Consider the following 144,179-nt stretch of genomic DNA (forward strand, 5'->3'; position numbering starts at 1 on the left):
TTACGTTCTACATGCAGTATGTTTCCTTCCTGCCTCTTTATTGCTACTAAGTTAAAGAATTTAAAATTACAATGATAGGTCATTAGGAATGTCAGCAAGTGATTGAGGGCGTCATCTGATAATTCTGTTACCAGAATGTTATCTCAGTCCAGCTCAAACATGGACAGGGAATGAATGGAGAGATTTATGAGTGAGCAGTACCTTGAAAACTCTTAAGTCCACAATGGAATCAAAACCTGGAAGTCTGATTGGTTTTACTTGGGCTTAGTGATAAATTCCTAATCTACTCTGATTACATTGCACTCTTTAGGGCATAGGTCCCATGGCCCATTAGGAACAGACCACACAGCAAAAGGTGAGTAGCTGGCAAACATTACCACCTGAGCTCTGCCTCATGTCAGATCAACAGCAGCACGAGATTCTCATAGGAGCAGGGCCTCTTTCATGAACTGTGCATGCAAGGGATGTAGTCTGTGCACCTCTTATTGGAATCTGGTAACGCCTGATGATCTGAAATGGAACAGTTTCACCCCAAAACCAACCCCCCGACCCCGTCTGTGGAAAAATCGTCTTCCACAAAACTGGTCTCTGGTGCCAGAAATGTTGGGGACCACGTTGTAGAGCAATTCTTTATATTCTATTGTGGCATCTTGATGTGTTTTTTTAAGCATTCCCAAGATTTCATTGTTTTGTTTTCTCTAATGAGAAAGAAAATAATTATTGGGGATAAGTCAGATTCCTAGTGACTGAGGCATTTGTTCCACAGCTTGTTTTGTTTTAATCCCGACCCTTTACCCTCATCATTGGAAATTGGCAAAAGTTTATCCCCGAAGTGGTAAGTTCTGGCTTGTCAAGATAATTAAGGCTATTGCTGAGATACACCACATTTGAAGTGATAGAAACGGTCTTTAATGGCATTATCAGTGTCATGGAGAAATTTTCCCATCCATGATTTTTCAGGTCCTAGGATGTTTCCCTCTGGCAACCAACATTTTTTTTTCAGAGAGGAAAAAAATGTATCTGTAGTCACTGCCCATCTTCTGGCAGAATGTGTTGAAAGGTGTACACTCAAGAACTGCAAGATGATCAGAATTATTATTTTCACTGTTTCCTTGAACATCACACTTCAGTCAGGAGGTACTATGGTAGACTGCTAGTTAACCTCTGAAAAACAATTAGTGTGTGGGGGCTACTCTCCTAACCTTGTAATAATCTGGGCCTCTGTCAGAATTGAGAACACCACATCTTTTCCCATCTATGTAGTGCCTCCAAAGCAATTTTAATTTTAGAAAATATCTTCTCCTATGGTTTGGATTTTCTGCATCACAATAACCAGAAGTCATTAAGCAGTTCGTATCTATACAACAGTGGCTAAAAAGCAAAATCTCTGCCAGTATGCATTTGATGGGCATCATTGATTATGTGTGATTTCCAGCAGTTCGTTTCAGTATAATACTTACCAGCCATTAACACTGGGTGGCTAGTTTTCCAAGCGTATCCTAAAAAGGATGACCCAGATAGGTTTTTGCTGTGCAAAGTGTTATATTGATGCCTCTTGTCCTCTTCCAGTGGCTAAATTTATCTGTTTTATACTGAAAAGTACTAATACTGGTTGGTTGAGGTAATTTTTTTTTCCACAGAGCACACTCTGCTGTATGTGCAAACTACATACTTGAGCAACGTCTCATGAAAGGCAATGCGCTGGAGCAAATGCATTTTCAGTTACATAATTCCCACTTCCAGACACTCATTGAGATTCTTATTTTCTACTTTTTGAGCTATTTCTATACAATGGCCACCTTGGCCAGTCCACATTTCCCAACACATAGAGATTCTCATTCTTGCTTCGCATTGAGTGGGCTCCGTTTATGACATATACCAGAATGCACTCAGACAATAGGTAGGTTCTCAACACAGCCAGAGAATGCCCTCTTTTGTGAGAAGATCCACAAAAAACTACTGAATAAATGATTCTTTTACAAGCAGGGAACCTTTAGGCATCAAAAATTTAGAAAAATAGCTCTGCGTGTTATGCTTTTGTCTTCTTAGAAAAGGATCACTTGCAGTGCAGGTTACATCTAATTTTACAAACAATGGGTAGAAAGTATAACTGATTTATTTCCAAAATTTAATCTGCTCATGTAAAACACAGAAACGGAAAGGGCTGTGAGGGTTTTTAATTTTTTCCTTCTTACAGACTTCACATACATTACTTGTAAATATGTTTTTAAGATTTGTCTGATTCATACGATTTTCTGTCAGACACTCAGACATGGATGTCTTTGCTTTACAGTATTGTAGCCTGCTGAACAAAGTGGAAAAGGTTGGTCACATTCATTCAACAAAAAGGCATAGGGGCAGAGGACAGACAGCACAGAAAGCAGGGTTTTGCCCCTGCACTTGAAGATTTTAAGTATCAGAGCTCTAATACGGGCTTTTCTGTCAATTCATTCATTCGTTCAACAAAATTTTTTGAGTGTCTGCTACGTGCCTGACATTCTTCTAGCACGGTATTTTCAGAATTGAACATAATTGATCAAACTACCTCGCTCATGGAGCTCATAGTGTCTAGGGGAGGGCAGAGAAGAAAGGAAAAATGAAGGAATATATAACTCACTCTAGGTACAGGTAAGGATGTATGTGAAGGCTTCCTAGTAGAAGAGCCTCCTAAACGGAATCCTAAGTAAGAATTGACCAGGGAGGGAGAAGGAAATCATTTTAGCATGAGAAGCTTCTGGAGTCATGCAGATGAAACTGTGTGTGTGGTGTGCTTGTGGTGCTGGCAGCAATTTGGTGTTGCTGCAACTTTTGGGGTGAGGCAGGGAGTGAGGCCAGCTTTGGTACCACATTAAAGAGCTCGGTCTTTGTACAACCAAGACTGGAGAAGACAGTAGATTTAAGAAAGTGACAAGATCAGATTTTCAAGCACCTATTCTGTGCTCTTGTAGGGTACTGCTGGGTATGGGAGCTACAAAGATAAGAAGACACTACAGGTCCATGATCTGAGGTGCTCACTTCTGCACTGCCCATCCACCTCTTTTTTTCTTTTTGGTCTACTTTACTTTCTTATTCGACTCTAGACCTGCTCTCCCTTGATCCACACCCAGCACACCGTTCCTCTCCCTTCAGTGCAGGATGGGCATTTGGTGGCCAGTCCCTGTCCTTTCGCACAGAGATCCAGCATGCAGAATAACAAAACTATTTCATAACTCCTTGGCAAGGCTGACATATTAGCTTTAGTTTCTATCATTAATACCTGCTAGTCCCATGCTTCATGGCACCAGAAAACTGATGACCAAAAGTCCCAATTCCCTCACATTTTAAGTCATCAAACAAATCTACCTTTACAAGGAAACTTGAAACCAAATCTGTTCTTTAAAAACCAATGCACAACAGACACATAAACCAATGGAATGGAATAGAGAACACAGAAACAACACCACACATCTACAACCATCTGATCTTTGACAAACCTGACAAAACAAGCAATGGGGAAAGGACTCCCTATTCAATAAATGGTACTGGGAGAACTGGCTAGCCATATGCAGAAAACTGAAAGTGAACCCCTTCCTTACACCATATACAAAAATTAACTCAAGATGGATTAAAGACTTAAATGTAACAGCCAAAACTATAAAAACCCTAGAAGAAAATCTAGGCAATACCAGTCAGGACATAGGCACTGGCAAAGATTTCACGACAAAATCACCAAAAGCAATTGCAGCAAAAGCAAAAAATGACAAATGGTATCTAATTAAACTAAAAAGCTTATGCACAGCAAAAGAAACTAGCATCAGAGTGAACAGGCAACCTACAGAGTGGGAGAAAATTTTTGCAATCTATCCATCTGACAAAGGACTAATATCCAAAATCTACAAGGAACTTAAAAAATCTACAAGAAAAAAACAACCATATTAAAAAGTGGGCAAAGGATATGAACAGACACTTCTCAAAAGAAGACATTTATGTGGCCAACAAATATATGGGAAAAAACTCATCATCACCGATCATTAAAGAAATGCAAATCAAAACCTAAATGAGAGGCCGGGCGCGGTGGCTCACGCCTGTAATCCCAGCACTTCGGGAGGCTGAGGCGGGCGGATCACGAGGTCAGGAGATCGAGACCATCCAGGCTAACATGGTCAAGCCCTGTCTCCACTAAAAATACAAAAAAATTAGCCGGGCATGATGGCAGGCCCCTGTAGTCCCAGCTACTCAGGAGGCTGAGGCAGGAGAATGGCGTGAACCCGGAGGCAGAGCTTGCAGCCAGCCAAGACTGCGCCACTGCACTCCAGCCTGGGCAGCAGAGCGAGACTCCGTCCCAAAAAAAAAAAAAAAAAAAAAAAATAAATGAGATACCATCTTATGCCAGTCAGAATGGCAATTATTAAAAAGTCAAGAAATAAGAGATACTGGCGAGGTTGCACAGAAGTAGGAATGCCTTTACACTGTTGGTGGGAATGTAAATTAATTCAACTATTGTGGAAGACAGTGTGCAATTCCTCAAAGATCTAGAACCAGAAATACCATTTGACCCAGCAATCCCATTACTGGGTAAATACTCAAAAGAATATAAATCACTGCATTACAGAGATACATGCATGAGTATGTTCAGTGCAGCATGCTTCACAATAGCAAAGACCTGGAATCAACGCAACTGCCAATCAATGATAGACTAAAGAAAACGTGGTACATATACACCATGGAATACTATGAAACCATAAAAAAGGAACGCCACCATGGAATACTATGCAGCCATAAAAAGGAACAAGATCATATCCTTCGTAGGGACATGGATGGAGCTGGAAGCAATTATCCTCAGCAAACTAACAAAGGGGACACAAAACCAAACACCGCATGGTCTCACTTATAAGTGGGAGCTGAACAATGAGAACACATGGACACAGGGAGGGGAACACCACACTGGGGCCTGTTTGGGGGTGGGATGGGAGGAGGGAGAGCATTAGGAAAAATAGCTAATGTATGCTGGGCTTAGGTGATGCATTGATAGGTGCAGCAAACCACCATGGCACACGTTTACCTATATAACAAACCTGCACATCCTACACATGTACCCCAGGACTTAAAATAAAACAATGCACAACCTTTCCAAAAGAAAGCTTTCTCCAATAATTCATAAAGAAAGGTTTCTTTGGAAAATGTTGTGCATTGGTTTTTACATAATAGTAGTACCTTGTTCTACCAGTTATAGTACCAACCATCTTTATTTTTTTTCCTCCATCAAGTACCCCACAGGGCTTTTCATTGCAGTTTACAAGCACCTAGTCCTATCCCTATCTAATTTGAAGTGTGTGTGTGCGCGTGTGTGTGTGCGTGTGTCTTTGTGTTCTTTCTGTTGCTTGCCAGAAGCATGTACTACTACTAAGGCTTTATCAACGTTCTGTTCCCAAAACCATTTCTGCTTATTCCTCTCACATCCCTCTTTTCACTAGTCATTTAAAAACAGTAAAACCTATTTCTTTATCCTGACATTATGGTTCCATTTTCCACAAATCTCCTTGTCTTGGCCCAGAAGCATATTTTGTAGAGCTGCAATTAAAATTTAATTTTATGTATTTTTTAATTTCCCAAATTATCAGTCCTCAGTATACATTTGGTGTAATATAATCTTCATTGTGTTCTAGGTTATCATAATTTATGATCCCCCTCTTGCTGAACATGTAGGTTGTTTCCAGTTTTTCACATTAAAACATAATGCTGTCACACACCTTTAGGCATAGCAGCTCTCTTCTGTGAACTATGATATGTCTTTATGCTAAGTTCACAAGAGCAGGATTACTAATGTGAAACTATAAATATCTTTATGATCTTTTATTACAGGATTGGCATAATGCTTTCCAAAAGCATTATGCCAATTTTGTAATGCAAACAAAATGATTGATACATATTCTTGACCTTACAAAAGCAGTAAATTAAATCATGAACGCAGCATCTGCAGACAGCTCATCCTGCATTCATGCTGCAGGAAGTTCAGGTCACAGTTCTGAGTATGTTCTTTCATTTTTAATCAACTTCTGCTCTTAAATCTTAGAAGTACACAATATCAACTTCCAGCATAACCGAGAATTAACCATGAAGACCGATTAAAATGTTATTTATTATGAGATTATACTAGTGCCATTTTTAGCTTATGACACTTATCAATGTCATTTAACCTTATAAAAGAAAAATGTATCTAAAAGGCAACCACAACTAAAATATTTTATTGAAAATTCAGAAAAGTTACAATACTTTAAGACAGAGTTTTTCATATTCTGTTATAAAGAAAAATGTTTAAAAAATTGACTTGAGTGCAATGATATTTAGGTTTCATTCAAACTAACAAAATCATTTTGAAAAACAAAAATCCACCCACAGCTGAATTTATTTGGGGTGTAAACATGTATTTTCTTATGTGTTATCAAGAAAACTCTAATGAAATATTTTTAGAGTGTTTTCTTTTCAAAACAGCATCTTTCTGGACCCAATTTGAACAGCAAATTAGTATTCGTATCTAGTTCACATAGACCACTGATTTGTGTGCGTGTCTGCATATACTTGTGCACACATGCATGTAGGAACTAATTTTAATATGAAATTTTAAGAATCAGAGTGATTTGCTATTTCACTTATCATAGAGCAATAAATGGCATTTCTAGCCATTTCTTAAGCATGTTTCCTTATCTCATAGGTCAAAACCAATCAGTTTCAGAAAGTTTAGCCTAGTAAATGCCAATGGCATAAACAAGACTAACCATAATGCTGCCAAAGTATTAACTATTACAACCAGGAATTTGATGTTAGGAAGTATACTACTACACTTTTCAGATCCAAGTTTCTCAAATTTTCTTATTAAGGGAAGCCAGGTGAGCCAAAAAGATCAGACTCATTTTTTAGAAAATCATTATTGTATATTAGCAATGTTCTATATTTTTACCAAGTTATTCCTCAACAGATGGTATTCAGCCACTGATGTTATTTAAATAAATTTATTATTTACATTAGCTCTATTTCAAATCTTCTCCCTTTTAAATGAAGAAATTAGGTCAGGACCTAATTTGTGTATGCTGTCAGTAAACAGATCCACTACTCAGATGCTGTACTGAAATCTACGAGAAGACATAAGTCACTCATAGTAAGACTTGTGCCTTGCCACAGCTAGAAATGGCACTAATACTTTTAATATTTCAAGTAATATTTTATAGTATTTTGCAGTTAAAGAGATTTTATGTAAGTACTGTGAAACTACTAAGATTAGGCACTGTTAGGAAATTCAAAACACGCACATTGACATACAACACTTGTAAATATGTAAGTGCATTGTCTAGGCAAGATGCAGAAATCATTTTAATAAAGGAGAATTTAGTGAGAAAACGACTAAATATAATGTGGCATTTGCTAATACAGACTTGTTTTCATTTGGTAACACCATCTAAGCCGGTTTTCAACCAAGAATATGCTGTATCTCTTACTTTCTTAATTGTAAAGAAATCTGGCCACGTGGGGAAAAGAAGACCCTCTGAAAAAAACGTCTGAGAACCAGTGTTTTGACAAATTGACTCCGATACTGATGAAACTCTTGGGTGTAAGGGAACAGTGATAAATGACTTGGAACGGAGCTCAATTAGAGGTAAATAAAGCTTTCCTTTCTTCCCCCTCAGTAGCAAAAAAAAGGCTCTTTCAGGCCACTGATTAACTTTCAGGGAACAGTTCTTCACTGTGGTGGCTGACAAAATGCTGATGTCACTTTAGTCACAGTGTGATGATCCAAAAGCGATGAGATACAAAATTTGACAGGTGCAATCACTCTAATTTCTCCAGGCTCCCAAAATAAAAGAGCTGGTATAATCGAAATATCGTCTCCAAAATCTTTAGGAAATTTTACGACTCCTTAAAGCTAAATTTTCAGAGAAAAAATTACCCACTGGTTATTTTTGCAAATAAAATGTATCACCAAATACCCTTAATAAGAATACATTTAAGCTTTCCATCTAAATAGTGTTTCTTGTTGAGAATTAAAACTTTCCTCCTTTTTAGCCCCTCTTCTTTTCTGCAATCCAACTTTTTCTTGTATTTAAAGTATTCATCATTTATTGAATTTAGTACTGGATGTTGATTCCACATTCTTATTGCTGAAGGAAGCCTGGTCGATAATATGCTCAAGATGTGTTTGTGCTGAATTTAAAATTTATTGCTATGATCAACTATTCAAATTTCATTGCATCTGATGAATTCCATAAGGAAAATAAACAATGGGCCAAAGTGTAAAAATGAAATAATACACACAGACTAGAAATATTATCTGAAAACAGGTGACAAAAACCTAGGGCTGCTTCCTATTAAATAATTTTCAACTCATTTTATATCAAGCTATAAAGTTTTTTAAACATCCAATTCAAGATTATATAATACTAGTTTCAGTGAAGATTCGTTTTCCTATAACTTCTTCTGCATTCTCTTAGTGTGACTAAAGGCTCAGTGTACCAGATTTGATATAAAAGTATCTCAAACAACTACTGTTGATACCTAATGTGAATGGCTAAAAAAGTTTTGATTCTTATGACTTTGTACCAAAATAAAGCTTCTGATATATCTTTAGGATTGTATTTGATGATCAGTTAATGATATAAGCAAAAAATACTTGAACTAAGTTAACATTTACATATAAAAATAGAGAATATATACAACTATAGTGATCTTGATGATATCTTCAAGTACAGTATACTAACAAACTAGAGTATCACCAGCCTGGGTAAACAGTTTATGTTTTAAAGTATGAATTTTTTTTTAAGTCAGGAGACAATTCTATTATTAATAATTTTCATTTTCCCCATCGAGAGATTCTTTATCTTGGTTAATAATTGAAAAATATGGAATAATTAGAAGTTATTTGTCTGAAAGAAGTATGGAGTGTCTCAATATTTAGAAGGAGGTTTATTATCTTGATTTTTTCTAAGCATGAATCCTTTTATGGTCTATGATTCTTGTATATATTTTTTTTGTTTTAGTTTTTAAGAGTTGGGATCTCCCTCTGTTACTCAGGCTGGAATGCAGTGGCACAATCATAGCTTACCACACCCTCAAACTCCTGTGCTCAAGGGATCCTCCTGCTTTAGCCTCTTGAGTAGCCGGGACTACAGGTACATGCCACCATGTCAAGCTTTTTAAAATGTTTATGTTTTATAGAGTTGCCCAGGCTGGTCTCGAGCTCCTGGTCTCTCAAGTGATCCTCCCAACTTATCCTCCAGAATAGCTGGGATTAAGCACAGACCACCACACCCAGCTGATTCTTTTATTCTGCTCATAATAAATAAAAGGCTGTGATAAGAAAAGCCACAAGGCTGGAAAGAGTCCACAAATCCTCTGTTTTCTGAGGTGTCTATTTTCTGCCATTCAGGAAGATGGTGCCTACAAAACTCAGGAAAGGAAGGTAATAATAAAAAAAGCTCAAGCCACAAATAGTACAGCTGGACACACATCTTACTAGCCAGGAGTTTCACTAGCAAGTGGTCTCTATTCTGTTTTAAAAGAACACAGCTTCTTTCTCTTGCTGAGGTTTATATGGCCACAGTGTAGGTTTCTTCAAGTTCTCTGATTTTCTGCTCAGGTCACTTATACTATTAAAAATCATGAATTCATTTTCAAAGTATTAAAATATAATCAAATAGATTCAATACTGAAATTAAGCTGAACATAATTTATTCTTTTCCTTGGACATGATATGAGAAATGAAACATCCTGGCCTGGGAGTCAGAAGATTAGGTTCTCTTAATCCCAAGGTTGAGTGGTCTTGACCAAGTTACTCAACCTTTCTAGGCCTCCATTTCCTCTGACGAAAAATAAGGAAGTTGCACTGGATAACTTTAAAGTCTGTTTTCAAATTTCATTGAAACACTAAGTCATGATCTTGAACAGTGCCTCTTGATTATGAAGATCAACTACCACTAGAATGTAAAATTAATTCTAGTGTTTGCAATTTTCTGATGCTTATATTATGTTAAAATGGGAGTTTTCTATACTTCCAGGAGCTAATTATTAGTATTTGGCTACTAAAAACATAATTGAGTTTTTTTTTTTTTTATATTATACATAAAGTTTACTTTGGCATTCACGAGGATGATCTGGAGAGAGCTTTTTGTTACATATATTCTATTTTATTCTCTTATTGTTGAAATCCTATTCCCTTCTCAAGTGAGAGGCAAAAGAGATATCTTGGTTAAGGTATTTCTTACTGAGATAAAAGAATAATAGAAGTATTCTTATTCTTTAATTTTTTTACATTTTAATTTTTTCAATTTTCAGAACTTAATTTTTTGAAACTATTGCTAATACTTAAAAGCAAGGATTTGTCATAGGTTTACCACTACTGGTAAAGAGCTATGCTTACTTCCAAAATAATAATACTATGCCAAAGAAAACAGTTTGTTACCATTTTTAAGTATATGGCAATGTATTTTACTAGTTATCTTGATAATTTTCAGAAATGAGACAAAAATAGAAGACTCATGATTCTGCTTTTACTATTTCAAACCAGAGGTTAAGCATGTTGAATTCAAATTTAGAAAAGGACTTTGTGGAGTGCCAGCTACAACTTTGGGAGTAGGATAAATAATTTCTTCAACAGTTATATATGTACCTAATAAGAAGCCAACAACTCCAATGAATGCTATAGAAATATTTTTCAGGACCATCCATATATTATAATGTTCCTTAGAAAATGTAAGAATTTCAACCAAAGGTGGCAGGATTAGAGCCAATGTGCTGCTGCTCACAGCTCCAACGAAGGAAATCACAATGTCTAAACGAGGAATAAGAATTGCTCCGGCACCTAGAAAATGAAAATATATTTATTTTTCTTATTTAAATGTTTGTTACCTACCTGAATACTAAAAGTAGGCGACATTTCCTAGACTTTCACTTGTCAACAGTTTCTTATGTAAAGAACTTTTAATTTTTTGCTTTAAAATTCTGGGCAAAGAGGTTTTGATAGTTTATTTCCAAAGCATTTGCATTACTTTGTCTGCCTATACAGCTCAATAATGCACAAGACATGCAGTGGTGGGACATAAATAAATGAGAGAGAAGAGATAGCTATTCTTTAAAGTAGAATTCCGATTTATCAAAATAGAAGGACCAACGGAAACAGAAAAGCATTCAGCAAATACCACAATAGTCACTGGATAGGAAGAGTCACTGATGAATGCTGAAATTAGTGGGCAAAAACGATGAGATCTGGATAGTTACAGAGTTTCAAAATATCTTCAAGATACTTATTAATTACAAAGGGAAAACTAGTACCTTTACAGTAGAGAAATATGTCAAGAGACCATCTTAACCAAGTAAGCAAAATTAACATCACCAATAAGACACTGATACTATGATGTGATATGCTGAGAAGTGCACAGCATCACTTCCATGGGATTCTTGCTACAAATGCTTAACTTCAACCGAATCATGGGAAAGCATCAGAAAAATTCAAATTGAAAGAAATTCTACAAAATTACTGACATTTCAAAAGTGTCAAGGTCAAGAAAGACAAAGAAAGTCAAGGACAGTCATGATTGGAAGAGACAAATGAATATGACAGCTAAATTCAAGTGGGACCATGGCTTATGTCCTGGACCAGAAAAGGATCTTAGTGGGAAAACTGGCAAAATTACAACAAGGTCTATAAAGTAGTTAACAGCATTGTATCCATGCTAATTTCTTGGTCTTAATAATTGTACTGTGATTATGGAAGCTGTGAACATTAGACGAAGCTGACTAGAGGTTTATGGTAACTACTTCCTTTTACACCCTTTCTGTGTAAATTACCTCAAAATGAAAAGTTCTTTAAAAAAAAAAAAAAAAGTACTCCACTATTGGCAGCAGATTTCCAAACTGTTGACAAGTTTTCTGCAAGTTCTGGTCTGGTACTTTCTTGATCTTTTCAAAATGCATCAACAGAAGATTTGCAAAAACCAAGACCCATATTCCTTCCTTATTTGTCCAAATGATTTGTTGAGGGTTTGGAGTTGCCACCAGAAATAACAGCTGTGTTTACTCATATGCAGGCTGTGAAAACTACATCACCACTGCCACTGATGAAGATTATATCACGTTTCCTCTTTGGGGACTCCAATTATGGCATGTGTTGGAGAGATATATATATATTCCTGTTAGTAATTTAGCTTTCAGTTTGCAGTACACTGGTTTCTCTACTTCTTAATTTTTAATTTATGACGTTTTATTTTTTCCTTTTTCTATTTTTTCTGTGGCTCTCAACATTTTCCAGGAGGTTGTGGGATCAATTTCGAACTAAGTTCCCACCATGTTCCTCATATAACCAGAAGTTATTATTTATCATTCTGTATTCAAATTATTATGAAAGCTAAAGCCCTAAAAACTGTTTTGAAATTATAAATGTAGCTTTACATCTATAGGGCTGAAGTGGCATAACCCTTTATAAATGAAATAATTGACTCTAAAGAAGTAGAAATAGCTAGATCTAAAGAACTCGAAAGTAGAAATACTTTATAAAGTAGGTTATTCGTCTAATAGATGCTTGTTATAGCCTTTTAACTTCACTCTCTGGGGAACTATGCAGCATAACTCTCAAACATAGTTAGGGCCTCTCAAAATTCATTGAACAAAATTATTCGTGGAGACACGTTTGTTTCACCTACTTATAGTAAGCAGTGGTATAAAAGTGAGGCCAAACAAATATTACCACTATCTTGCCACCTGAAGAGGCTTTCAATTTAGAATCCATTTTTCTTTGTTTATCTATAATCCAAGCTGTCCCTAGTAAATCCAGTGAAATATTGTTGGAAAACTATGTGGGGGAATACTATAGCATTTTAGAATTTATAGACAAAATTTCCATCTAGCAAACACTTTTAAATCACGAAGTATAATTCCCATCTAAAATCTGTTTAAAGTCAGATTTTAAACATTACATAACTGAAAGATATTTGCTTGTAAAAATGGCTTGAAATATGCTATTGGTAATGTTATTAGTAGACAAAAAAACAAGTATATATACTTTTAGCTGAATCCAACATATATTAATAAAAACTCAAAGGGGAGTTTAAAGTAAGGATAGTTTTATTCATTACAAATACTATGTCATTAACAGCTATTATGAATAGATCTATTAAGTACTAATCAGACTTATTCAGTGTTTACCAAAACTATATACGGCAAGAAAAAGTATCCTTAGAGCATAAAGTTCCCTCTGATATTAAAATAAAAGCCTATTTAAGTCTATTTTTGCATCTGAAGGGTAAATGCACCTACATCAGAGCACAAAACGAAGCACTTGATATTACAGCACCAAAAACAAAAATGTGGAAAATAACTTAGCACATTAATTTTAATTAAACAAATAGTTAATGGTGCTCTCCACATACCTACTGACTCTAAGACAGGATATCAGGAAACAGAATGGTACGTTTTTAATCTGCAGAGGCAACTAACTTAAATGAAGGATTTTAGTGAGTTTTCTCTACAAACTACTAAAGATTTATGGGTTTTGATACTTATATAGTCATAGTCTACTATAGATTATAAAAACAAGGACTTTTTAAAAATTACAAACAGTAGAAGGATCAACAAGTTAGAGAATAACAGAAGTAAAGAGTACTTAGTATATTTTGTTGATTCAATTCATACACAGAATTGAAACACTGGTCTTAGTGTTTATTATAATACATTTAAAAATGGAATGGCTCATAGTATAGGTTTGCTCCTAAAATGTCCATGGTGACCTTTGGCTGGTTGCTACCCTCCCTTCTCCTTCACTTGTGAGGTGCCTATATACCAGGTAAGCACCTAAAGGGAACACGCAGGAAGAGTCTGAATCACTTCTAAAGTTTTTGAGTTTCACGAAGAAGATATTTTGAAATCATGATTCAAATGCTAAATGGATACTTGGACACAACCAACATAATCCAAGCTGGTAAGTCCACTTCTTTAAAGACCAATACAACAAACATGGATTCAGTACTCGGAAAGGATTATGGAACATTGAAAGACATTCAATTTTCAATGCAAATCAGGCTGAGCCTCCACTCTCATTGGTAGTGCTGCTGCACAGCCTACTCTACAAACATGACCAGGTCCCATCAACTGTCTACACACATTGGTCAGTAAAGCGCAAGTCCCCAAATCTTTTCACATGCCTTTGAAAACAGAATGAAAAGCAGTTTTGCCATGAATATCAGTTGGCTTTTACTTTAATTTGGAAGGATGTGTGCCAAATACACAAATGAAGTTTACTGTCCAGTGATGTGTCCCAATATAGCAAAAAGAAATATTACATAGTTTTTGTTCTCTTTCTCCAAGGCATATCCCTTGTATGGATGAGAAGCTTTAATGACTTTTAACTAAAAGAAAGCAGCAACCAAGAAAAGGCTGCAGTTCTCCGTGCTATGAACTAAGCCCCTGGCTTCTGGGAACAAAATCATGGAAGCAGATGTGGTGTGGTCTGTGCCTCAGCAGATTAATAACTTCAATACAACAATGCCAGCAAATGTGCAGAAATGGCTGAAGTTTAAAAAAAAAAAAAAAAATTCCTGGACCCCTTTTACCATTGCCCTCAAACTCCTTTACCTGAATTTCCATTACCAACTTTAAAAGACGATATACTTTCAGAATAGAATTGCCTTACATCTGTTGATAAAAACACTTTTACTGAAATTAGTCTTTTTATTTAGTCAATACCAAAATGTCAATAAAATAAATGTATAAAAATATTTCAAAATGTTTTAAAATATCTTTTTGCTACTGAATGTTTTTTCGTTAGTCATCAGAATATGGACTTACTGACTTCATTTGTTAATATGATTTCTCTTATTAGTGATATAATTCAAGTAATTACTTTGAAAAATACATTTTATCTACTTTTTCAGCTTTGCATTTCCCTTTTCAAACCAAATGTAACACACTAAATTCTCCAAATCTAGGCATGAATTCCATGGCAGGCTGCTCAAATCAATTTATTGAGCTGCCTCAAATTTCTAGCTCTATCATTCTAAATAGTGCAAGATGTTTATTAGTATCTTACACAAGGAATTTCCAAAGCTGCTTGTTCCCCAGAACACTAGTAATCTGGTCCCAGGTATCATTTTAGGTAATCCTAGTTTAGTTTGGTGATGCAATCATCTGTATATCTGTCATCATAGAAATGGTTACAATAATGATAATAACTTCCAGCTATTCATACTTTAATATTATTTCTAACACCACCAAAATGCCATAAGGAAGTTTTATCTTCATTTCACAGTTGAGGAAAGAGGGGCTCAACAATGACATGTAACTTGCCTGAAGACACCAGCAAGTAAGTGGTAGGCTTGACTTTGAATCCCCAGATCTGTCTGACTCCAAAACTTACATTCTTTCCACTATACCGAACTCAAGCTCCCGTTCCATGAGTCTCTATTATGAACGTTACCTTGAGAAGGCATTTTATGATAAAGAGTCTTAATGAAAGATTATATACACTTCTTCAAATAATAAGAAAATAAGCCACTAAAATTATGAAAGACCAATACAAGTAAAATTGAACACTTTCCTGTAGGTAGTTATGGATAAGAAAACTGTTAAAACATGCAAAAACAGGAATAAAAAACCTGAGGAAAGCTAGAACCAAAATAAAATGTGTATCAAAAAATGGAAGGAGTCCCATGTACATGTTAATCACCAGTAATGTAATTTTCAAAATAACTTCATTAGTTATTTTCAGTGTGATAGGATCTGGTTTGTGTTTTTCTTATGTAGCAGTAGAAAAACAGAATTTTAACCTGAAAAGTAACCCAGCTGGGTGAATAAAATTGTTTTAAAAATATTGAAAAATATGTCTTATGTAGCTTTCATTTTAAGAAATTCAACAATAAAAAATTATATAAATATATAATGATACTTACAAGTAATACTAACCAAGAAGGATCTTATCCCAAATTCACAGATTTGCTTCCATTTAGTATGAAATTTGGATGTGATCCCAGGGATAATGATCTCTGCTGGAACATAGAACTGAATTGAATATGTCACAAAAATGCCAAAGGAATACAGAATTTTCACTGATTGATATAACCTGTTGAAAAAAATTTTCAAAATTTAGTTATTTTTAATGTGAATTTAGCTTTCCTCCTTTATTTTTAATATTAAGATAAATAAGAAATCCAGAATACCAAATTAGGCCAGAACCTTACTAACTAAAAATGCTTGTTTAAAAAAAAGGCAAATCCTCTAACTAAATTTCTAGAGGATACAAGAACAATTCATTTTGACAAAATGGAAAGCTTGAATATGCATGCCAGGGTTTGGGGTATATTGGTAAAAAGATTTCATTTTGGGATAAGCCAATATTCTGAAGATTAGACTCAGCCCCCGAAGAGCTAATGCTTTCTCAACTTTCTTTTTAAAAATTGAGCCTACTATATGTCTTAAATCCTGAGTCATACCGTCATTAATCTTTACATAGAAGAAAAACTCGCATTAAACTAAAGTATAGTTCTTGGGTGAAAATCTTTGGAGGTATGTCATTAGTTGCAGAAATGTCGTCCATCTTAAGTCTAAAAGCAGGCATCTAAACCATTTCAACTTGCAAAGTTCACTAAATTATACACACAATCTATGTTTAAATTTACATTAAATAAGGGACATACAGTTGCTGCGTAAGGTTGTTGTTATTCTTTTGTGCAAATTAACTTATCTCTTTGATACACAGTGCTTTGAAACAGCACAGCCATTTTCAGTTTTATAAATATCTTTAGATTTCTACATTGTGGATAACCTGTCAAAACTTCACATGCATATCTTGATAAAGACTTCAGTAACTTTCTTAAGCACAGAAAAAGAAGACTTTTTAAATGTTGATAATGACATGAAGAGAAAACACAGAATTGCAGGATCTAGAGGAAGGAACATCGTAGAATCCACTCTTTTGGGTTGCAGACTAATAAAATTAATGTGCTGTATTTTAAAAAAACATTTTAACATTTTATAACATTTAAAAGAAAAGCCCAATCATCCTGCATTTTTTAAGTAAAAAGCAGAGAAAACACTGTTGGTTCAGTGTGCTGCAGCATCAGGGCAGTGATTAACACCTACGTCCTCTTTCAACAGAAACATCTTCCCACAGTTTTCTCATTTAAGAGTTCTACTTTCCCACCTAAAATTCCCAGGCACAGGGAAGTGCTTTCTTTCTTACAAAAGAATGCAATCGTTTTAAAAGGATTATATTCTACTTTTGGTACATAATGTCAAGGCATATAAACCTTGACATTAATGGAGCTTTAAGTATAAATGTACTTAATATATAAGTATATAAAGTTGACATTAATGGAGCTTTATTTCTGATGTCTTAAGATTTAAAGCAGCAAGGATTTTTAAATTTCACTTTTAAGTTCAAGGGTACATGTGCAGGTTATACAGGTAATTTTGTATCATGGGGGCTTGTTGTACAGATTATTTCACCACCCAGGTATTAAGCCTAGTACCCACTGGTTATTTTTTCTGATCCTCTCCCTCCTTACACCCTTCACCCTCAATAGGCCCCAGTGTGTGTTGCTCCCCTCCATGTGTCCATGTGCTCTCATCATTTAGCTCCCACTTATAAGAAAGAATATGTAGTATTTGGTTTTCTGTTCCCATGTTAGTTTGCTAAGGATAATGACGTCCAGTTCCATCTATGTTCCTACAAAGAACATCATCTCAACTCTTTTTTATGGCTGCATAGTATTCCATGATGTATATATACCACATCTTCTTTATCACTGACAGGCATTTAGGTTGATTCATTTTCTTTGCTATTGTGAATTGTGCTGCAATGAAAAAAGGCACATATGTCTTTATAACAGAACGATTTATATTTCTTTGGGTATAAACCCAGTAATGGGACTACTGGATCAAATAGTATTTCTGTTTTAAGATCTTTGAGCAATCGCCACACTGTCTTCCACCATGTCTTGAACTAACTTATACTCCCACCAACAGTTTGTAATAATTGTTCCTTTTTCTCCATAACCTCACTAGTATGTTATTTTTTTGACTTTTTAGTAATAGCCATTCTGACTAGTGTGAGATGGTATCACGCTGTGGTTTTGATTTGCATTTCTCTAATGATCAGTAATACTGAGGTTTTTTTTTTCATATGATTGTTGGCAGCACGTATGTCTTCTTCTGAGAAGTGTCTGTTCATGTCCTTTGCCCACTTTTTTTTTTTTTTTTTTTTTTGAGACGGGGTCTCACTCTGTTGCCCAGGCTGGAGTGCAGTGGCACAATCTTAGCTCACTGCAACCTCTGACTCTAGATGTGTATAAGAGACAGCCATTCTCCTGCCTCAGCCTCCCACGTAGCTGGGACTTAAGGTGCCCGCCACCACACCTGTCTAATTTTTGTATTTTTAGTAGTGACGGGGTTTCACCATATTGGTCAGGCTGGTCTCAAACTCTCAACCTTGTGATCTGCCCACCTTAGCCTCCCAAACCCTTTGCCCACTTTTTAATGAGATTTTTTTCCTATAAATTCCTTGAAGTTCCTTTAGATGTTTGATATTAGATCTTTGTTCAATGCATAGTTTGCAAAAATTTTCTTCCATTCTGTAGATTGTCTGTTCACTCTGTTGATAGTTTTCTTTGTGTTCTTTAGTTTAATTAGATCCCAGTTGTCAATTTTCACTTTTGTTGCAATTGCTTTTGGTATCTTCATTATAAAATCTTTGCTCATTCCTATGTCCAGAATGGTACTGGTTAGGTTGTCTTCCAGGGTTTTTCATAGTCCGGGATTTTACATTTAAGCATTTATTCCATCTTGAGTTAATTTTTTGTATATGGTGTTAAGGAAGGGGTCCAGTTTCAGTCTATCCCATATGGCTGGCCAGTTATCCTAGCACCATTTATTCAACAGCGAATCCTTTCCCCATTGCTTGTTTTTGTCAGGTTTTTCGAAGATTAGATTTGCAGGTGTGTGGCCTTACTTCTGGGCTCTCTATTCTGTTCCATTGGTCTATGTGTCTATGTGTCTGTTTTTGTACCAGTACAATGCTGTTTCAGCTACTGCAGCCCTGTCGTATACTTTAGAGTTGGGCAGTGTGATGCCTCCAGCTTTGTTCTTTTTGCTGGGGATTGCCTTGACCCTTCAGGCTCATTTTTGGTTCCACATGAATTTTAAAATAGTTTTTTCTAGTTCTATGAAGAATGTCAATGGCAGTTTAATAGGAATAGCATTAGATCTATAAATTGCTTTGGGCAGTGTGGCCATTTTGATATTGATTCTTTCTATCCATGAGCATGGAATGTTGTTCCATTTGTTTGTGTCGTCTCTGATTTCTCTGAGCAGTGTTTTGTAATTCTTGTTGTAGAGATCTTTCACCTCCCTGGTTAGCTGTATCCCTAGGTATTTTATTCTTTATGTGGCACTTGTGAATTGGGGCAACACAATGCCATTCACAATTGCCACATAAAGATTTGGCTCTCAGCTTGACTGTTATTGGCGTATAGAAATGTTGACTTTTTTGCACACTGATTTTGTAGCTTGAGACTTTGCTGAAGTTGCTTATCAGCTCCTTTGGGCTTACTAGGGGTTTTCTAGATATGGGATCACGTCATCTGAAAACAGGGATAGTCTGCAGATCTTGCAGTTCTTCCTATTTGGATGCCCTTTGTTTCTTTCTCTTGCCTGATTGCTCTGGCCAAGATTTCCAATACTATGTTGAATTGGAGTGGTGAGAGTAGTAAGGATTATAAACAGTCTCTAAACTATGGCCAAGCAAGAAGAGATTCAATAAGTATTCTGCTATAACATATTTATCATACAAGAATAAGAAGAAATTTAAAAGCTTAGTAAAAATAGATTTGAGAATACACAGCACCATTAGGAAGGAAGGAACTCCATAGAGCTAACAACATTTAAAACTTAATTTTAAAAATTAGCTAAGGATGTATTTCTCAGCTTGAGGCTTAAAGGCTAAACACAAATGGTCAAGTTACTGAAGATATACAACATAACTGAAAGACTTGTGTTTCCTATACTCTGATATGTAACTGTGGATAATTAAACAAATATTCTTGTTAGTTTATTAGTTTAACAAAAGGACATTCCTTTTCCTTAATTGTCTTTTCACTTACATGTTTTTAAAATGTGATTAATAATATATTTAGTATTTTTTAAAATAAAAATACATCATTTTGCATGTAAGTACTATTACTTTTTTACTGACAAAATAAAGTTACATCAGCTAAGAATCTGGTTATTATTAATATCATTAATTATATGCAAATATTACTATTTGGTGTTACAAAGAGTAAAAATGGGAAATAAAATGGTGTGGATCTTTTAGAAGTTGGTATATCTACTAATGAACCAAAGAATAGCTATATAGAAATAAGAGGGCATCTTTAAAAAGTACCACAGTTTAATACGAACTGTTTCACCCCTACTACTTTTCTGTTTCAAGAACCCACTTATTTCTATGTTTGGAATCTATATTTTCAATCACTCTAAACTATTTTTCTCTACTTAACTTTTGTATAGATATTATCACAACCTTTTCTTCATTTGGGTTTTAAGCAGCAACTATTTGGCTTCTTTTGTACTACGTTTTAGAAATGAAGAAAGTTGAAAGGAAAAATCTACCCAGTAAACCCTCTTTCTAAAGAAAACTAACCTTTCTTAAAGTCACAGGAATTTGTTTTGAGGGTATAAAAAACATCAAACAACTTTAAACAACACTTAGTGTACATTAAATGGTCTTTTCAAATTCCTCGCTGCCAAAGCTCCTGAGAGTTACAGACTGTTTCATTCTTCTCTGTATATCCCTTCAATGCACTTAGTATTAATAGGTGATTGATACTTATTAAATCTTAATTATCAAAATAGATATGGATAGGTAATTCTTAGAAACTACAACCATTCAACATGACAAATATTAATAGCACTTCAAAGAATAAAATTATTTATGCTTGGAAACAAAATCTATTATAATGATAGTAAAGAATTTAATACCTTAGTAAAGGACAGAAATGTATTTTTAATAATTATTTTTCAGCCAATATATTGAATCAGATTATAGGGAAAAAACAACTTAATGTTCCAGTGAAAATATCAGTTTTGAAAACATAGATTATCAAAATTAATAATGCTTTTACTCTTTTCCCCACAGTGGCTAATAAGTCAATCTTCAGGTATGAATAACTTTAAATTTTTTAAAAACCAACTTGGGAAATGAGTTGTTGACTGCTTCTCTGTCTCTCAAGGTTGAATACAGAAGCTACCCTTGAAAATAACTTGGTAAGTCACTTTCCCTCTTGGATCCTTCATGATGCTCAGGTTGAGAATCTTGAGGATTTAGCTCTGTCAAGAAGTCATCTTAATTGAGAACTATCTGCAATCCTTGCCAAGAGCCTCATCTCATTCTAGGCTAAAAAATAAGACAACTATGGTTATGTAGCATTCATCACTAGATTGAATGCCTTGAACTAGTAAAACCTTTAAAATATATTATTTCCTTCACAAGCTAAATGCAATACATGTACAGTATTGCTCATAACTAATTTTCAAAGACGAGTTCACAAAAATTAAGGGTAATAATAACTTGGAGCTTCTCTAATCCATACTTGCTTTATCCTATGGCCTCTTTCAAATTCAATCTTTTCTTGCAGAAATAATCATAATATACTCTGAGACTTTGTCAATTTGTACCAAAAGCCCTTTATAGCTTTTCATAGCTAGTAACCATTAGTTCTCTAGGATACTCTTATAACAGTCATTGGCTTTCATACTCCGCCAATAGAGTACATTGCACAATCTCTAACTTCCGAGGCCTCTCATGTGAAGCACAGGAAAGAAGTGAAAGAGAGACTCATAAATAGTATATTAAGAAAGAAATATTAGATATAATCCCTTAATTATTCTAGTCCAAACTTTTCACTTTATCGAATGCCATGACTGTAAAAAGACAAGCAACTCTTCTCTTGTATCTCTCAGTTGTGACTATCATTTTAATTGTCCCACAATGGCAGAGTCCACATAGAAACAGACTATAGGCTGCATAAGGCATATCTCCACAGTGCAAAGACGTCAACCAACGCAAGTTCTCTAAAGGGAAATATTTATCTTGACTGGCTTTCCTGTTTTTTCCAGATTTTTGTTGTTTCTTAGGATACTTGTACTAGGGTTTCCTCTAATGAAAAGAGGTATCTAGCTAGACGTCCTTGAATAGAAACTATGATCTAATGGTCCCTTTTAAAAAAAGAGTCTCAACTGGTTCCATTCTAATTGGAAAGTCACAGCAATTAGAAATAAGGTCAGATGTACAAAGGGGCTGTGGGAAAAGGGAAGGATTAATTTGAGCTACTGCAGGGACAGTGTCACCCTCCAAGGTTGAGTTGTGAATACGAAAAGCATCCTGTCTTATTCTTGCCCACTATTTCCGCACCACATTCTTATGTGCCTGGGAATACAAACCTTTCAATGTGAATGTGTGCACACTCCCACTTCAGAACCTTCCCCCCTAAAATATTCTTACATGCTTTTGTAAATAAGACCAGGAAAGAATTCTGACATTACTTCCATGTACATTTTATATTTGACATTAAAAATAGTTGTCAAATTTATTTCTAAAATGATTATTTTTAAGACTTAGTCAAAATATTATTATTGTTATTATTAATATTATTGAGACAAAATGTCTGTTTCCCAGGCTGGAGCGCAATGGTACCATCACAGCTCACTGGATAATCAACCTCCCGGGCTCAAGTGATCCTCCCACATCAGCCTCCCAAATAGCTGCGATTACAGGCTTGGGCCACCATGCATGGCTAATTTTTAAATTTTGTGTAGAGCTGGAGTTTCACTATGTTATGCACGCTAGTCTCAAACTTCTGGCCTCAAGTGATCCTCCCACCTTTTCCTCCCAAAGCACTGGGATTCCAGACATAAGCCACCATACCTGGCTCAAAATATTACTCTAAATAAGGGAAAAAAAAATCATTCTATTTTCCAAACATTGTATGGTATTTGAAAAGATGAACTTACTACCATATTTTTTAGCTTGATTCTCTTATACTAAGCTGTTAGGCTTCTAGTTCATTAAGCTTCTAGTTTCATATTATAAAAAAGAAACCAAAAAACACATTTAAAGGGAATAAAATTATATAGTTAACTATAAAGAGTTAATAAAATAAATGCTAAATAACCATATATCTTATTTGTAATTATGACTCTACCTTGAAATATATTTATAACATTTGAAACATGTTTCCATCTTGAAATACATTTATGTTAAAGTAAAATTGTAATAAAAAATACAGACACATCACATGTGTGCCCCCTGTGCAATCTGGAAACTATCCCAGGTACATTTGCTCTATCATAAATGGCTTCCTACAAACATTTGTCCTAGCAACATTTTTGACTCCAATGCCCAGGATTGACAAATTCTCACCAGGAGGCCAGTCAGAAGATATAATTCCTGCTGTTGTTGCTTTTTCACTAATATTTTAAGACATTTAAGATTACACAGACATTTTTTATCCAAGTAGCTAATGTAGTAATGTGACAATAATTCAGTCAGCAATTCTGAATTTATTCTTTGCATATGTGAAAACTAAGGAGTTACCTTCCATCTTGTAAACAAGGAAGTAAGTCTGCATGGTAATTACTGCCACTATCTTTGAAAATTTTTCAAAGACAAACCTCTGGAAAAAGGAAAAATCATATACATATAATGCTTCATTTAGCAGGATATGGTCCCAATACTAAAGAGAACATTAAGATGATGCACCATTTTGTTGTATTATTTATAATGTGTCCCAACTGTGTTCTGAAAGGAGTTGGACAATACACACTATGAAGCTGACCAAAATAGCAAGTATGATGTAATCTATTATTCTATCAGGAACCCTGATGGTTTGGGTTTTTTTGGCAATAAGGACAGGTATTAATTTTTTTATTAAAATGTGTCCATATGAAAATAATCCCTGTTCTACTCTTATACTTGACTTGGATTTGGAATAACCTCCAATTTTAAACATTTTTTTTTTAAATCCCAGAAGAACCCTAAATTCATATTTACTCTCCTCCGAAGAGTATGAAAAAATTCCAGATTGCACAAATAAATAAATCACAGTAATTTTTTTTTTTTTTTGAGACAGAATTTTGCTCTTGTCACCCAGGCTGGATTGCAATGTCGCGATCTCGGCTCACTGCAACCTCCGCCTCCCGGGTTCAAGCGATTCTCCTGCCTCAGCCTCCTGAGTAGCTGGGATTATAAGCACCTGCCACCATGCCCAGCTAATTTTTGTATTTTTAGTACAGACGGGGTTTCACCATGTTGGCCAGGCTGGTCTCAAACTCCTGACCTCAGATGATCCACCCACCTCTGCCTCCCAAAGTGATGGGATTCCAGGAAATCACAGTAAAAATTTTAAACGTTTAAACCATAAATCCAAGAACATGCCTTTATCATCAAACAGTGGTACATTATAAAATATATAAACCAATATTGACAAATTCATATACACCTACCATACGTCTTGGGGAAGATTTAAAGTTATGCTGCCTTTAATTTCATCACGGAAACACATATATCCTAAAGTAGCTAATGTTACATACACAGTTGTAACAATCCCCATGCCAATATTCAACGCTTGAGGGAAACGCTTTGATTCTTTCATTTGGTTTTCCAGTGGAAGGACCTAAGAAAAGAATACAATTCTTTTTTTTTTAAGGGAATAAAAGTATTTACAAATAACAGTGTCTCTTACACACAAATTGGTTATTTATAGGCTATATGCAAATTTTTTTCCTTTACAACACATATAATTGTTGAAGTACACTTCCATTGCTATATATTTATGCCACCTATTTTAAAATTCTTAAAAAGATTTAAACTCATCTCTTGGCAGGCAAACTTGCTAGTTGGTTTTAATAACCTTTTTATTTTGGGATAATTTTAGATTTACAGAAAAGTTACAAAGATAACACAGATATCTCCCATATACCCCGACCCAGTTTCTCTTACCATTAACTTTTTATATTACCATAGTACATTTGCAACAACTAAAAACCAACATTGGTACATCACTATTAACTAAACTGCAAATTTAATTTGGATTTCATTAGTTTTTCCATTAATATTCTTTTTCTGTCCCAGAGTTCCATCCAGGATACCCACAGTGCATTTTGTCACGATGCCTCCTGTCTGTCATAGTTTCTCAATCTTTGCTTGTTGTTCATTATCTTGCCAGTTTTAAGGAGCATTGGTTTGGTATTTTACATAATGCCCCTCTATTTAGGCTTGTCTGAGGTTTTTCTCATGACTGGTATTGACAGTTTTAGAGAAGGATAACACAGGTGAAGTGCCTGTCTCATCACACGTTATTAACATGATTTATCACTGGTGAAGTTAATTTTCATCACTTGGTTAAGGTAATGTCTGTCAGGTTTCTCTATTATACAGTTACTTTTCTTCCCTCTCATCATACTCTGTTCACTGAAAGCAAGTCCCTAAATCCAGCCCATTCTCTGGGGAGTAGGAGGGGGATTAGTTATATTGCCTGGAGGGAGGAGGATTTCTAGGAATCTCATGTATGTATGTATGTATGTATGTATGTATGTATGCATGCATATTAGCATGGCCTTATGTATATTTTTTAAAACATTGAATTATAATCCAATATTCTGTTATTTGTTTCGTTACTCATATTATTCCACCTTTGGCCATTGTAAATTCCATCAGGTTGGCTTCTGTTTCCCTTTGACATGCCTCCATTCTTTCGTTTCTTGAACATATTCTTACCTTCTGACACTACAAGATGCTTTAGCCTCATCTTGCATTTCCTTGCTTCAGCCCTAAAATCAGCCATTTCTCCAAAGAACTTTGATTCTCTTGTAGAATGGTATTTAGAAGTGAAGATCTGGTATTTAGAAATCAAGATCTGGGTGTGTGCTTATTGCTACTGGGGTGTCACTACTTGCAGTCCCTCTCAGGAGACAGAACTAGGAAGTATATGCATGTATACTAACCCATGTATACACACATATCTGTAACCGGTTTTACATCTACCCACCTGTATCTACTGTCAAATTCTGTAAAACTAATGATTTTTATTTTATTGAAAAAGAACCTTTAAAGAAAATAAGAAAAGGCTGACTGAAAAGTCAAGTTTTTAAGGCAAATCTTCAGAGACTGTAACCATAAAATTAGGCCATATAGTGAAATAGCTAAGTAATAATAATAGCAAGTATTTACTGGAGTGTTTATGATATGCCAGGTATGATTCTAAAAGCTTTGCATGCAGCATCTTATGCAATCCTCACAATAACTCTATGAGATGATAAATCTAGTATTTTTTCCACTTTTCAGTCAGGCAGTTCCAGATGGAAACATTAACTGTTAATAGCAGCAAGAGGGCAGAGAACAGTTTGGATGCTCTGGAGATAATCCAGACAGGAAATATGGGCAGTGGCCAGGAATGGTGTCAGTGCAGCTAGAAAGGGAGAAAGAGAAAGAAATGAACATGTTCTGAGGCCTTCTCTGTGTCACACAGCATTATAATTGTTTTATGTATAGTCTCCTTTATGGAATGAATTTGAGAAATATTAAAGGAGACTTAACACGCCTTAATTATTGATTGAAATAGGGAACCAAGAACAAAGTAAAAGGAATCACTCCAGTGTTTCAAGTTTAAGCAACTGAAGATAAAACTAAAAGAAAAAGGAAATGAGAAAGTAAAGCTGGTTTTGGATGAGAAAATATGTGTCAGACTTTGGAATTGTTGAATTTGAGATTCAGAGGAAATGTCAATAGTTAACCAGTGCTCATCAGTTAAAGACAGACATGAAAATCTGCAGTTATGTTTGCAACAGCAATAATTGTAGCTGTGAAAATTTGTAAGAATTTGGGAGAATTATCTGAAGGAGAATTCACAGAGAGCAGAAACCCAAGTAAAATGGTATAAAATTTTATTATAGATCTATTTTGTCTGGGGTTAATATAAATAGATGTTTACAAATGGTTTTGCTCCCATACCTACCATCAGACTATGAAACATAAACTATGGAGCAAAGCAGACAGCAAGACTCTTATTTTCCTCAAGTCTACAAATGTTAGGCTTTAACTGGGAACTACCTGCATGGAAATATTTAATATCTTAGAATCATCAGAATCGTTGGAGTGTCTCTTAGGATTAGCTTTATAACATTGTTTCTCAAAACAAACATTATGGCTGGACGCGGTGGCTCAAGCCTGTAATCCCAGCACTTTGGGAGGCTGAGACGGGCGGATCACGAGGTCAGGAGATCGAGACCATCCTGGCTAACATGGTGAAACTCCGTCTCTACCAAAAAAATACAAAAAAAAAAAAACTAGCCGGGCGAGGTGGCGGGCGCCTGTAGTCCCAGCTACTCGGGAGGCTGAGGCAGGAGAATGGCATAAACCCGGGAGGCGGAGCTTGCAGTGAGCTCAGATCTGGCCACTGCACTCCAGCCTGGGCGACAGAGCGAGACTCTGTCTCAAAAAAAAAAAAACAAAAGCAAAAAAACAAACATTATATTCATAAAACTACAGGGAGAATTTATATCTAACTCTTCTTATATAGCAGTGATTCTGGAACTATTCCGATTCCCTTCAAATAATGTCATCTATAAAATATGCTTCAGATGTGCCTGAGTATGTGGGATATAGGTTTTTTTTTAAACTGGCCTTGAGTCAATAATTTTTGAAGCCGGGTGACGTTTACATAGGAGTTCATTATACTACTTTCTAAATTTTGTATAGGTTTGAAATTTTCCACAATAAAATGTTAAAAATGATCTGGCTAATTTATTCATTTTATAGATAAAGAAAAAGAGAAGTAGAGAGCCTAAGTGGTATGTCTAACATTAAGCTCCTTGTTAGTGGAAGGACTAAACTATAATTCTAATCTATCACACCAAATTGGAAATCATGTTCTAGAAATAAAGAAAATTGAAATAAAAAAGAAAAATATGCAAATTTAAATATAGCTAGGCTATATAAATCATTGTGTTGAATTAAGATTTTAAAAAATAATAATAATAACTAAATTCTTACCACTCCTATGCCTTCAAAAGCAAATACAGCAGTACCAAAAAAGAGTAGGTATTTCTTCCAACCAGCTACTATTGGAAGGTTGTGGGGATCCGGCATGTTCTAAAGAAAGGAAGAAAAAAAGAAGACCAGTTAAATCTTTACTTATTCTAAATAATTTAAAATTGAAAGAAAAATCATGTAATTTTGAGCTTCACCACAGCAAATGTGTTATAAAAGTGAATAGTTTTTTCAATGAACACTTAAAGCACCCTATGTTAAATGTAGCCAAGCTGTTAGGATTTCACTGCCAAAAGCAACTGTTTCCCTTATGCCCATACATTCCATCTGAGCAAAATGCTCCTGACTACCTGCTTCCACCTGCAAGTCCCAGGCTGTGCACACTAGGTGTGGCTCCTGCCACAACAGGAAATACATAAGCACATTCAAGTTCTAAGCTGAGAGCCATACAGTCAAGTTATCAACCACTGCTGCTGGTGCCCAATAGAAATTCATTCTCCACTCTATTTTCATTGCTCTTTCAGTTCTCTAAGGTGCCTGGCTCCTGACACTGGCTTTCTACCTTATAGCTCTGCTGCTGCCTAGAACAGGTTTCCTTCTTGTTTCAGTGCTTACATTTGATCTGATGGTTGTCATTACCCTTATTGTTTGAATATATATGTCCTGACTCTGGCTTTGATTGCTTGGTCCTGACTCACAGGCTTATTCCAACTCTCATCATCTGGACAAAGTGCACATTAGCTCTAAATAGCCACTTCTTCCAGATACCCCAAGTCTGGTCCCTACTCTCCTCACCATCTTACATTCTCTGCTTTGCCTGATTGGAAGTAGAATTCAAGGCCAAGTAAAAAGGATGAACAAAGCAACTGAAGTGTGAAAGCTCAAGGATACTTTGGGGAACAGAGAGGTCTAGGACATCTGAAGCATAGATAGAATTGTGTGATATAATGGTGATACATGACTAAAACCATACACACTGGGTTTAGAATGAAAGGGTATTACAATGTTTGGCTCATTCAACACTAAACTATTATCTAAGGCAAGCAGGATGCTATTTCTCTTCTCCAAACAGCAGCTCATGCTGTTTCTTCTATTTTGGGAATCTCCTTTTCGGCTTAACTGACTCTTACACGTTTAGCTAAGGGGCCACGAACTCCGGAAAGCCTACAGGAACTTCCTGTCTGTTTCCTCCCACTCAGTGCTATAAGAGAAACTACAGGTTTTGAAATTCAAAGAGGAAGGAAATGAAACACAGATCCATAGTAAGAATTTTTAATAAATTGCTAAAGAAGATTTTACAACAATTACCTTGGAAATAATATATAAGATTAATTAGATCAGGAGTGACTAGAGCAGGGATTCTCAACCTTTTTTTGGTCTTTGGCACCCTTGCAGGATGAAAGCTACATAACTGCTCAACAGCAAAACACATACATACAAACAGAAATACTAAATCTTGCAAACTATTTTAAGGAATTTGAAGAATCCCTGAATCTCAACAATAGATTATTTTAAGGAAACTGGGTTAAGAATCCCCAGACTATGGACAATGAAATCAGTTGAGGTAATTGCATATATTTCAGATAAAGGGATTAAAGACTAGTGTAGTGGCAGTGGATTGAAGCAGTGGCAGTAAATAAAAGTTCAGAAGTGAAAGGAAATTACAGAACTGCATATATATATATACACACACACACACACACATATAATGCATCTCTTGTGATTGGCTTAAATCACAAGATTTAAAGAATAATACATTTAATGAGTATTTTAAAGAATAATACATTTAATGAGCACCTGCTTTCAACGTTTGGCACTGTACTAAGAACACAATCCTAAATCTCAAATAACTCTAATAGAGTAGGTATTACTATCTTCTGAAGCACTGTCACAAAGCCCAGAAGCGTATTTACTGAGATTCAAGATCTGACCACAAAGCCTGTTTAATCTCTATGTCATATACTTTTCTAACTCAACAGCATCCCCCTAGAAGAAACCAGCATCTACTGATTGTACACTGTGTGCCACATATGAAGTTGGGATCTTTACATATCATTACTTTTACCTCTATGGTAAACAAAAATTTTACTTATATAAGAAAGATAAGAACTTAGTTAAAGACATTTTATACTTACCCTGACAACATACTGGTAAATTATCACAAGACTGACAGTCATGGAAACGTTGGCAAGGAATGAAAGTACAAATAGATTCTTCAGTTCACGAATGAAGACCAAAAGAATTATAAACGGAAGAAAGCAAAGCATATATATCCTTAGGTCAACACTTCTTCTCTCACATGGATTTGATGAATTGGTACTATTCGAAATAAACACTTTACTCTCCAGGAATCCTTCATGAACCTATATAGGATCACCAGGAGAATAAAGAAGGGCAAAAACTTCCATCAATTTACAACCATAGAACACATGTACAAAGAAAATTACAATCTATACACTTCACAATAAATTGCTATATTTTAAAATATTTACATTTACATTTTTTCAAGATACTCAGGTTTCCTAGAAACATATGTATCAAATATAAGGATAACTGACATAAAATAATCTTGAAAGGTAATTTCTTTTATCATACTGTAACCATAAAGTTCATTAGAAAATTATAACGATAGATTTGCTAATGTATTCTGAAGCTTTGTCACTATCATGCTCATACCTCCAAAGGCTCAAGTATCTCCTTTCGAGATCATCAAATTTGGGACCATGCTTGTCTAGGATGGCCACTGAGTATTCTCCTCTAGCTTATTTTCTTCAGATAGGAAACAAGCTCCAATTATCTCTCAAAAATGTAGTCAGAGCAAAATTTTAAAATTATAGCCTAACCTTAAAACTCTTATAAAGCAATTATTTATAAATTATCATCACTATCAATAAATATTTATTAAAAATCCACTACATTCATGCATGGCCATATGGTAGACAGTACATAAATTTTTGCTAGAGCAAAAAACTTCTACAAGATAGATCAACTTTATATTAAAATTTATTCAGCCACTCCTATAACCCAATTTTCAGATTTCAAAACAAACGTGATTTACAGACTCCATATATTAAGAACTATCTGTGATCCAATTAATCACATAATGCTACTTACTAAAATAGAAATGAAATTATAGAGGACTCTAGAAACAGTCTTAAAAATTTACAGCAGAGGCAGATCATACTATAACTTGAATACCAGTGAAAACTTATTTGCCCCCAAACAGTGTACCCTCCTTCGAACACATCAATATTGTCGAGTCTCTGGATACACACATTCTAAAAATTCTTAAGACCTTGTAATAATAATAGCTAGTGTTTTTTGAGTACATTCTTTGTATCAGGTACTGAACTACATGCTTTATATACAATATCTCACTTAATCCTCAAAATGACTCTCTAAAGCAGGTGGTAATATTAATCCCAATTTATAGTTCAGCAACCTTAGGCTTAGAGAAATATTTTTTTTAAATCTTGTGGTGGTTCTAGGATTCAAACCCAGGCCTGTGACTCTAGAATTAGCCTGGCCAAAATACTGCAACCCAGAAAGGAGGGCCCTGCCCAAGCAGCCACCTGGTCTCCACTCTTACATATCTCTTTCTAAATGTAGTAATTAAGAGGCCAACAAATCAGAAGATTAAAACAAATTTCTGATATGATTAACAATTTAAGTGTTTCTTCTACTTTAATTTTACATGTGTAATCTACCATAAGTGATGTTTAGTGTCAGCATAAATGTACACATCATCTTAGACTGTAGAGAATATATCTATTAGATTTTTGCCCTATACAGGCAATTTATAACTTATACTGGACTAAGAGACTTTCAAGTTACATCATGCACCATTTAAGAAATGCACAGCACATGACTATCTTGTAACTGACCATCAAAACTTTACATTTTCTTTTATATAATTTAAAATAAAAGCAAAATTGGGGATTTACATTCCTTGGTTTTTACAAACATATTTGATTGTTGATTTAATGGTCTAGTAACTAAATTATTTAGAGCCAAATACTTGTTATGAAAGCAGTATCTCCAATAATTAGATTAGATAATGATCAAAGTAAAGCTCTAATAAGGCTAGCTGGCAAGAGAAAAGCAGTTATATAACCAGTATTTTAAAGGGTTGTTTTAATTATTATTAGGTGCTTTGGAATTTAAAATTAATTCTATCACAAATATAGTATTTTAGCACTTTTGGCAAAAAAGTGGTTATAAAAATTCTGAGGATTAAAAAAATAAAATAAGAATGTAGATACATACCTAGAGCAAGATTCAGGTAAACATTTGAGTCCTTTGGTGCCCTCTAGAGACAGAGATTGGCTATCTAATAGGACTTCCTACGATCTCACATGTTTACCAAAATGTAAAACACTGAAATAAACATTATAAAATAAAATTACTAAATTCAGTTGTTTCCATTTGAGCTCAAATTTACTAAAATCCACCACTTACTAAGTTTTCAATGATCCTGTAATTTAATAGTTAAAATTCCAACGGCAGAGGTTTGTCAGTAAAGCCAAATGCAGAATTACAGTTATAGTACCCTACATTTGTATAATGTTTTACATTTTACAAAGGCTTTTGTCAGCTGAGCCTCACAATAAGTTTATGAGAAACAAGGGCATATTTTGTTACTATTCCCATTTTACAAATAAGGAAACTGATGCTAGACCAGGGATAAGGGGGTTTTGCTCAATGTGTGAGTTAAAACTGAGAAAGCAGAGATTTGAACTCCTATTCTACAATCAATGATCTTTGATATTGCTACATTTTTTATTTATAATACTGTATTCCTTCCCCATTCTCCAAGCCCACATACCACTATTTTATCTATATGAGATTTTCTAGAGTATCTTAGAGTAAGAACAGACAGGAACAACATAACCACTATGGACTAGACTCATCAGAAGCACTAGGGTTCTTTATCCCCTACTGATTGTGCATAAAGACTTAATGGGACCAAGAATAGTCCTGTGGCAGTTACATAGCAGGTTTCTACATTTGTGTGGCAACTAAACCTTTAATTTTTTGGGTTAATAAAATACATTTAAATTTCATGTACATTAAAGGGAGGGTAACAATCCTATGGTTTTTAACTATAACAATATGTAGCAATTGGTAAGGTTTAATCAACTAGTGTGTCTATGATTGTATAAAGATATCAAATGTAAAAGAACACCTCTGTAGAGAGGGAAAATCTCTGATCTCATGCTGCTTCAGTGACCATCTCAACTACTTTCTCAAGCCTGACTGCCTTTTTTTTCCCATGTTACTCTTTATGATTCAAAAGGACTTTTACCTTTCTATCTACAGCAGGCATTCTCCTTACCTCCAGAGAATCACTTTTTCTACCTGATATTCTTAGGACATGTGCAAAGTTAAACTTTTCCATTCAACCTGAGAAGTAACTGATAATATTTCATAGGAGAAAGTCACCAATTCTAAGCTTATAAACATTTACTTTATCCACCGTATCTACTCTTTATGTCATACAAACACACTCACAGCTAAAATCCAACAAGACAATGTCCCGTGGGGTGATGAACAATTAACATACTGGATGTGACAGAGATCTAGGTTTCAACCTAATTCCATATGACTTATGGCACACTACTCATATTTTGTGAGACTGCTTTCTCATTCATAAAATGAGCATAGTACTTACTTTACAGAGTAGTTACAAAGATTAAATAATGTATATCATGGTTTGTAAATATAAAATTATAAGGCATTACTAACATTATTCTTAAATTCAAACAGAGCTTGTAACTCCTTTAGAAGATAGGTATTAGAAAAGACACAGTACTACCATGTTGCACAACCCTAGAAAGGCATAATTTCCATCATATTATATATAAATGACTGGTAAGATGGTATGTCTTATAACTTCTTGTTAATAAAAAGCCTCTTAATGGGGTTAGGAGTCCTAGGAAAATGCAATTTGTAGAATTAAATATTTGTAAAATCTAAAGGATGTCATCTATAACAAGTAATGCTAATGGAAGGACTGATGCTTTATTTTGATAAACAAAAGAGTATAAACAGGACTCTAACTCTAATCACTGTTACTCTTTTCTATGTCCTCTACATCTCCCATGGCTACTTGCTCACGCTAAGACCTTTCACTCTATTCTGTAGTCACAATACATATGAGGGAACACCTGTGTCTGATGGTTTAGATTACAGATTTTTCTACCAGAAACTGTGTATAAGAACTTAATTATTTGCAAATATCTAGTAAAAGATAGAAGAAATAGTTTAAAAGGATATTTTGGAAAAAAAATAATAAAATGAGGGTAGAAAGAAAAACTACAGAATTTATTGGGACTCTCAGATGCAGACAGTATCTAAAAGTACTCTCCTGGCTAAAACTGTCAGCAGTTACAACACTAATCTCTTGATACCATTCCCTTTTTTAAAAACATTTTATTATTTTATTTTTCCATACATTATTGGGGTACAGGTGGTAGTTACATGAGTAAGTTCTTTACTGGTGATTTGTGAGATCCTGGTGCACCCATCAACAAAGCAGTATACACTACACCATATTTTGTTGTCTTTTATCCCTTGTCCCCTCCCACTCTTCCCCCCAAGTCCCCAAAGTCCACTGTATCATTCTTATGCCTTTGTGTCCTCATAGCTTAGCTCCCACATATCAGTGAGAACATACAATGTTTGGTTTTCCATTCCTGAGTTACTTCAGTTAGAATAATAGTCTCCAATCTCATCCAAATGCTATTAATTCATTCCTTTTTATGGCTGAGTAGTACTCCATCACACATATATATATATGATGGATATATATATGATGATATATATATCACAGTTTCTTTATCCACTCGTTGGTCGATGGGCATTTGAGCTGCTTCCACAATTTTGCAATTGTGAATTGTGCTGCTATAAACATGCGTGTGCAAGTATCTTTTTAGAATAATGACTTATTTTCCTCTGGGTAGATACCCAGTAGTGGGAATGCTGGATCAAGTGGTAGTTCTACTTTCAGTTCTTTAAGGAATCTCCACACTGTTTTCCATAGCGGCTGTACTAGTTTACATTCCCACCAGAAGTGTAGAAGTGTTTCCTGATCACTGCGTCCACACAAACATCTACTATATTTTTAATTTTTTGATTATGGCCATTATGCAGGAATAAGGTGGTATCGCATTGTGGTTTTGATTTGCATTTCCCTGATCATTAGTGATTCTGAGCATTTTTTCATGTTTGTTGGCCATTTGTATGTCTTCTTTTGAGAACTGTCTATTCATGTCCTTAGCCCAGTTTTTGATGCAGCTGTTTTTTTTCTTCCTGATTTGTTTGCGTTCATTGTAGATTCTGGATATTAATTCTTTGTCAGATGTATAGATTGTGAAGATTTTCTCCCACTCTGTGGGTTGTCTGTTTACTGACTGTTTCTTTTGCTGTGCAAAAGCTCTTTAGTTTAATTAGGTCCCAGCTATTTATCTTTGTTTTTATTGCATTTGCTTTTGGGTTTTAGTCATGAAATCCCTGAGTAAGCCAATGTTTAGAAGGGTTTGTTCAATGTTATCTTCCAGAATTTTTATACTTTCAGGTCTTAAGTCCTTAATCCATCTTGCGTTGATTTTTGTATAAGGTGACAGATGAAGATCCAGTTTCATCCTCCTACATGTGGCTAGCCAATTATCCCAGTACCATGTGTTGAAAAGGGTGTCCTTTCCCCATTTTTTGTTTTTGTTTGCTTTGTTGAAGATCAGTTGACCGTAAGTATTTGGCTTTATTTCTGGGTTCTCTATTCTGTTCCATTGGTCTATATGCCTATTTTTATACCAGTACCACACTCTTTTGATGACTACGGCTTTATAGGATAGTTTGAAATCAGGTAGTGTGATGCCTCCAGATTTGTTATTCTTGCTTAGTCTTGCTTTGGCTATGCAGGCTCTTTTTTAGTTCCATATGAATTTTAGAATTGTTTTTTCTAACTCTGTGAAGAATGGTGGTGGTATTTTGATGGGGATTGCATTGAATTTGTAGACTGCTTTTGGCAGTATGGTCATTTTCACAATATGATTCTACCCATCCACATATATGGGATGTGCTTCCATTTGTTTTTGTTTTCTATGATTTCTTCCAGCAGTGTTTTGTAGTTTTCCTTGTAGGGGTCTTTTGACTCTTTGGTTAGGTATATTCCTAAGTAGTTTAATTTTTTTTTTTTTTTTGCTTAAGTTACAATTTTTATTGTACATTATTTTATTGTTCCTCATAGGTTAACTCAGACTGAGGAGGAGAGATTGGAACAACAAATACCTGGAGAGTGATAACTGTGTCAGGTGCTATCCTGTGTGTTTGCAGGTCTTTTGTTTTGCTTTGTTTTTTGTTTTTTGTGTTTTTTAATTATACTTTAAGTTCTAGGGTACATGTGCACAACGTGCAGGCTTGTTACATATGCATATATGCGCCACATTGGTGTGCTGCACCCATTAACTCGTCATTTACATTAGGTATATCTCCTAATGCTATCCCTCCCCACTCCCCCAACCCCACAACAGGCCCCGGTGTGTGATGTTCCCTACCCTGTGTCCAAGTGTTCTTATTGTTCAATTCCCACCTATGAGTGAGAACATGCGGTGTTTGACTTTCTGTCCTTGCAATATTTTGCTCAGAATGATGGTTTCCAGCTTCATCCATGTCCCTACAAAGGACATGAACTCATCCTTTTTTATGGCTGCATAGTATTCCATGGTGTATTTGTGCCACATTTTCTTAATCCAGTCTATCGCTGATGGACATTAGGGTGGGTTCCAAGTCTTTGCTATTGTCAATACTGCCGCAATAAATGTATGTGTGCATGTGTCTTTATAGCAATGATTTATAATCCTTTGGGTATATACCCAGTAATGGGATGGCTGGGTCACATGGCATTTCTAGTTCTAGATCCTTCAGGAATTGCCACACTGTCTTCCACAATGGTTGAACTAGTTTACAGTCCCACCAACAGTGTAACAGTGTTCCTATTTCTTCACATCCTCTCCAGCACATGTTGTTTCCTAACTTTTTAATGATCGTCATTCTAACTGGGGTGAGACAGTATCTCACTGTGGTTTTGATATGCATTTCTTTGATAGCCAGTGATGATGAGCATTTTTTCATGTGCCTGTTGGCTGCATAAATGTCTTCTTTTGAGAAATCTCTGTTCATATCCTTCACCAACTTTCTGATGGGTTTGATTTTTTCTGGTCAATTTGTTTAAGTTCTTTGTAGATTCTGGATATTAGCCCTTTGTCAGATGGGTAGATTGTAAAAATTTTCTCCCATTCTGTAGGTTGCCTGTTCACTCTGATGGTAGTTTCTTTTGTTCTGTAGAAGCTCTTTGGTTTAATTAGATTCCATTTGTCAATTATTGCTTTTGTTGCCATTGCTTTTGGTGTTTTAGTCATGAAGTCCTTGCCCATGCCTATGGCCTGAATGGTATTGCCTAGGTTTTCTTCTAGGGTTTTTATGGTTTTAGGTCTAACATTTAATCCTTTAATCTATCTTGAATTAACTTTTGTATGAAGTGTAAGGAAGGGATCCAGTTTCAGCTTTCTATACATGACTAGCCAATTTTCCCAGCACCATTTATTAAATAGGGAATCCTTTCCCCATTTCTTGTTTTTGCCAGGTTTGTCAAAGATCTGATGGTTGTAGATGTGTGGTATTATTTCTGAGGGCTATGTTCTGTTCCATTGGTCTATATCTCTGTTTTGGTACCAGTACCATGCTGTTTTGGTTACTGTAGCCTTGTACTACAGTTTGAAGTCAGGTAGCGTGATGCCTCCAGCTTTGTTCTTTCGACTTAGGATTGTCTTGCAATGCAGGCTCTTGGTTCCATATGAACTTTAAAGTATTTTTTTCCAATTCTGTGAAGAATGTCATTGGTAGCTTGATGGGGATGGCATTGAATCTATAAATTACTGTGGGCAGTATGGCCATTTTCATGATATTGATTCTTCCTATCCATGAGCATGGAATGTTCTTCCATTTGTTTGTGTTCTCTTTTATTTCGCTGAGCAGTGGTTTGTAGTTCTCCTTGAAGAGGCCTTTCACCTCACTTGTAAGTTGGATTCCTAGGTATTTTATTCTCTTTGAAGCAACTGTGAATGAGAGTTCACTCATGATTTGGCTGTCTGTGTTTTTGTTATTGGTGTATAGGAATGCCTATGATTTTTGTACATTGATTTTGTATCCTGAGACTGCTGAAGTTGCTTATCAGCTTAAGGAGATTTTGTTCTGAAACAAAGAGGTTTTCTAAATATACAATCATGTCATCTGCAAACAGGGACAATTTGACTTCTTCTTTTCCTAATTGAATACCCTTTATTTCTTTCTCCTGCCTGATTGCCCTGACTAGAACTTCCAACACTATGTTGAATAGGAGTGGTGAGAGAGGGCATCCCCGTCTTGTGCCAGTTTTCAGAGGGAATGCTTCCAGTTTTTCCCCATTCAGTGTGATACTGGCTGTAGGTTTGTCATAAATAGCTCTTACTATTTTGAGGTATGTCCCAGAGGTACAAAGAGGAGCTGCTACTATTCCTTCTGAACTCATTGTGGTTTTGATTTGCATTTCTCTGGTGGTCTGGTGGTGACAAAATCTCTCTGCATTTGCTTGTCTGTAAAGGATTTTATTTCTCCTTCACTTATGAAGCTTGGTTTGGCTGGATACGAAATTTTGGGTTGAATATTCTTTTCTTTAAGAATGTTGAATACTGGCCCCCACTCTCTTCTGGCTTGTAGAGTTTCTGCCGAAAGATCCACTGTTCGTCTGATGAGCTTCCCTTTGTGGATAAGCTGACCTCTCTCTCTGGCTGCCCTTAATATTTTTTCTTTCATTTCAACTTTGGTGAATCTGACAATTATGTGTCTTGGAGTTGCTCTTCTTGAGGAGTACCTTTGTGGCGTTCTCTGTATTTCCCAAATTTGAATGTTGGCCTGCCTTGCTAGGTTGGGGAAGTTCTCCTGGATAATATCCTGAATTGTTTTCCAATTTGGTTCCATTCTCCCTGTCACTTTCAGGTACACCAATCAGACGTAGATTTGGTCTTTTCACATAGTCCAATATTTCTTGGAGACTTTGTTCATTTCTTTTTACTCTTTTTTCTCTAAACTTCTCTTCTCACTTCATTTCATTCATTTGATCTTCAATCACTGATACCCTTTCTTCCACTTGATCAAATAGGCTACTGAAGCTTGTGCATGCATCATGTAGTTCCCATGCCATGGTTTTCAGCTCCATCAGGTCATTTAAGGTCTTCTCTACATTACTTATTCTAGTTAGCCATTTGTCTAATCTTTTTTCAAGGTTTTTTAGCTTCTTTGCGATGGGTTCAAACATCCTCCTTTAGCTCAGAGAAGTTTGTTACTACCGATCGTCTGAAGCCTTCTTCTCTCAACTTGTCAATTCTCCGTCCAGCTTTGTTCCGTTGCTGGCAAGGAGCTGCATTCCTTTGGTCTTTGATGATGGTGACGTACAGATGGGGTTTTGGTATCGATGTCCTTTCCATTCGTTAGTTTTCCTTCTAACAGTCAGGACCCTCAGCTGCAGGTCTGCTGGAGTTTACTGGAGGTCCACTCTAGACCCTGTTTGCCTGGGTATCACTAGCAGAGGCTGCAGAACAACAAATACGGCAGAACGGCAGATGTTGCTGCCTGATCCTTCCTCTGGAAACTTCGTCTCAGACGGGCACCCAGCTGTATGAGGTGTCAGTCAGCCCCCACTGGGAGGTGTCTCCCAGTTAGGCTACTCGGGGGTCAGGGACCCACTTGAGGAGGCAGTCTGTCCATTCTCAGATCTCAAACTCCGTGTTCGGAGAACCACTACTCTCTTCAAAGCTGTCAGATGGGGACGTTTAAGTCTGCAGAAGTTTCTGCTGCCTTTTGTTCAGCTATGCCCTGCCCCTAGAGGTGCAGTCTACAGAGGCAGGCAGCCCTCCTTGACCTGCAGTTGGCTTCACCCAGTTCGAGCTTCCCCGCTGCTTTGTTTACCCACTCAAGCCTCAGCAATGGTGGACACCCCTCCCCCAGTCTTGCTGCCACCTTGCAGTTCGATCTCAGACTGCTGTGCTAGCAGTGAGCAAGGCTCTGTGGGCGTGGGACCCTCCAAGCCAGGCATGGGATATAATCTCCTAGTGTGCCGTTTGCTAAGATGTTGGAAAAGCGCAGTATTAGGATGAGAGTGTCCCAATTTTCCAGGTATCATCTGTCATGGCTTCCCTTGGCTAGGAAAGGGAATTTCCCGATACCCTGTGCTTCCCAGGTGAGGCGATGCCCTGCCCTGCTTTGGCTCACACTCCATGGGCTGCATCCACTGTCCAACAAGCCCCAGTGAGATGAACCCGGTACCTCAATTGGAAATGCAGGAATCACCCATCTTCTGCGTCGCTCACACTGGGAGCTGTAGACTGGAGCTGTTCCTATTCAGCCATCTTGGAACCAGCAAGTAGTTTAATTTTTTTTGCGGCTTTTGTAAAAGGAAAAGGGGTTGAGTTCCTGATTTGATTCTCCACTTGGTCACTGTTGGTTTATAAGAAGAGCTACTGATTTGTGTACATTAATCTTGTATCCAGAAACTTTGCTGAATTATTTTATCAGTCACAGAACATACCATAATGTAATAAAAGCCATCTATGACAAACCCACAGCCAACGTAATACTGAATGGGGAAAAGTTTAAAGCATTCCCTCTGAGAACTGGGGCAAGACAAGGATGCCCACTCTCACCACTCCTCTTCAACATAGTACTGGAAGTCCCAGCCAGAGCAATCAGACAAGAGAAAGAAATAAAGGGCATCCAAATTGGTAAAGAGGAAGTCAAACTGTCCCTGTTTGTTGATGATATGATCACTTACCTTGAAAACCCTAAGGACACCATTCCTTTTATAGACACAGGAAAATGGCTGTGAAAGTGAGAAACCAAGCTAAAACAATCATGTAGGTGCTGAAAGAGAAAAGTTGACAGAGAAAATGGGAAAAATGGGTGTTTGCACAGGGTGGGAGCAAGAAAAGTAGCAGAGACCATCACTGCAGAAATCAAACAAAAGGATTAAACCCTTTCAGTCCAGAAAGTTTTACTGACACTTGTGCAATCAACCAGGTACAGTACGAGGTCTGAGAAATAAAGACATGAAAAAGGTATAATCTCTCCCAGTGCAAGGAGTTCATTTTCCTTCAGAGCCAATAACCATATTGGGTACTGATAAGCCAGGCACTCTTAGATGCTAGTTTATAGTGATGAACACAAGGGATATGGGAGTCCCTTCCTTCATGGGACTTGCTGTCTACTGGTGAAAAATAACTTGTAAATTAACTTCAGTGCAGCATGATCAAGGCTATTTTAAAAAGTGACACAGAAGGCCGGGCACGGTGGCTCAAGCCTGCAATCCCAGCACTTTGGGAGGCCGAGACAGGCGGATTACGAGGTCAGGAGATCAAGACCATCCTGGCTAACACGGTGAAACCCCATCTCTACTAAAAAATACAAACAACTGGCCAGGCGAGGTGGCAGGCACCTGTAGTCCCAGCTACTCGGGAGGCTGAGGCAGGAGAATGGCATAAACTCGGGAGGCGGAGCTTGCGGTGAACTGAGATCCGGCCACTGCACTCCAGCCTGGGCGACAGAGCGAGACTCTGTCTCCAAAAAAAAAAAAAAAAAAAAGTGACACAGAAGCCACGAGAAAAACCAATAAATTCTGGCAAGAGATAAAGAAAAGGAAAGCATGGAAGGAACAGTTAAGAAAGGTTTCACAGAACAGGTACATTTAAGTTTCCAGACATTTAAGGTTCCAGATATAAACAAAGCTTTTCTAGATGCCGAGACATGGTACACTGGAAAGAAAACTGACCAGAAATCCAAGCCCCAATTCCTAAGTAGCTATGAATTCTTTTATAAAAGAGGGTTTGACTCAATGGCTTCTCCCAACACAAAAATCTAAGTGAATGGCTCAAATACAGCATATAGGGATAGTCTAAATCAGAGGTTAACAAACTACGGTCTGTAGGCTACCTATATTTGCAAATAAAATTTTACCTAAATACAGCCATATCTATTTGTTTACATATTGTTGCCTATGGTTGAACTGAGTAGTTACAACAGAGACCATATGGCCTGCAAAGCAGAAAATACTTTTTATCTGGCCCTCTATAGAAACAGTTTGCCAATTCTCAGTGAAATGAAGCATAGTCTATACTTAGAAAAGAGAGTCAAATACACACAAATGCACAAGAACCCACACAAACATAGGTTCTTTAGAAAACATACTCACTTCATCATTTTGCATAAAAATATCTAGAAGACAATCCTATATATTACTATGTAAAATGTTTACTGTACCATGGACATGTGGATAATTAATAAACATTACTGATTAAAATAATGATTAAAGAAGAGCAGAGGATAACGTAGGAATAATGATACCAGTCATAAAGAAAAGTGCTTTATAGTATTGTTTTGATGGAGGGATTTTTTATTTCTGTGCTTTCCACATTTGTCCAAATACACTGTCAATCTCTTCCAAGACTGCATACCACTTCTTCTTAAAGCAAACCTTCACAATATGAGAAAGTTTCTGAAAGAACTACAGAAAGCTGTTCATTTTTGGACACAGTATCTTTTTACACAATGGCTATAATTACTGGATTTTAATAATGAATGTTCACTATTTTTACTTGATTTTTTTAGGCTACTGGCTAAAGCCTTATATCGTTCTTTATAGAATGCCAATGTAAAGAATATGCTTCCAAAGCCTCTCTGTATATGCTTTTGAGATCTAAGTTTCACATAGCTAAGAAATCAGTAAATTATGTCATATTCTGATCTGAGAAAACAAGCATTATCAGTATTATAACAAAATAGTAAAATCAACAATTACAGCAGAAATCCAAATTGCAAGAAAAAAAGACTAAAGGAAAATCTGTAAAGGAAGATTATTTATGAAAGGGAACACATTTTCAAATTCAACCATGGCTTCCACAGAAGAAATATGAAGCCATAACTAGGGCTTTAGAAGAAAATGATTTCATTAACTGAAGAAAAATACTCACTTGTTTCACATTTTCAGCTAAGAAGACAATATAAACACTACAGAATCCCAGCTGTGTTATCACCAGAAAAAAGTCAACCACACTCCTGAAAAAAGATATCCACAAATAAGTATCCATAAGAGCTACTGAATGTCAATATATTTTATTTCTCTTTTCAAAAGTTTTAAAACATTTTATTATAGTATATATCCTCCTACTCAGCATATCAGGAACTCTGAGCAGCTCATACCAAATCTAACTTCCTGAAAATCTCCAGAAAGGCCATACTTAACTATAAACTACTCTACTAACACTGTTCTTCTTTTAATTCCCATCTCACATGTCATCTGTACAACAGGTAGCACTTTGCTGACTGCTTATGCTTCCTTATTTTTCTAGTCCTGTATTCATCTGACTTTGCTGAGGCAGAGCCACCAATAATAAAGTTACATTTAAATAACAAGACAATAAAATAAGGTTATGCTAAAATATACCCATACCTCAGATAAGCATGTAACTAAATACTACAACTTCATTTGAAATAATGAGACAACAACATTTTTCTTGTTTTCCTTTATTTAAAAAATTAATGAACATGATTATGTTATTATCTGAGCAGGTCATGCTTTATAAATACCATTTTATTTCATCTACCATAATGATCCTGTGAAATAGGTATTACTACAAACTCATTTCATAGTGAGAAAACCAAACCACAATGATAAGTAATTTGATCAAGGTCAGAAAACTGAAAAACGGTCAAGTTCAGATTAGAACCCAAGTCTGTTTAAGGGTTACATATGTCTATTTTCCAGCTTTATCATATTTTTATTTATGTATCTTGTTAGATTAAAATCCTTAAAATTAACATAATTTTAACAATCACATATTAATAACAGAATAAGTACTTACCGTCCCCATGCTGCTTGCTTCTGAAGACAACTCCAAGGACTCACTTCCATAGCAAAGCTCACGGTGTCACCGTAACCTAATGTTGACTTTTTAAACCTGTAATTTAATGACATACATGCAAAGGAAAAAAGAAAAATTTTAAGTTGGTCCATAAAACCACCTCTTGAAATAAATATAAAATAAATAGGAATTAATAAATGCAAGGCTATGCACTGATAAATGAGTTATCAAAATGTTAAGATCTTCATACTTTTAAAGCATGCCTCATAAAATTTTAAAAGTTTAAATCTGTCCTTTTTACCAGCATATTAATTTTATCTACTGCTAAAGTTTATATAACTTTAGCACATAACTTGTAACTTGTAACTTAATATTTGTGCTTTATTAATTTAAATATTTCAAATGCCTAAAACAACTACATTATTCATGTCTAAATTATTCCATTCTTAGAATAGCATTAATTAATAATACATCTGTGCAAGGCTGCACAATACATTTTCACATAAACTATCTCATTTAATCTTCCCATGAGGTAGGTATTATTTCTCCATTCTCTCTTTTTTTTTTTCCCAAGTATACATTGTTATATAAAGCTCATAAATGATTTGCCCAAAGTTTTAACAGTATGTAATAACAACAAAAAAGAGTCAAGATTTGACATTAGGCTACTAGAATACATATGGTCTACTGTCCACTAGAAGTATTTCATGATACAAAAATAAAGAAAAATAATATTATCTTGTTGACTATCTACTAACCCATACATCACCAGAGAGCACCAAAGACATTATAATCAAAAGAGAATTACTAACACATTGAAGACCATTATGCTATAGCTAAAAGTCACACCACTGTCTCCATTGCCTCTATATATCTTTTCTAATTTTTTCCATTTATACTGAGAAACCATACTATTTCACTAATAAGGCTACCTTTTAAAAATAGATTCTAACCAGATTTAAATCATATGAAATGCTACCCTCTTCCATATTCATTACCTTAGATGTATCTATATCAGAGCTTAAAGGAAATACAAAGCACAGTAGAATATAAGACTATCTGATGCTCTAAATAAAAAGATAGCTTTGAAATAAATAGGCTTAACAAATCCACATTTACCTCAGACACAGAAAGTGACTGCAACGTACCAATATGTGCATACAGTGAACAGAAATAATTCCTATAAACACAAGGCTGATTGGTCCAAGCTGTGGGGAAAAAATGTATAAGGTTTAAATATTTAACAGAAATTGAGTAATCTCATAAGCAATGAATCAATGGATTTTTCATGTGCACTGAATAAATACTTGTTGGGCAAAATGATTAGTCATTGCATAAGGGAAAACTAATAAACTTGATGCAGAAAGAATTTCGAGTAATATTTAAGACAACAATGTATAATTCCATCTTATTAGCTACTTAAACCTATGAATATGGAGAATAGATAACAAAGTAGGATAGAACACAAGATCATATTGAATATCAAATGGCAAGTCTACAACTACCAGTGACCCACCGTTATAATTATACGCAACCATGCATCATTACTGAAATCCCTAAAAAGCACAATGTCAAACGGAGACTGCGAGCAATTTACTTCCACAGACTGCTTGTTGGGTACTTACTATGTGTCAGAAACCATGCTTAGAAAATAATTATTTCAAAAAGTAGTAAATAAAATATTTTAAATATTTATTTACTAAAATTAAAGCGATGCTAATAATTATCAAGATACAACCAAAATACTGCCAAAGTTTATTTTTATAATCAAAAGTTTTTATCATCTAAATTAAGGGGGAAAAATAGTCAAATGCAGAGATAGTTAAAACTGTTTGTAGAAACTGGTCTATTCAAAAAAGGTTAGATATGATTTTATTACATCATAAATGGGTTTCTCCCCTAACAAGGATCTCTGTAATTATAATAATTACAATAGCTGCCTCTAACAGTGCTTTACATGTTGGTTTTTAAAAGTTATTGTTATTATTTTTCTTTTTTTTGGGAGACAGAGTCTCGCTCTGTCGCCCAGGCTGGAGTGCAGTGGCGTGATCTCGGCTCACTGTAAACTCCACCTCCTGGTTTCACACCATTCTCCTGCCTCAGCCTCCCAAGTAGCTGGGACCACAGGCGTCCGCCACCACATCCGGCTAATTTTTTGTATTTTTCAGTAGAGACGGGGTTTCACCGTTTTAGCCAGGATGGTCTCAATCTTCTGACCTCGTGATCTGCCCACCTCAGCCTCCCAGAGTGCTGGGATTACAGGCATGAGCCACCGCGCCCAATCAACTTTTCTTAACTGTTATTTAAATTCTAAAAACTTTATATTTGACTCTAAAAAACTATACAATGTCACATTACCAATAATCTGATCTATAAATATATTTGTTGCTATGATTATACTGCTAAATTCAATTCCTGAAAATCCAAAATAGTAAGAATATGTAACTATACCTGAAAATCAAAGACTGTTTTATGTTTGTGGCTTTACTTGGCTAAATATTACAAATAAGTAATGAAGTAGAAATGAATAAAGTAATTAGTATTTTTTGTTAGATATCATTATCACAGTTGACACAATTTTTTCAAGACAACATCTAAATGATCACCTAAACGTCACCTTACCAGGTTATATTTGACTAGGTCAGACATTAGATTGCTATAAATGAGACTGATAACTGTATCTTAACTGGTGATTACAAAGATAAGTCTTACCACTATGCCTGCATTTTTTATTGCCAATGGAAGTCCTAAAAGGCCAGTTCCAATATTTCCTTTAAGAAGGTGTATAAGAGTTTGTACAAATCTGAAAAGTAAAAGTTATAAGACTTAAATATTTTCGAACAAAATCTATTATAACATGATCATGGTTTTAGTACTAGATGGGAACTGAAAATTAATCTAGGCAAGGAACCAAATAACATTTCCATCCCACCCTGGGCTAGAAGTCATACTTGGTTCAAGTCCTATCTTTGCTAATTAAAAGCGGAATAACAAGAGTTATTGTGGATATTGAATGAGATAGTTAAATGAAATATCTGCCAAACAAGATAGTAAAATATTAAATTAAAAAAGGCTAAAGGCATCCTCTTTACAGTGTGGTTTTGTACACAGTAAAGCAATAAATTTTTTTTAAAAAGTAATTTTCTCATAAGATATTTTGCTGCTATGATTTTCAAAACAATGTTGAGTATTTGGCTAGTAACAAAGAATGTATTGACACTACCTATGTAACCATGACACTAAACATATTTGATCTATGATTGTCAACCTAAGAAGTTAATTTTAAAAAATACAAGTTTAAAAACTATATGCATCAACAGGTAAGATAAACATTAATTAATTTTTAGATACTATGAATTCCCTAAGGGATTTGACCTAAAAGTAGTTTCCAGAGGCATCTGAAGGACGTCTCTTCACCAGGAAGAAATAAGTTGAAACAAAAATGAAGAGCAAAAAGTTTAAATTTATGAAACAAAAATGTTTACCTAAATATTTTTTCAGTTTATATTCTTCTTCTCTGATCAATTGCGTATTACTTTGCTTAACTATTAAACTATCATTAGAATGAGAAGTTACTCGAATCTATTAATGATGACAAAATGTCAAAAAAGGTTTGCTTTCCTACCTCCATGACTTTGTTTCAGCATAAAGAAGCATTTACTACCTACCTCCTGATCATTTCAGACATCACTTCTCTTAACATTCCTGTTCCACTTAATCAGATCTCCCTTCTTTCAAGATCCCTAGCATTTATTAGGCATCATCACTGCAGTAATTCCCATATACTGCTCTGTGATTTAAATGCATTTCTTTCCCAAACAGACTATAAACTCATTGAAGGTGGAGACTATGTCTTATATTTGTGTCTTGTAATGTAATAGAATGTCTTCCCTGCAGAAGATTACAAAATACATACTGAATTAAAAGAAAAGGAGACTTATAAACCATAACACTTACGAAATGCCCTCTTGATCATGAAGTTGGTAATGCTTCTGAACAGGCAGAAGCTCTTGCTCATGTTCTTCATCTGATGTCCCATCAAAATTCTGCTCATTTATCAAAGGCCTCATTACATCCATCTCTTTAAAAAAGAAAAACAAAGTACTTCACTATTGCTTAAAAAACTTGGATAAAGCTGGTATAAATGAATTTTAAAATATTAGGAAATACCATTTGTACTCGTCTTTACTATTTCCATCCAAAGTTAGTTCATACTAATACCCTGAGTTTTAGTACATTTTAAAAGAAGCAACTAAATTTATTTGCTGGATATGCTGTTTGGAATATGCAGTGCAAGGTGAAAGCTTAAGTATTCAATGCAAAACTTTTTCTGCGTTATCCACAAGAGATTTATAGTAAATCATCATAGAATTACACCATGAGAAATGTGAATGATCAAATATATTTTCATCTCTGCTTAGCTTCGAATCATACTGTACAGGTAAATAGTAATCACATTTTTAAATACTTGAAGAAAATTACAAAGTCATTCCAATATTTAAAATTTCAGTATCAAAATTTGCCCTTTACCACTTTTTCAGTGTGTTATTTCCTGAGAACAAGAATATTCTCTTAAATATTCATATTAAGTTATCAAATTCAGCTTAACATTGATGTAATACTTTATTTAATCTACATTCCATATTCCACTTTCATCAGTTATACCAACAAATTCCTCTTAGCAATTTTTTCCTCCATCCAGGATTATATATTACATTTAATTGAATTGTTCTAGTGGTTTCTTTGCCATTATATTTTTTATGACGCCTTTAATCATCTTTTTTTCTTACTTAATTTTTTACTATCTTGTTTGACTGTTTTAAGTGGTACTCTCTGACTTCTACCTATTACCTATACCACAATTAATAATTTAATTTTACTTTTTCCTTTCTCTGTTCCTTATTTTCTCATTTTTAGTTGTATTCTTTCTACTTTGACAACACATAGGGATATTTTCATACTGTTCTTCAAATTATGTCTCTACTCATTTCTTAGACCTATAGCTGCAATCAATATCAATATTCACTATCAGTTCTCTACCAAAGTTTCCTCAATCATCCCTTGGCTGGAAGATCTTCTTATAAGGTATGCATCAGAATGGCCTGCAGGGCTTGCTAAAACACACAATGATGGACTCCATCCCAAAGTTTCTCATTCAGCAAGTCTGGGGTGGGCCTAAAAATATGCATTTCTAATAAGTTCCCCAGTGCTGCTGATGTTGCTGGTCTGGGGACCACACTTTGAGGACCACTGCTCTAACTGATTCCTCAGGACGGTCTCATGGGCACAGTATTCCCTGAGTTTTTACATGTTTCAAACTGTTTTTCTTTATAGACTGGATACTTGAAGAACAACTAGATATAAAGTCCTTGGCTCACACTTTCTTTCCTTGAGTTTCTTGAAAATGCTGCTCCACTTTTGCCTTGCTTTTACATGCTACTTTTGAGACGTCTGATGGCAGACTAATTTTCTCAGCCATTAAGTAACTTGTCCTTTTTCCTAGAGGTCCTGAAGATACTTTCTTTGTCTTTAAAGTCTAATAACTTTACCATATGTCTTGGGGTTGATCATGCTAAGTCAGTTTTCCCAGGGACACAGTGGGCCCCTTTTGAGATGTTGATTTAGGTTTTTTCTTATTTCTACTATAAAGTTTTCTTGGATAATAGCTTTAAATATGTATTTGGTTCAAACACTACTTCTTTAGCTATTTCAATTACATGCATGTTGGAACTTCTTTGCCTGTCTTCCATGCAACCACTTTATATCTCTGACCCTTCTGATGTCCGTCTTTACCTCATTGTCATTCATATGTATCTTAAGTGACACATTAAATTTTCATTTCAATACATTCTCCCTTACGTCCTTTTTTGTTATACTCTATACAGAATAAATTGGTACTCTTACAAAACCATCACATTCGTTTCCCAGGGCTCTCATAATCAAGTACTACAAGATAATTTATTGCCTCAAAGTTCTAGAGGCTATTAGTCTGAAAAAGTGTTGGGAGGGTTGGTTCCTTCTAAAGGCTGGGAGGGAAAGCCCTGTTCCAGGTAGGCCTCTCTCCTTGGTTTATGGACAGTCATCTTCAAATTCACATGACATTCTCTGTGTTTAAATTTTTCCTTTTTATAAGGACACCAGTCATACTGGATTAGGGGCCCAGCCTACTCCGGCATAACCTCATCTTTTTTTTTTTTTTTAGACAGAGTTTCACTCTTGTTGACCAGGCTGGAGTACAATGGCGCGATCTTGGCTCACTGCAACCTCCACCCTCCAAGTTCAAGCAATTCTCCTGCCTCTGCCTCCAGAGTAACTGGGATTACAGGCATGCACCACCACGTTCAGCTAATTTTTGTATTTTTAGTAGAGACAGGGTTTCACCATGTTGGTCATGCTGGTCTCGAACTCCTAATATCAGGTGATCCATCTGCCTCGGCCTCCCAAAGTGCTGGGATTACAGGCATAAGCCACGGCTCCTGGCTATGGTTTCATCTTAGCTAATTACAGCTACAATGACCCTATTTCTAAATAAGGTCACATCCTGAGGTATGCAGCACTATGACTACATATAAATTGAGGGGTGGGGGGACTACTTAATCCATAACCATCATTATTAGTTGTATGAACATCAGTTTCAACCACCAATATGTTAATATTTTTATTTCTAAATGTACTACACTGCCCTTGCTGACTAGAGTTCATTTGCTTTTATTCATTTAGTTTATCCAAATTATCAGTTATTTGAACTTTCTGATTTCTTTCTGTCAGGAAGTGTGCAGCATGTTCTGTGCTGTACTAAGTACACTATCTGTCCTCAATAAAGATAGTTATCACTACCAATATTTCAAAAACTGAACAATCTGTTATTTAAAGCACACTGCCCAAGAGATCACAGCAGTAAGGAAAGTACGGAAAATGGTAAGTTTTTTCATATCTTTAACAACAATAGGAACTGTAAATAATAAGTTTATTTGTAATGGCATTATCGAAGAGTTTATTTTTCATATCCTTTCAGATAAACCTGGAAATCTGGAATTGTTAAAATTACCTATAAATACTAGTTTTGTAATTCACAGATTTAAGTTTTTAAAAATAGTATTATAATGTTCAGAATCCCAAGTAAAAATTAGTTGGGACCTGAGTCACTCTGAAGAAACTTCAGAGTTCTGAACAAACTTCTCACATTGTTTAGCAGTTGTCATATTTATTTAACTGTGTTCAACAGTGTGATCCCTATGGTTACACTTTCCCTTACTTCTTAAAGTCATTAATTTTCAATGTTACATTGTCTAGAAAACATTAAACATGACTTACTGTGAAAAACAGCTTTTCATATATATATTTGCTTTAAATTCATCTCATCCTTCACATTTAAAACCTTAACAAAAATTTGATTATTCCTGTGTACAAAAAATACAAATAGGTAGTAGGAATAAGATCTAATGTTCTGTAGCACAACAGGGCAACTGTAGTTAACAATAATTTGTTATGTATTTCAAAATAACTAGAGAAATGGATTTGAAATCTTCCCAACCCATACAAAAAAAGATAAACATTTGAGATGATGGATATCTCAATTATCCTGATTTGATCATTACATACTGTATGTTTATATCAAAATATCTCATGTACTCCACAAATACGTACAATTATTATATGCCGCCAAAATATTTGTAACTGAATTATTTCAGGAAACTCCTCTAACTCTTTTACAATGAGATTTAAGTAAGTTAATTAAAGATAAAAATACTTCTTAATAGTGTTAGGAATTTAAGAAGTACATATTTATTTACTATTTTGATTCTACCATTAAAGAACCATGCAATGTGACGTTATTAGCTAAGTTCTAACTATGTGCTTAAATATTCTTTTTTTTTTTTTTGAGACAGAGTCTCACTCTGTCACCCAGGCTGGAGTGCAATGGCATGGTCTTGGCTCACTGCATCGGAAAAATCTCTAAGACTTTCCCTCCAGCTTTAGTCTACATAGGGAGCTAACATTACATACTAAAAAATGTGTATCTGTTAAACTAAGAAAAGGTAAAGCAATCAGGTTTTAAGACTGAGCATATCAACTTGAATGATATAAAATAGCTCTTGAATCTAAAGAGTAAATTGAAAGACACCTAACTAGAAATATCTAGGAAATACTTAGTACACAAGAAGTTGCATCTTTAAATGGTAATAGCCTATATATACCTAGATCTCTGAACATTAGATTTATTAATAGAGTCAATTAGTCATTTATAACTTTTAGAAGCTCCAGGTAATACTAAATATAAAATGCTAAATTGTATTTTTGTTTCCAATTTAGGTATACACTACAGAAAAACACAGTAATATTATTTCCTTACACTTAACTCTTAATATTTTAGGAGAGCTTTTAGCACTGGCATTGGTCACAAGGCTGAGTGGGACATTCCAGGCTTGAATACAATTGCGTGCTTGAGAAATTTTAGGTTGGTGTAATGTCACTGAAACTGAAGGTAAATGTATATGGCAGAAGATTAAGCTGGAAAGCTTGATAAGTTTTCAAATCAGTGTTGTTGAGAACCGCATCCCTTTCCTATGGAAGGTTTCTGGTTCAGATTCAAGAAAGACAGCACCCATCACTACCACCATATCCTTCCGTTGGTTATTTCACAACGGATGTCAGATGAAAAGCAGTGAGGTATGAGGTAAAGAATTAGCATTCATACTCTCTCTGGGAACTTCCTGTGGAACTCCTGGAAAGACATATATAGGAAAGTGGTTACCAGGAATTGTTTTTCCTGGCACAACAGACTCCCATGGCTTACCTTTAGTTTGTTAGTGAAAAGGATGTCAAAGACTATGATGGCTTTTATGCACATCAGCATTACAGGCAAACACATTATGGAAGCTGATGCAAAGAGGAGTAAGCCACAAAATTTACTAGTTTCTGGCCCTTCTCAAAAACCCCTATTAATAGAATGTCATCCTCACTAATATCCACTAACACCAGTACCTCAACACAAAAGCTCTCTGCTTCATAACTGAATGTATTCAATTAAAGAGGTTACAAGGGGTTCCTATTCAATTTCACAAATATTAATGAGGCCCTAATATACGTTAAACACCATTAGATGCTAAGAATAATTACTAAAACTCCAAAAAAAAAAAAAATCCTGCCTCCATGGAGCTCTAATTCTAGCGAAGGAAAGAGACAATAAGATAATAAGTAAAACAGAGATAAGTTAGATAGTTTTAAGTGCTAAGGAGAAACACAAGGATTGAGACAGAGAGCCTCTAATTTTGGATAGACAACCAAAGGAGGCCTGAGAAAGTGGCATTTCAAAGAAGTCCTGAAGAAGGAGCAGGAGTGAGCAGCGTCCATATCCTGTGGGAGGGAGAGTAATCTAGGCAGCAGGAACAAAGGCAAAGGCCCTCAGGATGGGAGTCTGGTGTGTTTAAGGAACAAGGAGGGCAGAGTAGAGTAGCTAGAGAGGAATGAGTGCGGGGGAGGAGTAGGAGATGAGATCAGATCAGATGTGACAGAAGGCAGACTGTACACAGCCTTGTAGACCATTCCATGTGACATGAAAAGCCACTAGAGCAGTACCTTCCAATAGGAATGCAATGTAATATACATGTAAATTTATATTTATATTTAAATTTTAATTTAATTTAAATTAAAATTAATTTACATTTAATATTTAATTTATATTTAAATTTAATTTTAAATTTATGTTTATAGCTAATATTATAAAATATTTATAATATAAATATAAATTTATATTATATATAAATGTAAATGTACATTAAATATAAATTTATATATATAAATGTGAACGTAAATTTATAGTACACAAATATAAATTTTTCTAGTAAGTTTTTTATAAAGAAAAAGAAACAGGAAATTAATTTTAATATTTTATTTAACTTGATTATCTAAAATATCATTTCAACATGTAATCAACAGTAAAAGATTAAGATATTTTAGATTCTATTTTTCATACTAAGTCTTTGAAATCTAGCATGTATTTTACACTTGCAGCATATTTCAGCTTGAACACACCACATTTCAAGTGCTCAACAACCATATAACTAATGGCTATTGTACTGGACAGCATAGCACTAGAGTGTTTTGGGCTTTGGAGTGGTATCATCTGATTTACATTTTAACCAGATTCCTCTGGGCCTATTTTCTCATATGTACAATGAAAATAATAACTTCTATTACACAGGGGGTTTGTGATGTCATCACAAATGATAATTATATGAAATTATCATATACATTATATATACATTACATAGATAGAATATGAAGAATGAAATAACGTATATGAAGCGTAGAGCCTAGACCTTGGCACATAAATAAGTAATCAATAAACACTTTTTTTCCTGTTCCTCCATATATTAGAAGCATATTAAGCTGTACAGGATTTCTAAATGCCAATCTTTGACAAAAATTAGAAATAATTTAATAATTAATACTTCTGAGCATTTATGAGTTATAAACTGCTGTAAGATTGAGTATGCAAAGATGGGCAAAACATGTTATACCTGCCAGAAGGAAATAGAGACTAGTAAGGGAGATAAACACTCAACAACTCAACAGAGTTAAGAACATATGAAATAATAACTGACACCCCAAAGGAATTAAAGATTATACAACCCAATTTACATCATACATAATGTCTATTATGTTCCCAATGTTTTGTTGTAATTTTTAGTTAAGTACTAAATTGGGCAGCTCTGGAAAATGCCGTGATTATTATTGTAAATATTAATGATGTCTCATAAACTAAAACACTATTAAGGAATACGTGTGCTACCAATTTACAAGTGGAGAAATTATAGATAAATAAGAAACACTAGCTTGATTCAATATTATACAATATTTATTATACACAATATATCTGATGTTAGCTGTATTACATAGTATACCATAGGGATACATTAACGGTGCATACAAATGGAACATTCTTAAATTAGGCAGGGCTTGTACGTTGTCTTATTTGGCAAGAAAATTGTTTGAATCTCAATTTTCAAGCCTAAAACCAACGTAAATTTCAAGTTGTAGACAGAATGTTCTAAAATCACATTAATTTAGCAATATCCTAGGTATCAAAGTCTTAAAAATGTTTCATTCTTTCACCTAGTAATTCTACTTCTGGCAAGCTAGCGTATGCAGAAGAGGATTTTGCACAAGAATGTTCATTAAAACATTACTGATATTGAAAATTGGAAAACAAACTAAATGTGTGGCAATCAGGAAATTACTAAATTAAGGCACAGTCATTTTATGAAGTATTGCACTGACATGGTGCAATACTGAGGTCTGAGTAAAACAGGGAACAGCGTATCATATGCGAAGTGGGAAAAAGCTGAATATTTGCAATATGATTCCAATCATGTTTTTAAAAATTAAGTAGAAATAAGGGAAAGTAAATATATCAAAATGTAAACAAATTTACCAGAATATAGATGGACAATTGGATAACATTAGTGCACTTTTCCTTCTCTGGAAAATGTTAAAAAAAAAGAAAAGAAAAGCAGTTGTAGCAAATTTGCATTACTTTTATAATAAAATTTAAAAATCACTTGTATTTTGGCAATAGACAAACTAAAAGAAAGTAGAAATAGTTTCATTTTTAAAAATAACATAATATTGTCATCTGAATCTATAAACTACTCTCTAGATATAAAATAAGTTCCATAACTATTTTGTTCATTTCTGAGGAGGAAGAAATATACACAGCAAGAACCTTTCCGGAGGGCCCCATGGGCTATGAAATAAAGTGCAGACCTTAAGCTATTCACATACCTTACGAGAACCTGTATCTTAACATCTCTACCAGTGCTTTTTACATAAATACCCATTTTTGGAAATTCTTTTTTTAAATTAAATAACACTTGGTCATTGTAGAAAATCAGAAAATACATAAACAACATTTTTGAAATTAAAAATTACTTCATTACCCAGAAATTACTACTGTTGACATTTTAGAGTACATGTTCACAGGCACACACACATACAAACAAACAACTCTCATATCTTCTCATTCTGTTTCCTATCTTTAAATACTATCCATATGCTGATAACATCCAAACTTACATTTCCAGACCACACTTTTCACTAATGCTAGACATAAATCCAATTGCCTACTTGACATCTGCACTTTGATACCTAATGGACATCTCAAACTTAACATGCCCCAAACTGAACTGGTCTTCACCAGCAAGCCTGCTATTCCTGCAACTTTACCCATTTGTATTAGTTATCTATTGCTGTATAACAATTTATGGCTATTGTCAGGAGCCCTCGGTTCTGTGCAACACGGAGCTTTCCTTAGAGCCGCTTGAGTCTCCTTGCAACATGACAGCTAGCTTTCCTTCAAGTGAGTGATTCAAAAAGAGAAAGCAAGGAAGAAGGTACAATGCACTTTATTATCTAGTATTGAAGTCATACATCATCACTTCTACCCAAATCTTTCATTAGACACAAGTTACTAAGTCCAGCCCCCACTCGAAGAGAAAAAAATTAAGTTTCTCCTACTTAAGAGAGAAACATCAAAGAATCTGTAGGTATATTACAAAACCACCATAATATCCTAGTTAATAACAATTTCATTCTTCTAGATACTCTGGAGTCTTCCTTGTCTCCTCCGTTTTACTCTCTAACCCTCATCCACTCTGTCAGGAAATCACACTGGTTCTTTCAAAATATACCTAGAGGCTAACTATGTCTCTTTACCTCCACTGCCACTGCCATACTGCTCTGAAAGACACCCACATCTTTCCTGAATTACTGAAATATTCTCCTGCTTTTACTTTTGCCCCCTTACAGTTTATTCTTCACATGACAGTCAACGCAATCCTTTTAAAACAAGGCAGATCATGACATTCCTCTGTTCAAACCCTGCATTGGACTCCCCTTTCCTCAGGGTAAAGGTCACAGTCTACATTGCCTACAAGACCCTACATAATTTGGCCTCATCGCTACCTCCATCACTCTGCTTCAGCCACTTTGGTCTCCTTGCTATTCCTTTAGTTATTCTTCCCGCCTGGAGTAGTCTTTCCCTAGATATCCATTTGGCTAATTTCCTTACCTCTTCCAAGTCTTTACTCAAATTGCACCTTTTCAATAAGGCCCATCCCAACCATTTTATAAAATACTGCAAACTGCCTAGCCCCCACCCTCATTCCTGATTTCCCTTACCCTGCTCTTGTTTTCCATAGCACTTTTCACCTAACATACTATATAATTAACTGGTTATTGTCTTTACTGCGTACTCTCTGCTTCCCCTTACTAAATACAAGCTCCATAAGAACAGGAATTTTTATCTGTTTTGCTCACGATGTATCTCAAGTGCGTAGGGGAAGCTGAATGAATATGTGTTGAATTAATGAATACATAAAACTTAAAACTGAAATAATTTGTAACTTTTTTTTCAGTTAAAGAAAATGTACATGGTGAACATCTTTCCATATCACTTTTAATGGTTAGACAGTATACAGCTATACCACAATTTAACCAATTTCCTTTCATTGTACTTTAGTTAACAGCTTTTCTCTATATACTATAATGAAAACCTCTCGATATAAGTATTTGTTACATTACTTATTTCCTCTGGAAATATTCAGAAGGAGAATTGCTGGGTCAAAGGATATGTACATTTTTAAGGATAACTGTATTATCCCTTTCCTGCCAGCAATGCATGAGAATACCCATTTCTCCATATCCTCACTAAGACAGGTTGTTAATGAATTTAAAACAGGCAAACCTGAGTTCACATTTGGGTTCTGCCATTAATAATCTTAAAATTACTGTATCTATAAAATGGAGATCATAATAGCACCTATCCCAAATGCCGTGAGGGTTAAAGACAATGCATAGGTAAAGCACTTAGCACAGTGTTTGCACACAGTAAGCATGCAATAAAATGTTAAGTTTATTGTTTCTACTATTATGGCCTGAAAAAAATTCCACTGCAAAGTGCCCTGCAAGCTATTAGAGGAATAAAACCTGTAAGTTACTTAAAATACGGTATTTTTTAAAGTTCAACCGTTTTCTTGAAGATTACATTTAGATTTAATCTTTTAATTACATTTAATCAGCATCGAATGAAAAATACTCCCCAGTACAGTACATATAACTGGCAGAGCGATCATTTTATCACCCTAATCCCTACTCTTTTGTTTTGGACAGCGGGAAGCCATAAACAAACACGCCCTGTCGCCAAGAAACAGGATCGAAGGAAAGCAGGAAAACAAACTTTGCCAAGTGAGCAAGCTACAGGTATCTCCTGTTCATTCTGGTCAGCACGACCTGTTCGAAACTCTGGGATAACAAGGGGTAAAATGAGGATTCATCTGGAGATTCCGAAAGGGGCTGCAGCATTTGAAAAGCAGAACAAAGATAACTTCCTTAAAGCATCATTGGGAAAAAAACTGTGAGAGTCGCGGCGCAGGCTCTCGCGTCTTCGACGTGTACACACAGGGCCCCGCCCCACTCCACACACACACTCACCCACACGCGCGCAAACACACACACACATTTTAACACCCTATTGAGGCCTGGGCTTCGTCTGACCAAGCTCTCGGGGTCAGATAACCGGTTCCTTTGCGGATGCTGACAACGGGGTCAGTTAGCAATCACGCCTCAACTCATTCCAACTTCCTGGGAAGGTTTGTTTGCTAGGTTTAAATTAGAACCCGTGCTAGTCCCACAACCTCAAGAGCACACACGCGCGCATACACACACACGCACACACACCGCCCACTCGGCCCCACGTCTTTCCCTGTGGAACCCGGATGCGGACGGGCGGGGGGGGCAGGGTCCGCCTCCTCCCGGCTGTGGCCGAGGGGCCCCGGGAGGTGTGGGCGCACCCGACCCCCGCACAGACCCCCGCCTACGTCAGCCCCGGGTCCCTGCCCACGCACAACACCGACCTAGCTCCTCGCACCCCGCCGCCCCGGCCGTCGCCGGCGTCGCCGCCGCTTCCATCTCTCGCGGGTCTCCAGGACGCCGCCGCCCGGGTGCTCACTCTCCCGCCGCTGCGTGGCCGGCGTCAGGCCCAGGCCTACCTCCCCTCCCCGGAGGGACCAGCGCCTGGTGCTCGCCTCCCTGCCCCGGCGCTCTCCACCCGCGCGGCGAGGAGCATGCGCAGTGGGGCAGCCCGGCTCGGCGGGCACTGCCGGCGAGGGGCGGGAGGGGCGGAAGACCCAAGGACTGCAGCAAGGCCGGGTTGGGTAACCCGAGAGAAGGGTTGGGTAACCTGAGATCAGCGAGGGTGGGACCTTAGAGCTGGTCGAGACCTGGGTCCATAGTTCCCTGGGGGTTTTTAAAGATGACCGCGAACTTAAATTTGGGGCGCCTGTCCGTATGCAAGGCGTTAGCGTTCTGTAAGTCACCTTGGAGAATGCGAAGAAGGACGGGATTTGTCCCCTACCCATGTTGAGGTTCTGACTACTCTGGTTATTCGTCTCCCTGTTTCTATAGTTAGAGTTACCGGATACAGTTAAATAGAATTTAATTAAGTCACATACAATTTCACTTTGAGGATATTTCAATGTCCTTGCAGATATTTGACGTTGACCGTGGTGCTGAAAGAAAATTAAGGTAAAAACTAAGTGTACTGATGTAGTTTCAAATACTCCTACGCACCATACATACATTATCTTTAATTCTGACGACAATCTGTGAGATAATTCTGATTAACAGTCACTGATGTAACTATATGGCAATGGTGTTAAATATTTAAAATTCTGAGATTAAAAAGGTACACAGTTACATACTATCTACATCTTTCCTCCTGTTGCATCCTTTGTAGGCTTTCACTGGATAACTAGTGATAATGACAGTTTGCCAATCCGCTTTTTTTTCCTTTAAGTGAACCCAATTTGTTCACATACATATACATGCAAATCCCAAAAGAAGGTTTTATCTGAAGTGTTCCTGACAAAGGTGTAAAGGAGATTTTAAAAAATAAATAAATAAAAGAAGAAGAAGAAATTTATTCTGAACTATAACTAGAGAAATGTTCCCCAACCAGTGTTGGGGTGGATCACCTGGTTAAAGATCAGCAGGAGAGAAGACAGGCATCAGACAGAAGTTATAGGACTAAGGTAATTTTCCATAAACCACTCATTATAATGAGAACATGTGGGACAGCATCTTAGAAGAAGAACATTATCCTTTGAGTGTTAAAAGGGATCAAAAGTCATTGTCCCCTAATCTCAGCTCCAGGGAAAGCAGATCTGGCAATATGGAGGGAAGAAAAGCTTGACTTGTAATATAGGCCTGGAATCTTTTGAAGAGGCTTGGGCTGAGGCAGGAGGCCAGGTTCAATGTCTTTACAGTGATGTGGAGATAAAGCAAGTGGTAACGATGATCATAAGATTCAAGAGAAATTCATGCATCTCTACTTGAGAACGTATTTACTAGGACTTCTACTCCAGGTCTTATAAATTAGAAGCAGATATAAAGTACAGCTGTATCAAAATAGACACATTATACAGAATGTGACAATCTGAGCCCTGGAAATTCCTGTCTTTTCCTGACTTTAACTTCTTGGATCATATCTTAACTACTTCCTTCTTTGCACCTGCAGCACTTTGTTCGTATCTCTGTTATAACACTTCTCATCTTATAATTATTCCTCTTTCTGGGCTTTATACTATGCTGTATACTATTATGTGCAAGGCACTGGTGCTAGGCCTGTTGAGGAATTGACTGTATTTGTCTTTGTCTCAACAGGGCTACCACAGTGACTTGCACATACTGGTCACTCAATGAACAGTTGTTGAAAGTTACTGAGTATAGCCTCAGAAGTATATGAAAGGAAACATTTAGAAGTCTTTAATTTATTCAAGCACATTTTATGGAGCACCTTCCATATGTCAGGAACTATGCTAGATGCAGGGGCTAGAATGGCAAATAATGTTGATATGGTCCCTACTGTCATGGAGTTCGTAGTATACAGCATGTGAAATAACAGAACAAAACAAAATACTAAATATGTCATTACAATTGTTGGTGAGGAAAATAACAGGGTACCACCAGGGAACCTACTTTAGATTGAGAAGGCAGGATAGTCTTATCTGAGGACACTTAAGCTGACACATGAAGGTAAGAAGGACTTGGCTGGGTGTGTATAGAGAGAAGAGCGTTTCCAGCAGTGAGTCTAGCCTTTCCTCTTTTACAGATAGAGAAATAGTTCTGTTTTAGACACCTGTGGAACATCTAGGTAGAGTTGCCTATTATATAATAGTTAGATCTCTAAAGTTTTCTTATGTGAAAAATAATATCACCAACCTTACAAGTTGAGAAGATTTAATGAGATAAAGTATACAAAGCATCAACACATTGCCTGATTCACAGGAAGCATCAAATAAAGTGAGCTTATTAGCTAGAGATTTTTTTTATTGCAGTACTGAGGCCAATTCAAACTAGCTTAAGCCAAAAGAGGAATTTAATGAGGATACTGAGATTGCTAAAACAGAGATGAGACTGGGTTCAGAAAACTGATTCTCATGCCTCTGAGAGTCTCTTCTTCAGTGATCGCTTTTCTCTGTGCATCTGCTTGTGTGTCTGTGCAAGTTTCCACTGCAGAACTCCTCTGTTTCTCAGGTTCACCTGGTAGGAAACATGTTTCCTAAAAGCTCTCAATTCCTTTATCTTAGAGTTTGAGTGATCAGAAACATACTGGTCTCTTTTTCTCGGTTTCAGTTTTAAACATTTCCTAGGTAAGAACTGTGATTGAGTCACCTTGGATCAGATTCCCACACCTGGACTAGTCAAGTAAGTGAGTGTTGGACAAAGTCATATATTGTGGTAGTTCCTGATACAACCATGTAGATGACATTGTGGAGAAGGAAACGGTTTTCCGAAGGAACAGCTGAGCAGACCAAATCCTACGTATCCTCTCTATTTGATTCCCCTCTATATAAAATATTACTCATTTTGTATCCTAAGGCTGTTTTATCCTTCTCTGTTTTCAGTGGAAATAGAGACAAGCTTCTCACCATCTTTTAATTAAGATCTGCCTTAATGACTTGTTTATTCTGTTAATGAACCTAGGAAACATGCTGATCAGCACTGGTTCTCTTAAGAGGTTCTTTGTTGGAGTAATTGTTCCTGACAACCTTACTTTTGTTAAGAATAACTTGATTTTATTTAACTCTTTATGACAGATTTAGCAGATTAAAAAAACCGAAAACTAAATACCTGGGAAAGAGCAACGATGCAGATAGAAGAAGTTTAACTTCTTAACAAACCTCTGCAATATTCTCAAGTAGACTTTAAAAAAAGATATTGCATCTATGAGACAGAAATAGACTACCATAAAAAAAGGAATAACCAGGGAACAGAAAGTAGAGCAAAAGGACCAAACAAAAAAAAAGCAAATAGAAAAAAAAAAAAAAATGAAAGGATCCATCTAGCAGTTCCAGTATCTTAATTCAGAAAGAGATTAAAGAGAAAAGGAAAAAAAAATAAAAGTAATAATATAACAGAATTTCTCAAAATTGAAGATCATTTGTTTCCAGATTTGAAGAATTCACTGAATGCCCAATACAACAAATGCAAACAGACCTAAGTCAAGATATATCATTGAAAACATTTTAGAACATTTGATAATAACAGGAATATTCTAAAAGCTTCCCCAGATGAAAAAATGGGGGTGAAGGCTATCACATTCAACTGGAATCACATCTGACCACTCAGTAGTAACATCATAAGCTAGCTAGAGGGAAATGGAACATGGCATTCCAGCTTCTGATGGAAAACGCACCCAACTTGGAATGCTATACCTAACTATACTATCAATCAAATGAAAGAGTAAAATAAATACATTTTAATATGCATAAAACCTCTATGTGTACTTCCCATGTGCCCTTTCTTAGAAAGCACTGGAGAAATGCTCCACCAAAATTAAGGAGTAAACTTAGAAAGAAGGAGACATGGGATTCAGGAAACCAGGAATTCAGCAAAGGAGAAAGGAACTCCCAAGAGAATGCCAAAAGTAAGTTCCAAATTGCAGTTTTGCACTGGGCCTAGAGAGCTACCAGTCCAAATTGGGGCAAGAAGATGGAAGGCACCAGGAACAGCTATCCCCGAGGACAAAAGAAACAGTGAAACTGATTGATAATCTGAAAAGTATGCAGAATTGGACAAAGGGATGTTATGTAGAGCTGTAGGGAGGGTGAGAAAACTTAGCCACAGATGTGAAGAAAGCCAAGCAGATGAAAAAAAAAAAAAGAAAAGGCAACTAACTCCAGTTAACATAATAGTCATAAAGGAAACAAAAGTATAGTATACCACTTTGCCTTGGCAGTGAATAATACATGCAAAGGCATAATAATAAAAATGTGAATGTAGTGGAGAGTGTATTATAACTCTCTGAAGATATGAGTGGAGTGAGGAGAAATTATCTGTATGAAGGATTATGTAAAAGAGCTAAATTCTCACTTTTCATAGTTGTGAGAAAATAGTATCTAAAACTGAAAAAATTAATACTACTATAAGCTTGTCATTTAGAAATATGAAGGCAAATACCAAATGGAATTACCAAAAGAGTTCAAAATGGTTGCCTCTTGAAAAAGGAAATTGTAACAAGCTATAAGGCAAGAATTTATTTCACATTATGTTTTATTTGATTAAGCTAATGCATAATAAAAATAAATGTAAATTTACAAAAAGAAAAAATCATAGTTTCTGCCAATTACTAATTTTTATTAAGACAAATATCCAACAAAGTCACCTAAAATATTTATTGTTTTTTAAAGTCATGTATTTTCCTGCTCTGTAGTTGTTTTCAAGTTCTTTGTCTTTAATGCCAATCATCCCTATGACAGAGGACATAGCAGTTTTAGATTCTAAATTTTTAGTGACTGGGCAAGACTATGAAGAAAGTGAATTTTCTGAAAAGTCCTTTGAAATTTCATGGTCAAAATGAGAGAGAACCCTTTGGTTAAAGACTATTGACCCACAAGAAATTGGTTTAAAATAATACTAATTTACCCAACTACTAATATATTTTCCTTTTAAATTATCACCAATTATAAATTATAATTTTTTTTTCATTTGGGTTGGGACAGGGTAAATTTTTCATATGATGTGGAAGTTTTTTAAGATATTGAATGAAACGCTAGTTGTTTCACTAACTGACCTAAGAAAGTTTCCCTAGAAAAGTGTGACACTCTAGAGAAAAAGGAAATCTAAATTGAAAAACCAGTTAACAGAATTTACATTATTTTTTCACAGAATTTTGCAACAATACTCTTAAAGTTTATAATCACGATACGGAAAACTAAGCATATAACACGTTATTGGAAAAAATCCTCTCAACAATGAACAATCTAAAACTTAAAATGCTCTGTGATGCTAATCACCACCATGTGAGCAATTTATGCACAAACAGACTGTACCTGGCACATTTCACAGTCAAGAGAAATGTGAACATACATGAAGATGCAGTATTAAATCATAATTTCATAAACTTAATTGTAATACATATGGTAATACTGTAATAATTTCATAGCCACCTCCTGTTACTATTGGCAGTGAGCTCAAGAATTATTGAGCAATTTATATCTCTAGTAAATTGCCTATTGCTATAAAAAGTGATCTCTCATGGTTCTTGCCTGATTTTCACCACGTTTAAGGCAGTACTATAAACTTGAACAACACCATGGAACCCATACGAAATGCCACTAGTGATGCTGAAAATACTCCCAAGAAACAGACAAGAGTCATGACATTATAAGAAAAAGCTGAATTGCTTAATGTGTACCATAGATTGATGTCTGCAGCTGTAGTTGCCTACCATTTGAGACAGATGATTCATCTCATAAACAAACAACAGAAACTTATAGTATTGACAAATACAGTACAGTACTGCAGATGTATTTTCTCTTTTTATTATTTTCTTAATAATATTTTCTTTTTTTTAGATTAAGCATATAGTATAGAATACATATAACATATGTCATATGTATTTTTATGTTATCATCAAGGCTTCTAGTCAACAATAAGCTATTAGTAATTAAGTTTGATAGGAGTCAAAAGTTAAACACAGATTTTCTTTCTTTTTTTTTTTTTTTGAGACGGAGTCTCTCTCTGTCAGGTCAGCTGGAGTGCAGTGGTGCAGTCTTGGCTTACTGAAACCTCCACCTCCCAGGTTCAAGCAACTATGCCTCAGCCTCCCGAGTAACTGGGACTACAAGCGCATGCCAACATACCTGGCTAATTTTTGTATTTTTAGTAGACACGGGGTTTCACCATCTTGGCCAGGCTGGTCTTAAACTCCTGACCTCAGGTGATCCACCTGCCTCAGCCTCCCAAAGTGCTGGGGTTACAGGCGTGAGCCACCATTCCCAGCCTTAAACACAGAATTTTAATTGCACAGGGGTCGGTGTCCCTAACCTATGGATTGTTTAAGGGTCAACTGTACTATCTCTATCAGGAAACATATTAAGTACCTTATAACCTTCTCCAATCATCTTCCACTTTTTCCCTCCAGATTCACTTTCCTTTCTTTTCTGTGTTGCTCTGTGCCCTGGAAGACTATCCTGTATAGAGTGCTTCAATAGGTTTCTTGAGGTCTGGCTTCCAATTAGGTTTGACGGTTTGAGGTACGGGAGGGAGACCATAGGACAGAGGTGAAATAAGTTAGAAATTAATTCCCCTAGTGCTCTCCTTACCGAATCACTACAGATTGGCTGCGTCCCTCTCTGAAGGCCACAGATTCTGTCAGGCAGCTCTCTCCTTCCTGTTACTGGCCAGGTCTGGAAAGAGGAGTGCTGCTCCTCTCCATTGCCTGCCCAAGGATACTACGTCTTTCCTTGTGGATATTTCTAAAACCCTGGTGTCTTAGTCAGTTTGGGCTGTTATAACAAAGTACCATAAATTGGGTGGCTTATAAATGAAATTTATTTACTATAGTTTTTTTTTTTTTGAGACAGAGTCTCACTCTGTCGCCCAGGCTGGAGTGCGGTGGCGCGATCCCGATCTCGGCTCACTGCAAGCTCTGCCTCCCAGGTTCACGCCATTCTCCTGCCTCCCAGTAGCTGAGACTACAGGCGCCCACCACCACGCCCTGCTAATTTTTTGTATTTTTAGTAGAAACGGAATTTCACCGTGTTAGCCAGGATGGTCTGGATATCCTGATCTCGTGATCCACCCACCTCAGCCTCAAAGTGCTGGGATTACAGACGTGAGTCACCGCCCCGGCCTTATTTACTGTACTTCTGTAGTAACAGAGTACCATAGATTAGGTGGCTTTTAAATGAAATTTATTTACTATAGTTCTGTAGGCTGGAAGTCTGAGACTAGAATGCCAGCACGGTGGGTTTCTGGTGGGCCCTCTTAAAGATTGCCAACTTCTCGTTTTATCTTCACATGGTGGAAAGAGGGTGAGAGAACTCTCTGAAGTCTTATCTACAAGGGTTCTAATCCCATTCATAAGAACTCCACTCTCATGACCTAATTACTTCCCAAAGGCCCCGTTTCCTAATACAATCACTTTAGAGGTTAGCACTTCAACATATGAATTTAGGAGGGACACAAACAGATTACTGCACCTGCCTATACCATCATAAATAGTTCCAACTCTAATTAGCAGTTTGCATATGTGGGCCATCTGTTTCCTAGCAAGATCCTTATAAATGCACATACACAATCTCTTTACCAAAAAAAACTTCAAGTATCTCCATTTTACAAATCAAGAAACTTAGATTAAGAGAAGCAATTTACTCAAAATCCAATAGTAAAGCCAAGATTCTAACCCAGGTCTAAATGACTGTTGTCTCCTCTATCACATAGTCTCTAGAAACATTTATTCAAGCAATAGATAATCACATTCCCATCCCAAAAAGTTCTCAAAATTTGGATTCTTATGGGCTTTCATTACCATCTCAATAACTTTTGGGGGGATACTGATTTATACAGGCCAATAATTGTCAGGTAAGAGTACAGCAGTTACTAAAGTAGCTGTTTTCTTGATTTTGACCCCTATAAACTCTGACACCAGGCTATCCCCAGAGCCCTCGGCTCCAGGCCTACCTCAGTCACAGGGAGGGTCCTGAAAACTCAAGTTAAAAGCCCATTCCCTTGCCAGGGCAGCCTATGACCAAAGGAAATAAAGCATGCTGCATAGAGTGGTACATAGGTGCCAAGTGAGGGCTCTTTCTCATATGCCACGCATTCTCCCTATCCATCTATCATCCCTAGCTTTTTCTCATTTCTTCAGGGCATTTTTTTTAAGCAGGATCTCACTCTGTCACCCAAGATGGAGTGCAGTGACACAAAAACAACTCACTGCAGCCTTGACTTCCTGGGCTCAAGTGATCCTCCTGTCTCAGCCTCCCAGGTAGCTGGGACTGCAGGTTGTGTGCCAGCATTTCTGGCTAATTTTTTAATTTTTTGTACAGACGGGATCTCAACTTTGTTGCACAGGCTGGTTTTGAACTCCTGCATTCAAGCTGTCCTCTTGCCTCGACCTCCCAAAGCACTGGGATTACAAGCATCTGCCGTCACACCTGCTCTCTTCAGGACTTTTAAATTGCAGCAAAATTTCCTCAAATCTTCTCCTCTCTTCTCCTTTACCCTTCTCCCTGGCCAGTCTCAGGAGGGCCCTACTGAGGATATACTGTCCCAATGTGTCCGGAATTGGTGGGTTCTTGGTCTCACTAACTTCAAGAATGAAGCCACCGACCCTCACAGTGAGTGTTACAGTTCTTAAAGATGGCGCGTCCGGAGTTTGTTCCCTCAGACGTTCAGATGTCTCTGGACCTTCTTCTGGTGGGTTCGTGGTCTCGCTGTCAGGAATGAAGCTGCAGACCTTTGTGGTGAGTGTTACAGCTCTTAAAGGCAGCTTGTCTGAAGTTGTCCATTCTTCCCCATGGGTTTGCGGTCTCGTTGGCTTCAGGAGTGAAGCTGCAAACCTTCCCGGTGAGTATTGCAGCTTATAAAGGCAGTGGACCCAAAGAGTGAACAGCAGCAAGATTTATTGCAAAGACCAAAAGAACGCAGCTTCCACAGCATGAAACCGGACCCAAGTGGGTTGCCACTGCTGGCGCCACAGCCTGCTTTTATTCCCTTATCTGACCCCACCCACATCCTGCTGATTTGTCCATTTGCCCCCTGGGGAGGAAGCTAAGGCCTGGCAAGAATTTGAGTGCAGCACCACTGGCCAGCACTGCTGGGGGACTCCGCGCAACCTCCACAGCTGCTGGCCCGGGTGCTAAGCCCCTCACTACCCTGGGCCTGTGGCGCCCACTGGCCGCTCCCTGACACGGACCTGCTGAGCCCACGCCTGCCAGAACTCGCAGTGGCCCGCCAGCACAGCAAGCAGCCCTGGTTCCCGCCGGGGCGTCTCCCTCCACACCTCCCTGCAAGCAGAGGGAGGAGGCTTTGGCCTCAGCCAGCCCAGAGAGGGGCTCCCACAGTGCCGTGGTGGGCTGAAGGGCTCCTCAAGCACCACCAGAGTGAAGGCAGAGGCTGAGGAGGCGCTAGGAGTGAGGGCTGCTAGCACATTGTCATCTCTCACCAAGACTGTGCCATTACATTGTAAGTTATCCTGGAAAAAGTATTCATGGAGGCTCTATTTTTCTGCCTTTTGGCAGTGGGGCAGGAATGGGGGCAAAAAACAAGGTAGAATAAACAGAGTGATGTTCGTTCAGTTTAGTACTGTTAATTAGATTCTCGCTCGCTCTCTTTTCTTCTGTTAGTCATATCTAAAAAGTAATAAAAGTGGGAGTCCTCATATCACAATGGTCTAATTAATTTTGTCAAAAGTATTAATAATAAATATAACAAAATCTAATTTGTATTGAGTAAGGCCCCATGCTAAGTGCTTTTCAACTTTACCTAATTTATCCTGTATAACAATAATATAAGCAGGTGTAATAGTACTTCATTTTTAGTTGAAAAAGTTGAAGTTTAGGTTTATCAGCATGACAGCAGGATTGTGGAACTTCCAGGACTTGTCCCTTTCCAGAAACATCAGTTTGAATAACTGTCCACTCACAAAAATACCTTCACAAGAACCAATAAATCCAGACGGGCAACTACAGCACTTGGGTAAAGCACAGAAATAAAAAAGACAAAGAGTGTAGGAAGGATAATTTCACATTGCTTTCATCCCTTTTCCCCCAAGCCCTAGCAGCACAGCATGAATACCGATACCCTCTGCATGGAGGAAGTAGAATGAAGTGAGCACCCAACTTTTCCACAGACACCAGTGCCAGCCCTGCCCCCATGACCCAGCCCCCAGAGTCCCAGGCTCTAGGCCTAGCCCAATCACAGGCTGGCCCCTGCAAATTCAGGCTCAAGGCCCATCCCAGTGCCAGGGAAGCCTCTGGATTCAGGCTCCTCCCAGTGAACCCAGGCCCCAGGCCCACTGACCCACTGACCTAGGCACCAGACCAGCCCATCAACAACTCTGCCAGTTAGTTCACACATAATCTATAGACAGACTAAGTGGTGAAGGGCTTTCCCTGCCAAAGTTAATCAGTAAAGTTTGGAGAAGGTGCCTATGTCTTCCAATGTGTAGACATCAACACAAGGCCACAAGGATCAAGAATAATCAGGGAAGCATGACACTACCATTAAAACAAAATAAAGTATCAGTAACTGACCCTAAAGAAATGGAAAGCTACTAACTGTCTGAAAAAGAAGTCAAAATAATAATCTTAAAGAGGTTCAGTGAACTATATGTGAATACAGATAAACAACTAAATGATATCAAGAAGATGACATGTGAACAAAATTTAAAGTTCAAAAAAGAACTAGAAACCATAAAAATGAACCAAACAGAGGAACCAAACAGGAATTCTGGAGCTGAAAACACAATGACTGAACTGAAATATTCAATAGAGAGCTTTAATAGCAGATTCAATTAAGCAGAAGAAAGACTCGGTGAGCTCAAAGACAGGTCATTTGAAATAGCCCAGCCAGAGAAAGAATAATAAACAACAAAAAGAGTAACGAAGAGTGAAGAAAGCCTACAGGACTTATTGGGACACCATCAAGTGAACTAATATATGCATTATGGGCATTCCAGAAGGAACAGAAAAAGAGAAAGGAACAGAAAATTTATTTAAATAAATGACAGAAAACTTAACAATTTTGGAAAGGGAAGTGGACGTCCAAATCCATGAAGCCCAAAGAACTCCAAATAGGTTGACCAGAAAGAGGTCTTCAGCAAGCCACATTATAATCAAATTGTCAAAAATCAAACACAGAGAATTTTGTAAGCAACAAGAAGAAAACAACTTGTCACATAAAAAGGAACACCCACACGACTATCAGTGGATTTCTTAGTAGAAACCTTGTAAACTGTGAAAGAGAGTGGTGATATATTCAGAGTGCTGGAAAAAAAAAAAAAAACTGCCAACGAAGAATATTGTACCCAGCAATGCTGTCCTTCAACAACGGAGAGAGAAGGATTTTCCCAAACAAAAGCTGTGGGAGTTTATCACCACTAGATCTACCTTACAAGAAAGGCTAAAGGGAGTTCTTTATCCTGAAATATAAAGACACTGTAGTGAATTATAATTTTATATTTCCTCAGTATCCATTTTAAATATAAGTTGAAGTTTCTTATACCAGAAGCAGGGCTTAGTCACCCTTAACACATAGTGTTCAGTTCTCTGCCTTCTCATAGTTCCTCAAGGTGGTTGATCCAGTTATCTGTCTTATGCAATTGCCTCTTAGTGACCACTTTCATATGGAACAGCTATTAATAGATACAACTTACCTGACTTATCCTACTGACCCTCCCACCCCATAGGAACTGCTCACGTATGCTGCAGTGACCACCTGTGAGTCACAGCATGACCCCATGGAACAGTTATCTACTTGTTCTAAATTCAACAATTAGAACTCCTCATGGAAAACCTGGTTGGGTAGTGCCCTGCACCCTGGTAAAGGCTTAGGCCCATAGTTCCTTCTCTTTCTTTTGCTCCCCACTCACTGCTTGAGTGAGAATTTCCTCAACAGCCCTCTCCTTCCTGTTGGCCTGGATTTGTAAGTAATACACTGCTTCTGTCATTTCATGGGTTTTGTGGAATTGCCTCCTCTGTGTCTTACTTGATTGGTGCACCTGAAGCATAAATTCTTTTCTGTTCAGGGCTTTCCTAGAGAGTGACTATCTTGGTAGAAATAAACAGGACACAGGTCACAAGAGCCATAAGGGTGTCTGCCAGTATAAAAAAGTTTCCTAGGAGAGAGACACATGATCACAGGTAGGACACTTAAGCATTAGGTCATCCACCAGAATAAAGAAGTATCACATGAAAGATACACTGTTAGCATCTATAACCAAATGCCCTGGACCCTCAGGGCAGGGCTAGATTTTATAGCCACTCTCACAAAAGACCTCAAGACCAACCTAGAAAGAAAAAAATACAAGTTCTTTCTAGATGCTAATTAGTAACATGAAAACATGTAAAAGTATAAAACTCACTGGTTAAAGTGAGTATATTGTCAAATCCAGAATACTCTGATACTGTAATAGTGGTATATAAATCATTTATAACTCTAGTATAAAGGTTAAAAGACAATAATAAAATAATTATCACTACAATAATTAGTTAACAGATATACAATGTAAAAAGATGCCAATTTGTGACATCAGAAGCAGAAAAGGTGGATAGGGAATAGACATGTAGAGTTTTTGCATGTAATTGAAATTATTATCAGCTTAAAATAGACTGTTATAACTATAAGGTGTTTTATGCAAACCTCATAGTAACCATAAGACAGAAACCTGTGGTTGATACACAAAAGATAAAGAGAACGGAATCAAAGCACACCATTATAGAAAATAACCAAATTACAAAGAAAGACAGTAAGAGAAGAAAGGGACAAAAGATCTACAAAACAGCCAGAAAACAAGTAACAAAATGGCAACAGTAAGTCTTTACTTATCAATAATTACCTTGAGTATAAATTGATTAAATTCTTCAATCAAAAGACAAAGAGCAGCTGAATGGATGAAAAACAAGACCAAACTACATGCTGCCCACAAAAGACTCACTTCACCTTTAAGGACACACACATACTGAAAGTGAAGTGATGGAAAAAGATATTTCATGCAAATGGAAACCAAAAGAAAGTAGGGATAACTATACTTATAGCAGACAAAATAGACTTTAAGTCAAAAACTGTAAAACAGACACAAATAAGGTTATTGCATAATGATAAAGGGATCATTTCATCAAAATAATATTATAATTTTAAACACATATGCACCTGATATCAGAGCATCTAAATATGTAAAGTACATATTAATAGATCCAAAGGCAGAGATAGCAATGCAATAACAGTATGGGACTTCAGTATCCTACATTTTACAATGGACAGGTAACCAAATAGAAATATAAGGAAATACTGGACTTAAACTATAACTTAGACCAAATGGGCCTAACATATACAAAACATTTCTCCCAACAGCAGCAGAATACACATTTTTCTCAAGTGCAAGTGAGATACTCTCCAAGATAGATCATACGTCAGGCCACAAACCAAGTCTTAACACATTCAAGAATTTGAAATAATATCAAGTATCTCTTCTGACCACAATGGTATGAAACTAGAAATCAGTAACAGGAGGAAAATTGGAAAATTCATAATTATGTAAAAATTAAACAACATGCTCCTGAACAACCAAAGGGTCAAAAAATCTAAATGGAAATTTTAAGATATCTTGAGACAAACAAAAATGGAAACACAGCATACCAAAATTTATTGGACACACCAGAAGCAGTTCTAAGACTGAGGTTTATAACAATAAATGCCTAGATTAAGAAAAAGAAAGATCTCAAATAAACAACCTAACTTTATACCTCAAGGAAATAGAAAAAGAACAAAGCCTAAATTCAGTAGAAAGAAGGAAATAGCAAAGATCAGAGGAAAAATAAATGAAATAGAAGCTGAAAAAACAACAGAAAACATCAATGGAACTAAGATATTAAAAATTAAAATTAAAAATAGAACTAGCACATGATGCCACAGCCCCACTGTTGGGCATATATCCAAAAGAAATGATATCAGTATATAGAAGAAAGAGCTGCACTCTCATGTTCCTTGCAGCATTATTCAAAATAATAAGATGTGTCCATTGGTGGATAAATGGATAAAGAAAACATGGTATATAATACGTATATGTACACACAATGGAATTTTATTCAGCCTTAAAAAAGAATGAAATCCCATCATTTCTAACAATCTGAATGAACCTAGAGGCCACTTTGCTAAGTGAAATAAGCCAGGCATAGAAGACAAATACTGCATCATCTTACTTATGTTGGGATCTTAAGTTGAGCTCATAGATGCAGAGAGTAGAATGGTAGTTGCTAAAAGCTGGGGGTGGAGGATATAGGGAGATATTGGTGAAAGAGTACAAAGTCTCAGTTATGCAGCATGATGACTGTAGTTAATAATTCTGGAGTTTATACTTGAAATTTGCTGAGAGTGGATCTTAAATGTTCTCTCCACACACTCTCTATGCAATAAAGATAACTATGCAAGGTGAGGGATATGTTCATTAGCTTAATATTGATCATCATTTCACAATGTATGCATATAACAAAAGATCATATTGGACACTGTAAATATATACAATTTCATCAATTATGCCTCAATAAAATTAGAAATGGAAAGAAAGAAAAGACAAGCTTAGACAGACTCAGAGACTTGCCCAAAATTTCACAGATGAAAACCAAATCTAATTGCAACTTTAGGACATATACTATTATCTACTTTATTGCCTCATGGCTTCTTGAGATCCTAAGCACCTAAGCCGCCAGGTTGTGAGAGCCACTCACAGTTCTGACCATTGGTCAGTGGTGTGATTTAGTCATTACAACATTGTACATTTCTGTCTATCCATTCTCATATAGCTAATGAAAGATTCAGAAGATCAGCCTGAAATCAGCTAACTGAGCTTCACTGATGGCAGTTAATTCCAACATAAATACCACAACCAACATATTAAGCATTGTCTTCTGAAAATGCTACTTTTTGAAGGACAATAAAAAAGTGACTTGGCCAGGCGCAATGGCTTACGCCTATAATCTCAGCACTTTGGGAGGCCCAGGTGGGTGGATCACGAGGTCAGGAGATAGAGACCATCCTGGCTAACACGGTGAAACCCCGTCTCTACCAAAAATACAAAATATTAGCCTTAGTAGCACACACCTGTAGTCCCAGCTACTCAGGAGGCTGAGGCAGGAGAATCGCTTGAACCTGGGACGTGGTGGTTTCAGTGAGCTGAGATCATGCCACTGCACTCCAGCCTGAGTGACAGAGCGAGACTCTGTCTCAAAAAAAAAAAGTGACTTACGGCAAGTGCTGGAAAGGACACTTTTATTTTCCCATATGCAAGTTATTCCTTTTGGTATTTAACATGACGGGTAAAAGGCTTTAAAGCTTATATTATAATGAATCTCAAGTGTACTCCCAAAGACTCAAAAGGAAAAGGGTGCTTTACAAAATTTGCCTCTTTCCATTCTAAGCATTATGTATTGATTAGACATTAATTTGCAAGGAAATTGTTTTACTTGTGTTGTCTTCAAATAAAACTATTATCATGCCAAGTACAAAAGTCTGAGTTTTCTCTGGATGCTAAGGACTCATGATCCTCACATGTAAATTTAACTTGATAAGTCCTGTCTATTTTAAGATTTTAACATCAAGGTCTAGTTTGAGATTTAATTTGACAGTCTGTACCTGTCAGCTTTTGTATAGCTTACTTTCATCACAGTTCAAAAGGAGTGTGTGAAAGACTTACTTATGGTAAGTAGGTCACCTGAGACGCATGTTATGCATGAGGAATCCTGGAATTCCTGCTACCTGGGACACTTTTCATGATTATTCAAGGAGCTTGCTCACAATTTAATAACCTTGTTGACAATACCAACCACATTGGGAAAGAATAGTTCCATACTCATTTGGGAAATCTGCTCTAAGAGATATAGATTCCCCATAGAACTGATCAGAGAAAATAAACACCAACATATATGTGCTTTTTGGTAATAAAAAGAAGCGGCATGGAAGTTAGAAAGCTTCCATTCAGGAAAAAGGAGAAGTTTCAGTTGGAGGACTGCACTCTAGTCCATGCCCTCAGAAGATTTTAAGATAAGAGGTCCTTGGAAAAAGGTACCATTTAAGAAAATGTTACCAACCCATTTTCTTTAAGACCAGGCTGATAGCCAATCACATTATGCTTCATTTATAGGATACTGTTCCTATTAATTTTGATTTTTAGTGATAACAACACACAATTGTTCCTCATCTGATTTTTCCCTCATAAAACAGCTAAGCATTTTGATCTGACTTTCTCAATAGACTGCATTCATTGTATAATAAATTAGATCAATGATTGATTACTTAATAGTAGGCCATTGTATTAAGTCAAAGAAGTGAGAAATTGACCAAGGAACAGTTCATTTTGTGTATTATAAATGGGTACTAATCCATCCTCTATTTAGGTCTTTGGGTTCCATTACTTATGTCAAGAGACTATTTACCATCTAACAAGTTTGACCTTATCTCCATTGGTGATCTTTCAAATGTGGCTCTTTAAGGAAACCAAAATACCCAGAATTACAGGATTTGGCATACTCTGAAACAACATCAGTGACTCATTCAGACTGAGAATTATTTAACATATACTGTTCTAGGCATCATTCTTAGTGTTTTCTTATATGTTATCTCATTTAATCTTCACAATAAACCTACAGAAATACATATTATGATCAACATTTTACAAATGAACAAACTAAGGTTCAGAGAAGAAGTAAATTCTAAGACTTAGTAGTCATAAGAACCAAACCCAGGATCCCAATTCCAATCTGATGATTTTTTTTTTCTTTTTTCCCCTGAGACAGAGTTGCCTAGGCTGGAGTGCAGTGGCGTGATCTCAGCTCACTGCAACCTCCACTTCCTGGGTTCAAGTGATTCTCCTGCCTCAGCCTCCTGAGTAGCTGGGATTACAGGCACGCACCACCACAGCTGGCTAATTTTTGTATTCTTAGTAGAGACGAGGCTTCACCATGTTGGTCAGGCTTCAAACTCTTTACCTCATGATCCGCCCGCCTTGGCCTCCCAAAGTGCTGGGATTACAGGCACAAGCCCCTACGCCCGGCCCCTCTGTGGATTTTAACAATTCCATTCATCCTACCACTTCTGCGGTATACTTTAGGCTTCTAGCATCACCCTTGTGAGTTAAAATATTAACTCATCTCCCCATTCCTCCAAGAAGTCTGATGTAAATTCCAGATTTGGAGGATTTTTTATTTTTTTGGTGATATGGTCAGAAATAAAGCAAAAGTCCAGGTACATTTTGGTAACATAAATAACTCTTCTATTCAGAACAAAACCAAGATGGTTCAACATACAAAATAAGGTTTTCAAAATCAATCAATAAATATTCATTGATAATTGAGTAATGTGGATGAAGAAAGAGCAATAATATATGACTTATATTCTCAATCAATTTGAGAAGACAAAACAGTTCAGGTGAAAAGAACAACTAACAATGCAAGGCTATGTATCACAAGGGCAAAGTGGACTAAACAACTCAGTGCTAGAGGGATTCAGAATAAGTAAAGATTCCTTTGAGCTAGGTTGGTAATGATTTTCAGCAGGGCTGTATAAATGTAAGTCGCAACTTCAGTAGTAGAGAGGGTGTATCACTTCTAAGGAAGGAGAAAGCAATGGGATTGGAGGACAGTGAGAATACCGATAGAGACATTCATCGCTTAGTGAGCCTTGAAGTAAGGTAGGACTTGGAGAGGGCTTCGCTGGACAGTCCAGAAAACACTGGATGCAATCAATGAGACTCTTAAGTTCAGGCATCAGCCTCTGTGTTCAGGCAAAGTCCATTCCTGCCACTCATCACACTGCGGAATTTAGAGGAGAAGCCTAATTTTCCTCAGAAGCCCCCAATGCATGATTTGCTCTTTCAACTAAGAAGCCTGCTCTTTCATTAGGCTGCAGTGCAGAGATTTATCAAATTCTCCCCTTAGCTTTATTCAGTCACTTCGGGATGAATCCTGCACATCCAGAGGCTCTTTAAACTTACTCTCAGGGTTCACACCCTCTCTTTTAGCACTTTATCTGGAGTTGAAAGAAGCAGATGTCACTGACTCCATGCCCAGCATGGAAGTGATCTGTGCTCTGGTAGCTGAGGTACCAATTCGCCTGGGATAGTCCCAGTGGATTCTGTTGTGCTGAGCATCCACTCTTTTAACAATAAGTGTTATAGTCACCCGTGTTATAGTCCTAACTACCATTCAACGTGGAAGCATGGGCTCAGAGAACCACTTTAGCCCCTTATCTCATAAAACAGATCTACATTTCTGCTACTGTTCATGGGGACATCATGCCATGGGCCAAAAATCCCCACTTCTCCTAGGAGTATGGATTTGGGGAAGGCCTAAAACTATTGGAAACTCCTCCTTAATCTAAAACCATTTAAACAGCCACCTGGCTGATGGTAACAGCAAATTATCCAGATAGTGTGACACTTCACAGTACATCATACTTTTCAAAGAGCACCACTAACACATCAGTTACTCAGTGTTGAGTGCCTGGCATTGCCACCCAGTGAACCGTTTCCTCTTTACAATGCTCAGAAACGACTTGAGAGGCACATTAAGCAAATATCAGACATAAATGTTACCTTAAGCAAACAATGGGAGGAAAGAATACAGAATATGTTAGAAGCAGCTTCCTGCTACACAGCTGTTCCAAGGCAAACACACTACAGTGTCCTGGCAGAGTATGCACTCAACAAATGTTAATGTTTCCTTTTCCCAGGCTCTAATTAAAAATTCTTTTGCCACTTAAGTACATGTTTAATTTAAAGGGCTCCGAGTTGGGTTTCTCCCCTGCTCAGCTCAGAGACAAAACATGCAGGACAAACAGGCAGGGAATCCCGCTGAACATCTGTTTCTGGCTGGGGTGACAGTTCACGAAGATCATTTAGAACTCAATTTAAAAGTGTGAAAATGTATTGAGCAACTGCTGTGTTTTGAACATGATATAGTACCTGACCAAGATAGAGTTCACTAACAAGGTTGCACTTCACCAGGACAGGTAAGACGGGTACAAAAAGCAAAACAGAATCTAGCAGATACCCTAAAAGGACTAGAAACAAAGTGCAATGGAAACACAAAGGAAGGAAAGACTAGTTCTGATTTAGTGGGTGGTAAGGACTTCATGGAGGTATAAGGTATTATTTATCATCATCATTATCATAACATTAACTGCTATTATAGAGGGCTTATTATGACCCCATAACTACTCTAAATACTGTAAATGTATTTTACTCTAAATTAGTCAAACTTGACCTTGAAGGAGGGTGTAATTGAGAGAAATAGAAATGGAGAAGAAAGGATTTTCCAAGTGGCAAGAGCAGACTAATGAAAGGCATGATGTCAGGAGGCATTCAGGAAATAGTAACTACTGTCATCGCTATTTGTCAGACTTCGGAATATGTAAGGAATTAAAGGAGACAAGGCTTGAAGCAGAAGTTGGTGCCCTAAATATCACAGTGAGAAATTTGAGATCTGTTCAGTAGGCACTGAGGTTCCATTAAAGCAATGACACTTAACTGTAGGTCTATATCAAAATCCCTGGGTGGGGGTGGGGGGATGAGGTTCTCAAAATACTCATGCCTTATTTCTGGAAACTGACTGAGGAATTTTTATTTGCAGCCCAAGAATCTTCACTTTTTCAGAACTCCTTGGCAATTTTCATGAACATCCCTTGGAGAACCACTGAAAGGCTTCTCTTCTGGGAACTGTCACGATTAAATCTGAGTTTTAAAAGACTTAAGCAGCCATGTGGAGGATGACTGGGTAGGGCACAGCCAGAGAGCTGGGCACTGAGTTAGTAAACCCCTGCAACAGGAAGTGAAATGTAAGGAGACTTGATGGGGGGTGCCTGTGGGCATGTTCTGCTGAGGTGAATGTGTATCAGGGTCAGAATCAACAGGGCCTGTGCATTGACCAGATGAGAAGAGGGAGTAAGAGATGACTCTGATATTTAAGCTTATGGTGGGAGGATGGTACTGTTCTGGATTGAGATTGGAAAGATAGAAAAAGGATCATATTTGAGGGCAAAAATAATGAGTATAGTTTTAAGCATACTAAATTTGAGATGGTAATAGGTGATTTTAGGTGAGTTGAATCACAAATATACATGTAGGTAATCAGAAATGTTTATCTAGAACTTGGATGTCCTGTGTTGCTTGACTGTGCCAATAGAATATGACCATATATATAGTCATGTTCTCTAGACTATCTCTTCCAAATATTCTGAAATGAGGTGGAGTATCTGGCTCATTCAAATTTTGTTTTGTTGATTTGAATAAGTGAGAATGTAAAAAGGATTCTCATAAATAATATTTTAGGAATGGCCGGACGATGGCTCATGCCTGTGATTCTAGCACTTTGGGAGGCCGAGGCGGGTGGATCACCTGAGATCAGGAGTTCAATGCCAGCCTGACCAACATGGTGAAAGCCTGTCTCTACTAAAAAATATAAAAATTAGCTGGGCGTGGTGGCATGCACCTGTAATCCCAGCTACTCAGAAGGCTGAGACAGGAGAACCACTTGAAACCAGGAGGTGGAGCCTGCGGTGAGCCAAGATCATGCCACTGCACTCCAGCCTGGGTGGCAGAGTGAGACTGTCTCAAAGCAAAACAAAAAAATTTTTAAAACATTTTAGGAAGCCTTTCATTCAAGGGTAAGGGAAAGAAGAGGAGTGACAGTGGGGCCTGAGAAAATGCTGCAGGACAAGGAGCCACAAGAATGCAAAGGCAGCAAAGACACAGAAAAACAATTTCAGCAGGGAAGGAGATTCTTCAGTGTTCAATGCTTCTGAATTGTTAAAAAGGGTAAGAGAATTAACTGGTTAAGAATTAACCGGTTAATTAGGTTGTAAAGGATAGAAGCTGACTGTCACTAGCTTAGACAGAAAGAAAAAAGGGAATTTAAGGCCAGTACCTAAAGGAGGATTCTGGGAGAACTCACAGAGAGTTAGCGGAGGAGATGGACAACCAAGGTTCGGGAAGGATAGGAACCAGGGCAGCTCTGGGGGCCTCCTAGGAATCTATGACCCCTCTCCCAGCGTGGTGCAGCCACTAACACAGCTCTGCTCCAGAAAATTCTGCACCTCTCCAGTTCATGCTCCAAATCTCAGGAGAGAGAAGTAACCTAGCTTGAGTGTGTGTCTCTCTTTTAACTATGGCCAAGGAGCAATGTCAGCAAAGCCAGGCATTCACCCCTTTTTGGGGTCTAGCACTAGACCCCAGGGAGAAGAGATCACTGAAAGTTAGTACTACTCCAAGAAGCAAGTTCCACTGGAGTATGGAACTTGTAGGAGCCAGTTTGCAAGATGTTGATACATGGAAGAGGGCAATGATGCATGACAATGCTGTTTCCAGTCCCTCGACCATGAAAGGAAAGTAGCCTGAGAGTTGCAGACTAGAGGGTAGGGTTTTGGGGGCAGTGGAGACTTAACTACATTTGTAGACTGAAGCTGGATCCAGTGGAATAATAAATTAACATATAAGAAGTAAAGGAGGCAATTAATGGCACAGAGACCAAGGTGATGACCAAAGATTTCAGTCAACAACATACCGAATAGAAGGGATCCTGAGAAACTTCATGGAGTTACCTATATATTATAAAGAAGATAAGACGAATGTCAAAAAGCAGGGAGATTGGATAGTTGCTCTCTGTACATAGCTGTGTCAGTAAAGTGGCCAGAATAACTTGAGATGCTTGCACAAGGAGAAAAAGTGAAATCAATAGGCTACAAATCGAAGCAGAGATTCACAAAAACTCTTTAGAGAGGAAAAACTGGCCTGTGGGCTTGTGAAAGTTTTCTATAACCGAGGTAGATATATTAACTTGACTAAGCAAAGAATGCATACATTAAAAAGTGATTTTGTGACTTGGGGATAGAAAAAGCAGGAAAAGTTACCAAAGCAAATGTTAGTAATTTCCATCGTAGCACTGTCCTAGAGAGGCTGTGATCTGGCTGGTATTTCCAGTTCTGTGGGCCAGAAACTTTCTTCCCTGAAGCCATTAAACAGTCAACTTTCTTAGCTTGTATTCTGCATTCAGGACAACCTTCTTCTTGATTATGGTTAAGCTAATATCTTAAGGAAGATTGTGTTTGTCAAATAGACCTATGCAGTAATTTCTTCTGAAGGAATAAATTAAATGGTTTCTGATTTTGATTGGACTTTTCATGGCACTTGGCGCTGATCATAAGGACTCCAGAATTCTTACAGTAATTTATTATTGAAAATTAATAAACTGATGCCATGGTTGGAGCAGACACTGCTAATTGCCTATCCAATATCTGTGTTTAGTAACACACTGTCACCACTGGCCCATACATGGCCCTCTTTTATTGATTGATTGTATTAAATTATTGAAAAATAAAAGTAATAAAAATTTAAAACTACAAATAAAAGATACACTGGTTTGTATTCGCTCTTGTAAGCTTGATTATTGTGCAGAACTAACACCTGAGATAAGTGTTTCTTTCTATGACTGAATAAAATTACAGTTCCTGGCCTGCATGGGTAATTTCAGGTCATGATGCTACCTTGGGAGGCCTGTGAGAGGTCGTTAGTGGTCTCTTCCTGGTATATGTGCCCTTGACATCATTGTTTGTGTTCTAGCCACTGTAGAAGAACATTGATCTTTCTATACTGGCCATTTGGATCAAAGGAAATTGTTGGTAGAACAAACACAACTTGTACAACTTTTATTCCCGGTAAAGAAATTCAATTTTTGACTTTTGTTCATCTGCTTCTATACTAGGGGAAATTAGTTGATTAGCTTTCAGAGGTGCAAAAACTAAAAACAGGTGATAGTAAGCTTTAACTATGTGCCATGTAAGAACTCTGCATCTATGTGCATTATCTCATTGAAGCCACAATAACTGTCCAGCATCTAGTAAGAATAAACTCCCAGTGTCTCAGCCCTGTCTCTGGCCTGCGTACGAAATCTTTTGAGTTTACCCAGCAATGACCTCTGTTTCCCACTGTACCCCTGATCTTGATCTTTCTTTTTTCAGTGCATTTCACAGATCCATTTATTCATGCCACGAAGTAAGCGATACTTAGACACATGTACAGTCTAACACAGCTTGCTTAAATTTACAGGCTGACTGATGTTTCATTTCATGTGTATGCCAGGTAAAGCTGATTAGTGATGACCATGAGCAGGCGCCAGAGCTTTCAAAGCTTTACTTCTTTTATTAGCAGTCTGGATTTTATGAACGGTGAGGTTCATCAGCCCCATTCCGACCCAAATATCCTGGTAAACTTGGTATAGTAGAGCTTCATGGGGATCCACACATTTTTAATAATACTTTGAAGCATCTATACCTTTTTCCCACACCTGCCCGAACCTTGCCTCGTCCTCTGTGCACAGCAGCACCATAGCCCGGGGCGTGTCCTCCTTGACTGTAATTACTTGATGCTTCCATGTCCTCCTGGGCTATAATTACTCCTACCATCACAGCATTCTGGGTGATGACTCAGCCATGTTCAGGCCAGAGCACAGGTGGGTAGCAACTATCCTGGCAACAGCCCACAAAACCAGTATCCCCTCCGGGCTTGCCCCAAACTTTCTAGAGGGGAATCATTCACCTCACTCTTGCACCTCTTCCTGTTACTCTCACGCTCAATGTGGGTCTATATCCACACTTCCTTCTGTAGATCAGGAGCACCAGATTTGTAGTATCTGAACTATGCCAAGTACCCCAGTTCCTCTTTTCTACCTCCTGCCCCATTGGAATAGCTACTTTCTTAGTGCTCTCTCACCATCCAAAGAGTACATCTTCTGTGAAAATCATCCCAGTAGTGTTTGTCTTGGTTTGCTAGAAATTTCCTTAGAAAGAGATATTTAGTTTCCTTCTAAATGTGGCTTACTATTACAGTATTATTATTAGTATTATTATTATTACTAAAATGATGATGGTGATGTCTGTTCATCATCAGGCCTTTAATAATTTTCTTTGAATGCTATTTTTGTCTTCTGGAGGAGCCTGCCTGATCAGATGAAAACAGGAAAGGAGTCAAATATTACCATGATCTAGGTGACCAACTTGTCCCAATTTACCCAGGACTTCTCTGGTTTTAGCACCGAAAGTCCTTCATCCTCGGACGCTCCCCTATCCAGAATAAACTGGAGCAGTTGGGCATCCTACCACCTCTAAAGAAAAGACCACAGTGAACTTAAGATAATCCTAGAATCACCACTGTCATTAACTGAAAAGTCTTTTCTAAGGAGATTTTTACTCTCTTATTATTATATGTGATACATTTAATATATATTATATTTAATATCTATATCTCCAATAGGATCAGAGAGTGAAATATATATTATATAACAGCTATAATAATAAATTTATTGAATGCTTGCTACATTCTACGCAATAAGTTAATGCAGCAACTCTGTGAAGTCAGTATTTTTAATTCTAATTTTCAGATAAAGAAAGTGAAATTCAGAATAGTTAGCAAACTCCCACAACTAGACTTAAACCCAGGCATCTAATGATTTATGGATTTAATATTTTATTGTAGGTAAAAAGAGAAAGAGTTGCAACAGTTGGATATCTGAGTAAAGCAAAGGTATAGTTCCATTGCCATTTATCTGGACAAAAGCAAATATCTTGATCTTTGTCAAGATGAAATTGTCAAGATACTGACAATTTATTCTATAAGTTACAACCAAGGTAATTATTTTGGTAAGCTTAGGAGGATACTCCCTTCACACAAAATCCAACCTTAAATCACATCATTTTAAGGGTGAAATACTAGAAGCATTCTATTAAAGTCGGCAAGAAGACATGCTTGCTATCATCGTTATTCAATTACATCCTAGAAGTTTTAGGCTCTAAAATAAAAATTTTCAAAATGTTAAATAAATAAATATTAGGTGTCAGTATAATTATTACTTGCAAATCATGATTGCCTACCCAGAAAAACTAAAAAACTCCGATGAAAAACAGCTAGAACCAATAAAAGACTTTACATATATATCCAGAAGAATGTGCTTCCAAAATTATTAACCTCTGGAAATTTCTAGTTGAGTATTATAGGAGAATTTTATTTTCCTTTTTTTCTCATGAAAATGACATGCTAGGGATTAGAGAGGGGCCAAAATAAATGTCCTGAGATATTTATTACATATCTCAGTGGTAAATTACATTTGAGCTACTGAGCATCGGGCTCATTGGGAAAAAGAGGCATAAGCATTTAGGATATCCAGTCCTCTGAAGGGTGACTGGGGGGTTCTGTTGCCTGAACTGGAGGTAGAACTGGCCCTTTTGTGTCCCAGAAACAGGAGACTGCTAGACCCAGAAGAGGCCCTAGGGGAAAAAAATGGTTGCAGCTTTGGGTCTGAAAGATGGTAGACACCTGATCCCCCCCTAACTCACACATCCATAATTGGTCCAGCACCCTGAAGGAGTGGCACGGTGGGAGATGATGCACAGGGGAACTGTATTCAGAGAGATCATATACTTCATTGACAAACTTGGGACAGTTCTTGAGATTGGAAAAGGACCCTTTTAACAATTATCCCAGGTATAAACTGAGGCGGTCCTGGGTCAACAAGCACACGTGCTCACACTTGTGAATGCACCTGGGGCCAATGTCAGGAACTGGGTCGTGGCTTGCCTAGGCTACCTGCCACTCTGCAGTGGTGCTCCCTCTCGTGGCTCAGCTGACATTGTGGGATAAGATTGCTGGTGACCTTAGGAGTGTCAGTTTCTATCTTCTGGAGGCATTGTTTGCTGATGCTTGGGTTGCTATGAGACTTGGAGACTGGGGCTTGGGCTCCATATTGCAGGAAAAACTGTAACATAGATATATGTGTATATATACACACATATATATTTAATATATATACTTAAATAGTGAGATATACTTATCTATATTTTTTAACTTCATCTGAGAACATATTTCTATAATAATAGTACACAACTTCCCCAGGCCACACCAGCGTGTGGGTGCCAATAAGGCCATCTTGTTATGAATTCCCGAAGTTTCCTGGCTCATTTTCCCACATGCCATGTGCCCCTAGTCCCTGAGCCTCATCAGGAGGTGTCACATGTGCTTAACTCACTCCGCAATCTGAGAAACTCCTAACTCCTCCCCCCATCAGCATCCAGCATCCCTACCACTGTCCTGCCAAGCACGGAATCCCCAGGCTGCTAAGGCTGAACGTTATTGGAAACTGGTAGCTGTGAGAACCAGTGGTTTCCTATGGGCAACAGGTATGGGAAGTAAAACTTACTTTTTAACTGTATGCTCTGTTGCACCTTTGGAAATGTCATCTCATGCATTTATAGCATTCTTTCAGACATAGTAATAATTAAAAAGGAAAGAAAAGCAGTATGGGTAGCTGTTTAGGAGCCAGCTATGTAGCTCCCTGGTTTTTATGTTATATTCTGATTGAAGAAAACAAACTAAGCAGGGCTGCCTGTGGATTAGTGTGTTCCAGAAACAGCCCTGCCATTTTACTTCTCAGTCCTTTCTCTGCTTAGAACCAAGGCAAGCATTCAGGGCCAGGGGCCAGGGGACAGAGTCAAATACCAGCCATGGCCCATAATTCCCACTTCCTTCTGATGGTTAAAGGCTTCGTACCAAGATGAGTCAAGCTCACTCTGCCTGGGGTCTCAGCTTTAGCCCCTAAAAAAAAGACTTCAATAGGTTACCCCAAACTCAACACAGTCTCAAGAAGAATGAGCCACCAACAGGGAACCCAATGAAGGGTTAGCATAGGTCTAAGAGGGGAAAAGTTATTTTTTAAAAAGATAAACGCTCTGAGAAATACCAACTATAACTGAAAATTGTTCATACAACCCTGTAAAGGGCTCTTGACTAAACCATTAATATTCATAACCAAACTCCTCCTCTCCTGGGCAGGGTAGTTCAGCCACAAGCATGTATTTATGTAGTTAGTGTTATGGTTACAGAAGTGGCCCAGGAAAGATTTAGTTCTTTATTACAAGAGGGGACTTGTGATCCCTGTGAAACCTCTGAGAAGTTGGGTAGTATCAAGAGCCATGCACATTTATAAGAGTGCCTGGCACACAGCAAATGCTTAACACATGTCAGCTTTTTACATTATTGTTGTAGTTGTTTCTATAAATTCAAGTGACTTAGAATGTCAAAAACTAAAATTGTTTTTTTAAAAACTGGAGTTATTTATCTCAGAAGAGTAATGACAGTATCTCAAGGCCATATGTCATAATTTTAGTAATAATTACTCTCTGCAGAACGGCAGGATTCACTGCTTTTGGAAGATTCTCAAACACTATTCAAGAGGAACGATGATTTAGATCATATGGGCTTTGCTGTCACCTAGTGGAAAATTTGATTATTATAAACAATTCTTAATAACAAACTCATTGTAACCTACCGAACCAAATGGTCAAGTTTCAGTGATTGCCAGCTGGCTTCCGTTGGCTTACATTTTACTGTTAATCACAATACCAAGCCTCTGGTGATAGTCCATCTCTCTGTGGATGCACTTGTTTCTGTTTCTGTTATTTTTAAATTCAAGACAGCAAATCCTGTGTGAGCTGCCTCATTAGAAGCCAGCAGTTGCAGAGAACATTCTTGGCAACTGCCAGGTCTCCTGGTCACTGGAATATTACCGGATCCTGAGAGCAGAGGGACACACAAACAAAAAACACCTCAAAAAAGCTACCTAATCGCGAGTCCCTTTTTAAAGTGTTTTCATATATTCTCCTACTTTATTATATGGAGTGCATTTTTTTCATTTTAAAGATGAGGACATTGCTGCTCAGAAAGGATAACACAGTCAGGAAGTCAAGCAAAAACACAAGAAATCAAAGCTGTCTTCCAACTCCAAATTCAGAACTCTACCTAAGTCAATACCCTGCCTACCAGGATCCTGTGGTTGGCTCATCAGAAATATTAGGAAACAGGCTAACAGTTTGGTTTCTTTTGAGAGAGGTCAAGACAGAAGACAAGGCCCTGGGGTTCATAGGCCACTGGGTGGGAAGATACATTCTTTCCCTACGCAGGGTTAGTCCCACCATTCTACCCCGATCTCCTGCCTTCTGGTTCCTCTGGGCTCTTGCTAATGTAACTATCGCCCTTTCCGATTCTCTAACCTCCCCCTCTCCATGGGCAAATCCCTTCCAGCTCTAAAGACCAAAACCAAAAATCTTCCTTCATCTGTATTTCTCTCTTGCCCTTCCAAATAGACTTATCGGAAGGTATATTCTTATCACATTTCACTTCCACAATTACTTTTTGTTTTTGTTTTTGAGACAGTGTCTAGCTCTGTCACCCGGGCTGGAATGCAGTGGCACAACCACAGCTCACTGCAACCTCCACCTCCCAGGCTCAAGAGATTTTCCCACCTTAGCCTCTCGAGTAGCTGGGACTGCAGACACACACCACCACCAAACCTGGCTAGGTTTGTATTTTTAGTAGAGATGGGGTTTGCCATGTTGCCCATGCTGGTCTTGAACTCCTGAACTCAAAGATATTTGCCTGCCTTGGCCTCCCAAAGTGCTGGGATTACAGGTCTCAGCCACTGTGTCAGGCTTACACAATTACTTTTTTTTTTTTTTTTTTTAGATGGAGTCTTGCTGTGTTGCCCAGGCTGGACTGCAGTGGCACCACCTCAGCTCTCTGCAACTTCCACCTCCTGGGTTCAAGACATTCTCCTGCCTCAGCCTCCCAAGTAGCTGGGACTACAGGTGCCTGCAACCATGCCCGGCTAATTTTTGTATTTTTAGTAGAGATGGGGTTTTACCATGTTGGCTAGGCTGGTCTCAAACTTCTGACCTCAAGTGACCTGCCTACCTCAGCCTCCCAAACTGGTGGGATTACAGGCGTGAGCTACCACACTTGGCCACACAATTACTCTTTAATGAACCCTGGTGTGGTTTCACCACCAATCCCACTCCTCAACTCCCTCTCCCTGGAAGTCATTCAGGTTACCAAGGACCACCTACTTGCCAAATCCAGGGGACTTTACGGTTGTCTGCTTTACTCCTTGGGACATTTCAGGCTGTGGACCATGGTCTCCTTATGAAATGTATCCTTCCACAGCTGCTGAGCCGTGGTTCCCCTTGGTTCTTCCACCATTCACTCTTAGTCTCCTTTACATTTACCACTCTTGTTCTCCAAGCTCCCTCCAGGAGAGCTCTCAAGGGAGTAATATCAGTCGATTCCATGTCTTTGGCTTGGACCTCTTCCCTGAGCTCCCAACACCTTGGATCTCTCGAGACACATTGGATCTCAAAGACACTGCGTCAAATTGCACCCATCATCTTCACCCAAACCTCCTTCTCCACCAGCTGCCCATACCAGGTAACTAAAAGTTATCAACAGGAAAATGTAATAGTGACAAAATTAGTGGAAAATCCCTGGGCTTAAAGGGAGAATACTTTTTTAATGCCATTTAGTTGGGGAGAGAGAGTCACCTAAAGATTTTCAAATCTGTTTTATCTTTTTATTTTGTAAAAGTTTCACATGTATAGAAATCATGCTAAATTAGGACAATAAATTGTCATATATCCTTCACTGAGATTTGCCAATTGTTAATACGTTACCACACTGGCTTTATCTCTTTCCACTTATAACTATGTTGTTATTGTTGCGGTATTATTGTTGTTGCTCTTAAAAGATAAATACTAAAGTATTTAGGGCCTAATGAAGGAGCCTAGAAGTAATGCAACCCGAGTTACAATGAACACACCTAGTACCTAGATCTTGATACCTACATATAATTCCCCTTTAAAAATAGCTCATTCAAAAATATAACCGAAGCGCATTCACTCCTAATACTTTAGTATTTGCCTTTTAAGAACAGGGACATTGTTTTACATGGAGCAATGATTGTTCCAAAAATTTAATGATGATATAATACTATTTTGGAATATGCAATCTATATACAAATTATATCAGTTGTCCTAGCAATATCCCTAATAGCAATGTGTTTTTTTTTTTTTTCTCATCAGACATTCAATAAAGAATCATGCTTTTCATTCAGTTATAATCGTTCTTCAATGACCTTTAATCTGGAATGGCTCCACAGCCTTTCTTTCTTTCTTTTTTTTTGTTTTTTTTTGAGAGGAGTTTCACTCTTGTTGCCCAGGCTGGAGTACAACGGCGTGATCTCAGCTCACTGCAACCTCAGCCTCCCATGTTCAAGAGATTCTGCTGCCTCAGCTGCCCGAGTAGCTGGGATTACAGGCATGCACCACCATGCCCTGCTAATTTTCTATTTTTAGTAGAGACAGGGTTTCTCCATATTGGCTAGGCTGGTCTCAAACTCCTGACCTTGTGATCTGCCCACCTTGGCCTCCCAAAGTGCTGGGATTACAGGCGTGAGCCACCATGCCTGGCCTTTCTTTTTCTCTTCTGACATTGATATTTTTGAAACATTCAGACCAGTTGCCTTGTGGCTTATCCTTCAATTTGAGATTGACTGGTAGTTTCCTCATAATTAAGTTGAGGCTATACATTTTGGGCAGGAATATTACATAAGTGATGTTGTATTCTTAGCCTCTCTTATCAGGAATCATAAGATATCAGTTTGTCCCATTGTTGGTGGTCACTTAGCTACAGTGTTATCTATTATGTCGAAGTATTTTTTTCCTCTTGTAGTTAATGAATAATCTGTGAGGAGAAATTTTCAGGCTGTGTAAATATACTCATTCCCAACAAACTTTCACTCAATGGTTTTAACATTCCTGGATGATTCTTTTCTAAACAAAATATTACTATGATGGGTGCAAAATCGTGATTTTCTAACTGTGTTATTCCTTCTACATTTACTAGTTGATGTTCTATTATAAAGAAAAGCTCTCCTGTCATTCTTATTATTTGTTTTTTTCTTTGTTTAGTATCAAGGGCACTGGTGGATTCTTAGGTTTTTTTCCCACAGTGTTATAATCCAGCACTGTCATGATTCTTTGGGGTTTGTTTTTTTTTTTTTTTAGATGGAGTCTCGCTCTGTCACCCAGGCTGGAGTGCAGTGGCACGATCTTGGCTCACTGCCAGCTCCACCTCCCAGGTTCGTGCAATTCTCCTGCCTCAGCCTCCTGAGTTGCTGGGACTAGAGGCACGTGCCACCACACCCAGCTAATTTTTGTATTTTTGGTACAGACCAGATTTCACTGTGTTGGCCAGGCTGGTCTCAAACTCCTGACCTCAGGTGATCTGCCTGCCTCGGCCTCTCAAAGTGTTGGGATTACAGGCGTGAGCCCCCGCGCCCAGCCTTCTTTGTTCTTTTGGTTTGTTTGTTTTGTTTTTTGATCACTGATTTGGCTAGAGGTCTCTTTGAGATTCTTCCTCGTTGTAACATCCTTGGACCTTTTTATTTTTCAAATAATTTCTTTATTTTCTACTACAACAAAATATTCTAGTCTTATCTTGTACTTATGTTGTATTTTAGAATCAGCTATTTTTAAAGGGGAATTATCTTTAGACATAAAGATCTAGGTTCTAGGAGTGCTCGTTGTAACTAGGGTAGCATTACTTCTAGGCCCTTTAAGCAGAGAGAACTAGGAAAGATACATACATTTTTATTATTTTTTTATTTCTTAGAAAATCATGCTTTTATGCTGACATCTCTAAATTTACCCCATTCCATAAATTATATCACCTCTCTCTCATAGTAGGAAACCTGGCTACCAGAAACATTAGTATATTTACTAATTTACTCAATTCTAAAATGCACACCAAATAATTTCAGAATTGCTACACCCATATCACTAACAAAACAACATTTGTTTGAACTTCTTTTTGTTTTTAGACTGAGGGTGCTTATCTAAGTATTGTGTTCAAAGTGACTTGGATTCAGCCGGGCACGGTGGCTCACACCTGTAATCCCAGCACTTTGGGAGGCCAAGGCAGGCGGATCACGAGGTCAGGAGATGGAGACCACCCTGGGTAACAAGGTGAAACCCCGTCTCTACTAAAAATACAAAGAAAAAATTAGCCAGGCGAGGTGGCGGGCGCCTGTAATCCCAGCGACTTGAGAGGCTGAGGCAGGAGAAGGGCGTGAACCCGGGAGGTGGAGCTTGCAGTGAGCCGAGATAGCACCACTGCACTCCAGCCTGGGCGACAGAACAAGACTCCATCTCAAAACAAAAAACAAACAAACAAAAAAAACACCAAAGTGGCTTAGATTCATTCTATTTTTTTCCCTTTCATGTAGCTCTGTCATCTATTTGATATACTCTTAATTTTGTATTTTTTAGTAATTCTAGGCTTCTTTCCTCAGACTTGATTTAATGTTTTAAATATGAAAACACTAGCATGCTTCCAACAGTCAAAACTATATATATATATACACACACACATGTGTATATATATGGTATACTCAGAGAACTGTGTCACTCTTTTTCCTGTTCTTTCTACCCCATCCTAGGTAAACAATTCTATCAGTTTCTGGTTTATCTTTCCTAAGTTTTTTGTTTGTTTGTTTGTTTGCAACAACAAAAAAATGGATATACACGTATATATTCTTTATTTCCTTTTCTTTGTTACCAAATAGTCAGCATAACAGATTTTTTATTTTATTTTATTTTATTTTTGCCTATGGAATTTGATCCAGGAAGGCTCTGTAACAAGTATAATTTGAGGGCTGGGCACAGTGGCTGACGCCTGTAATCTCAGCCCTTCAGGAGGCCAAGGCTGAAGGATTGCTTGAGGCTAGGAGTTCAAGGCCAGCCTGGGCAATATACTGAGATCTCATCTTTACAAAAAGAAAAAAAAAAAAGTATAATTCGAAGCTTCTACCTATTTCTAAGGGTGGGAAGCCAAGAAAAACAACTTAATGGAATTTTTTGAGAATGGAAAACATGGTCTAGGCCAGTGGTTCTCAAAGTGTGATCATCGAACCAGCTTCATCACAGTACCTGGGAACTTGTTAGAAATGCAAATTTTCTGTCACATCCCAGACCTATTGAATCAGAAACTCTGGGTCCCAGCAACCTGACATTTAATAAGACTTTTAGATAATTCTGATATGTGCTAAAGTTTGAGAATCACTGGTCTCGGCTAGTGTAGGAAGGAGGAAGTAGAGATAATAATACCTACCTTTCATTGAGTGCTTACTTTGTATAGGACAGATGTAAGCATCTTATTTATTTGCATTTATAATATAATCCTCACAAGGGCCCCAGCCAGTAGGGGCTATGACCATTCCAAGTTTATAGATGGGGAAACTGGTACCGAGGGGATGAGCAGCTTCTTAAAACCACACAGCTAGTAAGCAATGAAGGCCAGATTTGAACCAAGGCAGGCTGGTTTCAAAATCCATGAACTTAACCACTGCTGTATGCTAATTCTACCTTAGCATCTGATTAAAAAAGGAGCTAAATTTCCCTTCATAATAGAATTACAGGTTAGCTACCTGGGGGGTTGGGGGGCAGTGGGGACAGTAAATGAGTGTCTCTGGACTGAGAAAGTTGACAGAAGTGTTTGGCTAGAAGGAAATAAAACAAGTCCCAGGAAGTGATGGCTTTGTGAGAAAGCTGGGAATGTTACCAGCAAGACAGTCGCTGTGGTGGAGACAGCTGAGGGCCTTTGGTCAGCGCCTTCTGCCATTTGATTTCGTTGTTTCCCATCTTTTTTTTTTTTTTTTTTAAACGTAGCACCTCATCATCATCCCCTAACCTTCAGTTAGAGTTTGTTACACACAACAGCAATGTGTTATGGTGCCTTGAGACTTGCAGGTAGAGGGGTGGGGTCCTGGTGTGTGGACAGCAGTGTGGATAAAGCTCAGTAGCTGTAAGAAGCCAGGTAGCGAGCAGGGATAAAGAAATCACTGGGAAAACGAACTTAGATCCAAGTCTTCCTGGAGGGTATTTAGTGAAGCCATGAGACTCGCCAAAGGTATGATGAGACAGATATCATGCAGATTTCATTTCCCAGGCCTGAGCACTGGTACACAGAGGCAAAGGCAGACAGCGAGAGGAAAACAGGGTGCGGAGGTCCCCATATTTCTCATCTGGACTGTACTGGGCACAACTCACTAGGTCGGTAAAAGATTTCCAGCCCTTGCTCATTTTGGTCTCTGGGGAAGCTCTTACAGATCTAATGGTGTGATTTGGTCCAGCAGAGAGAGGCCCTGAGGTTTAGCTTTTCTGAGTCCCTTCAGTTCACAAGTTGAATAGGTATGGAGTAGAAAGTCAGTACCTCTGCTACTGGCTCAGCCATTGCAGAGTAAGGTGACTCTCACAGTAGAGGTTAGGAGTACATTGTCAAGCCAACAGACTGGAGAGCAAATGTGGCAGAGGCCTAGGTTTTGCAGCCAGCAGATGCAGGCAGTGGGGGCAAGCAAGCCAAGGGTTAATCCCAGGATCTGACAGAGCCAAGAGAGGGTCTCAGTGACACTAGCACAGACTTTACCAACACATAGGAGGACAAGAGGCACTTCTCTGGAGACCAGAAGACAGAGAGGACATTTTAGAGGACCCCAACTCTTCCCCTGTGCCTCATGTCCTGGAAATGATACTCTTCCTTGCAACCCCCTACTTTCCCCCTATAAACTGAGATGCTAGTTTTGGAACCAAAACAGAAGGAGGGGAGGTTTTGCTGGGGATTCTGAGCATTGCCTGACTGAGGATTGTATAAAATATTGGATTGAATGGAGTCTAATGACATTGGACACTAGTTAATTTTCCCACTAGCAGTTGAGGGTTCGTGAGGACAAGAGGATAACAACAATATTAAACATTTTCTTTTTCCCTGTGTCCTTAACGAGAGTTTAATGTTGCCACATACACGCTGTGTTAGTCCACTCTCGCACTGCTATAAAGAACTATCTGAGACTGGGGAATTTATGAAGAAAAGAGATTTAATTGACTCATAGTTCCACAGGCTGTACAGGAGGCATGGCTGGGGAGGCCTCAGGATACTTACAATTATGGCAGAAAGCACCTTCTTCACATGGTGGCAGAAGAGAAAGAGAGTGAAGGGAGAAGTGCTACACACTTTCAAACAACCAGATATCTTGAGAATTCACTCACTATCATGCGAATTCACTCACTATCATGGGGACATCTGCCTCCACGATTCAATCGCCTCCCACCAAGTCCCTCCCCCAACATTGGGAATTACAACTGGACATGAGATTTGGGTGGGGACAGAGCCAAACCATATCACACACACATAGTGATTCATATGATTAGTTTTTAAATTCCTCCCTTTCTCACTAGACTGTGAACTCCTAAGGGCAGGGACTGCCATTTTACTCCCTGCTCTAGCCGCAGTGCAGGAAAGCAGGGATATATCTGCCTTAATATCTGTGGTATCTCCAGCACCAAGAACAGTTCCTGGCATATCGTAGGCACTCAATCAATATTTTTGATGTTGAATTTTGCTCATAACTGCTTTTTTGAATTAATCAGTGAAAGAAATGAGACAATCAAGTGAAAGGAATACTAGTCAGTGGTTTCCCTGGATTAACAAAGAGAGACAGTGAGGATTTCACAACATAAAAGTACATTTCCATGGAATCGTTATTTTATAGATTTTCAGACGTATTGGACATAATAATACTTTGCATGTGTGTAGTGCTTTAGGGTTCACAAAGAGCATTCCGCATATTGTACCATTTGATTCTTCAACAGCCCTGTAAGATAGGTCAGATATATTAATCTTTATTTTGTAGATCAGCTAACTGAGGTTCAAAGAGATTAATCAACTAACCAAAGGTGTAATGCATAGGAATCAGCAAACCCAGAGTTATAATCTAGATTTTCTTGCCCCCAGTTCATTGAGCCACACAGTAACAGCCAGACAGAAGTTTGGAGTACTGGCCAGCAGACCAGCGAGGAAGGTGTCCTGGGTGCTAGTTCATTACTCCCTTCCAGGATGCTGGTCAGAAATCACCAGCATTTAAAGCTCCCTGGAGGGGAGAGAAGTAGGGTCGCTACAGAGGAGAATATTTCAGCTAAAGCATTTACCTTCTGTGCTGAGGTGAGTGTGCAGGCTTCATGCTTACCCCAGGTGGCTCTTCCAGGGCAATGGGAGGGGTAGGGTAGGGGCTGGATTCCTCCTCTCCAACCCACACACAAGGAAAAGAATGTGACTCAATTCCTCTGTGTCCCCAGAATTGTGCCATGAAAGTGAGGTTCGGTTTCCTTAGCCAGACCGCACTTTTAAGAGAAGACTTCATGCCCTTACTTTGCAGTAGGACTGAGGGCTGCCTGAGTAAGGAGGACTGTGACGAAGTTGAGAGACCTTTCCTTCAAAGAGGAGGCTGCATTGCTAGTGCTTTCGCCAGCCTGAAGCTGAGAAACAAAGCGGGTATCAGTGTCCTGTCCAATCCTGGCACTACCCAGACTGCCCTCAGAGTGGCAGTGTAGCCTTAATTAGCGGATGCTCAGCAACTGGCTGCCTGGAGGACACAGTAGTGACACTGCTTAACTAGAATGCAGCATCCAGCCTGCACCCTTTGCAGATGAACACTGGCATTTCTACCGTATAGCACAATTAGGCCTCCCACCATTCATTATTCATTCATTCATTCAATTTTTGTGTCACTTAACAGCTATGCATTGAAAGCCTACTAAGTGTAGGAACTCTATCAGAGGTGCTGAGGATACAAAGATTTTTTTTTTTTAAATAATTTACATGATGCTCTAAGACCTCTGGGAGCTCAATGCTTAATGAGAGAGAGATTTGAAAATAGCAAATACTATGTAACTGGGGTAAGTGCTTAGCATAGCAGTGGTGGGAAGGAAGTGTTGTGTGATGCAGGACAGAATCATTCAGGTCTCAGCTTAACTGTGACTTCTGCAGGCATGCTGTCTTTGTCCCCTAGAGCAGGCTACATAACCCCTTTTTTCTGGTGTCTCAGATCCCTGTCTTTCTCCTGTTCTAACACCCAGCACTCTGGTTATTCCTTGTTTAATTGTCTATCTGTCCATTACATATGTAACAAGCTACTCAAAAACAAGATCCAGTTCTGTATTATTCTCCCTTATATCCCCAACACCTACTAGAATGTCTGGCTCACAGTAAGTGCTCAATAAATGTTTGTTGAATGAAGGTTAACAGATGTACCATCATTCCATGACATCTCAAGTGTAGGAAACATTATATGTCTTTATTTTTCTATATCAAATCAAATCTTAATTTGCCAAGATTAGTAACAATTCCAATATTACTTTTTAAAATTTTCTTCCATCTCCTATGGATCATACCAAAATCCCAGTAGGTATGCAGATGAGGACAATGGAGGTGAAAGGTCTCTGTCCCTTACATCTGCCTCTTGTGCAGCACGGGCTGAGCTCTAGTCTTTTGCTACCAGTCAGGCTTCTCACGCCAGGTGGGTTATAGTTATACCTCTCACAGCAATCGCTCTGCTCCTACTAGCACCACCACCCTCATCTAAGTTGTGTCCTTCTCTTGTGATGCTTGCAAGCGGTGCAAGTGAGATCCAGAACACACTGAACATCCCACTCTTCCCAGTCCCTGGGAAGTCACCTCCAGGGTGGGGCCACTCCCCACTTTCCCACCAAGCATCATCCTCCTTCCCCTTGGATAACTGTCCACAGCATCTTGGTGGCTCTCCTTGCTATTATATTGGAAGGAGGAGGTAAAGATACTTTCCAAGGTGATACAATAAATTCACAGCTTTGAAAAGACAATTCATCATTTAATTCTCAACAGCTCTCCCTGTTACTAAATAAATGAATATGTTATTTTGTGGAGGAATCTTTTAAAGGACATTCCATCTGTCTGATTTTGAGGTAATGCGACTTCTATACATCAACAAGCATCCATTATTTCTGAGCTAGTAACTTCCTTTGAGTCCCAGAAAAGAATACCTACGTGCTTGTGAGAATTAATGGAGATAATGTCTTTGACTGCACTTTCAGAACTAGAAGTACTACACAAATGTAGAGTATTGTTGTCATCAGCTAATGATTTCTGTATTCTACAGAGAGATGACATGATAAATGACCTCCTTGGGGTCCGTTCCAATTCTCCCATGATAGCTTTTTTTCCCCCCCTACAAACGGTCCTTCAGCCATCCATTATTCTAGAATGCTTTTAACTCCCTAAAAAATCCATTGTCGGTGTGGCTTTCTTTTTCTCTCTTTCTTACTGATTCCTAATTCAAACCTGAGACTGAGGTATTCAAGCCCAAACCACTTGTAAGGGGAATAGACTTTACTGGTCCCTTTTAATCCTAAAATTCCTTGACTTCTCAAAGCTCCTACATGTAAATGAGCAAATCCCTTGTCTCTCCTCTTTTCATTCATTCACTCATTTGGATAATATTCATTTAGCACCTATTCTGTGTAAGGCACCATTCTACACATTTCTCATGTTTATAATTGCCTACACATACACGTATTTGACATTTCTACTAACGCCTGAAATTTAGTACACTGTTTGAGCTTGCAGTGCTCTCCCACAACCACCGCCGTTAATTCTTCCCTCTAAGCCCCACGCACCAGCTACTTCATGTTTTTCTCTGCTTTATCTTAGTGTCCTTGGTTGCCTTGCCGCTAATGTGCCTCCACTTCTATATCAGGGTTCTTGCCTGTTACACTGTTTATTGTGTTTATACTGTTTATTCAAGGAGAACATTCAGAAAACCTGAGATAAAATAGTGAGAAACAAAGCATTGAGATAAGTGATGGGATTAAAAACCCAGTGAGATACAAAATAAATGTAAAATGTTTATCTCAGAAAGGGGCCTGCTTTGTTTTATTTCTAGCCAAGGAAATACCAGCCTTGACTTATCTAAGCAGAGAGTTACATCTGGGGCAAATACTCAGGCTTAACATACGCTTCTACATTGTGTGTATAAAGGCATAGTTTCATTCATTTTGAAGAAAGGCGGACCCACCAATATGCTATTTGTACCGTACTCCTCTTGATACCATTCAAATCACTCCTCGCTTGTTTGTCTGGAAACTGACCTGCCCCTTTTGTTGAATGTCTGACTCCCAGTTCACATGGTTTGGTGGGAGAGGTCATTCTATAGAATGTGAGCCTGTTCTCTAGTCACAGCTTTTATGGACAGGAAAGGTATCTGGCCTGGGAACTTTGGAACTACGACTAGGAAGGAAGAGAATGGGTTCCCCTGCTTTCCTATAAAACATGTGAGCAGTGGACAGCCATGCTCTGGTATATGGATTGTGAGAGCAGAAAATGATGCAGATGTAGTCATTGACACATGTTGAGCCCCCAGCATGGGACAAGCACAGTTGGGAGTGCTTGACAAGTGTTACATTTTGACTTCTCAGGGGCATTTCACAGAGGAGGGCCTGAGGCACAGAGAGGTTCAGGAAGCTGCCCAAAGTAAAACAGAAGTTAATGGATTTGGGAAATCTACCCAGGGATTTTGACTCCAGCATCTGTGCATGTAACCACTGTGCCCCATAACCTCTCATCCCCAGATACCAGCTTTCTGGAGTTTGATCCCATCAGTCTCTGGCTAATTTTTCATCATCTGATTATGGCCTCACTTTATTGGAACTGTCTTTCTTCTTCAAACTTTGGCTTTTTCCGTGTGGAGTGCGACTTTGTCTCTCCACAAATATATAGTAACACAATTTCCAGCTACCCAGGGAGAAAAACCTTTCTAGCCCTGTGTGGCCCCCAGGAATGGTGAGGAGCTGCTGCCCTGTGAAAGTGGGACCTAAATAAAACCTTGGTAAATGCAGCAAATGGATACATTTTATTAAGAAAAACTCTTTTTCATGAAAATGGTGCATAAATCCTAAGTGTATAGTTCAATAGATATCACAAAATGAACATAGTTGTGAAAACAAGTCAAGATACAGAATGTTACCAGCACCTTAGAAGACCCCCCGATGCCCTCTGCCAAACACTCCCCCTCTCTCCCATTGCAAAGTGAACCATTTCAAAACTCTACATTAACTTTGTCTAGTTGTGAACTTTATGTAAATGGAACATCTTATGCATTCTTGCTTATCTGGATTCTTGTGCTGTTAGCTTGTGAGATTCATTCAGGTGGTTCAGTATAGCTGTGTTTTGTCAGCTTTCATGATGTATAGCATTCTGTTGTAGGAATATACCTCAATATATTGATCCATTCTCCTGTTGATGGACATTTAGGTTGTGTCCAATTTGAAGCTATTATGAATGGTGCTACTGTGAATGCTATCCTCCATGTCTTTTGGTGAACAAGCACATAATTTGTGTTGGGTATATACCTGGGAGTATAAAAGGAGAACTTTTAACCTACAGAACAGGGATTTGTGCAGAGATGGTGAATGGGATATACCTGATGGTGAGATCATAGTGAAAACAATTTCTGACCAAGGAGGATATCTTCAGGCTACTGCTCCAAAGAGAGATTTTTTTTTCTTCCATTTAATTCAGGGAAGCTTATAAAAGCCTTCTTGGAAAAAAACGATCTTTGCAGAAGGTGTTCATGAGCAGAAAGCATTTTCTTTCAGAGCACACTCATACTTGAGGGACACTATACCTGTCATGTGGGTTTCTCTCATAGTGAATAGGAACAGAAATAAAGGAATAGAAGTGAATGTGATGGAATGTGTGTGGTAACCATGCAAAGGTTTGAAATTCCAGCCATCTTAAGTCTGAGAACTCTGCAAATCAGCCTAATTACAGGGAAGCAATTCATCTGCAGTGGAATGCTGAGGACTAAGCTAGAGCAGTGCTTTGAGTGGAACAAAGAAGTATAAAATCCAACAGCACGATAGGAGAAATGAAAAATTCCAGACAGGTACCAGCACAGTCAGAATGCTAGACATTCTGGCTAAAGCATTTACCAGGTTTCGCTCATCAGAATGCAACGTCTATGAAGGCAGGGACTTTCTCTCTCCAACCAACACGGTATCCCCAGCATGTAGTCAGGGCTTGGTGTAGAATAGGTGCCTAATATTTATTGAGTGAAACATGAATAGTATGTTGGTTCAGAAGGGATGATTATACCAAAACCATAGCTAATCACTTCCAGTGCATGTCTTTATGATTAAGTATTACTGAGTACTCTATAATTCATTTGGAAGGATAAAATGAATATGCCAATGATTGATACTTGTTATATTAGGTAGGTTACTGACTCAACTAGCAGAAAACTTCTGAATTTGCTTCTTTCTATCAGTCTCTGTGTAATCTTCTAAAGGTTTACGACTTTGAATAGCTGGCTTGTTCTCTTTTCCTTTTGTGGTTCATAAATAACTGATTGCTCCTGAATAGCACTGTTAGTTTCAACATTTTCTGATTGGAACCACTTCTGCTGATAAGTAAAAACCAGAAGAACTTTCTTCTGCTGACTTAATTCTTAGTCACAGACTCTTGAGTGATTAAAGAAAATACAAGGCCCTGGATAATATAATTTTTACAATGTTGTTTTTCTTCTTTTTGCTTTTTTACTTTCTTTTGGTGAAGGGGCATATATTAGGGAGAATATATGGTTGTTAGGAAGAGACGGGAAATAGTATAATTTTGTAGCCTGTAAAATTTATCAATATCCCTCTGGCAAGATGATCTCTGCCAGACTCTCTATATTTTTTAAAATTATCTCAGTGTTCTAGGTGTTACAGGTCAGAGGAATGTGTTCTTATGACACAGATACTTCATTCTCCAGTGAGGGGCTACTATCTTTCTACTGAGATTATCACACTGATTGAACATAAATCTGTACTGGTCAGGGATATTGCTGGCCTGGGAACTTTGGATATGAAGTTAATTAAAAGTTAACTTCATATCCAAAATTAAGCTACCTGGATATGATCTCACTGAGAATGAAACCAACATAGAAGAAAGCAAAGATAAGAGAGGGGAGAGCAAGCACACAGGAGGTATTGTGTGTGTAGTACTATTCAGCCATAAAAAAAGGATGACATCCAGTCATTTGAAATAATATAAATGGAACTGGAGATCATTGCGTTTAGTGAAATAAGCCAGACACAGAAAGACAAACATCTCAGGTTCTCACTTACTTGTGGGATTTAAAAATCAAAGCAATTGAACTCATGGACTTGGAGAGTAGGAGGATGGTTACCAGATGTTGGGGAGGATAGTGGCGGGCTGGCAGGGAGGTGGGATAGTTAATGGATACAAAAAAAAAAAAAAAATGAATATGACCTACTACTTGATAGCACAAATGGGTGACTATAGTCAATAATAACTTAGTTGTACAGTTTAAAATAAAGAGTGTAATTGGATTATTTATAACTCAAAGGATAAATAGTTGAGGTGATGGATACCCCAGTTTCCATAATGTGCTTATTTCACATTGCATGCCTGTATCAAAACATCTCATGTACCCCATAAATACATATACCAACTATGTACCCACAAAAAGCTTAAAAACTAAAAAAAAATAAAAAAATAAAAAGTAGTATTGATTGACATCCTGGATGAAACTACACCTGGATTCAGCTGTGCCTGTTCCTCCTCAACTTACCAGTTTCATGTGCAAAACAGGTTGCTTGTCTGCAAAAGATTCTTCACTGATACAGATATGTTACTTGTTGAAGTGAAGAGTGAAGATTTGCTTTACATTCCATTCTCTTTCCTCCTATGCTGCACTGCAGGAAGGGGCAGAGCTGGAAATGAATTTGATAAAATACACAAGATTAAAATTATTATACGAAAATAACATAGATTTGAGAACCAGAGCAGTATCCAATGCTTGTGATGAATCTTAGATAAATAATGGCTGCTAGACAAATAAAAAGGCCAATATTCTGAAAGAAAATATCATTTTATTCCTTCTATGTGTACACAGACATGGCTTTGCATCAGAGCCTTTTTTATTTAATGTGGCAAAATCTGTGTCTCTCTAACGTATTTGTGTGAAGTTCTCAGCATAGAGACATTACTATGATCAGGTGGTATAAATCAATGATTCTTAACTTGGGTACTGTATACTATGCAGAGAGGGCTTAAAAATATTGCCTGGAGTCTATGAATCAATAGGCATTGTGTCAGGCTAGAAGTAGATCTCAATAAAGCTTTGTGATTGAATGAATGAATATACACTTAAGGCATTATGAATGACATTACAAATGAAATACTTGACACATATGGATACATTCTTTTATTTTACAAGTAGCTAGATGTGTTGGGATTAATAAAACAATAAAATAAAAATTCACTAAAAACCTTATTGATTTAATAAAAGCTTCTCCCATTTCAATTAATAGACACTCAAGTAATAGCTACTAAAATAATTGCTGGTGTTTGACACTTTTCAGGTTAAAACTGCAACATCAAACTTGAAAAGTTTGGAAACCACCATACAGATTATAAGTTTCTCGAAGTCAGAAACACATCCCCCAGCACTCCTACTATAGTACTTTGCATGTACTCAAAATTATATAATACACAGAATACAAGGCTGACAATAAATCATATTACAGGAGAACAGTCACTTCCCCCACCATTTTAAATTTATGATTGAAAACATTTTATTATTAAATATAATCTGTACTCATGTACATTTTTATATATATTTATAAAGTAGACATCATAGAGTCATTTTCAGGATAAAAGATAGAACATTGCCAGTTCCAAAGCCTCTAACCAAATGTGTCTTGCCCTGATCATAAACCTTCCTTTTTCCCAAAGGTAACTGTTACCCTATTCTTTAATGATAATAGTATCATTCCTTTTAAAAAAGTTTAACCATTTATATATGCATCCCTAAACGAGGTAGTTTAATTTTGTCCACTTTTGAACTCTATTTAAATGGAATGTATTATATGCATTCTTCTGTGTCTTGTTTTTTGGCTTAGTATTTTTTGTTTGATTCATTCATGCTGCTGTATATGGCTACAGTTTGTTGTGTTTTATTATATTTGCAATAATATTCCATTGTATTTCTATGCTACAATTTATCCATTCTACTGTAGATGGACATTTCAGTAGTTTTCAGTTTGGACTAACAGTTTTACCAGAAGCATTAAGTTACATTTCATGTAACCAGCAGTATGTTTCATTTTTAATTTATCAGCTTATTTTGTGCTTCCATGTGTCCTACCTATGCTCTTTGTTATTCCCATTTGTCTTTTTTTGGATTATTTTTTATCATTCTATTTTTCCTTCTACTAGTGTAGAATATATACCTGCTATTCTTTTCCTTTAGTGGTTCCTTATATTATATTATGCTTAAGTTATCAAATCCCCAAATTAATCAATACTTTGCTGCATCATAGACAATATTAGAATCTTAGAACATTTAACCCAATTTTCTCATGCAGCCAACTTACATGTTATTATTATGTATTTTGATGTATTAGCACTGTTTGAATATACTCGTTTATCACTTTATTTGCTCTTATTTTCTTCTTGCTTCTCAGACCTTCCGTTTGATATTGCTTCTCTTCTGCCTGAAGTATATTGCTTAGAATTTCCTTTAGTGAGAGTCTAGTTGTGTTAAACACTGACAGATTTTCTTAGTTAAAAATATTTGTTTTCTCCTCATTTTAAAAACCAAATATTAACTGGGTGTAATATCTAGATTGGCAGTTATTTTCAACACATTGTAGAAATTCTGTCTTCCATTTTTGTGGCCAGAAGTCACCTTTCAGTCCAATTGTTGCTCTTTTAAAGGTAGTACGTTATCTCTGTCTGCTTTTAAGATTTTTTTTCCTATCTCTGGTACTCCACTGTTTCAGTGTGATTTGTCTATGATGAAATATTTTTTATCTTTCTCGAGATTGTTTATTCTTCTTGAAGCTGTGTATTATTTTATTTAGTTTTTAAAAATAACTCTATCTATTAACTCTAAATATTGCTCATGGCCCCGGTTTCTGACTCTTTTTTCTAGGACTTTAACTAAATGTATCTTAGACTTTCTTACTCTACTCTTCATGTCTCTTAACCTCTTTTGCATGTTTTCTATCTTTTTGTCTCTGTAGGCTTCATCCTCATTAATTTTTTCAAACGTATCTTCCAGTTTACAAATGTCATCTTCAACTGTTTTCAATCTGTTGTGAAACCCACACATTGAGTTTCTAATATCAGTTATTAGACAATTTTTTCTAGAAGTTCTATTTAGTTCTTTTTCAAATATGTTACATCATTCTTCATAGTTTCTGCTCCCTGAAGATGTTTTCAAAATTGCCCTTGTATTTCTTCAAAAATGGTTAGCATAGTTTTGTGATCTCTGTTTGATAAGCTCAATATCTGAAATCCGTGTGGGTCTGTTTCCCTCTGCTGGGTCTAATTCATAAGGCCTTGTTTCTTTAGATATTAGATTTTATTTTACTTTATGCTGATCATTGTTCTTGAAAAATTATTTGTGGGGATTCTTTAAGACCTAGGATAAAGATGTCTTCCTCCAGAGAATATGTGAAATTGCTCTTTCCTGGTGGCTAGGGATTTACTAGCCCGTGACTACTTTTATTTTTTATTGCTAAACAATAGTTATAAATATTTAGGGGGTTTAATGTCATATTTTGATATATGTATACAAAGTTGCATTATTAAATCAAGCTAATTAACATATCTCTCACCTTGCTTGCCTATCACTGTTTTATAGAGAGACATTTCAAATTTACTCTCTTTGTTATTTTGAAATATATTACATTATTATTGACTATAGTAAATCTGGAGTGAAACAAATCTCAAAATCTATTCCCCCTGTGTCTGAAACTTTGTACCTTTTGATTAACAACTCCTCATTCCTCTGTCTATCTGAAACTTTGTACCCTTTGATCAGCAACCACTGATTCCCTGCCTCCTCAGCCTCCCTCTCCACTGACCCCCAGCCTTTGGTAACTATCATTCTACTCTCTACTTCCATGAGTTCAACTTTACTAGATCCCACATATAAGTGATCATGTGGTATTTGTCTCTCTGTGCCCACTTTATTTCACTTGGCATAATGGACTTTAGATTCATTTATGTTGTTGCAAATGACAGGATTTCCTCCCTTTTAAGGCTGAATACTATTCCACTGTGTACATATACCACATTTTCTTTATCCATTTATTCATTGATGGACACATATAGTTTCCATATCTTGGCTATTGTGAATAATGCTACAATATGGGAATGCAGATATCTCTTTGATATATTGATTTCAATTTCTCTGGATATGTAGCCAGAAGTAGATTACTGAATCATATGGTAGTTGTAGTTTTAGCTTTTTAAAGAAACTCTATACCATTTTCCACAATGGCTATATTATTTTACATCCCCATCAACAATGTATAAGAGTTCCCTTTTCAGGTATTCAAATAGGAAAGGAGGAAGTCAAGTTGTCTCTGTTTGCAGATGACTTGACTGTATATTTAGAAAACCCCACTGTCTCAGCCCAGAATCTCCTTAGGCTAATAAGCAATTTCAGCAGTCTCAGGATACAAAATCAACGTGCAAAAATCACAGGCATTCCTATACATCAGTAACAGACAGAGAGCCAAATCATGAGCGAACTCCCATTTACAATTGCTACAAAGAGAATAAAATACCTAGGAATACAATTTACAAGGGATGTGAAGGGCCTCTTCAAGGAGAACTACAAACCACTGCTCAAGGAAATAAGAGAAGACACAAATAAGTGGAAAAACATTCCATGCTCGTGGATAGGAAGAATCAATATCGTGAAAATGGCCATACTGCCCAAAGTAATTTATAGATTCAATGCTATCCCCATCAAGTTACCATTGACTTTCTTCACAGAATTGGCAAAAACTACTTTAAAGTTCATATGGAACAACAACAACAAAAAGCCTACATAGCCAAAACAATCCTAAGCAAAAAGAACAAAGCTGGAGGCATCACGCTACTTGACTTCAATCTATACTACAAGGCTATAGTAACCAAAACAGCATGATCCTGGTACCAAAACAGATATATTGACCAATGGAACAGAACAGAGGCCTCAGAAATAACACCACACATCTATAACCGTCTGATCTTTGACAAACCTGACAAAAACAAGCAATGGGGAAAGGATTCCCTGTTTAATAAATGGCGTTGGAAAAACTGGCTAGCCATACACAGAAAACTGAAACTGGACCCCTTCCTTACACCTTCTACAAAAATTAACTCAAGTTGGATTAAAGAGTTAAACATAAGACCTAAAACCATAAAAATCCTAGAAGAAAACCTAGGCAATACCATTCAGGACATAGGCATGGGCAAATACTTCATGTCTAAAACACCAAAAGCAACAAAAGCCAAAATTGACAAATGGGATCTAATTAAACTAAAGAACTTCTGCACAGTAAAAGAAACTAGCATCGGATTGAACAGGCAACCTACAGAATGGGAGAAAATTTTTGCAATCTATCCATCTGACAAAGGGTTAATATCTAGAATCTACAAAGAACTTAAACAATTTTACAAGGAAAAAAAACATCAAAAACTGGGCAAAGGATATGAACAGACACTTCTCAAAACAAGACATTTATGCAGCCAACAAACATGAAAAAATGCTCATCATCACTGGTCATTAGAAAAATGCAAATCAAAACCACAATGAGATACTATCTCATGCCAGTTAGAATGGCGATCATTAAAATGTCAGGAAACAACAGGTGATGGAGTGGATATGGAGAAATAGGAATGCTTTTACATTCCTACTGTTGATGGTAGTATAAATTCATTCAACCATTGTGGAAAACAGTGTGGCGATTCCTCAAAGATCTAGAACTAGAAATACCATTTGACCCAGCAATCCCATTACTAGGTATATACCAAAAGGAATATAAATCATTCTACTGTAAAGACACAAGGCACACTTATGTTTACTGCAGCACTATTCACAATAGCAAAGACTTGGAATCAACCTAAATGTCCATCAATGAGAGACTGGATAAAGAAAATGTGACACATATATACCAGGGAATACTATGCAGCCATAAAAAAGGATGAGTTCATGTCCTTTGCAGGGAAATGGATGAAGCTGGAAACCATCATTCTCAGCAAACTAACACAAGAACAGAAAACCAAACACTGCATGTTCTCACTCATAAGTTGGAGTTGAACAATGTGAATACATGGACACAGAGAGGGGAACATCACACACTGGGGCCTGTTGTGGGGTGAGGGGCTAGGAGGGATAGCATTAGCAGAAATACCTAATGTAGATGATGGTTGATGGGTGCAGCAAACCACCATGGTATGTGTATACCTGTATAACAAAACTGCACGATCTGCACACGTACCCCAGAACTTAAAGTATATATAAAAAAAAAAAAAAGAATTCCCTTTTCTTCACATCCTTTCTAACACTTGTCTTCCCTTTTCTTTCCTTTTTTTTTTTTTTTTTATAAAATAGGTGTGAGATTATATCTAATTGTGGTTTTAATTTGCATTTCCCTAATTATTAATGATACTGAGCATTTTCATGTACCTGTTAGCCATTTGTATGTCCTCTTTTGAGAAATATCTATTTAGTCTTTTGCCTGTTTTTTTTTTAAATTAGGTTATTTGTTTTCTTTCTATTGAGTCATTTGAGTTCCTTATGTATTTTGAATACTAAGTCTTATCAAATGTATGGTTTGCAAATATTTCTTCTCATTCTGTGGGTTGTCACTTTGCTTTGTTAGCTGTTTCCTTTGCTTAGTTTCATACCGTCGCATTTGTCTATTTTTGTTCTGTTGCCTATGCTTTTGGGAGTCTGGGACTACTTTAAACTAAATTCACGTCTTAGGGGTATTTTGTACATCCTAGTTAAATAAATTTGGGCTGCAACACTGTTTAAAGGCCAATTACTCTGAGACTAATTTCTCCTCCCTTCCACCACATATTCACATTCTGATCAGCACCAACGCAGCCTTCTTTGCAGTCCACAGGGTAAGTGATGAGTATGAATTTACTGTGGTTTACTCTTATTTTGAAAGTATGAACTTTTGGCACTCCAACTTAATGTTGGAGCAGGTTCCCTTTAAATCCCACATTTCGAGTAGGCTCTGGGCTTTTATTTCTGTCTCCTTCACTCTGTGATACAGTAAAAGCAAAGTTTTTCTGGATTGCCAAATATCCTTAAGACAGAAGTGGCTTCTGTGTTCTGTCAATCTCTCTGTGTTCCTGTTTTCTCGTAGGTTTTTGTCTGGTAATTTTTTATAATCCAGTCAACTCTTTAATTAATTTAAATAAGATTTAGCAAGCCATAGCTAGCATTTTTATTTTCAGTAGTAAGATTAGTATGAGTAATTTATTTACTTGAAGAGGTTTCAAACATTACAACAAATTTTTTGCAATCTGTGGAAGCCCCTTTTTAATATGTATTTGTTAATTTTCCCATCAGGAAACGAAGTCTATTTTTCTACACCTTGAATCTAGGCTTGGCTATGTGGCTTGCTTTGGCCAATGGAATATAAGCAAAAGAAATGGAAGCAGAGACTTGAGAAGGACTTGTGCATTGGGACTTTCCCTCTCTTGGTTCTCTTGGGAACTCTGTGATCACTACCATATAAATAAACCTAAGCTAACCTGTTGGATTTTGAGTTACTTCCATCGCCCATGCCAACAGACAGCCATCATCAAATATTTGAGTGATGAGGGAGCACAGCCAACACTATGTGGAGAACAGACAAGCCATCCCACCTGAGCCCAGACTGCCGAGCCATAGAAGTGGGAGCAAATAAGTAATGTAATTTGCTTAGTTTTAAGATGAGTTGTTACGGAGCAAAAGCTAACTGATATGCCCTCTAGTGTCCGAAAGAGAAGTTCCTACTTACAATTTTTTAAAGTGTTCAATAAGTACTACGTGACTACCATAGAAAAACTGAATACATCATAAGAAAATGTTAAGCATATCTAAAGTCCTACTACCCAGAAGTAACCATGCTGATGTTTTGGCATATCATTCTGAGTCTCTGCTTGCACTCTACAGTTGGCCCAAGCACCATCTACTCTCCATTATCTTCCTCACTTGAAAGAAAGCTCAGTCTCTGAGCCTGTGTATGATATTTCACTCAGCTGCTTCCTGCACCTATTTTTGCCTATTGGATTCTATATTCATCTTACCTGGAATCTCTTGGTCTAAATGTTTGTTTAATTAGTAAATAGAACCATAGCCAGCTGTTTGATACCCAAGCCCTCATTCCTCAGGCTGCATCCTTCTCTTTGAGGGTTGCTTCTTCTTTTTTCTCCCTTTGAAAGCTAAAATTCAGAGTTCCTTTCATCTAGATTTCAATGGCATGAAAATATGGGCTGTTGAGAAGCCCACATACTGTGGTTTACTATGACACCTGAACCTTCAAGAGACAGCCCTGTCATTTTTTTAATGACTTCTTGGGGATTTATATTGTCCCTTGCACATGCCAACAGAGTTGCATGGGTCTGGTAGGCATCTTCCCAAAATAAAGAAAACTAAGAGAGTAATTTTTTTTTAACTTTGATGTTTACTTCATGTGATCTTTATTTAGACCATTATACACTCCAGGTAATTCTGTTAAAAGAAATCTGACTCTGACACCCTGCTTGTTCCTTGACCACTGATGAATCACAAGAGTGGGATTCAGCTTTGTACATGTTACTATTTTAGAACCGGGAAAATATTTCTTAAGCTTCCTTCCATCTGGGCATATTGTTGGGCAAGGCAACACAATCACCGTAAAACAGTCCCTTGACCTCTGGCTTTGAAATTGTGTATAGGACACCAGAAAATAAAGAGCTCTTTTTCCTCTGCATTTATATATTCAATTAGAATATTATTATTCAAGTCTAAGTACATAATTATAGTCTTCTTATATTATTATGGTCTAAGTACATAAACTATTATTTTCTTTTGCATTCAAGTTGCTTTATCATTGCATGTTTTATCTTCCTCCTGTGACTAGCGGCTGCTTAGTAGAAAGCACAGTTCCAGACCATTGGTTTTTCTCAGGACTCTGTGAAAGACTGAAATGAGAGAAACCTGAGGGGTCTCTGGCAGGAGACTATTGTAATAGTCGAGGTTTGCAGAGTCATAAAGATAGGCCAGGCTTAGAGCAGTAGGAGTGAAAAGAAAGGCAAACATGTATTACATAATTGAAGGGCAATCAATTAGAAAAATGTTTGAAAGCTGGAAACCAAGAGGAATTCCTTCAAGCATCGAAAGAGCCTCAGCCAAAGTTTGTTCTCTAGAATCATAGTTTCTTAAAATAAGAAACATTTTGGAAATACTGAATTTAGGAAACAGATTGTTGTACTGTAAGTCTTTTCTGAGATTTCAATATGTTCCTGTGTTTTGTGAGCCTGCAAGAGTGAGATAAATTATACCACATTTCCCAAGTTTGTTTGACTATGGAATTCTTTTAGGGGGAACGATAGCATTACTGTTCCAATACTAAATGGAGTGAAATGCATTTTGAGAAAACAGTCAAGATGCTGAGGACTTGCTAATGAGGTGCTAGCCTGGATACTGAGAAGAGAATTTTCAGACAATTCTTAAGTGCCTCCAGAGAATGGGCTTTTGATACTGTAGTAGATGCCATGAGACAACACTCAGATGCCCCTTCAAGATCAAGGAACTCCCCAGCTTTGGGTAGTGTCACCAACTGACAGCTTGCCAGCCTTCTCCAGAAATTGCACTCAGTTGAAGGTAACTGTCTTGCTCAAATGTATGCCTCCACCGCACTCAGAAGCAGCCTGTATCTAGTCATTATGCGGGTACAAAGGCCTGGTGTCTTGCTTTTATTCATATCATTGCTGAAAGGCCATTCTAGTTCACAGCCAATTTTCAGTCAAGGAACCCACTGGATGAAAGAGAGACCAAGTCCCCATAAGGAAAAAACTTGCAACACTATGGCAAGTATATGAAGGTAATCAGTCTCTCAGCCCTTCCTCAAAGTGACCTATAGCCATTTAGTCATATAATGAAAGGACAATATCCAGACATTTCAAAGATTGTTGAACACTGAATCTATGTCGACACTGATACCCATATGATCCACTGAAGCCTCTGTTGCAACTATAACGCCATGGCTCCTTCATTAGATAGGGGTCTTATGGGGGTCAAGTATAAATGGAGTCATGCTCCAGGTCCTGGTTCATTGTGTGTTCACTGGCTCCATGGACCCACCCAGTGGTCATTCCCCCAGTCCCTGAATATAGAATTGAAATTAGTATCCTTGGTAATTGCTTGAACCTTCACATTTGTTCTTTTCTCTGTGAGGTAACAGCTATTGTGGTGGGGAAAGCCAAATAGGAGCCTTTAAAACTTCCTTTCTCTCCATCTAAGATTTAAAATCAAAACAATATCAGCTGATGAGGGGAATGGCAGAGATTAGTGGTACCCTTAAAGACCTACAGGATACAGGGCTCTCCATCATATCTTCATTCATTTAATTTATTAGTCTGGTCCCTATGAAAAACAAACATATCCTGGAGAATGGAAGCAGACCACTACAGTCAATCAAGTAGCACTGGTTGACATATATTCTTGGAATGGGGTTACCCTTCCTGCCTGCTTGGCTTCAGCAACACTACTATCTGAGGGCATGGAGTAAACTGATCTGTTGACATGGGCTCCTAAATAATGTTGCAATTGATCAAGGGACCCATTGTATAACAAAGGGATATATATCATGGGACCTATTTCATATTGCTGCACCCAGAAGATGGTGGCCTGATACAGTAACAGAATTGCTCTTTGAAGGCACAATTAGGCACTAGATTAGAGATGATGCTGTATGCACACAGGGCTCCATCCTTAGGGCCCAGTATATACCCTAAACCAATGACTATTATACAGTGTTATATTTCCAATATGCAGACTACATGGGTCCAAAAACCAAGGAAGGGCGACAGTAGTAGTCCCACTTATCATCACTCCTCGTGACCCACATGGGCAATTTATTCTTCCATTTCCACAACTCTAGGCTCTACATGACTACAAATTCTGATTCCCAGATGTAAAATGCTTCCACCATGGGACAAGCAAGAGTGCCATTGAACTTCAAGCTATGGATGTCACCTACTCTCTTCAGGCTCCTTTGCCAAGGCCAGTAGGCAAGGTAAGGAGTTGCCAGCCTACAGGTAATTCACCCTCACCATCAGGAGGCAGGAGGACTGCTCTTACACAGCAAATGATCATCACAGCGTGTCAGAGGATCGTTGTGCTTCACTGGCTAAGGGAGTGATAAGATTTCAAAGATAAACTTTGACTTCTTTCTCTAAAAGGAATATAGGCTCTTAGAGAAAAAACTCTAAGTCTTATACTTCACTTTTTATTGATATGTAATGGTTGCACATATTTATAGGCTATATGTGATATTTTGATACATGCGAACAATGTGTAATGACCAAATCAGGGTAATTGGGTTATTCATCACCTCAAATAATGATCATTTCTTTGTGTTTAAAATGTTCCAAAGATTCTCTTCTAGCTATTTTGAATTATACAATTAATCGTTTTTAATTATAGTCTCCCTACTGTGTGTGCCATTGAACACAGGTACTTCTTCCTCCAATCTAACTGTATTTTTGCATCCATTAAGCAACATCTCTTAATTCCCTGGTTTTCCTACCCTTCCCAGCCTCTGGTAACCACCACTGTACTCTCCACCTCCCCAAGACCACTTTTTTTAGCTCCCACGTATGAATGAGAACATGGAATATTTGTCTTTCTGTGGTTGGCTTATTTAACTTAACATAATGTCTTCCAGTTTCATCCATGCTGCTTCAAATGACAGGACTTCATTCATTTTTGTGGCTTAATAATATTTTATTGCATATAGATAGCATTTTTTTTATCCATTCAACCTAATCATCAGGGAAATGCAAATCAAAACCATAGTGAGATACAGTTAAAACAGCTATTACCAAAAAGACAGAAAATGCTGGCAAGGATATGGAGAAAGGAGAATGCTCATACACCATTGGTGGAAATGTAAATTAGCATGGCTGTTCTACTTTATGCTTTTTAATTATTATGTAGTTTACTACTTTTAAACCTGACTTGGCTAAAGATTATGTATTTTTGAGTATCTTAAATGTTCAGAACTCTGATCCTAACTAAAAAATTCCCATTGGCCAGCAATTTCATCTTTGGTAAACACTCCTTTACAAACTCTAGTATATATTGTGAAAGTTATCAGAATCAAAATATAATCACTAATGTTAAGAAAACTCTGACACATACAGCAAGAGGGTCATGAAGAGAAGATTCTCACGATTGCATGCCTAATAATGAAAAAGACTCTACAAAAACTACAGCATTGCACAAAAGCCATTGCAATCTTAGATCAAAAGTACTTCTGCAAGGACATCTGCCCAGCAATGGCTTATTCAACCTTGGACTGATGTCAGCCTTGTTATTAATCTTGGTAGCTAAGGATAATTATTTCAAAACAATTATGTAATCTTCGTAATTTTTTTACCCTTAAAAACCTTTGTCTTCCTTTACCTCCCTGAATATACACATTGTTTACTATGGCATACATATTCCCATTGCAATACTGTATTCCCAAACAAACATATTTTCTTTTGAGCCTCTTCTTGTTTGTTATTTAGGTTGACAATATGAAAGAATATTCATATAGCAGCATTGTTCACATATTGAAACTTTAAAGCAGTACAAGTATCCATTAAGAGAAAAATAGATGAATATTCATATAATAGAGCATTGTTATATTCAGCAACAGAATATAGCAGTTGGACTGAATGAAACTACAATGAAATGCAAAAAACATGGATGAATCTAGCATTATAATATTCACTGAAAAAGTAAGCACCAATAGTCTGTAAGAATACTTAGAGATGCAATAAAACATGAAATTCAGGGTGATGCCATCATTCTTCACAGAACTAGAAGAAACAATCCTAAAATTCATATTAAACCAAAAGAGAGCCTGCATAGCCAAAGCAAGACTAAGCAAAAAGAACAAATCTGGAGACATCACATTACCCAACTTCAAACTATACTATAAGACTATAGTCAGCAAAACAGCATGGTACTGGTATAAAAATAGGCACATAGACCAATGGAACACAATAGAGAACCCAGAAATAAAGTCAAATACTTACAGCCAACTGATCTTCGACAAAGCAAACAAAAGTATAAAGTGGGAAAGGACACCCTGTTCAACAAATGGTGCTGGAATAATTGGTAAGCCACATGGAGAAGAATGAAACTGGATCCTCATCTCTCACCTTATATACAGTCAACTCAAGATGGATAAAGGACTTAAATCTAAGACCTGAAACCATAAAAATTCTAGAAGATAACGTTGGAAAAACCCTTCTAGATGTTGGCATTTTATGACCAAGAACTGGAAAGCAAATGCAACAAAAACCAAGATAAATAGATGGGACTTGATTAAACTAAAAAGCTTATGCACAGCAAAATAAAAAATCAGCGGAGTAAACAGACAACCCACAGAGTGGGAGAAAATCTTTGCTATCTATACATCTGACAAAGGACTAATATCCAGAATCTACAAGGAACTCAAACAAATCAGCAAGAAAAAACAAAACAAAACAAAAAAAAACAATGAACAATCCTATCAAAAAGTGGGCTAAGGACATGAACAGGCAATTCTCAAAAGAAGATATACAAATGGCCAACAAACATAGGAAAGAATGCTCAACATCACTAATGATCAGGGGAATGCAAATCAAACATAGGAAAGAATGCTCAACATCACTAATGATCAGGGGAATGCAAATCAAAACCACAGTGCAATACCACCTTACTCCTGCAAGAATGGCCACAATCAAAAAAATTTAAAAATTTTTACGTGTTGGTGTGGATGTGGTGAAAAGGGAACACTTTTACACTGCTGGTGGGAATGTAAACTAGTACAACCACTATGGAAAACAGTGTGGAGATTCCTTAAAGAACTAAAAGTAGATCTACCATTTGATCCAGCAATCCCATTACTAGGTATCTATCCAGAGGAAAAGAAGTCATTATATGAAAAAGATACTTGCACATGCATGTTCATAGCAGCACAATTTGCAATTGCAAAAATATGGAACCAGCCCAAATGCCCATCATTAATCAATGAGTGGATAAAGAAATTGTGGTATACATACACACACCATGGAATACTATGCAGACATAAAAAGGAATGAAATAATGACATTCACAGCAACCTGAATGGAATTGGAGACCATTATTCTAAGTGAAGTTACTCAGAAATGGAAAACCAAACATTGTATTTTCTCACTCATAAGTGGGAGCTAAGCTATGAGGATGCAAAGGCATAAGAATGATACAGTGGACTTTGGGGACTCTGGGAAAGGGTGGGAGGAGGTGAGGGATAAGAGACTACACATTGCATACAATGTATACTGCTTAGGTGATGGGTGCACCAAAATCTTAGAAATTACCACTAAAAACCATATTCATCTGTTCCCGAAAACCTATTGAAATAAAAAATAAAACAATTTCCTTTGGAAAAAAAATAATAAATTTTCTTATCTCTTCTTTCCTAAAAAATATTGAGGGTGATGTTTCCTAGGGAAGTGGATATATGGGGATGTTTTATTAGCTATAGGTTATTGTCAAGGGCCTAACTTTTATTTTAGTGATGGGTGGTCCATGATGTTTATTATATTATTAATTAATTAATTTGGTGGCCTTTTATCAATGATACAAGAATTTTATTAACCAAAGACTATACTTAATGTAATTCCTGTCCTGAAAGGGGAAAAAAATTAAACCCAGAAAAATAACCATATCTGATTTTCATGTACTCAAGATTTCAGTATTACTCAATTACATATCCATGGTAAATACTCTAAATTAACTCATTTGGTCCCATCCTGGCTCCTTTTTAGCAGGCAGAGCCCAGAAAGCTAAAAACTGTACTTCTCAGACTCCTTGCAGTTAATGTTGCCCCAGGTATAATCAAATGACATTTTGATTTAGAACTAAGCAGCATGGGAAGAGGGACAGGATGTCACACCATTTTGCTGGTGTGGACAGTAGCCTTGGCAAAGAGGCATTGTGGTTCAGGAGCAGATGGCTGGCATATCAGCTTCATGAATCTTCAATCTCTTGACTATTGCAGAAGCAACCACTCCTTTGACCCCGTTCTACACACTGGTTTTAGAAGTTGTTCTTAGAAGGTCAGCCTAGAGGGCAATTCTTTACCTTCCAATGGTACGATAAACCATACAATATGTTTTCATAAATTCCTTTCTCTTGAACTTGCTGAATAGATGCTGTTCATTACAACTTAACTCTAGCTGATACAATATCCATAACAGAATATTCCCTATTTCTCAATTAGTTAGATCATCTTAGTTAGATAATTTTTATTTTTGCTCAAAACCTTTCTTCTGATCAAGAAAGAGCTGAAGTTTTGCTGTTCTTCTACTTAAATAAGAGTGATACATGTAACTTGAAAGTATCGCAGATAAAGGGTTTTATTGCTCAGAGTTCATCTTATTTGAGATAGAGAATATATGTTTTAGTAATACCAAATTGCTATACACCCATCATATTTCTTTACAGTGAAACAATATTGTGCTTATTGAGTACTAGAATTCTACAAATGTAGAAAGGCTTGTGACAGTGTGACAATTAAATTTCAACTTACTATTAAAGTCACATCTACTCAGATGTTCCTAATACATAATCATTAATGAAGAAGGCTTATTACAATCCTAAAGTGACAGGAAATGTATGTGATGTGGATACTTACGCAGATAGGCCACTCATCCTGCAAAAAGGACTCAGCAGGGTATCTGCTCATCTTCGGAGAATAGCTTAGTCTCTAGGCAGGAGTCCCGCCTGATTATGTAATGTGGCTCTTCACTGAGAGATGCCTAAATTGCATATAGTTTCCACAAATAGCATTTCCCAGGGAAGAGGCTTCTGTTTCCCACATGTTGCGTATGTAGCAAGATGACAATCAAGAGAATGAGAAATTATAATGACGTAATTATAGTAAGGCCACTACTTGCTGCTAAGTTTATTCTTCCTATTATTGTATTCTGCCATGTATGTAATAGACTCCTATTAAAACTACATAGTAGAAGACGTTTCATCAGCTGCCCCACCACATCTTGCAGAAGGGTCAGGGCCTGCCAGGGTATCAGGGAGAGAGGGAAAGATTTTGCTACAGCTAATTGGATGTATGTTGAACACCTGACTAGAGGATGCTGTAGCAAGCCACAAAGACTGAACATCAGTGGTAGATCTGATGCTGAGTGAAGGCTGGGGACTATTAGGTCATGTGCAAGAGATAAGCAAGTAAAAGAAGTTATGGAGAAAAAGAGCCAGAATGAAACAAACAGAAAGAAAGAAGCATACACAGGAAGAGGCTGTCAGTCTCGATTTCCATTCTGCTAAAAGAATATAAACTATTCTAAACAATGCCTCAAAAACATGCATAAACACACATCAAACAGCCTTCACAAGGCACCTGCTTAGGTGCTGACAAATCACCATGTCGAATCAATAATTATTCCCAGGGCCCCGTTATGACTTTCATGGCACTTTGCCTTCATGGGTCGCTTCTTTCATTAAAAAAATTTATAAATTATGTTTTACAACTGCAGTGACATAAAGCAGGTATAGTCCAAGCTGGATTCATTATTATACATTCACTATTACTCATTTTTCTTCTGCTTTTAAAAGAAACTAAAATTAAGACATCTTCATGAGCCCAGAAAGTATTGTGAGTCATATGTACGTAGGAACACTGTGTTATGTACCTAAATGGTAAGTCGATTCTGCGAATTTCTAATACCTCAGAGGATTAGGCATAAGGAACTTTTGTCAGGCAAATGGTGAGGGTTCACCTTTTAACCCTCACCATTTCTTTTACGAGCTTTTCAATTTTCTTAATGTGGGCTTTATATTCTTCATGTACATTGTTTTAAAAATGCTTGACTTCATTGTCAGCTGGTATTTCCCACTCCAGGTACATCTGTAATTTGCCTGTCGGTTTTAAGTGGTCATCATTCCCATCCTAGAAACTGATGCATTTTACTGTCCTGTCTCTCTTAGGAAAGTACATGACTTTGAACAGATTCACCTTAGGAACATGATTAGTTTTCCAAAATGGGCTGCCTTCTCAGAGCATCAACAGAGGAGTATTCAGAGAAAACATGGAGAGTGCAAGAGAGGAGACTGCAAAGGACTCAGTGCAAAACTTACAGGGAAAATGGAAATATGTGACCAATTTATTCCCGAGCTGATAGATTTGGGTGAAGTGACTTGGCCGCTTTTCCTACTGTCCTTTAGAAAGCCAACTTCCTTGTGAGTCCCATTCCATGGCCTGGAATCAAATAAGCAAAGGCCACTTAGCACTATTTACAGAATGGATAGACAGTAAATATCAATGTGGCTATAGCTTGAAATCCTATATATTAATAAAATAATTATAATTTTTATTTGTTTGATAATACTTTTTAATGTTAATTTTAAGTTATATTCAGTAGTTTAACTTTCCTTTCTTGTTCCTTGACAGACCTCCTTACTCTGTTAGGCAGAGTTTCTTAATATTTTGAGAGTCACAGATCCCTTTAAGAATCTGAAATAACCATGAATTTTCTTCCTATAAAAAGGCACACACAGATCTCCTGAAGTTTGCCCATGGATTATCCATTTGAAAGCCTTAGAGCAAAGAAGATAAATAATTTAATTAATGTGGTGATGTAATAAGTATATACAATATGTAGAATTCTGCACTATGAAAATGTAAATATTACATTTTTCCTTCATGTACTCACAGAAATATTTAAAGAAATTAATCATATGGTGAGCCACAAAGAAAATCTTAATAAATTCCAAAAAGAAAAATAGACAACTTGCCATCGATATTTTCTGATTACCATAATGTAGAGGTAGAAATTATTAACAGAAGTATAAACAAAGGAATCCAACTTCCTGAAAATGTCAAAACTTTCTCCTAAGTAATTTAGATCAATGGGAAAATCAAACAGCAATTACAGACTACTTAGAAAATAGTGATAATAACACTACACATCAAACATTTGAGATATGGCCAAAGTCATACTCAAAGACAAGTGTGTATTTTTAAGTTATTTCATTGTTAAATAATGAATGGAAATAGATGAATTAAACACTCTGCCTAAGAAATTATAAAAAGAGAAAAATAAACTTCAGGGAAACAAGAATGGAATTAAGATTTTAAAATAAATTAATTAATTATAAAACAAAAAATTAGAATTAATATTTAATTTGCATAATTCATGCATATTTAGTGAACATCAGGGAATTGCTTTGACTGCTATCATCTTTACTATGTTTCTGAATATTTATCTTTTTCTTGTTTCTGTTAGTACTGAATGAAATTATGGTTTACATTTTGAAGCCAATAAAAATATTATGGAGTATTTTTAAGCACTTCAGTGATTCACAAAGCACTTTTTTTTTTAAAGAGATGGAGTCTTATTGTGTCACACGGCTGGAGTACAGTGGTGTGATCATAGTTCATTGAAGCCTCAAACTCCTGGGCTGAGAAGATCCTCTTGCCTCAGCCTCCCAAGTTGCTGGGACTACAGGTACACACCATCAGACCTGACTTACAAAGCAATTTTGAATACATTTTCTCATTGAACATTTGTAACAACTCTGGGGGTAAATGTCGGCATTAAGAAAATCGAGATTAAGAAAAGTTAACAGACATGCTGTATAGAGTACTTCTTTACATTTTATTTGTGATTATCTAACCTTAGAAAATGAGGAAAAGTAAAAACAGGTGTGAGTCTATGTTTGGGAATTTCACTGTGCCTAACATTATTTTATACATTACCCCTGGAAAGGAGAATAAAATGCATGCTATCATATTTAGAATTCAGACAGTAAGTATGTTTGAATTTAAAACCTGTTAAGAGCCATGTAACTCAAGTCAACCAGGGGAATGATACGCTTTATTGGCTTTGACTTCCTGAAAAGGTAAAAAAAAAAACAAAACCTGTGAGCCTGTAAAAATTAGACCTTTGCTTTCTTGGTTGGGCATAAGGAGAAATACACCAATGATAACTGTGCCTCTACTTATGATATTGCAGCTGTGCAAGACGGGGACCAGTGAGAGGTTACCCTGAATCTGGTGGTTAATACCTGGCCAGGCATGGTGGGAGGAGAGCTCCACAGAAGCTCAGCAGTTGCTCTTTTCACATCCATCTTGTTCTAAAGATACCCTGAGACACAGGGTGGCCTATTTCTGCAGTTCTTGTGGAATGGGAAAGTTGGGTTTCAGCCTAGTTCTTAAGGAATTATTATATCCATTTCCATCCATCTCAAAACAAAAGTGTACCCTAGAGATAGGGGTGGAAATATGCATCACTTGGCAATTAGTCCCCTTTCTGTTTATTCCTTTTGTTCATATCACCCAAATAAGAAAAAATACTCTCTTTCCTTTTTTAAAATGCCTTCTCTACAGAGGGCTTACTGCAGTAAGTGACAGCATAGGGGTGGGCTAAATAAAAATTTAAAAGTCCATCTGAAAATGATTTGCATGAGACCAGAAAATATTCTTTCCACTTACCAGTGATCATACTGTTAACAAAAAGGTGTTCTGATTCTGAATCTGACATTCCTTTCACTCTTCTCCTATCCCACTACTTGAATAATTTTAGCCCAGATTCAATGCTGATCTTCCTGTACTCTGAGTCCCAGCTTCCTGCTATCCCTCTCAAGTTTCTCATCACCGGTGCTACATAAAGGATACTAGAGGTGCTCTCACCATTGCTCCATCCGTGAGACACACCCTTCTATAAAAGTAAAATTGCCTTGCTGAGAAAATTAAATTTATGTTCGAGTGCTATTTCTTTTGCGGCACTGAAAATTTATTTCTGATAAATTTGGGGGCCTGTCCATGATTCCCATTCTCCTCTGGGGAGGGTCTAGACCTCTCCCGTTAGGAGGTGCACCCAGTTGCCTCATTGCAGCGGCCTCAGGGGTAAGGAACTGAGACCCACTCAGTGTGAACCCGGACTCAGCAACACAGGAAGAAATAAGCCAGCAGCTTGGGAAAGGATTTTCACATACCATGGTGACTAGGTAACTCTGTGCACAGACCAATGTAAGAAACGTAGCAAAAGTGGCAAAGTATTTCCTCAGTGGTTGAGACCCAGGTAAGAAAAGCCGCAGGGGCAGTGAAGTATTCCTTGGTCAGGACATACCAAAGCAAAAAAAGCCATGGGAGTGGTGAAGTATTCCTTGGTCGGGGTGTCTTGGAGGTTAAAAAGAGGCAAGGAATCTCCATTGGGGTGATTGAGCCTCACACAAACCTCCAGTAGTAGGGAAGGCAAGAAATTTCCAATAAGGGAAATTGAGCCTCACCTCAAAACCACCAAGATGGGAAATACCCCAAGTAAGGTAAGAGATAAAAAGAATAAAGCTAGCAACAATAATATTCCCCCTAATAATTCCCTGACCTAATGTTAAAATATTACAAGGATAAAACCAAAAACAAGAAAAAGAAGCTGCAGTCCCAGACCCTTCTCCTATCCCTGTTGTCCCCCTCCTTATAATCCTGCCTCTTGGGAATTGTCCCAAGAGCCCACTCACTACCAGCCTAAGTACCCTTCCCTAAAAGGACTCAGTGTGAGACAGAGCAATGTAAAAAGGATATCCAGAACTTCCTTTCCCCTCTTCTCGGGGGAAGAAAGAGGCATGATCTGTAGAGCTGCTATGGGAGCCTGGGAACATGAACACCCTCCTGGCCAAAATGTTCCTACAGCAGATCAAAAATTTCCCACCCAAGACCCCCGGTGGGATAATAACAGTGCAGCCTAGCAAAAAAAAAAAAAGCCAGACCTTAGGGAATTAATAAAGGGGATTAAAGAATCACCACCCTGAACCCAGAATCTACCCAAATATTTGATAAACAGCAAGGGAAAGATGAAGGGTCTATAGAATTTTTAGACAGATTAAAGGAACAAATGAGAAAATATGCTGGTCTAGGTCTTGACGATCCTCTTGGGCACAGAATGTTAAAACTTCATTTTGTCACTAACAGTTGGCCAGATATTAACAAGAAATTACAAAAGACACCCCGCCTCTACTAAAAAAAAATACAAAAAACTAGCCGGGCGACGTGGCGAGCGCCTGTAGTCCCAGCTGCTCCGGAGGCTGAGGCAGGAGAATGGTGTAAGCTCGGGAGGCAGAGCTTGCAGTGAGCTGAGATCCGGCCACTGCACTCCAGCCTGGGCGACAGAGCCAGACTCCATCTCACACCCCAAAGAAGAAGAACTAAAAAAAAAGAAATTACAAAAGACAGAGAACTAGAAAGATAAACCTATAGAAGAGCTTGTAAGAGAAGCCCAAAATGTGTATGTAAGAAGAGATGAAGACAAACAAAAGCAGAAAGCAAAAATTCTGCCGTCCACCATACAATAAAGTACCCAGGGGGCCTATAAAAAAAATCTAGACCCCCCACTCTCCAGGCAATATAAAGGGTACAAAAGAGTAAAGCCAGGAGACTCAAAGGTAGAGCAAAAAAAATTTAAGAGGAGTGAGAAAGACTGACTAGAGGGAACAGAGGGAGTCAGAGAGACAGAGTCAAAGAGAGAGAAAGAGAGAGAGAGAGGCAGAGAGAAAGAGACAGAAAGGCAAAGAGAGAGGGAGAGGCAAAGGGAAAGAAAGAGAACAAAACAAATGTTTCAAATTAAACACAGGTCACTTCAAAAGAGAATGTCTCAAATGGGAAAAAGAACAAAAGTCATATATAAAAGCAAATCAGCTAATATTCAATTTCTGTTAATTCTGGTAGCAGGGACAAATCTATTAGGAAGAGATTTAATGCTAGAATTAGGCTTAGGCCTCCAAATCAATCATGGAAAATTCCTCCCCTCCCTAAACTTGCTCACCACCGCAGAGGAAGAACACATACATCCCAAGATATGGTCAAAAGACAGGAATCAAGGAAAGTTACAGATTCCTCTGATTCATGTTAAATTAAAAACCCCTGGGGAAGTAGTAAGGTGCAAGCAATGTACCTTATTCCTTTAAAAGCTAGGGTAAATTTAAAACCTATAATTGATAATTGAAGGTCTTCTCCATGATGGGCTTCTTAAACCCTGTATGTCTCCCTATAACACTCCAATACTGTCTGTAAAGAAGCCAGATGGGTCATATGGGTTAGTGCAAGACCTTAGAGCTATTAATCAAATAGTCCAAACTACACACCCTGCTGTTCTCAATCCTTATACTATTATCAGTAGGATCTCATACAGTCACCAGTGGTTTACAGTAATCAGATTTAAAAGATACCTTCTGGGCTTGTCCGTTCGCAGAGGACAGCCAGGACCTATTTGCCTTTGAGTGAGAGGACCCTCACTCCAGTCAAAAATAGCAATACTGATAGACAGCCTTACCCCCAAGGGTTTATGGAGTCTCCAAATTTATTTAGTCAAATATTAGAACAAGTCATTTAATTAGCAAAGGTAAACGGAAAATTGAGCTTGAATGGATTGAAGGCATCATATCCTTGCCTCTGCCAGAGACTAAACAAGAACTTAGAAAACTTTAGGATTAGTCGGGTACTGTCGTCTATGGATAGACTCTTATGCCCTAAAAAACAAAGCCCTTATACAAAAAGCTCATGCAAGATGGGCCAAAACCCTTCATTTGACAATTACCAGAAATCCAACAGGTAGAAAAGTTAAAACATCTATTAGTAACTGCCCCTGTCCTAGGTTTACCCTCCTTAAGCAGTCATTCCATCTTTTTGTCAGTGTAAACAAGGGTGTAGCCTTACAAGTACTTACCCAAAGGCACAGAGGCCACTAGCAACCCGTAGCCTTCCTATCAAAAATCTAACCCAGTAACCCACAGATGGCCCAAATGCATTCAATCTGTAGTGGCAACTGCTTTGCTAACAGAAGAGAGTAGCAAAATAACTTTTGGAGGAAACCTCATTGTGAGCACACCTCACCGGGTCAGAACTATCCTAAGTCAGAAAGCAAAAAGGTAGCTTACTGACTCAAGAATCTTGAAGTATGAGGCTATTCTGTTAGAAAAAGATGATTTAACATTAACCACTGATAATTCACTTAACCCAACAAGTTTTGGAACAGGGGATCCAAATCTAAAGAGAGCACACACACATGTTTAGATTTAATTGATTATCATACAAAGGTCCAACCAGACCTAGGAGAAACCCCCTTCAGGATGGGAAGACACTTTTTTATAAATGGTTCCACCCAGGTGGTTGAGAGAAAAAGACACAATGGGCATTCAGTAATTGATACAGAAACTCTTGTAGAAATAGAGTTAGGAAAATTGCCTGATAATTGGTCTGCTCAAATGTGTGAGCTGTTTGCACTCAGTCAAGCCTTAAAGTACTTACAGAACCAGGAAGGAACCATCTATACTGATTCTAAGTACACCTTTGAAGTGGCTCATACATTTGGAAAAATTTGGACTGAATGAGGTCTTAATAATAGCAAGGGCCAATACCTGGTCCACAAGGAATTAATCACCCAAGTATTAAATAATTTTCAGTTGCCAAAAGAAACAGCTATTGTCCATGTCCCCAGACACTAGAAAAGCCTTTCTTTTGAAAGTCAAGCAAATAACCTAGCAGATCAGATAGCCAAACAGGCTACCATTTCTTAGCTGTACAACTGGTCTGCTTTGCAGCTAGGACACATGGAGTTAAATGCTAGAATAAGCCAGACCTTATCTGAACTTCTGTCTAGGTCCTAGGCTCTACACCTAGCACATAATTAAAATCCCAAACTTACAAGGTTTTCAACAAAAGTAAAGTTTGATAAAAGTTAACAGTGTAACATGTATTATCCTAACTTCTAATCTTGGGGCCTTAGGCAGTCTAGTCCACAGACATGAAGGAAGTTTGCTTTGGGAAAGAACGGTTATCATCTTTGACAATAAAAAAGGAGAATTTATGTTAAAAGAATCTTATATGGTAAATTCTTGTCCTAAAGTAAATTAACTCATTGTTTAAAGAAAGGGATGTTTATAAGTCAGAAAGTTAAAACATGTCAAAGATTGTCTGTGAAAGTCATGAAAAGTGTTATAAAAGGTAATCTAGGCAAGAAACTAATTTAAAAGTAATTAGGTCTCCTGAATGTAAAACCATTGAAGAAACAGTTTATGTGCAAGGTGTGTAAGGAAAGTAAAACACACTTTTGGTAAAAGCACTACATTAAAAGGTTAAAACAATTGTTTTGAAGGTTTAAGCAAGTTTTGAAACGTTAATTGTAAAGAAAATTTTGTGTGTAAACATACTGGCTAAAGTTAAAGGGGTATCATCCAGTTTTTCTGTAAACTGGACATTAAAATAAAAGCACAACGGGTTTTTCTTAATGCACTAACCTGCTCTTTAACAAAAATTATAAAGGGTTAAAAAGAATCTATAAAAATCTTACCTTATGGTCAGACATTAAAATTGGATAAATGTGTCTACAAGGTTTTATTAAAATTGAGTTTAACATTAATAGCACAGTAATATAAAGGTGAAATTTAGCTTATCTGGTATAAAATCATACGGGAATCATTGTCAAATGTAAAATGGTGTTTGGCTTTCTTTGGTCTAAAAACTAGTAAAAATAGGTGCTAAAGAGAATTCAGAAGGAAAATGGATATTGCCAGACCAGAGAGAAATGTTATCCAAATCCCTTATGAGGGAAATCTTGTTCCAACTGCATCAAGCGACCCACTGGGGGCCCCAAGCCATGTGTGACACAGTCCTCGGAGTTTATGGGTGCATAGAAATTTATACCCTGGCCAAACGGGTTACAGACAGTTGCTTAGTATGTAAGAAAACCAATAAACAAACTATAAAAAGATTACCCCTTGGGAGAAGGAGTCCAGGCTTAAGGCCATTCCACAGTATCCAGATTGATTACACAGAAATGACTCCAATTGGTCATCCAAAGTATTTATTACTAATAGTAGATCATCTTACTCAGTGGGCAGAAGCTATTCCCTTTTCAAGTACAACTACTAATAATGTAGTCAAGGCATCAGTTAAAAATATTATGCCCAGGTTTAGATTAATAGAAAACATTGATTCAAATAGGGCTCATTTCACTGCACATGTCATTAAGAAATTAGCCCAGGTACTGGATATAACATGGGAATATCATATTCCCTGGCACCCACCTTCATCAGGAAAAGTGGAAAGAATGAACCAAACTATAAAAAAGCCACCTAACCGAATTAGTCTTAGAGACTTGGTTGCCATGGACTAGCTGCTTTCCCACTGCCCTGTTGAGAATCTGAACTGCTCCTCGAAGAGATGTTGGTTTATCCCCTTATGAAATGTTGTATAGGTTGCCCTGTTTGCTCTCCACTGTTGACATTCCCACGTTCAAAACAAAAGATCAGTTTCTCAAAAATTATATATTTGGTTTATCTTCCACTCTCTCTTCCCTCAGAATTAAAGGTCTTTTAGCACAAGTGCCACCCCTAGAGTTTCCAGTACACCAACATCAGCCTGAGGACCACGTCCTCGTCAAAAGTTGGAGGGAAGGAAAACTCGAACCTGCTTGGGAAGGACCCTGCCTAGTGATTCTAACCACCGAGACCACAGTTCGAACAGCAGAAACAGGATGGACTCACACAACTAGAACAAAAGAGCACCACCCCCGCCAGAATCATGGAAAGCTATTCTAGGGCCAACTCCAACCACGTTAGAGCTAAAATGGGGTTTGATCCCCTTATATTGCATTTTTTTCTTTTCCCCTTCTATTGCTAGTCCTCTCGTTATTAACGTAACTAGCTCAAGTTCACCCCAAACTATTACTTTTGATGTTTGCCTTGTGATGCTCTGTGGAGATTTGCCAAACCAGAGGCAACTCTCCACTTCAGAAAAGTATCTTTATCCTTCCTAGCTCTCCTGAGACTGGAAATCTGTTAATTGGGATAAGTTAGTTTGCGAAGAGTTTGGCAAAGATTCCAGTATAAACTGCGAATCTTCTCCTCCTAGAGCAGAGCTTCTCTGCTGAAGTTGGTCCAATGCTGTACAAAATACTAAAGAGCAAGGATGGACCACCCCAAGAAGTACTTGCAGTTTCTTAAAACCATATATTCATTTCACTAAAGGAGTTATCCCTCCCCACGGTCAGCTGAACCAATGTAATCCAGTACAGATGACCATCGCTGCTCCCCAGAGTTCTTCCCCTTCATCAAGCCGTTTCTATGGTATAGGAGCAGAAGTCTCAGGGAAGGAACCCATAGGATCCTTTGAAATGCACTTCATTGACTCCTCACCTCCTGCCCCCCCTTCTCCCTCTCCTAAGTTCTCCACTAACTAGACCTTCTCTCGATATATACCCAATGATAAACCCAAAATAGCTGTTGTAGAGGTTAAAGATTTAAAACAAACTATAGCAATTGAAACAGGATATCAGGACGCAAATGCTTGGCTGGAATGGATTAAATATTTTGTTTGCACACTAAAGAAAAGCAACTGTTACACTTGTGTGACAGGCAGGCCAGAGACCCAAATTGTCCCCTTTCCACTTGGGTAGTCCTCTCGCGGACCGGGCATGAGCTCTATGGTAGCTCTCTTCCAGAATCCCACAGCCTGGGGCAATGAGTCATATAAGACTCTTTCACTGCTGTTCCCTGAGGTCAAGAGCCCTGCAGGTTGCAGGTCAGCCCCTGAGGGCCATCTGGCCTCCAGCCCCTGATATTAACTTCACTTCTAGCCTTTCATGGCAGGGGGAAATGTTAGCATTCCTTGGAGACTTAACAAGGTGCAGTGAAACAAAGCCTTTTCAAGAGCTTACCAATCAATCTGCCCTTGTTCATCCCTGAGCAGATGTGTAGTGGTATTGCGGAGGACTATCGTTGGGTACCCTGCTAAATAATTAGAGCAGCATTCTAATCCAACTGGCCAACCCTTTCACCCTAGCATTCTGTCAACATGATAAAAAATAAAATCGTAAAAGAAGTAGTGCGTCACATGGGTCCTTTGACCCCCATATTTATATCAATGCTGTTGGAGTTCCACGAGGAGTACCAGATGAATTTAAAGCCTGAGATCAAATAGCTGCAGGATTTAAGTCAATATTTTCATGGGTGACAATTAATAAAAACGTAGACTGGATAAATTACATCTATTATAATCAGCAGCGGTTTATTAACTACACCAGGGATGCTGTCAAAAGGATAGCAGAATAATTGGGGCCCGCTAGCTAGATGGCCTCGGAAAATAGAATGGCCCTAGACATATTAGCTGCAAAAGGTGGTGTTTGTGTTATGATTAAAACTCAGTGTTGTACCTTTATCCCAAACAACACTGCCCCCACTAGGAGTATAAGAAGGGCCTTACAAAGACTTACCACTTTATCCGATGAACTAGCTAAAATTCTGGAGTTGATAACCCTTTCTCAAGGTGGCTAGAAAGGTGGTTTGGTAAGTGGAAAGAAATCATAGCCTCAATTCTTACTTCTCTTGCAGCCGTAATTGGTGCACTCACTCTTGTTGGGTGTTGTGTCATACCATGCATCCATGGGCTAGTACAAAGACTTATAGAAGCAGCACTTACTAAAACCTCCTTTAGCTCTCCTCCACCCTATTCAGATCAGCTTTTTCTGTTAGAGGATTAAGTCAAGCAGCAAAGCCAAGATATGTTAAAAAAGTTTGAAGAGGAACTACTATGAAAATTGAAAGGCGGGAAATTGTACGATACAATAAATTCCTCTTCAAAGGTTTTAGCTTGTTAATTGTTAAGTACAATGAATTCTGAGATCCTCTCCAAAGAACCAATGTATCAGTATGTTCAGCTCCCCTGTTCTTTGTGCTTCATTTTAAAGTTTACCTTCCTTGTCCTTTACATCTCCTTGCCCCTAGTTTCAGTAAACAACCCCCTCCTAGCCTCTACCACCTGCTCTGACCTTAGTCACCCTTGGTCACCTGCTCTGTTCTTAGTCATCCTGAGTCACCTGTTCTGTAACCATCCTTCCTGCCAAACTACTCACCCTGCCACTCCGGCTCATACCCCTGCTGTCTTTAAAATAGCCAATCAGAATTAGCTTAGACTGTGCAGTCCAACCTTAGCCAACAGGGGAACAACACAGCAGTAGGGGCTACCTGTGTCAGGGATAAGAACCCCTTCCCTTCCCTTGTTCAGGTGTGCTCTCGCCATTGTTCCATTGGTGAGATGCACCCTTATATAGAAGTAAAATTGCCTTGCTGAGAAAATTTTTTTAAAAAAGGATGCTAGAAAGGCTTCCTGTTCCCAAAACATGTCCTCCATTCTCTTCCTAAAATGCCACAGCTAGAGTCATTTAGATGAGGCAATTGGAATATAATTTTTGACTCTTGAAGCATCAGAAGATTGTTTAACGGAGGAGATGGACATGATGAAATACAGAAATAAATAATTGCATAACAGAGACAACAAAATGAGAATAAAACAGAAAGAATGTGAAAACAGTTAATAAATAAAACAGACACAAAAAATTAAGGTCTGCACTTAGTCTGATGGGATAGTTAATATAGTAATCAAATTACTATAGTTTTAGAAGGTAACCTGCCCATATGTACTAAGATCCATCATACATTCTTAATAATAACTATCACTGATTTAAATTCTATACCATCACAGCACAGAGAAGTCAAGGAAGCTGCCCCAAACCACACAGGCAGCTGGGATTGATCCCAGGTGGTCTGATTCCAGAGCCCATGCTCAGCATCTACACTCTGTGCCTCTGATGGTCTTTGACCTAATAATGCTACCCTTAGAGATTTATTTCAAGAAACAAATCCAAACCTAAAACAAAAAAAGACAAATGGTTCGCACCAGCATATCTGAAACAAACAAGCAGAAAACTAGTTATAAACTAGATGTAAAAGGAACCAAGAAGTATTAATAATAACCACCCCTATTCATTGAGCACATATCCTTACATACTGGGCACTGTTCCTTACGTATACCTGTTTATCTCATCCTCACAGCAGAGTGATCTTCCACACATTATCAATGAAGAAATGAAGGCTTAGGAAGGTTAAGTCACCTGCCGAGGTTCATAGAGCAAGTAAGTGACAGAGCAAGAATTGAATTCAGGCTAATTCTAAATACTCTGTTTTCAACCTTCACTTCTCTTGTCTGTAAGAGCACTGAAGAGTGTTCACATCTTTCCCAATCTTAGCCTGGTGGTAACTGACTAAAAATACCTTAAGCAGAAAATTTAGAAAGGTAGGGCTTTGGGCAAAACAGAATTACAACCAGGCCTTGCAGGTCACTTCTACTCTCCAGAGGCAGAGTCATGGACATTCCCCTGTGTCCCAGCAGGGCTTTCCTGTACCTTTCTGCAACTATGTATGGGGAATTTTCTGTGTCAGCAGGTATGGAGAAGGGTAATGTCTGCAGTGAAAATCCCTGGTGGATAGCAAGAACAGGGCTGAATCAAATAATCAAGAGAAGAACAGATGAGAAAAGAGAAGAGAAGAGGCATCTACCCTTCTGATACTTAAGGAGAGCAAGGTTTTTCCAGTCTCTCTGTCATTCTGAATGTATGGGGAGAACTTAGCAAAGGGTTGCCAGATCTAGCAATTAAAAAAACAGGAGGCCCAGCTAAACTTGATTTGCAGATAAACAACAAACTTTTTTTTTTAGTATAAGTACATCCCATGTAACATTTTATCCGGCAATCCTAACTGGACACTTTTTATTTTGTAAAAATGGGACTTCCACTTTCAGGTCATTTGTCTGCATGATATTGCCCTGTGATATTTAGCTTTCAAGCCTGACTTCCTCACTCAAAGGGCAGGGGTGATGTCTTACTCCTTAACTACACCTCTGTGCCTAGCAAAGGGCCAACACACAATATGCATTCACTAAATTCATTTCAACCCTAAATGTATGTAAAAATGAATGAATGACAGAGAAATGTACAATGTACAATCATAGAGTAGATTATTTATAAATAATGTATTATTTCAACATCTCTTTGAAAGGTGATGTCCTCTAGGAAAACTTCCCATATCTGTCTTAGGGTTCTTCAGAGAAACAGATCAACAGGATGGAGAGATATACGAACACACACACACACACACACACACACACACACACGCATGCACATGATGGATGGGGCGGGAAGTATCTATTATAAGAAATTGGCTGACATGGCCAGGCTCAGTGGCTCATGCCTGTAATCCCAGCATTTTGGAGGCTGAGGTAGGAGGATTGCTTAAGCCCAGGAGTTTGAGACCAGCCTGAGAAACATAGTGAGACATAGGCTGTACGAAAATAAAAATTTGGCTGGGCATGGTGATGCATGTTTGTGGTCCCAACTACTTGGGAGGCTGAGGTGGGAGGATTGCTTGAGCCTTGGAGGTTGAGGCTACAGGAAGCCTTGATTGCACCACTCCAATCCTGGGCAACAGAGAGAGACCCTGTCTCAAAAAAAGAAGATGAAAAAGAAATTGGCTGACTTGATTTTGGAGATTGACAAGTTCCAAGATCTGCAGTAAGCAAGCTGGAGACTCAGAAAAGCCACTGATTGTTTCAGTCCAAGTCTGAAGGCTCGAGATCCAGGAGAGCCAGTGGTGTAGTTCCAGGCAAAAGGTCAGCAGTCTTGAGACCCAGAAACAGCCAATACTTCATTTTGAGTCTGAAGGCAGGGAAAAAAAAACAATGTACCAGCTCAAAAGCAGTTCAACAAGAGGAATCCCCTGTGGTTCTGTAGAGGGTCAGCCAGCTTCAACTGACTGGGTGGAGCCCACCCACAATAGGGAGGTCAATCTGCTTTATTCAGTCAAATGTTATTCTCATTCGAAAACACCCTCCCAGACACACACAAAATAATGTTTAACCAAATATCTGAGCACCCTACGGCCCAGTCAGGTTGACACATAAAATTAACCATCACACCATCCTCAAACAGAATTAGTCATTCCCTGTGGGCTCACGTAAGAGAGCTTATATTTAAGGATGGATATGAGGCACTGATCTAAGCACTTTAAAGTTATTAGCAGCAATTTCAGTGTGGCTATCATTTTTCTTCTACTTTAAGGCTCTTCCAGTCTTTTTGACCCTCTGCATGCCCCTATGATGGCTATAAGTCTATGCCACACCTTATTGTAAGCACCTTCAAAACAGAAACGTAGTGCGTAGCATGAAATAAAGTCTCAACTAAGAATTATCTTTTAAAATTCTTTTTGTTTGTCTCTTTTCTGGGCACTGCTTTTCTAGATAGGATGCATTTGGTTCAGCTATCCTGTTAGAATTTACAAAGGTGTTCTCCTGAACATGAAGGACAGAGAGACTGCCCCGAAGACATGCCAGTTCTCTGAGTGGCAGAGGAGAATCATGGTCTGCAAACCTCAATGTGCACAAGTGGCTGCCAGATCCTGCCACTGGAATGGAAAACCATTGTCCTTATTTCATAGATGTGACTTCTGAAATGATACACCCCAACCCTCTTGGTACCTGCAAAGATACCTTCATTCATGGGAGACTCTATATGCTAATTTGGACCTTTGCTTCCCTCTCTCTAAAACCCTCCTCCATGGCCCACAATAGGGCTTGAATTCTAATCAACAATCATACATTAATGACTAGAGTTGTAATCCATGAACGACCTAAGTCTGAAAATCTGAGGGATTATTAAAAATACAGATACATAGGCTCAAACCTAAAAATGTCACATCAAAATGTCTAAGGAAGGAAATCTTCATTTTACAAGCTCCCAAGTGATTCTTATGTCCTCCAAGGTCTGAGATCCAGAGCTTTAGAATTTTAAAAATGCCTTCATGTATGTTATCCCTTTTAATCCTCACATCAATGCTTATATTAGCCTTGCTTTTATTAGCTTCATTTTACAAGAAAATAGAGATGTTGTGTTAATTTCCTAATTTAACAAACTTAGTGGGTTAAAACAATGTGATATATTCTCTTACAAGTCTGGAGGCCAGACATCTAAAATCAGTCATTCAGGGCTCAAATCAAGGTATTGGTAGGACTGGTTCCTTCTGGAGACCTCAGAGGAGAATCTACTCTTTGCTTCTTTCAACTTCTAGAGACTGCCTTGGCTTGTGGCTACATCACTCCAATCTGCTTCCTTCTTCGCATGGCCTCCCTCTTATAAGCATTCCTGTGATTACGTTGGGCACACATACATAATCCATGATGATTCCCCCTTCTCAAGATCCTGTTGTCATCACATCTGCAAAGTCCCTTTTGCCATATAAGGTAATATTTACAGGTTCTGGGAATAAGAATGTGAGCATCTTTGGAAAGCATCCATTCAGCCTACCATAGGCACTAAGTGACTTGATGAGATCCATAGCTGGTGAATGGCAGAGCAAGAATACGAACTAAGAACTTTTGTTTTCAAATTGAAATTAACACGTTAAATCCTATTGTTCATTGACATTATTGAGCAGTGACTGGTTTCTCAAATTGCCTTCTGTCAGCTAATTCAATCAGGAACTTGAATTGATTGGATGCATGATAGGATAATTCAGAGCATAAAGAAAGGCTATACCCAGGTGGAATGCTACAGTGAGAACCCTTGACTTTCACAAGGCACCTTGCAGAGCACATCTGGAAGGATGAAAAGAATGCAGAACTACTGAAATCTTTGGCTAATCTGAGGCAGGACTCAGATGCAATGCTGCCAGCCTGTAGAACTTTTGCAATTACTAGAGATGGGCCCTCTTCAGACTCCCCGTTGGAGCATTTAGGGATACCCAGAGCTACACAAGAGGGCTTATATTCTTGCTACTCAAACTGTGGGCCCAGAACAGTAGCACCAGCAGCACCTTATTAGAATGCAGGACCTCAGACCCCACCCCAGACCAACTGAATCAGAATCCCCATTTTAACAAGATCCCCAGGTGATCTGCATGCACATTAAATCTTGCAAAGTGTCGGCCTTATCACAGCCTACTGCCTCCATGTACATGGGACAGAGGAGATGTTTTTACATCTCAGGCCCGGGGAACCGTTCTTAAAAGGGATCCTGTAAACTCTGAACAGCCTGACTGAGGTAAGGCATAGAGCAAAGCTCTGAGACAAAATGACCTCAAGGTTATTTGCTGCACAGAATTGGGGTAGATACTAGTTTATGAAAAGAAACAATTCCAAGCCAGAGAGGACAAGAGTCAAGGCGATCCTTTGGATATAACTTCCATTCAATTTAAGAAACCTGGAAAACATCCAAGTATGATCTTAGGGCTATAGTCATGAAATGCTAAAAGCCACTGCTGGGTAAGAATCAACTGAAAAGAAATGTAAATGTCATCTGAATAGAATATAAGAATGTATGTCATCCAAAGGTTAGTATATTAATGGAAGTGAAGATGTAAAGTACAAGAAGTCATTATGGTACTTTAATTCAATTATTTTTAGAAAAATCGGTTACTAAAGCCAAGGCAGAAAAACTTGTATATGAATTGTATTCTGATTTGGTTAAGCCAGACTTGGATACATTTATTATTCAATCAGGCAAACATTTATTGAATCCTCCTGTGTGCCAGGTATGGTGGGTATAAAAATAAACAAGACACAATATTTGGTCTCAAGAAATTCGCAGAAGTGGCCGGGTGCGGTGGCTCAAGCCTGTAATCCCAGCACTTTGGGAGGCCGAGACAGGCGGATTACGAGGTCAGGAGAACGAGACCATCCTGGCTAACACGGTGAAACCCTGTCTCTACTAAAAACTACAAAAAACTAGCCGGGCGAGGTGGTGGGCGCCTGTAGTCCCAGCTACTCGGCTGAGACAGGAGCAGGAGAATGGCGTGAACCCGGGAGGCGGAGCTTGCAGTGAGCTGAGATCCGGCCACTGCACTCCAGCCCAGGCAACAGAGTGAGACTCCGTCTCAAAAAAAAAAAAAAAAAAAAAAGAAATTCACAGAAGAAACACACACACAGCACATACACACACACACACACACATTTTATGCTTTTTTAAATGGCGCAATACAGAATAATGAGACAAAATCTATTAGAGACAAAGAGAAAGAAGCAACCACATTGATGAGTAGAATGAATCGAAAATTCAGAAAATACAAAAAGTAGAGAGAAGAAAATAAAAAGTATATATAGTTCCACCACAGGCTTTCCCAGTTAAAATTTTGCCATATGCCCTTTGAGACTTTTTCCTATGTACATATCTCTATCTTGTATTTATTTCAGATTTATCAATTGAAGCAATTGGAATTGCTCATTTTGCGGGTTAAACATGACTAATGACAACTTCAGATGGTTCAACCTAACACTTCTGAAAATGTCTGGGGATAACTTATAATAGTAAAATATATAAAACAGGTCATTAAAAATATAAAAACAAACATCCTCGACAACAGCAGTCATATAAATGGTCCCAGGCATCTAAGATCCATTAGTTGCTGCCTTTGCTCTTTACACTGTAGCTATGAGTTTCCTGGAAACTAGGAAAATATGGAAAAGCTATTGTTATGAAAATCCTCTTTATATTGAAAGGAGGCATATGTTGTTTACCTGGAAAAAATAGATTTTTTTCCTCCCTGTGAAACGAAAGGGATTTATTATTTTAAATGATATTCCTTAAGTGACTCTCCATTAGAGCAAAAACTATAATACTAAATCTTTACTCAACGATGACCTCATTTAATGCTGGGAGAGGATTTCAAGAAGCTGAAAACTAACAAGTTTCTCAGAGTCACTCTCAGATACTGCTTCAAGTAAGCTTTAGCAGGTACTCACAGTCAGATTAGCTCCTAAATTCTCTTGAAGTGCTTACGATATTTGTCCTTAATTTAAGAGCACTCCATGTGTTGTTGGTTCTAGAAGTGTTGTCAGAGTTAACTTTCTGCTATGGCAATTAATTTACTAACATGATCCTTCCCCAAGCCAAAGATCCCTTCTGTGTTAGGTTTCCTCAAAGAGTGAGGGCCAGAGATGTGCTCAGGTGACTTCTTTGGGGAAAGGTCATACCATCAAGCTAAGGAGAGCTGGAATGTGACTATCAGAGATATTTAGTGTGTCCCAGCATCTCTGTGACCTCGTCTTAGCCCTAGTGACATGGTTGTCCTCTCACTCTTCCTAGTTCCTGCTAACACTCATTTTCCTAAGCTTTTTCTCTCTTTACTTCTTTTCTATTTCTGCCTCTTCCATCCTGCATAAGAGGCACATTCAAGATACCCTCCAGTAGGAGAAGATTTGATTGAGGAATCATTTAATGTGGAGCAGAGTCAGCCATAGAGTAGGAGGAGGCCACCACATGGACTATGGGTGAAGAAGGAGGGTAGGAGAATCAGGCAGACAGAAAGACCCAGGGTTCAAGCCCCTGCAACTCCACTTACCAGTCTATGAACTGGACCAATGACTAAGCCTCTGGGCTGCTATGGTCTGGGCGAGACACGTGCATTTAAAACTGAATGATTATTGCCCATGTTTTGAATTCTGTTAGGGTATCTCTGTGGCTACATGTGTGTTATTATTACTAAGATGGATTTAGTAATATTGTAACCAATCTACTAAGACTGTTGTGAAGATTAAATAAAAACAATCATCACGTGAAGATGTCAGCAGTGTTTGACTCACAGTAAGTGCTCATTAAATATTTAGCTACTATTACTATGTTCAGCTGTGTTAATAGTTACCTTTGGTCTCAATTTCTGGTTTAATCTATTTCAGCCAGGTAATACGGTCACATGACGCAAATCCTAGTAACTTTGGGTACAAGGAATCGTCTTTTCTCCTAAAGGGATGATGAACATGACATGTGCTTGGTGTTTTACCTGTTCAGGAAGATCCCATTTTTGTATCAAGATGGGCTGTAGACAGGCTTACAGATAGCAACAATTCTGCAAAGGGAGGTATGAGTCTGCTTAGGTACTAGAACAAGCATTCAACAAGAGAGAAGCATATGGCATTGTAAGGCCTGGGAGATAAGATTTGGGCTTTAAATCATTAAATGCATTATTGTAAACTGTCTTATTTCACAGTAAAGGAAAGAACCAGTAAAATAGTATTCTGAGGAACTGTCCAGGATTTATCTACCATTGTTTCCTAATCATTTCTTAGACATACATCTTGATACCATATCTACAAGAGCTTAAGAATGGAAAACAATGTATTTTTATTTCTTTTTATTTCTCCAGATTCTTAGGCAAATGATAGATTCTCAAATAGCAGTTGTAACCTGTCTTGTTGAAGACAGATAAATATTTGTTCATTGATAAATAAAAATACCTCCATTTTTTATTTTTGTATTTTGCAATTTTCAGGATGTGACTGGAACAGAAATTCTCATGGAGACTTTTGAAAAAGCTGTGCTTTCACAGCCCCATGTGCCCCTCTCCACCACATTTATCACAGTGCCTTAGCAGGCCTCTATGACTTCTTAGAGAACAAGAGAGGGAGAGGGCACCTCCATTTTTTTGTGGCTTCTGCATTTAAAAATGTTCTAAAAGTCAAAAGAAAATTAAAAAGCACAACACAATGCATATATAATTTAATGATTTATACAAATATTAATGAAAGAACTATAACAAAAATAATTATAATCATCAATTTATAGCATTTCTGTAGTTAACTTTTTCTCAAAATTATAAAAGGAAAAAGCAAAAATATAAGATAACTATATTAATTTACACTGTAGTACAGATGGTCTGGCAATGAGATATGAATATTTAAGTTGTATGATCATTGACAACTTCTTTGAACCTTGTCAGGAAGTCTCTAAAACTATATGTATGTGATAATTTGTAAATAATATCTTAGGGTGAAGTCCAAATGGCCCTTGTCCAGCACCCCCACTAGCCAAGCATAATAATTCTATCAGCTGCTTTATGAATAATGTCTACTTATAAATGATCTGAATTTGAAGATCCCTTAGATTTTTTTCTGGCCCAGCACCACTCTCCTACTCAACTTTCTTCTTCTTCCTCTGCTCTTCCACACCCTGCCAACATCTGAGTTTAGTCTTCAATAAAAATAAAAGTTGACACTTTTGATAATCAGCAAGGTGATCTAAACTTCCGAAACTTAACTAATGTAAGTCTATAATTGGACCCCTCCTAGCATTCTAAAGATGGCACAATACAGAGGGATTACGGTTTGTCCTTAATGCTCCTATCATAAAGCTTCATCCATTTTATCTTCTGTACCAGAAAGAGTCCTTTTTCTTCTACTCCTCCCACATATCAATCAGACATCAAACCCTGTCTCTTCTTTCTTTAAAATATTGATTTTTATCTTTTGGATAATAGACCTCTATAGAGTAAAAATTGCTAGGTGATACCATTTTACATTATTGTTGTTGTTTTGTTATCTCCAGGTTAAGTAACTTTCTAAGATTTTAAAGCTAGTAAGTGATGGTGTGTGAGCCTAGCTTTTCTTTTCAACTCCAAAATTAGTGATTATAGTAGTCAGGGCACTTCAGAGAAGCAGAACCAGTAGGAAAGATAGAGATATATCGTGATTATAGTAGTCAGGGCTCCTCAGAGAGCAGAACCAATAGGAAAGATAGAGATATATCGAAAGAGATTTATTATAAGAGATTGGCTCACATGATTACAGAGGCTGGGACATCCCACAATCTGCCATCTGCAAGCTGGGGGCCCTGGAAAGTCAGTGGTATAGTTCCAGTTGAAACCTAAATATCTGAGAACCAGAGGAGCCAGTGATGTAAATCCCAGTCCCAGTCCCAGTCTGAAGGCCCAAGAGCTAGTGGGTTAATGGCGTAAGTTATAGTTGAGTCCAAAGGGCTGAACCAGGAGCACCAACGTCCAGCAGCAGGAGGAAATGGTTGTCCCAACTCAAGTAGAGAGTGAATTCACCATTCCTCTGCCCTTTTGTTCTATACGAATCCATTGGTGGATTGGATAATGCCCACTCACGTTGGTTAGGGTGGATCTTCTCTTATTTTTAAAAAAATAGATTTAGCGGATACAAGTGCAGTTTTGTTACATGGATATATTGTGTACAGTGAAATCTGCACCTGAATAATGTACATTGTAGATGGTAGGTCTTCTTTACTCAGTCTACCGATTCAAATGCTATTCTACTCCAGAAATACTCTTGTAGACACACCCAGAAATAATGTTTTACCAGCTATCTAGGCATCCACTATCCCAGTCAAATTAATACATAAATTAACCATCTCAATTATCTTAAAAGAGTATGCTATGGTGCCCTCCTAGAGAGGTTGGTAAAACCTATAAAACTTACTGTCCATAGAAAACTACACAGATAAACTGTACATAAAGTCTAAACCTGAGGTCTTAAAAATCCTAAAGTTTATCCTTGTACCCCCTAAAGGGATTCATGGACCACAGATTGTAAAATTTTACTTAAAATCTTTCCTGATTTCACCTTCTTTCCCTATTCCCATTGCCATCGCCCATGCCCGTGTCTCTGGTAACATCTTTCTTCAACTCATATCTGTCCTGTTCAATCTGTTCTGTGCCAGCTTGATCATCCTAAACACTGCATTCATCATATCATGCTTCTGTTGAAAACATCCACATGGTGTGAATGAGTCTTTGCACATTTTAATCATTTACTTAATTTATAATTTTCAGATGCTGTTTTATCCACTATACTGTAAAATTCATGGAAGGCAAGGATAATGTGTTTTGTTTACCACTATATGGCAGTTCTTAAGTATACAATAAATGTTGGTTGACTGGATTTTGGAGCACTTTTCTGCATGAATAGTGGGAATATAAACTGTAGAAAAATTCACTGACATATTTATATGCATAGAAAAACTGGAGAAACACAAATATGTTAACAGTAAATATCTCTGAGATATTTTGGATTATAGAGGACTTTTATTTTCTGGGTCATTAAAAAAAAACTTTGATGTTTTCCCTTAACCTGCTTAAACATATCATTTTTTTTCTCCCTTTTTCCTTTCCTTCTTCTTTCCCTCCCTCCCTCCTCTCTCCCTTTAGCTTGTCTTTTAAAAGGTCTTTAAGAGTCTGGACCCATTTTCTTATATCTCCCACTGGTCTCAAATTGGGAAGTTCTTCTCCAGTTAATTTATCTATCCACATATATAAATAATATTTATTGAGAGCTCATGACTTTCCAGGCACCATTGAGTGAGGAAAACAGAGACATGAACAATTTATTACCACAATGTCGTTAAGTGTTGTGTTAGATATGCATACAGAAGGCTGTGGGAGCCCAAGGAAGGGAGTGATTGACTTTGCCCAGGTGCCAAAGGAGGTAAGGGAAGGGTCTAGAAGAGGAAATCCTATTTGAACTGTACCTTGAAGAGGGATTTGGCCAGGCAGAAAAGTGGAAGAAAATATTCCAGACAGAGTGAGCAGGGCATGGATAATTTTATAAGGGAGGCCTATTCTGGAAATGGCATGGAGTATAATGATGCTGTGTACCTGCATCACAGGAGTTCACAAGCAGACATAACAGTCCATACCCGAACATCTCAAGTCCTCCCTCCTTCCATGAGCCTTCCTGGATGCTCTTGGTACCCTGGGGCCTCTCCTTTCTTGTAGTACTATCGCTCAATGATTTGGTAATGGAGTCAAGACTTCTTTTATGATTCTATTTCCCCATTTGGTTTGCATCCTTCTTATGAGCAGACTGTGCCTTATGTTTTTTTTTCTTTACTGTCCACTTAGGTGACTGATTAATGCCCGCTCTGGTGCATAGTAAAACAATGAAAACTAATTACTGATAGACAGGTGACCCTTTAGCTTCTATGTTTTCAGAAACAAGACTGTCTGAATAGCCACACAAAAATATAGTTAGTCCTAAAGGTGACTAATCAGAGCATTTTGGTATGCCACTGGGATAAGGACTGGTGTGCAACCATCCTAAACTGTCGTTTGAATCCTCTCTCAAAATAAAAAGGGCAGACCCACCACTGGTGCAGAACCAGAGTTTCTATAAATAAGTCTTGCTGAGGCCCCATCAGACCTTTCGATGCTGACTGAGGAGCTCACAGTGTTTACTAAACTCCTGAGATCACTAAAGTCTGAAGTAATCTCTCATGCCTCATTAATCTCCAATGTTTGAAGTAATCACTAATGTGTAATAAATCTCCAGTCTCTGAAGGTTTAAGCCACACAGATGTGTTGTTTCAGATGAATAATGACAGCCATGAGTTTGCTGTTCAGTCATCCAACCCACACTGAGGGAATGCCTACCTGTTCAAAGCAGTGAACAAGGCTCTTTCCCTGAGACCCACACTTCCATGTCCCAGCTGCTCTGTGTCATAATGAAAAGTGGACAATGTATAGAATGGAAGTGTTACGAATGCAACTTAAAGAATTATTTCAAGATTCAAATAGATCCAGGAAACTTTTTCCATTGGTTTGAGGTAAAGATTTAGAGAATCATTCATTCATTTATTTACTCAATAAATGTTTTAGCGAACCCCATAATGTGTCATACACTGTACTAGAAGCTAGAGATATAATGATGAACAAAAGAGGCATGGTTTCTGCCTGTATGGAGCACATTGCACATAGAGGGCAGAGTGATCTAGAGCATTACATTTTACCATTATTTATTGAACACTCATTTTACGCCAGGCATTAATATAGTCAAAATAAGTTGAATGAATTAGATATGTTCATTATTTTAAGATGTGCATTTTATTTAAACAATACTAAGTGTTTAGGATACGGGATTTGAAGTTAAAAGACTTGAGTTCTGCTCTGCCTTGTATTAGGTAGGTGACCTGAGAAGATCACTTACTTTTTGCGTCTGTCTCCTCATCTATAAAATTGGGAGAGTTGGAAATGCCTGGGGTTTTGTGGGGAGCACGTGAGACAACTCCCTGTGCCTTTGTGCATCTTTTTTTTTTCTCTCCCTGAATCTTTGCCATTTCCCTGTCCCCTTTTCCTGATAAACTCCTACTTATCTTTGATACACCGGCTTAAACAAAGATCACATCATCCAAGAAGTCTTCTCTTTCTATCCCTGATGGTGAGGAGCACTCTCTCCTCTGGGCCATCACTGTGCCCTTACGGGCTTTGATATTGCGATTACCACATGATTTCATCATGGGGAAGGGTACAGCCTATGTCTTACTCACATATTTGGTCGTAGCACAGTGCCTAGCCCATAATCATGCTTAAAAATTTTTGCTGAATAAATAAATGAAAATATGTTGGGAAATGCTTCATAAACTCCAAAGTATTAAACAAAAGCAACGTATCACTAACATCATTACGCATCTTAACTGGAGTTACTATAACCAAATAACACAAACCATGTAGCTTATCAATAACAGGACTCTTTTTCTGACAATTCTTGAAGCTGGAAGTCCAGGATCCTGGTACCAGCATGGTCGAGTTCTGGTGAAGGTTCCTTCCTGGTTGCAGACCGCCAACTTCTGTCATATCCTCATGTGGCAGAAAAACAGTGAGCTTACTCTCTGGTCTCTTTTGTCTTATTGATACAAATATTTCATATATTTATGCATTCATGTGAGTGTTTTTATATGCATAGAATGTGTGATTACCAAGTCAGGGTGTTTGGAGCATCCATCACCTTGAGTATTTATCATTTCTCTGTGTTGGTATCATTTCAAGTCCTCTCTTCTAGATACTTTAAAATACACAAAATATTGTAGCTAAGTATAGTCACCATAGTCTGCTATTAAACATTAGAACTTTTTGGTCAGGCGAGGTGGCTCACACCTGTAATCCCAGCACTTTGAGAGGCCAAGGTGGGTGGATCACTTGAGCCCAGGAGTTTGAGACCAGCATCGCCAACGTGGTGAAACCCTGTCTCTACAAAAAAATACAAAAATTAGCCAAGCATGGTGGCACATGCTTGTAGTCCCAGCTACTCAGGAGGCTGAGGCAGGAGGATTTTTTTGAACCTCAGAAGTGGAGACCGCCGTGAGCTGAGATCATGCCACTGCACTCCAGCCTGGGTGACAGAGCAAAACCATGTCTCAAAACACACACATGCACACACACACACACACACACACACAAGAAATTTTAAATTCTATCTCACCTTTTATTACTTCCATTCATGAGGGTTCCACCCTCGTGGCCTAATTATTTACCAATGGCCCCACCTTCAAACCCCATCACATTGGAATTAAGGTTTCGGCATATGAGTTGGGCAAGGGGACACAAACTTCAGTCCATTGCACTTCCCATTCAAGCAGGATTCAATTCATCTTTACAAAATACAAAATTTATTTTGGCCAAATTCTGATAGGTAACTGTGCTGGACATTATGTTGCTCACTGGTGTATCAGTTCTCCTCTTCTTCTGACATGTAAGAGACTGGCAGTTCCCTGCCCACTTGAAGACAGGAGCAAACATACAGGCCTTGCCTTAGCCAGTGAAATATGTGGCATACGTAACTTCCATATGGAAGCATTTCATTGCCAGTGTTTGACTCTCCAGCTCTGTCTTGGCCACCTTGGCGATTGTGGGAGTACATGTAGATACAGAGTGGTCGTGAGATTGAAGCAGCCCAGAATGGCAGCCTTGTACCACACCGACAGCGACTGCCTTCAGAGGCACCTAAACCCACAAAGGGATTTGGCTTGAATGAGAAATAAACGTACATTCTATCAGTTCTCTGAGATTTTGCCATTTTTTACTACCACAGTATAATCTAATTTATCTTGACTGATAAGGTCACCAACCCACTTCCAGAAAATTGTATGGCACTTCTCTGGGAATATAAACATGGTAATGATCAAAGACAAACTTATGAAGAAAAACCTTGACTGAGAATTGTACATGAGAGAGTTAACCTACAATACAAAGAATCTGGTTCACTTTATAGGGGTGTTAAGCCTCTCTTGAGTCTTCTTCCCAAAATCCAGAGAAATTTCTCTTATAGTCAATGCTGACGTAGGGGTCAAATCCCCTATTTACATGGAAAGGAGACTTTTTGAAGCAAAAATATTTTTTGAAACAAGGCATTTGGCATAACTTATTCAAAGAAATGTGCTTAGGATCTTCCCCTAACATGATCACTCCTAATATGCTCTGTTCCTTTCACAACCTTCCCCAACTGAAAACAGGAACGAGAAGAGCCTCATGATAGTCCACTACATCGACAGCCAGAGAAGGAAACATTCTTTTCTAGACTTGGCTATGTTTTCACTTTTTTGTTTTATTGTGAAATATACACATACACACAGAAACACACACATACACACAGAAACACACATACATAAAACATATATTTACAATTTAACAAAATAATTGTAAAATAAAACTGATACAGTCATTCTCAGGTCAAGAAATAGAACATTGCTCAGACTTTAGAATCTCCCTTACCCCCATGTATTTCTTTCCTGGTAAGTAACCATTGGTCAGGCTTGGGGGATAATCATTTTTTTCATTTTCCTCATAATTTTACTATTGTGCCTATATTTAAAATGTGTTATATTTAGTATGGCATACTTTATGTACAATAGAACA

At 37.7% G+C, this 144,179-nt stretch overlaps 1 protein-coding gene and 1 pseudogene across 3 annotated transcripts; both read right to left on the reverse strand.

Moving 5' to 3' along the window:
- Positions 1-6,205: 6,205 nt before the first annotated feature.
- Positions 6,206-59,114, reverse strand: SLC36A4 (solute carrier family 36 (proton/amino acid symporter), member 4). 2 transcript variants are annotated; one of them, XM_011995007.1, is made up of 11 exons: positions 58,157-58,414; positions 47,959-48,082; positions 46,714-46,804; positions 45,150-45,209; positions 44,002-44,097; positions 43,111-43,195; positions 30,190-30,417; positions 28,058-28,156; positions 24,511-24,680; positions 15,906-16,075; positions 6,206-10,828 (listed from the first exon to the last, which is right to left on the reverse strand). In XM_011995007.1, exons 5-11 carry the CDS (start codon positions 44,049-44,051, stop codon positions 10,521-10,523), a joined length of 1,110 nt encoding a protein of 369 aa, XP_011850397.1. In that variant the 5' UTR covers positions 44,052-44,097; positions 45,150-45,209; positions 46,714-46,804; positions 47,959-48,082; positions 58,157-58,414; the 3' UTR covers positions 6,206-10,520. The 2 variants fall into 2 exon arrangements, with proteins under 2 accessions (XP_011850397.1, XP_011850396.1); XM_011995006.1 differs by lacking the exon at positions 58,157-58,414 and adding an exon at positions 58,917-59,114 and having other exon boundaries at positions 6,211-10,828; positions 45,121-45,209.
- Positions 59,115-82,141: 23,027 nt separating this feature from the next.
- LOC105550121 lies at positions 82,142-82,381 on the reverse strand (annotated as a pseudogene). Its single transcript, XR_001007649.1, has one exon. The product of XR_001007649.1 is annotated as a 6.8 kDa mitochondrial proteolipid pseudogene (transcript).
- Between the last annotated feature and the right edge of the window lie 61,798 nt (positions 82,382-144,179).

This window comes from Mandrillus leucophaeus, unplaced genomic scaffold, assembly GCF_000951045.1.
Source record: "Mandrillus leucophaeus isolate KB7577 unplaced genomic scaffold, Mleu.le_1.0 Scaffold465, whole genome shotgun sequence".
Taxonomy (NCBI): Eukaryota; Metazoa; Chordata; class Mammalia; order Primates; family Cercopithecidae; genus Mandrillus; species Mandrillus leucophaeus.

Excerpts from the sequence above, each read along its gene's own strand:
- SLC36A4 (XM_011995006.1), bottom strand. The coding sequence starts at position 58,971 with ATGGAAGCGGCGGCGACGCCGGCGACGGCCGGGGCGGCGGGGTGCGAG. Across the intron at positions 44,098-45,120 it reads AGTCACTTTCTGTGTCTGAG|GTTTAAAAAGTCAACATTAG; the intron begins GTAAATGTGGAT and ends ATTAAATTACAG. Across the intron at positions 16,076-24,510 it reads AATCTTCCCCAAGACGTATG|GTTATATCAATCAGTGAAAA; the intron begins GTAGGTGTATAT and ends TTTTTTCAACAG.